Source organism: Phocoena sinus, chromosome 12 (assembly GCF_008692025.1).
Source record: "Phocoena sinus isolate mPhoSin1 chromosome 12, mPhoSin1.pri, whole genome shotgun sequence".
Taxonomy (NCBI): domain Eukaryota; kingdom Metazoa; phylum Chordata; class Mammalia; order Artiodactyla; family Phocoenidae; genus Phocoena; species Phocoena sinus.
The window spans coordinates 17,757,301-17,891,130 of NC_045774.1; the positions used below are offsets into that span (position 1 = coordinate 17,757,301).

General features: G+C 41.3%; 2 protein-coding genes across 2 annotated transcripts in view; both read right to left on the reverse strand.

Moving 5' to 3' along the window:
• Positions 1 to 2,944, reverse strand: part of SASH1 (SAM and SH3 domain containing 1) — an 862,598-nt gene extending 859,654 nt beyond the window's left edge. Inside the window, exon 1 of the mRNA XM_032651563.1 lies at positions 2,897 to 2,944. The gene's annotated coding sequence lies outside the window, so the exon portion shown is untranslated. The remainder of the gene's footprint in view (positions 1 to 2,896) is intronic.
• A 59,152-nt stretch (positions 2,945 to 62,096) lies between these two features.
• On the reverse strand, positions 62,097 to 114,847 carry SAMD5 (sterile alpha motif domain containing 5). Its single transcript, XM_032651784.1, has 2 exons — positions 114,306 to 114,847; positions 62,097 to 62,159 (listed from the first exon to the last, which is right to left on the reverse strand). The coding sequence occupies exons 1-2, from the start codon at positions 114,768 to 114,770 to the stop codon at positions 62,097 to 62,099; spliced, it is 528 nt and encodes a 175-aa protein (XP_032507675.1). The 5' UTR covers positions 114,771 to 114,847.
• Between the last annotated feature and the right edge of the window lie 18,983 nt (positions 114,848 to 133,830).

The following is a 133,830-nucleotide window of genomic DNA, read 5'->3' on the forward strand; positions in this document are numbered from 1 at the left end:
GTCTTCTTGGCCATTTCCTCTTGGTAACACCAGCCATCATATCACATTCAAAGAAGTAAAACAGGGGCCGTCAAATCAGAAAAGCAACAGCTTTCCCCAAACCACTCCCAGTCCCCCAGTCAAAAGATTTCCACTTAGGTCTCACAAGTCAGAACTAAGTTACATGGCTACTTTTAACAACAAAACAGGCTGAGAAATATGAAGAGAATCATCATGACTGGTTGGATCACTTGTGCCCAATTATCTGGAGCTAAGCACCCTGCTGCCTGGGACTGAAGTGGGGTTCTGTTAGCAAGGCTGGGACTGGATCTGGAGTTACCATGGTTGGATATGTGCCTTAGGGAGTCTGAAAATTATTCCTGTAAAGAAGCTGAGAGTAAATAAACATTTTAGACTTTGAGGGCCACATAGGATCTTTGCCATATATTCCTGTTTGTTTTTGTTTTAACAACCCTGAAAAAATCCTAAGCTACCTAAAAATCGACTGTGAGTGGGTTGTAGTTTGCCTGAGGTTTGGGACAAGGCTCCAGGTATGAAATGTAGCACTGAAGAAATTCAAATCAGTTAAGACTGGTTAGAAGCCTTAACATATCTCTATATCTAAACTTTCATTTTCTCAAAAGAAATAAGACTGGAAGTTAGGAAAACCAAATTCCTACCCTAATAAATTAACTAATAAATAACTGAGTGATTTAATAACGGAATTATTTCAGTAACTCACCTAATAATTTTAGCTCTTTCAGCCAGACCACATTCTGTAGAGTGAGAGTTAGACCAGACAAGCCACAAGTCCCTTCTAGCCCCAATACTGAGAGATTCTAACCTTAGGAAAGCATAAAAGATGAAAGCAGCAGCATCTATCATGATGACTAAAAGCCCCAACAGTGGGAACATCCATCCACATTAACCAGAAAATACTATCGGATTGATTCTATAACCCCCTGGGAGACCCTGAGCCCTTCCCAGACATGGGATATTCACATGGATATACGCTGATACTCACATGGACTCTCCGTGTGCACCCCCCACCCCAGTAAAACCCACCCCGATGGAATACCTGGTCTGAAATAAAAGAACTATTTCTCTCCGTCTCCCTATTTGAGTTTCACTCCAACTCCCCCCTCCCCTGCAACTCCCAGCCTAAATGCCAAGCTGAAGGAGGACTACCCTAAACAGGCAGTTTTTAATTTTTTTAAAGTTTAATTTTAAAAAAATCAAGCTCTTTGTGCATTCTCTCTATAATCTACCTCTGTTTGCTTTAACATAAAAATAATGTTTTTCTTTACTTCAGGTTAAGTAAAACCAGTGCCCCAGGCAGATGAGCCATGGTTCCCGAGGCCCTAGTTACTGGAGAACCTCCACATTCCTGGGGAAGGGGTGGGGATATGCATGCCCCAGCCAGGACCCACTTTCAGGTTCCTTGTTAGCCTAACTGGGGGTTTTTAGATTCTTTTCTCTCCTTTGATTTCAGAATTACAAAAATTTGCAAAGTAAAAGAAATTTACCCAGGAAATAAACACAATAAAAAAACAAATGTATATGCCCTCTGTTAAATTTCAGTCTAATTGAAATTGGCATCTACCATTTACCCATTCTTCCTTTCTCTAATGTGTGCAATCTTACTTAAACTCAATGGCCCTTTGAGGTCACAGGTTTTCAGATACACTAGGCAAAATGAGGTCAGAGATATGATGAGCAAATGCTTATTTTTCCACAATATACACTGTTTTTAGGAAGAACTGTTACAAGGATCTGCTGAGTTATATTGTCTTCTTCAATGAAAATGTTCTAACAGGAAAATAAATCATGGAAATAGCAAAAATAGTATCAGATTACACCATCTGCCCTATTCCTTCCTGTATACGTTTCAGTATGAGAGGAGGCCAAACACCTCTTACAATGCTAGTGTAGTGTTTGCTCAATGCAACTCAAAAGCATAGCATACGACCTAATATATAGACATATGATTTTTGTGTCAAAGTCCTTTGGTATTAGAAGAATGATTTTGACATTAAAATAGTTTGCCATAGGTGGCTAATTCTCCATTAAGAATCCTATTGTGGGAATTCCCTGGTGGTCCAGTGGTTAAGACTCCATGCTTGCACTGCCGAGGCTCCGGGTTCGATCCCTGGTCAGAGAACTAAGATCCCACAAGCCTCCCAGCATGGCCAAAAATAACCACAGAATCCTATTTGTGCGTGAGGGGTTATTGGAAGATAGTAGCCAAGTAAGCAATAAGAATATAAGAACAGCAGACATGTTTTGGGGAGCCTGGGCAGCTCACAGGGAACCCCCTGGCTTGCCCCCTGCCCTTCACACCCACACACACAGCTACCCTGCTTGTACACTGTCCCGAGCAGCTAATCACACCAGGCCAGACTGTCTGCCCAAGAATGTGAGATTGGGGCCAAGTAACTATATTCCTTTGGGGATGGTCTCCGGAGAAGAGAGACAGGAAAAAGTTCCTGGTGCCTTTGACAGGGAAGGATTCCATCCCTCCCTTATTTCTTACAGATGAAACTTCAAAAACTCCCCCTAGGACTTCTCCAGCCTCTCTCCCCTTTCTAGCCCAAGAAGTATATAAGTACCAAAGAAGCTTCGCTCCAATTATAACCCTCCACTAGGCATAAACTTCACCGACAACCCAAACTTCAAAGTAAAACTCCAGCCCAGCAGCCAGGTGTGGAAGAAGGCCCTGTGTGATGACGGCGCTGATCCATCTTTTCAGCCTTATCGGCTGTTGCTACGCACGCAAGAACCCAGTCACATGCACAAACACAGAAAAACACAGAACTATTTCTACTTCCTCCGTCTAACCTTGTCTCCCTTGCAACTGCCCCTCATACCAACAATCCCGACGTCCAAATCTAGCCCCTCTATAAGAAAGTGTTCTTACCGTCTTTACATCAGGATACACACGGGAATTGACCACTTCTGTACAGTCCACCGAGGTAAACTGATCTGGCTGGTAACCTCCAAGCCGGCCAAGCCTTCCATGGCTGTTGGGCTCACCTGTATCCTATTCTCAGCACCCGAGGGAAGAAGCGCTCGCTGCTTTAGGGAACACAGCCTCCTTCAGGAAGCCTCTCCGGGTCCTTCCGGAAGTGTTTTCTCCCCCAGTAATTTACACGCTCCTGCAGCATGTGATTTACATGCTCCTGTGGCCTTGAGACAGAATTAGTTATGCCTGTGTCTTACCTCCCCCCGCCCCGCCCCCCCCCACGCCCCCACCGTGAACTCCTACCCAGGCTTTGTCCCTGATTCGTATTCAGGTTACAGGAATGAAAGCGCACGTCAAATACTGTGCACTGTGGCCTTGGTTCTGAGAGCAGAGCTGTGTAGGAAGTGGGCGAAGTCAGTGGCCAAGGGGTCCTACGGCAGTAAGGCTGAGGCTAGAACCTGTGAGGGAGAGAGCAGTAAGGAGCACTGAGAAAGAAAAGCGGCAGGCTAGCCATGCGGGTTGCGCTCCGAGTTTGCTGAAGTGGAGCAGACAGCAGGTAGGACGGACGCAGGACAGCTAGTGAAAAGGGATGAGACCCACAGGGTGGCCCGGGACCGAGGAAGAGCACAGTGCCCTGGCTCTTTCCAGCAAGGGTAACACGTGGGTCCAAGGAGGAAGCATCAACAGCCAATCGGTTTTGATGAAATACATTGTACTTCATACAGAATCCAAAACAGCTGAAAGGGTGATCATGTAGCCCGAGGCCACTGACCAGAAAAGATCGGCAGCAGAAGCTTCCGCAGTCTACTAGAACCCCACCAGACCTTCCCTAGGGAATCTACCAGGCACTAGCCTGCAGGGGCTCCTGGTACCCTAATGCCTGGGTGTCAGTCTTTGGGGTAATCACCACGAGAGGGCGCCCTCCCTTGCTAGGCTGCCTAGCTGAGATGCGAATGGCCTCTCTAGATATAGCACAACAATGACTATGGTCCAAACACTCCTGCAACCAGGAGTGAAAAGGGATGAGAATCTGTGAGGAAGAGAACAGTGTGGGGCACTGAGAAGAGAAAGGGCAGGCTTACTTAGATAAAGTAAATAGTTATCTCTGGCCCGTGATGCCGAGAACAGTTTTCTCCTTTCTGCTCTGTTCTTCAAAAATTTCTGAAGGGGGCAATTCTCCCTCACTCTTAGAAATCACACTGAAGCAGAAACGGTACAATTTCCTCTCCGATTCACTTATTTAGAGACAAAAAAACAAGCATCCCTTCTTGTATTGGGTAGGCCAAAAATTCCCTCTATGGAAAACTCCGAATGAACTTTTCAGCCAACTGCAATATAATTTGTGACTTTAGAAGTCTCAAGGAGCATCTTTACTTAAAAATCTCCTTAGGAATAGCATATCTGCCACACTTATCGAGAAATGCTTATCTAGAACTCAGGAAAGTTTCTCTCCAGATAAAGGTATTGTGCTTCTTTTCTGTCAGGTTATAGGAACTAGATAATCCAGTGCATTTCCCTTTTTACCTTGGCTACTAGGAAGTTCAGATATAAAGGCAATGTTCACTTACGTATTTAATTCATTTCAAGTACACAGTGACTTTTTTTTTTTTTTTTTTTTTTTTGCAGTACGCGGGCCTCTCAGTGTTGTGGCCTCTCCCATTGCGGAGCACAGGCTCCGGACGCGCAGGCTTAGCGGCCATGGCTCACGGGCGCAGCCGCTCCGTGTCATGTGGGATCTTCCCAGACCGGGGCACGAACCCGTGTCCCCTGCATCGGCAGGCGGACTCTCAACCACTGCGCCACCAGGGAAGCCCTCATATATTTCTTTTAAATAAGAATGGGGAAGATGTTATTTTTGAACAGTGTGAAAGCATAGCTCCCATTTTACTATGTTTTTGCAAAGAGTTCTAACTTCCTAGTTAGAGACACATTCTCCGTTTTAAAGAGAAAGTAACTTAAAAAGCATTGATGTGCCGTGGGACTGTACCACATGAATACAATACTTGGAAGAGACAGACGTGTGTTGCTCAAATGACTTACTAAGAAATGGGATGCTCAGGAGAACAAGCTTGGATGGTTTCTTTAAATGTCTTTTCTGCACTCATGAAGTGGCCAGGTACCCCGAGGGATGCATCCCACATTGGCCAAAAGCTTCAACAGAAACAAAGCTCTCCAGGCTTGCTAGATAATGGGTTACCACTGAAGTCTGCCTATTAGAGGTGCTCTCTGTCTCCTCACATATGGCTTCAGGGGCGGACAGTCTCCCTGAGTTTCTGGCCTCACCTTGCTCTGTCTGTTCAGTTCCTGATAGCTCACTTTACTTTGACCTCTGATATTTTAACCACTGGCTTCAAAGTCCAGCTGCTCAGTGTATGCTCCAGGCTCCCTTTAGACCCACCTTTCTCTTAGAACCACACCCACCGTCCCCATCATTTGGTCTAAAGTGCTTCCAGGTGTCCCTCCACAGGGCTGCATCTTTAGCGGGTTCTCATCTTCAGGCCGGTCAGTTTTTCTATTCTTGTTCTCCCTCCAACTAGGCTTTCATGTCCTTGTGCTTCAGGCTGTATCTGATCGATCTGTGTGTTCCTAACACCCAGCACAGTGCAAGCACATTTAAGGCACTCAGCAAATGGTGATCAAATATTTAACCTCTTTGCCTCAGTTGTATCACAGTTTCCTCACTCATAAAACAGAGATGATAGGGCTATTGTGAGGATTAAGTGCGCTAAAACGTAAAAAGTAGAGTGTTCTGGCATATTCTAAGCACTCAGTAAAATTTAACCATTATTATTAAGTACTCAATAAATAACCAAATTATTTGGCATTCGATAAATGTGAATAAAAGACTAAATATGGATATAATGACAAAATCAGTATTAAAAATTAAATGACTCACTTGCCCAGTAAATTTTGCCTTTTAAACAATCTATGTCAGCAAACCTGTGCGGTAGTCATGGGATGTAGATATTATTATTGTACAAGGCACGTGCCCGTCACAGAGAGGGCTGGAATGCCACCAGAAGTATATACTGTGTGGGAGACAGTGGCCAAATTCCCTTTCTCCTAGGTCTGTGCGCTTTCCTAGAATCCAGGCCAGTATGACAAGTTTTACATGTGCCGCTGGAGAAAGTGACCCCCATCAGCTAGTGTAACCCAGCATTTGTTTCCAGCGCCTGCCAGAGTCATTTCAATTAGCTTCCAGAATAGACACTACCATGCAGCTGACGCAGCAATTTCCACTGAAAGCAATTTCATTTCATAAAGCAACGCCTGCAGCTTAGATTTGAGAGCATGTCGCATTTGCAAAGATGGAAATGACATAATTATGTTCTAAGTCGAGTTTATAAGACACAAACCAATTCCAAAGGACAACGAATCTGAAAAGTTGCTTTTCCCAGGTATCTTTTTCAGTCTTTTGGGGCCCAGTGGCATGGCGGCCAGAGCTGAGCACACAGCCTACACAAGAGATCTTGCTTTTACTGGGCTTCCTGCATGTTTCTCCCTTGCTTTTCAAGAAATACTATTAATTTTTCTTAATATCTTTTTGGGTTACCATAGCCCTATACAAATCTCCCATTCAGAGAACAGCATCTTCTCACACACCAGGTAAGAGTCACCCAGAAAAAGACTGTTCACAATATCCCTCCTATGAGGAAGAGCGAGAGAGATCCACGTGATCCCAATTATTGGAATTCACAGATGAGAAACGTTTATCCCATAACTTCAACCTGCTGTGTCCAACATGAATGTATTTATTAACACTGAAAACAAGGAAGAAAATCTATCTGAATCAAATTATCACTCACTCTCTTCTTAACTAATTTATCTTCTGAAATTACCATATGGTAAGTGAACAGAACTATTAAAGCTAAACGCTACTGTATGAGTAGCTAATAGAGGGATGGCAGTGGCCACGGTATCCCCAGGAAAGGCGGGAGAGAGGGTTGGAGGGAAGAATTTATCAAGCATCTATTATATGCCAGACCCTGTACTTTCATGCATTCACTTTTCACGAGGCTACACGTGGCAGCAGGTATTAGTAGCTGGGATTCCATTTCTCAGCAAGTCATTTAAGCAACACGCGTCTACCAATAGGATTCATTTCTTCCAAGCATGAATCCTTGTGTTTCTTTGGTACACCCCCAGGGCTCACCAATGTTTTTTAAGTTACTTCATCCTTAAGGAGAATGTCTCTAACTAGGAAATTGGAACTCTTCGCAAAGACATAGTAAAATGGGAGCTATGTTTTCAAACCATTCAAAAATAACATCTTCCCCATTCTCATTTAAAAGAAGTATATAAAATTGGAAATGAAAAAAAAAATTAAAAGTCACCATGTACTTGAAAGGACGTAAGCACTTAAGTGAACACTGCTTTATAACTGAACTTCCTAATAGCCAAGGTAAAAGGGGAAATGCTTTGGGTTATTTAGTCTCCTGGGTCTTCTGCAGCATTTTCTCTTACCAACATAAAAGCCAAGATTAAAGTCATGACCTCTGGTCCAGAGCAGCAGAGTTACAGTGAAGAACCTGTTTATGTCTTTGGTATATTTCAAACTGTGCCTAATATAATTTATTTATTAAAAAAATACTCATGCATACACTTTTAGTTCACAAAAAATATGAATCTTTGCAGCCAATATTTCCATATCACTCTGTTAAGGGAAGTATGTTTATACTGACACACACCCCAGGCACATTTCAAAGAACTAAACATTTATTAATATTTGAATTTCACTAGTATAGTAGGCACGGGAAATTCCTCAGCTATTTCTGGAGGGCTTTTATAAACAAGTTCACAGTCATGAATGAAATAATGGATACTTTGCATCTCAAATAAATAAAAATCTCAACTTTCTTCAATTTTATTAATTGTTGATATAAATAAAAATGAGTACTTTTCCCGAAGTCATAGAAAATAGATGCCCCAAAGGCATGAGACAAACATTATCAGTGATCTATTTTTAAGTTGATAAATATTTAAAGGTACCCATTTATTAAATCTAATCTTCAGGTCAGAACTATGACGTATTTGCATGGTGTTAAGGCAGCCTAATTTTAAATTTCAACAAGCTTGTAAAAATTGGAAATATAAATTGTAAAATCCAGGCTAGTTGTTTAATAGACTTTCTTTGTACTGGTATTTTAAATGTACTATTCTACCTGTAAACTTTCTTCTACTTAGCCTTTTTTTTTAATTGCAGTATATTTCATATATAGGGAAATGCAAAAACCTTAAGTGTGCACCTTGATGAATTTTTACATATGTATGCTCCTGTTTCCTCGCTACTTAAATCAACACATAGCAACTTTACAACATCACAGAAAGTTCTTTTGTACCCCTTTTCCCAGGTATTACCCTCCAATTCCAGGTAATTACTTTACAGCTTCTAAAATCATAGATTAGTTTTGCGTGTTCTTCATCTTTGTAGAATGGGGTCAGAAGGATGTCTCTTTGTGTCTGGCTTCTTTGACTCAACATAGAGATTCTGAGACTGTGGTATTGCCTGTGTCAGCCCTTGTTTTTTTGTTGTTGTTTTTTTTTTAACATCTTTATTGGGGTATAATTGCTTTACAATGGTGTGTTAGCTTCTGCCCCATAACAAAGTGAATCAGTTATACATATACATATGTTCCCATATGTCTTCCCTCTTGCGTCTCCCTCCCTCCCACCCTCCCTATCCCACCCCTCCAGGCTGCCACAAAGCACCAAGCCAATATCCCTGTGCCATGCGGCTGCTGCCCACTAGCTATCTACTTTACTACGTTTGTTAGTGTGTATATGTCCATGACTCTCTCTCGCCCTGTCACAGCTCACCCTTCCCCCTCCCCATATCCTCAAGTCCGTTCTCCAGTAGGTCTGCGTCTTTATTCCTGTCTTACCCCTAGGTTCTTCATGACATTTTTTTTCTTAAATTCCATATATATGTGTTAGCATACGGTATTTGTCTTTTTCTTTCTGACTTACTTCACTCTGTATGACAGACTCTAGGTCTATCCATCTCATTACAAATAGCTCAATTTCGTTTCTTTTTAAGGCTGAGTAATATTCCATTGTATATATGTGCCACATCTTCTTTATCCATTCATCCGATGATGGGCGCTTAGGTTGTTTCCATCTCCGGGCTATTGTAAATAGAGCTGCAGTGAACATTTTGGTACATGACTCTTTTTGAATTTTGGTTTTCTCAGGGTATATGCCCAGTAGTGGGATTGCTGGGTCATATGGTAATTCTATTTGTAGTTTTTTAAGGAACCTCCATACTGTTCTCCATAGTGGCTGAACCAATTCACATTCCCACCAGCAGTACAAGAGTGTTCCCTTTTCTCCACACCCTCTCCAGCATTTATTGTTTCTAGATTTTTTGATGATGGGAAGCAACTGACAAAGGATTAATCTCCAAAATTTACAAGCAGCTCATGCAGCTCAATAACAAAAAAACAAACAACCCAATCCAAAAATGGGCAGAAGACCTAAATAGACATTTCTCCAAAGAAGATGTACAGAATGCCAACAAACACATGAAAGAATGCTCAACATCATTAATCATTAGAGAAATGCAAATCAAAACCACAATGAGATATCATCTCACACCAGTCAGAATGGCCATCAGCCCTTGTTTTTATCAGCTCATCTTTTTGCAGGCTGGTCTCCCAACCTCAGATGCCACCTTCTTTGCCTAACAAATTCTGTTGATCTTGCTGGGCTCACCCAACACCATCTCCTCCATCAAGCACTTCTCAATCTCCCCAAGACAACATTAGCAGCTCCTTTTCTGATCATGCCTTTTTAAAAAAACATATTTCAATCTGCTTCCTGGGGTGTGACGCCCCCATTCTGCAGAGCAATCGCCAAAGATAGGAAGAGAAGCCAGACGAATAGTCACTTAGTGGATGAATGTGAACGGGAGGTGCAGCTGTGGAGCACTGGTTGAGAAAAATGTACAATTTAGACAGAGACCAGTTCTCGCAATTTTCCCTCTCTCCTTCCTCTTCTACCACCTTCTGTGCCTCTGCTCTCTCCATCTCTCCCCCTTCTTTACTTCTCTCCCTCCTCGTCTTCCTTATCCCTTCCATCTCCCCCTCTTTCACTTAATCTAATTTTCTTTGCTTTCTTTGCATTCATTTTTTTCTTCTCTTGTGTTAGTTGATTCATTTGAAAAACATTTAATGAAATATCACGCTACTGAGTTCCCAGAAGTTTCATTAACCCTGAGCCCAGGCAACACGTGATGTGTCTGGTGGTCGCTGCACTGTGTCTGGTGATATCAGGGTATCAGGAGGAGAAAATGAATGACTCAGGTGTGCCAGTGCAAGAGAAGAGCTGTTAGGTGTACAGAATAATCCCTGTGTGAGTGAACAGGTAAGTGCCCAAATGTCTAACTGGCCAGAAAGGTATTAGACTGTGACCATGGGTTAGACTGGTCTCTTAGCACATGGGGCTCTAAGAAGGCATTTAAGAGGCTCAGGGTGCCCAACAGGGAAGCAAAGCTACAGATTCACAGGGCAGAGACCCACTGTCTGTACACTCTCCCTCTGCACTGCACAGTCACTCTAGGGGGTGCAGGAAGAGGGGGCACAGACTACAGAACAAGTGACTCTGTAAAATATAATCATAATCAACTTTCAAACAAAACCTGAGACTTTAAATGCAATGATTTATTTTTATACCCTCCAGGGGGTATAACAGGAAGAAAGGAACTTACATAACATGAGGTACCTTAGTATATTCTGTAACTGGCACAATGGCCCAGAGAGGACAATAACCCATCCAATATCACACAGCAGTTTCCTCTGTTCTCTAGCAGCTTTTTGAGTCCAAGTCTAGCATTGTGCCTGTCACATTTCTCAAAAGAAGAGGTTCAGGAGCAAAACTTGATAGGGAAAGAAATTCAGAGAGCAATTCAAGATAGTGGGGAAGGTTAGAACAGAATACTGTTGGAAAAGGAGGTTAGGAAGGCAGTTTAAGGTCAAATTACTAAGGATTTGCATGCCAAGTAAGAAAGTGTAAATTTGTAATGAAATTAAGGACTTTTTAATCAGAGGATATGGAAGTAAAATCAATGTTTACGGGGACTGAATTAGTCTAGCAATGATGCACACTGTGGCTTATTGGGCTGCTTGTGTTTGGGTGGCCAGGCTGCAGGGTGGTACAAACCCACAGCCTCTGCCACAAGTCACCACGCTCATACCATGTGATGGCCAGAGGTGGGCCCTTGACCCAAGATCAGTCCCCCTGCCTGCTGGAAAGCAACTAGGCCATAGTCCAGCCAACTAAACCAATAGCACCCTTGCTTTGTGCAAGTGTGAACTTGAGACTTAATAGGTCAGCAATGGGTGGTGGCGGTAGAAGCTGAGGCAGATAAAGGAAAACAGAATCAGAGAGAGAAGCGAACTACATCAATGGCCCCCGCAATTTATTTTTAATTTTAGAATTTATTAAATAAGGAAGCTTATTTGTTAAATAAGAATTTGAGCAAGACGGGGAATAGACATTTATTGAAAGCCTGGTGTGCTGGGGCGGCCGGAAGCTAATCATAGGTCCCAGCTGTCTTAGAGCCCTGATGACAACTATCCTTTTCCCAAATGACATGTGTACGACTGTTCCCAGGGGTCTAGGCGACCTGAGTGAGATTCCTGCCATAGATCCGTATAGCCACACTACATCGCTCCAGGTGACTTCAGGGAGTCTCTCTTCCTCCTAAACAAAGAATTTAGGCGGCAGAAAAGTTGAGGACTGTCTGACTCAATTCCAGTCTTCAGAGGAGTCCGACGCACCCTTCCCTTTCCCGTCGTGGAAAACCCCACTGAGGTCAGGGCAGTTGCCCCTCATTCTCTCTGGGTACCTTGGAGCAGCTTCCACTTTAATCAATTCTCAGTCTCTTCTCTCAGCTTCCTCTCTTGCACTTTCCATCTGAGAGTGTGCATCTGGTCGCTCCAGAGCCAGGTTTAACTTCCTACAAAGACCTCTGGCTTTTATGGACCCCACTGGTTCTTTCTGCCTCTGTCTCTCCCCCGCAGAACACCCATCCCAGACCATCCCTCTGGGCCCAATCCCAAATCCTGATCAAACCTGTTGCAACAATGAGGGAAATGGAGGCCAGACCCTCCCGAGAAAAACTGGCTCGGGGACTTCGGTCCATCTCATAAGACTGCGGCTCCAGGACAGTGTGTGAAGGTCAGATTTAAAGGAATAATAGGTGATCTGAATTTCAAAGATATTCTGCTGTTACTTTGACATGTCCAGCAAGTGTCTCACTCATAGGAAACTACTAGTAATAAGACAAATTTCAATTCCATGCTTGAATACGTTTTAAAATTATGGGGGGGGGGGGCTTTGGTTTTGTTTTTTTATAAATTTATTTATTTATTTTATTTTTGGCTGCATTGGGTGTTTGTTGCCACGCGCCGGCTTTTTCTAGTTGCAGCGAGTGGGGGCTACTCTTTGTTGCCCTGCGCGGGCTTCTCATTGCGGTGGCTTCTCTTGCTGCGGAGCATGGGCTCTAGACGGGCGGGCTTCAGTAGCTGTGGCACGCGGACTCAGTAGTTGTGGCTTGCAGGCTCAGTAGCTGTGGCGCACGGGCTCAGTAGTTGTGGCACATGGGCTTAGTTGCTCCACGGCATGTGGGATCTTCCCAGACCAGGGATCAAACCTGTGTCCCCTGCATTGGCAGGTGGATTCTTAATCACTGTGCTACCAGGGAAGTCCTGAAAATGATTTTATAGGAGATATATTGCACAACAGATGGTGGTGGGGAGAGACTGCGGGAGAATCACGTCCCTGGGGCTCTGCTTACACGCAACATCGCCTGGCTTCACAACTGCTCCCAGGAGCGTAGTCACTGCACCAGACTCAGTCATGTCTTGAATAAAGTCTCTGTTGAAACGGGACTTTTTTCTCCTATTTTTTACTCCAGTGGGGTGGATCAGCTAGGAATAATAAAAGTTGCAATGGACTAAATGCTTCAGGTAAATTACTTCCTTCCCTCCATTGTGTGTTTATCAGCCAGCCCAAATACGTTTCACATATAATGTAAATGGAAACCTGAACACGTAAAATGTAAGATGTGTAGCAAGACATGTGTGCCCAGCATGGAAAGTATCTCATAAGTGAGAAAATTATGTGCATCGTCTACAGAGCACAGCATAGAGTATAATGTGGGATCTTCACGCTTTGCTGGTGGCTATTTTCCCAACTGTTTAATGAAAGCAACAGAAGTCACAACGAGTTGCGTTAACGTAAACTGGGCTGTTAGAAAAATTAAATCCAGGCGTATTTGAGGAAAATAAATATTTTATATGAGGCAACTGTTTTCCCTGATCTACCAAATATATTCACCTGTTGGCAATCCAGTAGAGTTGTGAAATAATGTCTTTAAGGGAGTGCATTAGTTTTGCTGGGTCTGCCATAACAAAGTAGCACAAACTGAATGGCTTAAACAACAGATTTACTGTCTCACAGTTCTGGAGGCTAGAAGTCCAAGATCAAGGTGTTCACAGGATTGGTTTCCTTTTGCAGCCAGTGAGGAAAGGATCCATTCTAGCCTTTTCTCCTTGGCTTGTAGATGTCTGTCTTCATGTTCACATGGTGTTCTCCTGTGTGTCTATCTCCAGATTCCCCCCCGCTTTTTTTTTTTTTTTTTTTTGCGGTATGCGGGCCTCTCACTGCTGTGGCCTCTCGCGCCGCGGAGCACAGGCTCCGGACGTGCAGGCCCAGCGGCCATGGCCCACGGGCGCAGCCGCTCCGCGGCACACGGGATCCTCCCGGGCCGGGGCACGAACCCGTGTCCCCTGCATCGGCAGGCGGACTCTCAACCACTGCGCCACCAGGGAAGCCCAGATTTCCCCTTTTTATAAAGATACCAGTCATATTGGATTAGGACCCACCCTAATGAGCTCATTTTAACTTGATTACCTCTATAAAGATCCCATCTTCAAATAAGGTCACACTTAGAGGTACTAGGAGTTAGGACTTCAGCAAATGAATTTTAGGGAGAACACAGTCAAACCCTTATCAGGGAGTTTAAAAATAATAAGTTTTAAAGGTAGCTCTTGTTTACCTGATACAAGAAAACAAGCATCCTTTAAAACATAATTGCTTTCTGCTTTCAAAATTCCACCTGAGTTTATAGAAACAATTCTAAAAACTAAAATGAAGTGGAAACATCAGTTTTTCCTGCCACACATACAGGGTATAGAGGACCCAGTGTGGGCCACCCAGGCCTGCCTTATCTCACTCATGACTTTTTTTTTTTTTTTTTGCGGTACGCGGGCCTCTCACTATTGTGGCCCCTCCCGTTGCGGAGCACAGGCTCCAGACGCACAGGCTCAGCGGCCATGGCTCACGGGCCCAGCCGCTCCGCGGCATGTGGGATCTTCCCGGACCGGGGCACGAACCCGTGTCCCCAGCATCGGCAGGCAGACTCTCAACCACTGCGCCACCAGGAAAGCCCACTCATGGCTTTTTTATTTTGTTTTGTTCTGTTTCAATAAATCCGAGGGCACTAGTAAAACCTCAACGTTTGCCAAAACAGAATGAAGAAACTGAGTAGGAATCCAAGAAAAACAAACAAACAAAAAAGATCACTTTACAGCATGTCAGAGTCAAAAAAAGCCAGCAAAGTCCCCTGACCCCATCTTCCATGCACTTTGTGAAATCTCTCCATAGCAACCACACTAAAGGGACATCCAGTCTGCACTGAGTGGCAAACTCACCCAGAGGATGACAGTGCCCCTTTACACAGCTGGGAGGTAGAAAGTTCTCCCTTTTATTGAGTAGAATGGATCCTAATTCTATCTATGGGACCAAACAGAACCTATCTAATTCCTTTCACATGACAATCCCCAAGCATTTGCAACCTGGTGCTCATGCATTCAGCAAATATTTGCTGTGTGCGTACTATGTGGACAGAGTCCGACACCAACTAGAATCTTCTCCGTGGTAAACACTCTTGTGCCTCAAACGTCCCTCATTGGAAACAGTTCTATTCCCTTTACCATTCTGGGTTTTCTGCTCAAAAGAGGAATTTTTCTCCTTTTAAAGTATATTGCCCAGAACCAGATACAGTCCTAATGGTTAATTTGTTTATCTTTTGGGTTCAACTGGTCACTCCATCTTGAATTACTTCATGATAAATTTGCAAAATGTTGAAAACGAATTAGTGTAAATTCCGCTGAATTGAAGAAAACATAAAGAGGTAAATGGTTGCTTTTTATGGAATTTCAATAGATTTTTTTAATGGGTTAATATTTTTTAAAACATCCCTCCTATCCTCCACATTTTCTGTAAGTTGTTTTGTTTATTTAAAAAAACTTGGGACTTCCCTGGTGGCACAGTGGTTAAGAATCTGCCTGCCAATGCAGGGGACACGGATTCAAGCCCTGGTCCGGGAAGATCCCACATGCCGCAGAGCAACTAAGCCTGTGTGCCACAACTACTGAGCCTGCGCTCTAGAGCCTGCAAGCTACAACTACTGAGCCAGCATGCCACAACTATTGAAGCCCGTGCACCTACAGCCCGTGCTCCGAGAGAAGCCCGTGCACCGCAACGAAGAGTAGCCCCCGCTCGCCGCAACTAGAGAAAGCCTGCACGCAGCAACGAAGACCCAATGCAGCCAAAAATAATAAATGAATAAATAAATTAATTTAAAAAATTAAAAAAACTTGAAAAATATTTAAATTTATTTCAAGCATCTTACATGATTCTTTGGTTTCCAGAATAAGACTAAAGCCACAAAGATTACTTACAGATTCTTCACCATCCATTCCTACCAATACATTTTATAAAATTAAAAATGCTGCTAAAAACAGCAACATGAGCACAACGTTAACCTAGAGCTAAAAGTGACACACCAGATAGTGTCAGAGAAATCTTAGATGTGGAAACACAACCAGACCATATTTTAGTGGTCAAGTCTCTGATTGTCCCACACAAGATATAAATCAGCGGCCATAGCTTACAGCTTCAGAAGTTCTTATGGCAAATATTTTTGTTCACCACTGTCTTTTTTTAAAATAACTTTCCTACTCTCCATCCTCCAGTTATCCAACAAGGTACAGCCTGGAGTTCTCCTAACAGCACTCGTGGAAAGAAGGTTTCTAGGTGACGTACACGGGGTGCTGTCAGTAAGGCAATTACGAACTAGCTGAATTCATTTGGTAAATTTGCCAGCCTTGGTTCACAAATTCCATGATGCTGAAGCTTAATTAAGCCAGTGGGGCAGAGGATCAAAAGAATTCTTCCAACCAAGTTGAGCAAAGGATCTGTGGTACTTCAAGGAAAGATAAGCCAACACTAGTTCCCTTCTCAAAAACCAGAATTGAAATTGGATTCCCATCTAACACTGCGGGCACAGTCTTGTGTGTTTCAAAACTCCCCAAATCTGCCAACTGTTTTCCCCCCTCCTGAAAATGACTTTGTAATTACATAGCACTTAACCTAACAGGGAAACTATCTCCTGGCTCAGATTTACATGGTCGGAGGGAAAAGGGCATAATTTCCTCACAGTCTCATACCAAATGCAGAACACTTTTGCTGTCTTTTTAAACTATCTTCATCAAGAACTGCCCCGTCTTTACAGCAGGAAAAATTAAGAGTAGTATTAAAAATGAGATGTTTGGGCTTCCCTGGTGGCGCAGTGGTTGAGAGTCCGCCTGCCGATGCAGGGGACACGGGTTCGTGCCCCGGTCCGGGAGGGTCCCACATGCCGCGGAGCGGCTGGGCCCGTGAGCCATGGCCGCTGAGCCTGCGCGTCCGGAGCCTGTACTCCGCGACGGGAGAGGCCCCAATAGTGAGAGGCCCGCGTACCGCAAAAAAAAAAAACAAAAAAAAAACGAGATGCTTTTCACTGATCTAAGCACTAACTCAAGCCTTAAGTTTGAGATGCTAATATTCATGCATCATATAGTTTTTCAAAACCAACAGTTAGTACATATTACATAGAAAGCAATCTTGTCAGTCTGGCATAACTCACTTTTGGTGCTTTCATTAAATCTAAAATGTCTCCAATTGTCAGTCTTCGTGTTAGAAACAAAACATTATTTTCTAATAATATTAAGCCTATATCCCAGATTAAAAGCCAGAGTTATTAAATTTAAAACGATGTATTTTTAATCCAGCCACTACGGAAAAATAAGGCCTAAAAATATACATGTGGCCCCATAAACTAACACAGAATGCCTTTTAGAAAAATTATTAGAGAATAGTATCTACGAAAGCTAGACGCACACAGGAACGAAGTCCATCCTGCCCAGCTTTCAATTCCTGCACAAATACGGGAAAATCTAAAAAAACCTGTGTCTCCCAGCAAAGGTGGTTTTTTTGTATCAAATGAGTTTGCTCCATTCAAAGATATGCTAAAATGTCAATTTACCTGAAATCTTTGTGCACCAACTTTGTGGATATCGGTCAGGAAATTGGGAAACCTGGCTTTTCAGAGAACTAGTTCCGTGACACAGCAAGTCACCTGCCCTCACTGGACACTGAAAAAGCTAGAGCAGACAGCAGGGAAGACACAGGCCCTGGGGCTCTGACAGAGGGTGCCGGTTGCTCATAACTTCCCCCAACTCAACCTACTTACTATTGTCAGTTTCTAACAGGAGCACACTTGAAACACTGTTTCCAGTACTTTTTTCTTTTTTTCCTTGCAGTCAGAACATTTAACATGAGACCTACCTTTTTAACAATTTTTTTTTTTTTTGGCGGTACGCGGGCCTCTCACTGCTGTGGCCTCTCCTGTTGCGGAGCACAGGCTCCTGACGCGCAGGCTCAGCGGCCATGGCTCACGGGCCCAGCCGCTCCGCGGCATGTGGGATCTTCCCGGACCGGGACACGAACCCGTGTCCCCAGCATCGGCAGGCAGACTCTCAACCACTGCGCCACCAGGGAAGCCCCAACAATTTTTTTTTTTTTTTTTTTTTTTTTTTTTTTTTTTTTTTTTATGCGTTACGCGGGCCTCTCACCGCCGCGGCCTCTCCCGTTGCGGAGGACAGGCTCCGGACGCGCAGGCTCAGCGGCCATGGCTCACGGGCCCAGCCGCTCCGCGGCATGTGGGATCCTCCCAGACCGGGGCACGAACCCGTGTCCCCTGCATCGGCAGGCGGACTCCCAACCACTGCGCCACCAGGGAAGCCCCCAACAATTTTTTAAAGAGCACAAGGCAGTATTGTTAACTATAGTTACACTGTTGTACAGCAGCTCTCTAAAACGTATTCATCTTGCATAACTGAAACTTTCTAACTTTTGAATAGCAACTCCCATTTCCCCTTCCTCCAGTTCCAGAACCACCATTCTACTCTCTGCTTCTATGAGTTTGACTGTTTAAGTCACCTCATGTAAGTGCAATCATGCAGTGTTTGTCCTGCTGTGGCTGGCTTCTCTTACTTAGCATAATGTCCTCCAGGTTCATCCAAGTCATCACATATTGTAGGCGTTCCTTCTTCTTTAAGGTTGAATAATATTCCATCAAAAACACATACCATATTTTGTTTATCCATTCAACTGTCGATGGACATTTAAGTTGTTTCCACATCCTGGCTATTATGAATAACGCTGCAATGAACATGGGAGCGCAAATACTGCCTGGAGTTCTTGATTTTGATTCCTGTAGTTTGAAAGTAAGGGCTGCCTCAGGGAATACCTGACTCTAATAAAAAAGACAGAATAAAACTGGAAATCTGATAAACTATATCTCTCATTTTGTCAATATAAACCCATATTAACATCTATATAGACCTCCACACACACAAAAATTATTGTATAAAGCACTAAAAATATTATACTTGCTTGGGTAATATTATATCAGTGGGTCTAAAATATGCTGACAATAGACTCTGTTTTATTAATAACCTGAGATCTCTTCCTCCCTAATACTCAATTTAATTTCTGTTGTAATCACCGAGAAATAACTTCAGTTAACATATCTGATGCAATTCCTTAGGAAGAAACATAAGATCAGTTTGCTTTTTAAAGAATTCGAATCTTGAACTTAAAGTCTTATCTTTTCAATTTCATCTTTACCTTTACATGGCTTTAAAATTACAGCATGGTTACTTGCTTCATACTTAGAAAATGTACTTCCATTACATCCATTCTAGTTGATGCTTATCAACTTGAAATAATGTAGCTGTTTTTACACTAGTTCCAGTGAATTGTACACTTTCGGAGTCCCCCATCTTTCCCATCCCACACCCTTTGTTTCAGTATTCCTGACCAAATATTTCCCTATTCTATTTTTAATTGCCTAACAATTTTCCTTATTCTGGAACTATACTTACACCATAGTGGTGAGAAATTTTTGTGACTATGTTTCCACAATGATCCCTTCAAACAGAGTAAAGGCACACTTCTGAAATATGACCTAATATACTATTTCCATATGTAATTTTAAAAATAGGTTAGTATAGGGGCTTCCCTGGTGGCGCAGTGGTCGAGAGTCCACTTGCCGATGCAGGGGACATGGGTTCGTGCCCCGGTCCAGGAGGATCCCACATGCCGCGGAGCGGCTGGGCCCGTGAGCCATGGCCGCTGAGCCTGCGCGTCCGGAGCCTGTGCTCCGCAACGGGAGAGGCCACAACAGGGAGAGGCCCACGTACCATGAAAAGAAAAAAAAAAATAGGTTAGTATAATAAAAAAACTGCAGAATTAATGACACTGACTCAGCACTGCCATCCTTTCCAATCCAGAAGTTCTGTTCTGAATTCAAAATGTTATGTTGAAAATGATGCACTTTCATAGCCAAAAAAAAAGAGCATGAAGTCTTCAGCCTATCCAATCTCAAATGGGAATGAAAGATATTTCATAAGTGAGAGATTTTACCAGTTTTCAGGCTGTTATGGCGCTCTCAATCTGTGCTAAGAAATTTCAAAAATGTAAAATACATTTGTGTCTTTTACAGAGTAAGACGGCACACATGAAATGAAACAAGTGGCTGCAATTTGGTGTGAGCACATTCAGGCAGCTACTGCTGTGCTAACGGGGCTAGAGGTTCTCTCTCCAGCCCTGCTGAGTCTTCAGCCCCTTCCTTAAGGATAACTGAGTGCTAATTCAAGGGAAGGGGGCAATGGACCAAGATGGTTTTCATAAAATATGAACACTCCCAGCACACGTCCCTTCTGACATCTGCTTCTTCATGAAAATTCTGAAATGCATCATCACATACACGGTGAAGTTAGCTGTGTCAAGTCTGTGGGTTGGCCAACATACCATGATTAATTCTTTTGTGCCATATGGGATGAGAATAACAGTAATATAACGTGAAAAATCATGCTTTGATGTAATTATTTAATTTTTTTCTTACTTTATATCTTCTTAACAAGTTTTCCGATCCATGACTAGGACTGAGGATTGTAATCCAAGGTACACTTGTGTTCGTGCAATGCGGATATGTGTTCATTTGTGAAGGTCTGAAAAGAGGGTGCTCTCAAGATGTTCTGAAGTTTCAAGTCTCTGAAACAATTTTAAGCAGACACACACACACGATGGTATTTCTAAAAAATACTAAATCACAGGTTACAGTTAAATACAAATCTTAAACTAAAATAGACTCTTACATGAGTTAGAGAAGTTGTTCTGGATATAAAAGTAACCTGATTCTCCAAATATCTGAATGAAATAGTTGCATGCAGATCAGCAGAAAATTCTAATTGTTGGTGTTCAGTGTGTATGCAGTCTATTAACTTGTAATCTATAAACTCATGTGGCAGAGACCTGATGGATTTCATGATTTGTTTATTTTTGGATACTCCTTTCCTAATGAATCACTGCCAACTGGCTAGCTATGCTGCACTGATCCAGAGTAAAAGACGGACCTCACACAAGAAATCCCATTGCAGAAGCACATAAACTCGGTCTGGTCTGTCTCGGGGTCATCTTGTGAGTTCCATGTAAAACCTATGACAAGCTAATCTATCTGCTGGCCTTTCACGTTATGTTTGTCGCACAGTCATCAGAGTCCAAAATCCCAATCACGGCAAGAAAAACCCACATCTATTTTTGAAAAGTCTACTCTTGTGGATAGCTCGTTCTAAGTTTTAGCATTCAATCCCCATTGCTCAATGAACTAGTCACACAGTCAAGAACGGAACTGCTCTCGTGCTGTTTCATTCCCTTAAGGAATTCGGATTTGGTGTTGCCTCGCGTCAGTCACCTCTGCCCTCAACCGCAAGAATCCATAATTTTTTCTCACACTTCCCACTTTCTCCAAGTCTCTTGAAGGTGTCCTATTACCATCTGACAGAACATAGAGACCCTGTGATCAAGTCTTGACAAGCTTCATCTCATTAGTGCCTTTTTTAATCATCAAGGGTGACAACCCATGATAAATTCTGTCAAAACATAGGATTCTAAATGAGGAGAGAGAAAGTGAGGGAAAGGAATGTACTCCGAGAATAGATGTGTTTATTCACGTAAATTTGAAATTAAAGAGAAAGAAAGATAAACCCGAGAGGGTAGGGGGCACTTTAAGCTAGATTAGGATGGGGGGGGGGGGGGGGCGGGAGGAGAAGTGAGGAGGAAAAATTGCAAATGAAACTCCCCAAAAGGGAAAAGATGGAGGGGAGCTAGTCATTTCTCAGTCCTGTTTAGTTACCTCTTTTACCTATCAAGGGATAGAGAATTTGTCTGAATCCAAGGAAGGAAGGGAGGGAGGGAGGGAAAAGAAAAGAAAACGAAGGAAAAGAAAAGAAGAAAGGTAAGGAAAGAAGCGTCTCGATCTGCAGACACTCGGTTAGTTCTTCTGCAGAAACAGGATGACTCCTCCATAAACTCCCTGAAGCAGAGTTGTCTGGAAGAGCAGGGACCAGGGAGAACCACTGCAAAAATCACTGCCATTCCCTGCTACACGGAGCATCCAGGAGGGGCCCTTCCCCCAAGCTCTTCCCTCTCTAATGGAGTTTCTCAAGGACCCAGAGGCTGAATATGTAGCAGCTCTGACCACAATGCCAAGAGTGTCCATGGCTGCTTGTCACTTTCCTTCCCCTCTCTGCTACTAGGAGTGACTCTCCCTCCTAAACATAAAAGACTCCAGGGGAAGACAGGCAGGGGAGAAGGAAGGGGAGAACCCTGAGCTCCTGCTCTAAGGCTCTCCCTGAGCCCCAGCAAAACTTTTTTTTTTTGCGGTACGCGGGCCTCTCACTGCTGTGGCCTCTCCCGCTGCGGAGCACAGGCTCCGGACGCGCAGGCTCAGCGGCCATGGCTCACGGGCCCAGCCGCTCCACGGCACGTGGGATCTTCCCGGACCGGGGCACGAACCCGTGTCCCCTGCATCGGCAGGCGGACTCTCAACGCCACCAGGGAAGCCCCGCAGCAAAACTTTGAGTTTAGCAGCTGTTGCTGCCTCACAGGTCAGGCTCATCCAATAAAATACATGCAATGACTGAAAGAAAGAGCCCAGGATCAGTTTGATGTGGAGGGATCTTCAGTTTTACCAAGTAGTCAGTCAAAGACGTGCTCTATTTCACAAATCTCTTATGACAAGGAACTGACTGAAATATGACCTGACAATGGGTCTGGTTCTCATTGCTTCTAATTCTAACTCAGGAAGGAAACATCTGAGTTGAATGCTGAGCCATCAAAGATGTTCACGAAAAACTGTTTGGATTGGTTCTTTTTCCCCCAAAGTATTTCACTAGTCAAAATATCGGGTTTAATCTCCAAAAAGAGAATAAAAAATTTAAAATAATGCATTTCCCCTCCAACTCTGACAAATGCTATAGCTATATTAGATTAGAATTTATATCTTACTTTAATCATTAAAATGGAGGCGATATATCAAGTTCCATTTTTATCATTGTAGAAACCTTATTTCATTGCAAATTTTGCATTTTTTTGGCAAGCAAAACTGTCTGGAACACATCACAACATGCTCAGTCTCCTTCATCTCGAAAAACAAACCCGTCTTAACTCTTCTTGCCTCTTTTATTGCCTTCTTTCCTACAAAACCATGCTGTTTTTTTTTTTTCTTTTGCGGTACGCGGGCCTCTCACTGTTGTGGCCTCTCCCGTTGCGGAGCGCAGGCTCCGGACGCGCAGGCTCAGCGGCCATGGCTCACGGGCCCAGCCGCGCCGCGGCATGTGGGATCTTCCCGGACCGGGGCACGAACCCGTGTCCCCTGCATCGGCAGGCGGACTCTCAACCACTGCACCACCAGGGAAGCCCAGCCATGCTTCTTTTGAGAAATGTATATTTCTACCTTCCTATTCACTTCTAAAACTATGACAGTTTGGCATTCTTTGTCAGGACTGCATAAGGTCACCAATATCTTGGCCTTGCCCAATCCAAGAGACACTTAGAATTTGTCCAGATGCCCACTTGCGCCTTGGAACTCTTCCTTTGTCTTCTGTGACACCACCCACTGTGGCTCTCACCACCCCCTTGTTCTCCTCCCACTCCAGCCATCACACCTCCTTACTGTTCATTACTGACCCTCTTCTGCTCTCCCTGTAAAAGTCTCTGTTCTCCAGAGGTCCATCCTCAGCCTTTGTTTTTTTTTTCAATTTGCATACATTCATGCTGGTGACTTCAGATGGGTCCACAGCCTCAACTACTGCCCAGGGCTTTTTCTTTCCTCTGCTCCTCTTCTCTACCCTTATGCACCTAGGACACACCTTCAAGACATAAATCAATACGATGTTGGACACATAATGGATGCACACTTAGTACCATCGGTACTGACTGAGGAATGAATGAATGAATGCATCTGATGTACAGAACGTTCTTCCGAGGGCTGGGTTTCCAAAGAGGAGCCTGGATTACATTCAGCCTTTCAATAGCTCAGAGCTACCCTGTAGAGTCAGTATCATCATCATTACCCTCTGTTTAATATATGTTCAAATCCAGGTCTTTCTGATTCTAAAACTGATGTTTTTTGCTATATTATACTGTCCCACAAAAACAGAGGGGAGAACCATTCTTTCCCACTTTTAAAAAGAATACCCTGCAGCTTTGTCACCTCATGGACTCCACTGCATCAGTGGGTCAGTGAGGCTGCGCTGGACAGCCTGGCATAATTGAGCCAAAGTAATGTAACTCCAGGAAGGAGACAGCTACACAGCAGGACTGGCCAAGCAGAGCTGAGGTGCTGGGTGGCCTTCAGCGGACAAGGGTGGTTCTATCTCTGCAGTAGATGCATGACAAAGGGACAGAGAAGTTCAGCCAAGCCTGGAGGAGAAAGGCAGGAAGGAGGAAGCCATTCCTTTACCTACTAGACAATGACTCCCTGGGGATTCCCAGGTATTGTCCCAGAAGGGCTATTCCTGGGACCTGGAGTCCCTCATGAGCTTAAAGCAAGACTCAGGAAAGTACAGTTTGCCACAAAAATTTTAACCTTAGCAAACAGTAGCTCTCGCAGAAGTCATGAAATTTAGATGACTAGAAATATCAGTATAATTTCCTTGCTTTACTGAAATAAATAAATCATGTTTTAGAATGTGATGACTCTTCTCTTTTCAGTAGGAATGTTTAATTTTGTAAATACACTTTCCAGTAAAGTAAGGGGAAATACATCTGAAAAGCTATTAAGATTTTATCAAATGTTATCAATTCATGACACAGAAGTATGTCACATATGAGAGTGATATCCTGAAATAATTACAAATAGATTTTTGCTCATAGCAAACCCACAACAAGCTCTGTTATAAATAGTCTCCTTTTACTGTAAAGTTAAGTAAGTGAAAGGGATTAATCCATGGTCTGAAAGCGCATCCCAGCAGTGCTCAAGGGACAGTATCTCAACAGACATCTGGAGAAACCACTGATTAATTAACAGATTAATTAATCAGACAGCCGTACTCTTAGGAGAGAATTTAATTGTTTAGATTAATAACCCTATTAATTAATCCTAAAAATCAACAACCTTACAGTTGAGACATTGCTGATTGTCTAAAGACCTATCTGTATGATAAATATCCTTCTCAAACACTCACGGCTAACTGGACAACAGCATCCCAGGATGCTCAGTGCCATCAAGAATCTGGGTGATTTTTCAGCTGGGTCAACACTCTTCCCCCCTTTCTCCCACCCTCATAACCCCATAAGCCCTTATGGCAGGACGGGAACAGTCCTTAGATGGTGTCTGTTTGAAACTTAAATCATGTGACACCAATAAAGTGTGCCATTTCCTAGAAATAAGGCTCTGAATACATTTAAAGAAAGATCACCACCAGCTGGCGTAATTCGTTCACATGACATTTTTCAAGATGAAATGAAAGCAGGCAGACCCTTCTTCCATATCACCTAACAGATAAAGCAGGAATGTACAAATATTAATAAATGGTCATGTTTGTCAAGTAAGGAGGAAAAAACAAATTTTGGGGTAGCAGCTTATTAATAATTGGGGACAGAGATACACTAGAGTGTTTGATAACTCACTATTCAAATAGAATTTTTTCAAGTGACATTCTTAGAGCAAAAGATAATGCCGTTTCTCTGGAAAATGTGTGTTTAGAGAATGGATATTAGTCTCCAAGTATCACCTGCATATACACACAAACCAAAATTTTGCCAGAGTAGCAATTATGGCCATAATTAAACATTAGTAAGTTTAATAAATAGGCAACCAGAAATACACTTTGTAATCAATTTCTTTCAAATCATATTAAGTTTAACAACTTGAGAATATTTTATAAGAAAGTTTATAGTAATGAATGTACTGAGATAAAGACACAGTCACGAACCAAAAAGTCCATCTACATTATGACATTGTTTGACAAAAGTAGAGGAGGAGTCATTAAGAAAAAAAAAACCTACAGAGGAAAAAAAAAACAAATACATAATCCTGGCTAGGAGGAAAAACGTAATGAAGATAAAAGAAATACTAAAATAATCCGGTTTTCTAGAAAAATTTTAGTTCTTTCACATGGCCTTGAGTATCTTACTTAACTGGGAACCTGGCAAACACAGAAGGCATTACAGCTAAACACATCATGTAAACAGGATGTATCCCAAATATATTTTCCTTCGATACCCCTGGCCAGAGAAATCTAGCTGCATAAGTCTATATCACATTCATTTGTGTCATAATAATAAAATAGTAACACTGAGCTGTATAAAGGACAGTTGTTATCATTATTTTCCAGATAAGAAAACAGAGGCATGACGAGTATGGATGATTTGCCTACAAATTAAAATTTAGGTAAATGCTGAAGAGGGTGTGGAGAAAAAGGAACCCTCATACACTGTTGGTGGGAACGTAAATTGGTGCAGCCACTCTGGAGAACAGTATGGAGGTTCCTTAAAAAACTAAAAATAGAGTTACCATATGATCCAGCGATTTACAGTAGCCAAGACATGGAAGCAATTAAACGTCCATCAAAAGATGAATGGATAAAGAAGATGTGGTACATATATATGATGGAATAATACTCAGCCGTAAAAAAGAATGAAATAATGCCATCTGCAGAAACATGGATGGACTTAGAGATTATTATACTAAGTGAAGTAAGAGAGAGAAAGACAAATATCATATGATATCACTTATATGTGGAATCTTAAAAAAGGATACAAATGAACTTATTACAAAACAGAAATAGACTCACAGACATAGAAAACAAACCTATGGTTACCAAAGGGAAAAGGTGGGAGAGGGATTAATTAGGAGTTTGGGATTAAAATATACACACTACTATATATAACAGAGATAACCAAAAAGGACCTACTGTACAGTACAGTGAACTATATTCAATATCTTATAATAACATATAATGTAAAAGAATCTAAAAAAGTGTATATACATATGTATATATATATATGAATCACTTTGCTGTACACCTGAAACTAACACAACCTTGTAAATCAACTATATGGCAATAAAATTTTTTTTTAAATACAATAGTGCAACCACTATGAGATGGGGTAGGAAGTGAGGGGCATGTAGCCCACAGCACACTGACTCTCAGGGAGGCCGAAGAGCAAGGGGATAATGGCTGTGCTTAAGACATGAGTTAGAATCTGGACTCCACTGACTAACTCCTGTGAATGTTATTCTAAGTTGCAAACTATTAAATGGGAAAAATAATAGCTCTACCTCATAAGGCTGATGTGAGCATTAAGTTATTTATTTCATATAAAGCTTTTTGCACTGTGTTAAAACGGTAATGCTTATTGTCATTACTATGAAAAAAAAACACTTCACAGTCTGTGTAAGCATTTCAAACATAGTGGGGACTTTTTAAGGGGCTGCTCAAGAAGCAGTGAGTCTCAGAGCTAGATCAGTTCTCAGAATGACATATTATGCAGTGGTGTTAACAGGTAGAGCAAGTTCTAAGGCAGTTTATGAAAATTATTCTACCATATAAAATGAAATTAATAGCTTTACCAAGGTTTTCTTCTGTAGCTTCAGGCAAGTAGGCTAAATTCTGTTCTCCAGTTGGGACTGGTGGAGGGGTGTTCAATTGAATAAATATTCTGGTAATAGAACAGTCACATTTCAAGGTGCACACATCACCAACTTCTAAGGAAAGCATACACAAATATTTTAAAATAACACCAAAGGTACTTCAGTTTTTTATAAGTCTTCAGAAGATGCTTTGAGCTCTTGAAGTACCAGAAAACCACCAGGTTGAACCTCCATTTTCCTCACATGGCCAGAATTCGGAGACATGCCAGTTGGTGACAATTTCTGATTAACTGTTAGTGAGGAGTGTTTAGAGTTTTCTTTCTGATGATATGGCTCTAGTTTGGATGAGCTCAGAACTCCCCCCTGCTCCATACTCCTGCCTAGTATCTTTCTCCTTTCACTATTGGAAAGAATCAGCCATAATAACTCTCTGAAATCTGTTTAATTACATACCTTAAAGTGTAAACAGCTATTTACCAATACCTGCCCTTGTAACATAATGGATTAGATGAAAACTTGTAAAATACACTCAGTCTCAATTATCTCCGATGCTCAGAACTTGGAATAATTAAAGTTGATGGCATTATCTGTAAACATCATTATAATCTTATAATCTTATTTTACCTTCAATCTTCCCAGCCACCAAAACCTTTTACAAGAGCTGTTAATCAAAAGAAAAGAGACTACTGCATTCTCCTATTTCTGCTCTTACATAACCTCTGATCGAGTCTTAACAAGCAAAGAAATGACAGAAAGATGAGCAAGAGAGGGGAACAAAAAAGATCAAAGTGCTCAGATAATACCAAATGGATTAATTAAGGCTGGGAAATGGAAGTGCTCTTGGTTGCACTTTCCTCTTTGGCTCCTGGTGATTTTTATTTTACTTTCATGGGGACGAGTTTACACAAAGACTAAGTAGACCTCCTACAATGGATATGTTCTCTAAGCCTCAGGACATGCAGCAGGAAACTACGTACAACAAATGATTTGGGGGGAAAGGCACAATGGAGTCCGACGTTGATGAATTTTTTTTTTTTAAATAAATTTATTTATTTATTTTTGGCTGAGTTGGGTCTTTGTTGCTGCGTGCAGGCTTTCTCTAGTTGCGGCGAGCCGGGACTACTCTTTGTTGTGGTGCATGGGCTTCTCATTGCAGTGGCTTCTCTCCTTGCGGAGCACAGGCTCTAGGCGCACGGGCTTCAGTAGCTGAGGCTCATGGGCTCTAGAGCGCAGGCTCAGTAGTTGTGGCTCACGGGCTCCAGAGAGCAGGCTCAGTAGTCGTGGTGCACGGGCTTAGTTGCTCTCACTCCCTCTTGCAAGAACACCAGAATCACAACTAACTGCTGAACAGTCATTGACTGGAAGACACTGGAACTCACCAAAAAAGATACCCCACATCCAAAGACAAAGGAGAAGCCACGATGAGACGGTTGGACGGTTGGAGGGGTGCAATCACAGTAAAATCAAATGCCATAACTGCTGGGTGGGTGACTCACAGACTGGAGAACACTTATACCACAGAAGTCCACTCACTGGAGCAAAGTGAGGCTTCTGAACGTCAGGCTTCTGAACCTGGGGGTCCGGCAATGGGAGGAGGAATACCTAGAGAATCAGACTTTGAAGGCTAGTGGGATTTGATTGCAGGACTTTGACAGGACTGGGGGTAACAGAGACTCCACTCTTGGAGGGCACACAAAAAGTAGTGTGCGCATCAGGACCCACAGGAAGGAGCTGTGACCCCAGGGAAGACTGAACCAGAACTAACTGCTAGTGTTGGAGGGTCTCCTGCAGAGGTGAGGGGTGGTTCTGGCTCATGGTGAGGACAAGGACACTGGCAGCAGACGTTCTGGGAAGTGCTGCTTGGCATGAGCCCTCCCGGACTCTGTGATTAGCCCCACCAAAGAGCCCAGGTAGGCTCCAGTGTTGGGTTGCCTCAGGCCAAACAACCAACAGGAAGGGAACCCAGCCCCACCCATTAGCAGTCAAGCAGATTGAAGTTTTACTGAGCTCTGCCCACCAGAGCAACAGCCAGCTCTACCCACCACTAGTCCCTCCCATCAGGAAACTTGCACAAGTTTCTTAGATAGCCTCATCCACCAGAGGGCACACAGCAGAAGCAAGAAGAACTACAGTCCTGCAGCCTGTAGGACTGTAGGAAACCACATTCACAGAAAGATAGACAAGATGAAAAGGCAGAGGGCTATGTACCAGATGAAGCAACAAGACAAAACCTCAGAAAAACAACTAAATGAAGTGGAGATAGGCAACCTTCCAGAAATAGAATTCAGAATAATAATGGTGAAGATGACCCAGGACTTCAGAAAAACAATGGAGGCAAAGATTGAGAAGATGCAAGAAATGTTTAACAGAGACCTAGAAGAAGAATTAAAGAACAAAAAAACAGAGATGAGCAATACAATAACTGAAAGGAAAAATACACTAGAAGGAATCAATAGCAGAATAACTGAGGCAGAAGAACGGATAAGTGACCTGGAAGACAGAATGGTGGAATTCAATGCTGTAGAACAGAATAGAGAAAAAGAATGAAAAGAAATGAAGACAGCCTAACAGACCTCTGGGACAACATTAAACGCAACAACATCCGCATTATAGGGGTCCCAGAAGGAGACGAGAGAGAGAAAGGACCAGAGAAAATATCTGAAAAGATTATACATGAAAACTTCTCTAACATGGGAAAGGAAATACCACCCAAGTCTAGGAAGCGCAGACAGTCCCAGGCAGGATAAACCCAAGGAGAAACATGTCGAGACACATAGTAATCAAACTGACAAAAACTAAGGACAAAGAAAAATTATTAAAAGCAACCAGGGGAAAACAAAAAATAATATACAAGAGAACTCCCATAAGGTTAACAGCTGATTTCTCAGCATAAGCTCTACAAGCCAGAAGGGAGTGGCATGATATACTTTAAGTGATGAAAGCAAAGAAGCTACAACCAAGATTACTCTACCCAGCAAGGATCTCATTCAGATTTGACAGAGAAATCAAAAGCTTTACAGACAAGCAAAAGCTAAGAGAATTCAGCACCACCAAACCAGCTCTACAACAAATGCTAAAGGAACTTCTCTAAGTGGGAAACACAAGAGAAGAAAAAGACCTACAGAAACAAACCCAAAACAATTAAGAAAATGGTCATAAGAACATACATATCAATAATTACCTTAAATGTGAATGGATTAAATGCTCCAACCAAAAGGCACAGGCTTGCTGAATGGATACAAAAACAAGATCCATATATATGCTGTCTACAAGAAACCCACATCAGACCTAGGGACACACAGAGAGTGAAAGCGAGGAGATGGAAAAAGTTATTCCATGCAAATGGAAATCAAAAGAAAGCTAGAGTAGCAATACTCATATTGGATAAAATAGACTTTAAAGAATGCTACAAGAGACAAGGAACGACACTACAAAATGATCAAGGGATCAATCCAAGAAGAAGATATAACAATTGTAAATATATATGCACCCAACACAGGAGCACCTCAATACATAAGGCAACTGCTAACACCTATAAAAGAGGAAATCAACTGTAACACAGGAACAGTGGGGGACTTTAACACCTCACTTACACCAATAGAGAGATCATCCAAAATGAAAATAAATAAGGAAACAGAAGATTTAAATGACACAATAGACCAGATAGATTTAATTGATATTTATAGGACATTCTATCCAAAAACAGCAGATTACACTTTCCTCTCAAGTGTGCATGGAATATTCTCCAGGATAGATCACATCTTGGGTCACAAATCAAGCCTCAGTAAATCTGAGAAAATTGAAATCATATCAAGCATCTTTTCTGACCACAACACTATGAGATTAGAAATGAATTACAGGGAAAAAAAATGTAAAAAACACAAACACATGGAGGCCAAACAATACGTTACTAAATAACCAAGAGATCACTGAAGAAATCAAAGAGGAAACCAGAAAATACCTAGAGACAAATGATGATGAACACGACGATCCAAAACCTATGGGATGCAGGAAAAGCAGTTTTAAGAGGGAATTGTATAGCTACACAACCCTACCTCAAGAAACAAGAAACACCGCAAATAAACAATCAAATCTTACACCTAAAGGAACTAGAGAAAGAAGAACAAACAAAACCCAAAGTTAGCAGAAGGAAAGAAACCATAAAGATCAGAGCAGAAAAAAATGAAATAGAAACAAAGAAAACAATAGCAAAGATGAATAAAACTAAAAGCTGGTTCTTTGAGAAGATAAACAAAATTGATAAACCATTAGTCAGACTCATCAAGAAAAAGCGGGAGAGGACTCAAATCAATAAAATTAGAAATCGAAAAGGAGAAGTTACAACAGACACCACAGAAATACAAAGCATCCTAAGAGACTACTACAAGCAACTCTATGCCAATAAAGTGGACAACCTGGAAGAAATGGACAAATTCTTAGAAAGGTATAACCTTCCAAGACTGAACCAGGAAGAAATAGAAAATATGAACAGATCAATCACGAGTAATGAAATTGAAACTGTGATTAAAAATCTTCCAACAAACAGAAGTCCAGAACCAGATGGCTTCACAGGTGAATTCTATCAAATATTTAGAGAAGAGCTAACACCCATCCTTCTCAAATTCTTCCAAAAATTGCAGAGGAAGGGACACTCCCAAACCCATCCTATGAGGCCACCATCACCCTGATACCAAAACCAGATAAAGATACTATAAGAAAAGAAAATTACAGACCAATATCGCTGATGAATATAGATGCAAAAATCCTCAACAAAATACTAGCAAACAGAATCCAACAACACATAAAAAGGTCATACACCATGATCAAGTGGGATTTATCCCAGGGATGTAAGGATTCTTCCAATATATGCAAATCAATCCATGTGATATACCATATTAACAAATTGAAGGAGAAAAACCATATGATCATCTCAATAGAGGCAGAAAAAGCTTTTGACAAAATTCAACACCCATTTATGATAAAAACTCTCCAGAAAGTGGGCATAGAGGGAACCTACCTCAACATAATAAAGGCCATATATGTCAAACCCACAGCAAAGATCATTCTCAATGGTGGAAACCTGAAAGCATTTCCTCTAAGATCAGGAACAAGACAAGGATGTCCACTCTCACCACTATTATTTAGCATAGTTTTGGAAGTCCTAGCCATGGCAATCAGAGAAGAAAAAGAAATTAAAGGAATCCAAGTTGGAAAAGAAGAAGTAAAACTGTCACTGTTTGCAGATGACATGATACTATACATAGAGAATCCTAAAGATGCCACCAGAAAACTGCTAGAGCTAATCAATGAATTTGGTAAAGTTGCAGAATACAAAATTAACACACAGAAATCTCTTGTATTCCTATATACTAATGATGAAAAATCTGAAAGAGAAATTAAGGAAACACGCCCATTTACCATTGCAACACAAAGAATAAAATACCTAGGAATAAACCTACCTAGGGAGACAAAAGACCTGTAGGCAGAAAACTGTAAGACACTGATGAAAGAAATTAAAGATGATACAAACAGATGGAGAGATATACCATAGTATTGGATTGGAAGAATTAATATTGTGAAAATGGCTATACTACCCAAAGCAATCTACAGATTCAATGCAATCCCTATCAAACTACCAATGGCATTTTTCACAGAACTAGAACCAAAAATTTCACAATTGTATAGAAACACAAAAGACTGCGAATAGCCAAAGCAGTCTTGAGGGAAAAAATCGGAGCTGGAGGAATCAGACTCCCTGACTTCAGACTATACTACAAAGCTACAGTAATCAAGACAATATGGTACTGGCACAAAAACAGAAATATAGATCAATGGAACAGGATAGAAAGCCCAGAGATAAACCCACACACCTATGGTCAACTAATCTATGACAAAGGAGGCAAGGATATACAATGGAGAAAAGACAGCCTCTTCAATAAGTGGTGCTGTGAAAACTGGACAGCTACATGTAAAAGAATGAAATTAGAACACTCCCTAACACCATACACAAAAATAAACTCAAAATGGATTAGAGACCTAAACGTAAGCCTGGACACTATAAAACTGTTAGAGGAAAACATAGGAAGAACATTCTTTGACATAAATCACAGCAAGATCTCTTTTGATCCACCTCCTAGAGTAATGGAAATAAAAACACAAATAAACAAATGGGACCTAATGAAACTTAAAAGCTTTTGCACAGCAAAGGAAACTATAAACAAGATGAAAAGACAACCCTCAGAATGGGAGAAAATATTTGCAAACAAATCAATGGACAAAGGATTAATTTCCAAAATATATAAACAGCTCATGCAGCTCAATATTAAGGAAACAAACAACCCAATCCAAAAATGGGCCAAAGACCTAAATAGACATTTCTCCAAAGAAGACATACAGATGGCCAAGAAGCACATGAAAAGCTCTATAATTATCACTAATTATTAGAAAAATGCAAATCAAAATTACAATAAGGTATCACCTCACACCAGTTAGAATGGGCATCATCAGAAAATCTACAAACAACAAATGCTAGAGAGGGTGTGGAGAAAAGGGAACCCTCTTGCACTGTTGGTGGGAATGTAAATTGATACAGTCACTATGGAGAACAGTAGGGAGGTTCCTTAAAAAACTAAAAATAGAATTATGGTATGATCCAGCAATCCCACTACTGGGCATGTACCCAGAGAAAACCATAAATCAAAAAGACACATGCACCCCAATGTTCATTGCAGCACTGTTTACAATAGCCAGGTCATGGAAGCAACCTAAATGCCCATCGACAGACTAATGGATAAAGAAGATGTGGTATATATATACAATGAACTATTACTCAGCCATAAAAAGGAACGAAATTTCGTCATTTGTTGAGACGTGGATGGATCTAGAGAGTGTCATACAGAGTGAAGTAAGTCAGAAAGAGAAAAACGAATATCATATATTAACACATATATGTGGAACGTAGAGATATGGTACAGGTGAACCGGTTTGCAGGGCAGAAATAGAGACACAGATGTAGAGAACAAACGTATGGACACCAAGGGGGGAAAGTGGCAGGGGGTGGGGGTGGGGGTGAATTGGGAGATTGAGATTGACATGTATACACTGATGTGGATAAAATGGATGACTAATAAGAACCTGCTGTATAAAAAAACAAATAAAAATTTAAAAATAGTAATAAAAAAATAAAATAAGATTAGGACTAAAAAATAAAATAAAATAAAATAGATAAACAACAAGGACCTACTGTATAGCACGTGGAACTATATTCAATATCTTGTAATAAACTGTAATGGGAAATAATCTGAAAAATAAAAAATATATATGTAAAAACGTAATAATAATAAAAAAATAAAGTAGGTCCCCCACTCCTCCTCCTTAGTCTCCTGTCCTTTTGCTTCAATGCACTGATCATGTATTTATTTGAATATTTATTTGTACATAGTCTGCCTCTCCACTAGACTGTAAGCACTGTTAAGACAGGGAACCAAGTCTGTTTCGTTTGCCATTACAAATTCAGATATTTTCCAGCATGATACAGAATAGGCTCTCAATATTCAATAAAATGAGTGAAAGAATGAATGAATGGGCAAATGCATGGGTGCTGGAATTCAGTCCTGGCCACTAAGTTCTGATGTGATCTAGTGAAGTCACTCCCCTCTACCACAAGTTCTTTTCCCTCTACACAGCCTTAATTACCTCTGTAGTATCCCAGGATGGGACTTCATAATTTTTAAAGAATCATCTCTCCAGACCACATGATGTTAAAGGTCTCATCTGACTGCAAGAGCCTATGATTCTACCTCTGCTTGAAGGAGGTTCAAGATCTCAATGTTGGATAGATGTTTCAGATCCTGAATACAGCATGAGAAAACAAGTAGTGGGAACAGCTGTTAAAGCCAGCTATGAAGGCCTGCTCGATGCCAGGTACCAGGCCGGGCATTTTACATGTGTTCTCTCACTCACTCCCAGGTTGAGGTGCAGAAATGTTAAACCTCTTGCCCACTGCTTTAGTTCATGACTATGAACTGAAGTTCTTAGTCATCAAAATCACTGAGTACCCACCATGCTGGGTATTATCAGCACACGGACCCAGTCTCCTAGGAGCTTGGAGTCTATCGGAGAAAAGAACAAAAGAGAAAACTTGTGTTTTCTCTACTCGTTGTAAGAAGAACGTAGATGAGTGATCTTGGACCTGAGTGAGGCAAGGACTTTATGAGTCAGAGAAGAGCAGAAGGCAGATATCAATGGGACCCAAAAGTGTTTGGGGACCAGGGAGAGTGTTGATGGGTGTGTAAGGCTGAGAAGCGGCAGAGTAAGAAAGAAGTCAAGAAATGTGGATGAAAAATGGATTGAGTAGAACTTTAAATATCTGGACTTCATTCTTTAAATCATCAGGAACCAACATCCTGGTTTTGGATGTGCTGGTAGTTTAACTTGCACACCTCTTCATCTAGAAGCCTTACCTGAACACCTGATAGGTGCCTCGCCTGTGTTTGCATGGCAACCTGTGCTCACCCCTTTCCTAGCACTGACTATACCCTATTATAGCTGCCTCTTCATTTGTGTGGTGAGAGGAAAACATTCTCCTTTTAAACAAGAGCTAAGCGAAGCCACTGGGGGAGTGGAACAATTCATACCAGCCAAGGGAGGGCTTTGTTTAAGAAATAGCTGGGCGTCTCCTTGAATACAGAAGGCGAGGCACTCCAGGGCCCGAAGAGAGAGCAACACTCCTGTTTTTCAGTACTGATCTGACCTGCTTTCCCCTATGGTTGCCCTCCCCCGAGGCTGGGAGAAACTGGGGAGACCTTTGGAGACAGAAGAGCTGCTTGCTCAGGGGCTATATCCCCAGAGCCCTTCTTAGCAGTGGCTCAGGGATTCTGAGCTTCACGCTCCGGAACCTATAAGTGTGGGTGCTCTATGCTCGTCACAGCTTGTCATTTTCCAAAAATGTCACAGTGATCCTTATATCCTTATTCTAAGCACAGTAAGTCAAATTAGTGAAAATCTCCTATTTCTACCAAATAAATATCCCCATTTCAATGGAGCAACACATTACCCAGATATATGACTGAATTAAATTTTGCTAGAACGCTGATCCTCATGTTGCAAGCTATAAAATGTAAGCTGGTCACAAAGAAACGTTCAAAACTTTGCATTCAAATGTCACTCAGTGAGGTCAAGTAGACTTCTTATTACTGAACTTTGTTCCTGGTAAACAAGAAGTGGAACGAAAAAAAGACCGTGAAATCAAGCAGCGGCTGACACCCTCCTGTGGGGTGCAGCCCCCTTCACTTCAGCAAATGCTCACTAGTTTCTGACCGGTACAGCGTCTCATGCCAGGTACGAGATACTTCATTCACTGAAGAAGTTTGTATTCCCCTGGAGTTACACCTTCTTTGAAGAATGCTAAAGAAATAAAATTTCTCCCAGTTCTTATGTGGAAATAGCTATGGGCCATTTAAGAGATAAATGCAATCTCTCTCTCCTGGAAAAACCCAAAGAAATATTTAGGACCATTATTAAAGCATCACAATTCTGGCTCTGACTTCAAATAAACAGGACAAATAAACCCTCCTTTCTCAGCATTTCTAATTTAGCAAAGCCTTTATACACCCTCTAAGAGCAAAGCGAATTTCACATTTGCATCTTATTCCAAACGTGCTGGCATTTCACTCGATTTTTTAACTGTAGTTTGGCAGCACTGAACTGCCTGCTTGGGGATACAAAGCAGTATCTGCTCAGAGTTCCTAATTCTGGGTCCATATATATACACACATATGAATGCACATATTTAAGATATCTATGATGAATATATTTTTGCTGGGACGAGGAGGGAAAAAACCCAGAGACATGCCAGGTCAGTATCCAGTAATACCACTAGATCTCATTTAATGAGTGCTGACTATGTGTTAGGCACTTGCATTTATACCATATTTAATTCTCAGAGCACTAATAACGATTGCTAACATTTACCGAGCACTTTCCATTTGCCAGGCTTTATTTTAAGAACTTGTATATACGTCAGCTTGTTCAGTGCTCTCATAGCCTTAAGTTGTGGCAGAGCTGGGATTCACACTTAGGCAGCTGGGCACCAGAGTCTAGGCCTGTAACTGCCTCCCAATGAAGTGCTACTGCAACCCCATGTGCAAATGAGGACACTGGGGCTTGGGGGGCTGGCTAGCTGGCCCAAGGTCACACAGCCTGCAAATGGTCAAGCTGGGCTCTCAAACTAGGTCATCTGTCTCCAGCTCTCAATCCTTTATGTCCTCATGGTATAATGGCCATGCTAGATTTATCTCTGTAGCATATGTGAGAAAGGAAAGCTTGTTGTTTGAGAAGCAGACGTGGTGAAAAGTGGGAAATGTTCAAAGTATGAAGAGGTTGTCCTGAAAGTCCTTGTAGATTGACTAACCACATAAGTTACTGTCTAACGTTTTGAAAGTGAAATGGGCACTGTTAATATTAATGCCAGGACAACAGGCATAAACCAAGAGGTATGGTCACCACCAGAACTCTGATAAAATCATGCCCATATCTCCATGAATCACCTTATTAGTTGAAGTGCGGAAAAAGATGCATGGGGGGGCTTCCCTGGTGGCGCAGTGGTTGAGAGTCCGCCTGCCGATGCAGGGGACATGGGTTCGTGCCCCGGTCCGGGAAGATCCCACGTGCCGCGGAGTGCCTGGGCCTGTGAGCCATGGCCGCTGAGCCTGCGCATCCGGAGCCTGTGCTCCGCAATGGGAGAGGCCACAACAGTGAGAGGCCCGCGTACCGCAAAAAAAAAAATAAAATAAAAATAAAGATGCATGGGGGAAAAGAACCCACGTACCACTTTTTCTAGGTTACGGGATCCTTACAAGTAACAAAAGTATAAATCATCTTGATAAGCAAACGATGATTTTTAGTAGTCCTCTAAAATCTATTTCAAAATCACATCACAGAGTAAGAAAACAAATTGTATTCAGGGAACTGAAATGATTGTCTGAAACCAGTTAATATTATTCACATATCATATATTTATCTAAAATACTTGAAAACAAATTAGATGTTTCAGACTCCTACAAAGATTTGTTAATTAGCATATAATAATTTCTCTCAAGAATAAATGAGGGAAATTTAAAGCAACTTCACCCTGGTCTTTGCTGCTCATCCTTCTATTGCCTCATATGATGGCTTGTTTCACCTTAATTTCTTTGCTTCCGTTTTATAAATCCTGTAATGGCAAGTACCTACCATTGTAAGAGTCTCTAGAGAGAAGTTTAAACTTTAAAAGTGGAAACAGATCCTCATTCGTTTTGCAAAATGCAAAGCTTCAAACATGCAAAGTTGCCAGGTTGTAGAATATCCTTCAAGGAAATGAGTCCTCACAGTTCAACTCTGTTCCTGGAAACTCAAAGGTGAAACAGAGAAGAGGGGCTACCTTCTAGGAGCTTAAGGAACAAAATAAGTCCTTACTCTGGCAGGCTGGGAGGGGCAAACTATGTCAGACTGTAGAAGGGAAAACTCAGAAGAGGAGAAGTCCCACCAAGTCTTGAAAAAGCTGCAATAGAAAAAGTAATCACATGGTAAATTCTGTGGCCTGCCGGTGCATCCCTGTTGCTGTGCTAGTATATTCATTACGACATGAATGTAGACTATCTCTTAACCGTCTATATTTATTTATTTTACAAGATTTTAGATTTATTATACTGGATGATACTTTTCCAGAGCAGCATGTCTTCAAGAGTCATTGAAAAAAATATTTTTAGCAAGAATTATAATAGTTGTTGCAGGTAGTGGGAATACAGTGATGAAAAAGACATAAGTCTTACCCTTTAGAAGCTTACAATCTAGCGGGGAAGACAAGAAGTAAACAAGTGGACACACAAATAAATAGACTCAAACTCCATAACTAAATCTAATGGGAAAATAACATTCGTTCTGCTGGCATTCACGTTACAATCAACATTGTAGAAAAGCAGCTATTTTCTTCAAAGCCTAAAATAACGTAAAACCATAGACAAGGAGCAACGGAATACATAATTTATGTACTAATAATTGTTTGTTAGTTCCCATAACCTTTTTTCTTTCAGCCTATTGGAAAGAGAAAGATGAGAAGCAAGAAAATTGGAAGAATGCTAATGTATTTCTTCATTTCGGCTTTTCTTTTACTAATTGGCCTTTATTCTATTTTTGCTGCCGTAGGCGCTTTTCCATACTCTGTATCTTTATCTCATTTATATCTTTATATTATTGCAATATAAATTATAATAGCTAATACTTTAACCCCCATTATTCTCACAGAGTATGGAGGAAATGATGATTTTTTTTTTTTTTTTTTTTTTTTTTTTTGCGGTACGCGGGCCTCTCACTGCTGTGGCCTCTCCCGTTGTGGAGCACAGGCTCCGGACGCGCAGGCTCATCGGCCATGGCTCACGGGCCCAGCCGCGCCGCGGCATGTGGGATCTTCCCGGACTGGGGCACGAACCCGTGTCCCCTGCATCGGCAGGCGGACTCCCAACCACTGCGCCACCAGGGAAGCCCCGGAAATGATGATTAAAAAAAAAAAAAGTCTAGGCAATGTGGACTTATTTAAGAAAGACCATGGTATTGTTGATTAGTTTAAATGTGGAGGTCAGGCAGAAATATTCTAGTCTCTCCACTCAGCAATCTCTCTGTAAACACCCAAAGAGCTATTATCATCAACATTAACACAGATATTTCTTCTCTAGTTTGTTCCCCTTGTGAAAGGCATAAACATTTTTATTAAATACATGAGTGAAATTTCATAAGATTGGGTGTTTCTGAATATACGTACACAAGGATCCCCCCCCCGTTTTAAAATAAGTTAAATATTTCTGTTTCCAAAGATTTCCAAATACACACATCCTAACAAATTGGTTTGTGATGATATGAGACTAGGCAGCTTGCCCATAATTGAAGACATTTTGCCAACAAGTCACAGGCTGCCAAGAGAAGCGGTGACAGCTCTCTGAATATGAGTATATGATCCCTATGTAAATACCCAGGCTTTCTGCCCTTTTCGAAGCAATGATTCAAGCCCATATGACTGGCAGATACCTTAATTAATCATGGCACCTTGTGATGGCCATCCTTAAGGATGACTGCTATCTCAGCTCCGAGTTAATATTCATTTCCCAACCCATTCTTTGATGTGACCCATTTCTTTTTGTCATGACCACATTGTTCAGAACTGAGGCACCAAGAACATTTCATTTAAATTACAACTCATCTTTTTTGGGGTCCTTTCTGCAGAATTTATGGCAACACTGAATTTTCACTTTTCGCTAGCTCTTTTCTGCATTCGCGGTGTGAAGCTATGCATATACTTTCTCTCTCAAACTGAGATGGCATTATGACTTAAGAAAATCAAAGTTCTTTCGAAATTCATAATTAAAGACCCAAAATAAGAATCCTTGAAATGACAAAGAAATGACAGGTTCTTCATACTGTATATGGGGTTTGTTCCTCCTGAAAAGAAGGAAGTAAATCGCTACTCCTTTGGAACACTTTTTCAGGCTATTAAGGAGAGATCTCTTATGCTGGAGTAGTAATTTATTAAATGAATTCCTAGTGGCCTGAGAGACTTAATGCACCTACTAACAGGAGCACTCTGCTGCCTTCTCATTGATAGTTCTTGCCTAGTACATAAAGTTCATAAGAGGCAGCAGTTAGCCCATCACAGCTCTTAAGAGCAAAATCTTATTCTCTTTGGTGAGATTGATTATTGACTTTGGGGGCATGTTTTCTGACTTAACAATCACTGGAAGAAGGGTTCATGCTATAACTCCATCAGCCTCATCCTTTCCTTCCTCCATTCCGTCTCATAGTATTTACAGCTGCATTTGGAGTTATCTCTGTAACTTTTCATTTGAAACTGTCAATGTTTAAAAATCCTCCACTGGCCTCCATCCCTCTCCATTAACAGGTCCTCCTCTAGTTGCCATGATATTCTCCAGATTCTTATATCACTATCAATGGTTCTCAACCTTTTGTCTGTACCAACACAACTCCCGTAAATAAGAAAGGCTCACTCAGGTGGCTGGGGGATCAGAGGTTGGTGGCAAAGCATACAGAGTCAATGTGGATGGGTGCAATTTTTAGAACCCCCCCCCAAATACTTTTTTTTTTTTTTTTTTGGCGGCGTTGGGTCTTTGCTGCTCTGCGCAGGCTTTCTCTAGTTGTGGCGAGCGGGGCCTACTCTTCGTAGCAGTGCGCAGGCTTCTCACTGCGGTGGCTTCTCTTGTTGTGGAGCACAGGCTCCAGGGTGTGCTGGCTCAACAGTTGTGGCTCGTGGGCTCTAGAGCGCAGGCTCAGCAGCTGCAGAACACGGGCTTACTTGCTCCGCAGCACGTGGGATCTTCCCGGACCAGGGATTGAACCCATGTCCCCTGCATTGGCAGGCAGATTCTTAACTACTGCGCCACCAGGGAAGTCCCCTCACAAATACTTTTAATATAACCATACATTTATACATCCTTGATGATATAAAGAACTACTGTTACATTTATTTCTACCAGCAAGCTACTTTTGTGAAGTCAACGATTTTCTCTCATGCTCTTTTTCTCCTTTCTGTCACATTTTCTAATAAGGGTTTTATAACTGATGCTGCCAAAGATAACACACGAGTTACATTTTGCCAGGCACTCACAGAGCTAATCTAATTAGTTGCTTGAAACACTTAACAAGAAATATGTGTCCTCATTTACTTACTCTAAGAAGGTATGTTACACTAACAAAATATGTATATAATTGTAATTTATATAATAATTCATCAGTGATAAGACACTGTGTAGAATCAGGGGAACAAATGTCATCCAAAGCTATGTTCCCACACCGCCTGGCATGGTCCCTGGGCTTCTTATCCAGTAACAAGGAGAGGGGTGTGGGCCAGGAACTGGCCAGAGCAGGAGCTGTGAGGCCAGATCAGCTCTGGCTGGGCTGGAAAAGCAGGTGGAAGATTTGGGCTCTGGGCAGCTTCAGGTTAAGTGAGCCCTGCTTGAAACTAGTGCTGTGGTCTTTGATATCTTAGGATAAGGAACATGAGTGGCAAAGAGTTAAAGGAGCAGTGTATCAAATTACAGAGATTAAAGAATTCCGTTATAAATCCAATATAATGTAAAGACAAATGACAGTTCTTTGAGAAACAAAAGGAAGTCCTTAGTCAAGAACATCTGAATGGTGTTCATGAACTCTCTATAAAAGTGTGTGAAACACTTAGGGGTTATTTTTGGTGGGCTGTGTTTTAGTAATCATGGAAGTAATACATGCTCAGAGCTAATATTCCTTAATAAAGGAAAAATCATAACAATGCCTATCATCATACCAATCAGAGATAAAAAATATTACATACTGCCATTTGACCTTCCAGTATTCTTCCTACATGGATAGACTATATAAATTTTTACTGAAATCCTATATGCTTCAGAGTATGTTAGAGTATTTTAAGGACTTTTTTTTAACTTGGCAGTACAATTGAACATTTTATCTTTATACATTTTAGAAACAGAAGAATAGTCCAGGGACATAGTTTTCATTTGTAAAAAAAAAAAAAAATCAACTAGATTTTTTCTAATAAACTTCTTCCAGGTAACTTGCCAATTTTTGCAGGGTTTTTTAAAATCCAGTGTTTTACATAATTATCAGGTAACTCATTCTAGAGCAATGGAATCCTTCCATAAATTTCTCTTGCTCTTCATTTTACCACTCCTTGCAGAATGGCAATAGGTTACAGACTACTTTATGAGTAGTTTTTCACTTCAGTATAGGGCTGATGGTTCCTGCATAAAAATTACCTATAACCTTCTGGATCTACCTTTCAAGTAGCTGTGCATATGATTTAATATGCTGGCCCAGGAATATTAGAGTCAGCTAAATATATGGATTGTATGTGTCAGCTCTTTCTCATAAATAATAATGTTATACTTTCTCAAAACAATTGGCTGCCACAGCGACAACTGATTGTAGGAAAAACAAAGAGGGTTCCTTGTGATGGATCCTTAATAGGTTTTAAATGATAAACATTACAACGTGATAAGCACAGAAGCATAGCAATTACATTTCCCTTGTTCAGAATGTAACCCAAATTCTCGCATTAATTCCATGCTGTGTGTTTAAATTTTGGTTCACTGAGGCTTACTGAGTAGACCAGACATATCTTGTAGTATTTCTTTCAATATCTAACTAACTGTGGTGTTGGACTGAGTGACTATTCCCTCCAGAGCCCTGGTGTGGCATCTGGAGAAACAGCTGCTCTGTTTCACACTGGAGAAATATTCACGTAATGAAATGTTTATGTTTAAAACTAGATATGGATATTTTACATACTGTTTTTATGTAATGAAAAGGGTACGTTATTTTAAGAAATCATTAAGTATTTTAATGTTTAGTCATATTTTCATTTTGCATAATAAGACTCTCAGAAGCTGATGCCACCCAGATCCCAGCCCACCCCATCCGCCTGAAGCAACTGTGTTTTCTAGCACCTGTGAAGGCAATGACGGCTTCAGCTGTGCACCAAAGCAGCCAGGCAGGCAGGCACCACGGACCCCTGCCTCACACAAACAGGTGCTTCTAACACTGGGCCTCTGGCTGCAGCGCTCATCCAATCCGAAGCATAGCTCACAGCTTTTAGGGCTCTGCACCTTAGAAACTCAAGGATGCGTTTTCGTAGAGTTTTTAAAATTAAAACCACACATTTGCAATACAAACTGCAGAGAGGAAAACCCAAAACAATTACTGTGCTCACTTCTAGCTTTTAACTTACTCAAGGGGGATACCCAGAGCTCCTCTTGATTTTATTTTATTTTTTAAATTTATTTATTATTTGATATTTATTTTTGGTTGCGTTGGGTCTCGGTTGCTGCGTGTGGGCTTTCTCTAGTTGCAGCGAGCGGGGGCTACTCTTTGTTGCGGTGCACGGGCTTCTCTCTTTGTCGTGGAGCACGGGCTCTAGGCACGCGGGCTTCAGTAGTTGTGGCTCGCAGGCTCAGTAGTTGTGGCTCGCGGGCTCCAGAGCACAGGCTCAGTAGTTATGGCACAAGGGCTTAGGTGCTCTGCGGCATGTGGGACCTTTCCGGACCAGGGCTTGAACCCGTGTCTCCTGCACTGGCAGGCAGATTCTTAACCACTTCGCCACCAGGGAAGTCCGAGCTCCTCTTGATTTTAGAGCCTCAGGACTGCTTGCTGCTGAGTCCTGCAGGTGACAGTGAACCCCGTCTCTTTCATAAACCCTAGACCAACTTCAGAAGCACAGCTGATTTGGATGGGGACTCTTTATGAGTATATTTCTATTAGGGTAAATATAAAGGTCACTTTAGGGATACAGAGAATCTTAGACATAAAACTAGTTTTGGCAAAGCCAGCGCTCAGACAGGACTTTCTCACCATCTACTGAGCCTCTTAACTCACCCGTGGCCACACCGGTCCTTTCCATCTTAGACTGAAAGTCACCCCTCTCTCTGCCTAAGGTTGATGTCTCCCCTCCACCTGTTCCTGGACCCCAACCATCCGCCCTTCTCATGAGCCCCCTCCCTGGATGACCTGCTCACTCCCTTTCTCGTATCACACCTTCAAACCCTCTCTATGGACCCCTCAGCTTGAGCCAACTCTAATCTACCTTTAGAACTAAACAAAACCAAATCCAAACACCTCTCCACCCATCTCACTTTCTCTCAGCTACAGCCATTCCAGCTCTCTCCCCATTACAACCAAACTTTTTCTGAGTAGTAGAACATACTTGCTGTCCTTGTTTTCTCACCTCCTACCCATCCCTCAAAGCTGTGTCACCTGTTCTCACTGGTGTCTCTACTTTCCATGTCATGTGGCTTCATCTAATGGCTACTTTTCAGTCCCTCCTTAACTGGACCTTTCCACAGCACAAGACACTGTCAAATGTTCTTTTTCTCGAAACTGTCTCTCCTTTTGTCTTTGGTGACTGTCTTCTCCTGGTTGTTTCCTCCTACCTCGTTCAAAGCTCCTATTCTTCATCCATCACGTAAATACTGATGCTGTGACTATGTGCTGTCTCTCATCCTTTCCTTTTCTCACTCTACACACTGTGTCTGGGCCATCTTGTCTTTCCTGTGGCTTTAATTAGCATATGCCAATGACCCCCAGACATTTATCTCCAGAACAGATCACTCTCCAGAGGTGCAGATATCCATCCCCCATCCAACTGCACATCTCACCACAAAGACCTCGAACTCAACGTGTCCAAACTGGAGCGCATCACCTCCCTGGCCCTGCTAATGGATTTCTTCTCCTGTGCACCCTACATGAATGAATGGCACCACACATGGAGTTGACTGTCAGGTCATACGTCAGCCCTCCCTCTCCTTCACCCCACATCCCTTAAAAACCAGGAGCCAGTGAAGAGGAACCATATCACTTTGTAGGGTACCTTTTTGTCTAAACATACCTACCTCTTCTCTCTTGCAATTCTTACCCTGAGGTAGCTTGTTTAGAAAAGAGAAGAAGAAAAAAACCCGTTCTTTTCCTTGGCTAGAGACTGGCAAGAGGTAGATTAAAATAAAAAGCCACAGTAGAGCTGTACCCCCGAGCAGGCATCTCTTTCCTGCCTGCTACTATGGCCTAAGGACCACATACAGACAAAGAGCAAACAGCAATGTCACTCTCCTGCTCCTCAATCCAGTTGAGAATTTTAAATTAAAAAAAAAAAAAATCATAGATTGGCTGCAAAAAAGAATTCCAGGTACTTGAAAACTAGAAAAATTTGCCAGATATATGATTGTCAAGGAAGTAGAACACGGCATTGGACATTTTTTATGAACGTCTAGATCTACACCGTTTAATATGTTACTGCTAGCCACCTAAGGCTATTTAAATGTAAGTTAATTAAATTTAATTTAATTTAAAGTTGCATTCCTGGGGCTTCCCTGACGGCGCAGTGGTTAAGAATCCTCCTGCCAATGCAGGGACATGGGTTCTAGCCCTGGTCCTGGAAGATCCCACGTGCCGCGGAGCAACTTAAGCCCCTGCGCCACAACTACCGAGCCTGCGCTCTAGAGCCCGTGTGCCACAACTACTGAGCCCACGTGCCTAGAGCCTGTGCTCCGCAGCAAAAGAAACCATGGCAATGAGAGGTCCGCGCACTACAACGAAGAGTAGCCCCTGCTCACCGCAACTAGAGAAAGCCCGTGAGCAGCAACGAAGACCCAACGCAGCCACAATTAAATACATAAATAAAGAAATAAGATAAAATAAAATAAAGTTGCATTCCTCAGCAGCACGAGCCATAGTCCAAACACTCAGCAGTCACGTATGGCTAGTGGCTACCGTATTGAACGGTGCCGAATAAAACATTGCCATCATTGCAGAGTGCTACCCGACACCGCTGATCCAGCAAAATGTAACGACAGCAATGAGCATGGTACATAAAACGAAGAGAGGTAAGACTGAATGAGAGGAAAAGGCCGGTGGTGGATCTGTACCGTCAGCAGCTGCGCCTTTAGCCTGTGGCATAAAGGTGGTGCCGACAAACAAGTAAGAGCAAGTCTCAGGGGAAGGCCAGGGAAGGGCTGCCCGTGAATTCATGGAATGACGGTGCTCACAAGACTAGCCTTTTGTTTGTTTGTTTTTTCACACCAGGCAGCATGCAGGATCTTAGTTCCCTGACCAGGAATTGAACCCGTGCCCCCTGCAGTGGAAGCGCAGAGTCTTAACCACTGGCCTGCCAGGGAAGTCAAGACTAGCCTTAATATTAGCATCCTCTGGTTTCTTCTCAGATCACATCCCTTCCCTCCCGAGCGGCAGCTGTCAGACGCTCAGAAGAGCTGGCGTGGATTTTGAGTGTACCAGTAACCTGCTGACAAGCATATATAAAGCGGCAGTTCGTGCGTAATTAGCAATTTTATGCACTAGGCTCTTCCTATCATAACCGCATTATCATGGATTTGCATTCTAACATGCCTTCTTGAGTTAAAGACGAAAGGAATAGGCACTAAATGACCCACACCTATATTTCTCTAGAAACACACTCTCCATGATGGCAGGATTATGTCTAGTTTTCCCTAGCACTTAGAACAGTGCCTGGCATGAGTAAGGAATCAATACATATTTGTCGCATGAAAATACATTGTGCGTGTGCATGCCATCCAGCCGTACAGCTCGAGAAAGAAAAGCTTGAAAAGACCCAGCCTACAAAATAAAACATGTCCTCTTAGTATAATATTTAAGGATCCGAGACCTGCTTCCAAGCTATGACAGACATATCTTCCTCTTATTCACCTATCTGCCCTAGGTTCCTAGGCTCCAGAGCCACTGGCCAACATCCTTTCCTCCACAGACACCACACACGTTCACCCCCTTAGTCCTCTGTTCATGTAGCTCCCCAATCTGGGAATCCCTCCCCACTTCACTCCTCTTCCAAGCCCCCAATAATCAAAATCCTACCCACCTGTTAAGACAGGTCATCTAAATCATACACATCTCTTTACTTCTCATCATGTCCTAGGAATTTACGTGGCACTAGTGCCATTTTGTTTCGATAGAGTTTGAATCCTCTGCACACGCACCCCCTCCTACACACAGTAAATCCTTTGTTCATTCCTCCTTGTGGTCCCCTCAGAGCCCAATGTGGTACCTGTGGGCATACTGCTCAATAATTCCTCCTCAAACAGCACCGTTTAGGAAATGGGCTTTGGTTCATCGCACAATCTTAACAGTATAGTTGTCAAATATGAAAATGAATTCTGATGACAACTGCTAACTAACATTTATTGGGCACTTATTATACGAATTGAACTACACAAACAGTTCATATAATCCGGACACAGGTAAGGTAACTTGCCCAAGGCCACATCGATTTAGGTGGCAGAAAGGAATTCAAACCCACATCTCTTTTCTTTCGACTGATTTTTGTGTTTTCTTTTCTTTGCACTGTGTTTTATCATCTGTAATAAGTGTGGATAGGTTTGATTTTTTCACTTTGAAGATATTACTCTTGATGCTATCTATAAAATATGAACGATTATTACCCACAAATGACTTTCAACCTCTGCCATACGTTTTTCCTACGGACATTAACTCCAAAATGTTTGAAAGCATTTTTAACTACAGGATGTGGGCTACAACCTATTAATATCTATCACTCTCTATGTCTACTGTAACCTTTACTATCAAGGGGAAAACCATGCTTAATTTTTTTCTGTGACTAGATAATGCCTCAGAATTATTTTTGAATCACGCAAAAAATAAACTCATCCTGTATTGTGAAGAAATATTTACTCATTCAGTTTTTGTTTATTTGTTTGTTTTTTGCTGCATCATGCAGTACACAGGATCTTAGTTCCCCGACCAGGGATCAAACCCATGCCCCCTGCAGTGGACATGTGGAGTCTTAACCACTGGACCACCAGAGAAGTCCCTCTCATGCAGTTTTTTAATAACTGACGTGAGTTAAAAGCTCCCTCAGTATCTCCAAGGTGAGCAGAGAGGTGCATTACCCAGTGCAGATTACCCTCCTAACTTAAGGCCACTCTTCTTTTGGGAGGTGGGAATGAAAATGGGCATAGCATTTTAGCTGCTGAACATTATTTGCTGTTTATGAAGCCAGGTAAATTATACATAAGTAGACCCTAAATATTCTATTAACACCACAACTAAGCAGCAGAGTATCAAAATGATTAAACCTTAAGCAACTATTAATTAGAGTCAAAAAATCCAAAGGCAAGATTCAAAAACCTTATAAAGCAGAAGGGCAGTAAACCTCTTCCGATGGGCAGTAAACTTAATTCACAGCACTTTCTTGTCCTTCCTTATTCTGTCAGTTGTATGTAACTCCATGAAGTACGCTTTGTAAATGTCTTCCAACTTCTCCTCACTGTATGACACAGATGCTTTGCCTTATTCCTAACATTGCATTTAACAGACCTATTATGTTGATAGATTGGACTTTTTATTTTATTTTTATTTATTTATTTTCCAGTACGCGGGCCTCTCACTGTTGTGGCCTCTCCCGTTGTGGAGCACAGGCTCCGGACACACAGGCTCAGCGGCCATGGCTCACGGGCCCAGCCGCTCCGCGGCACGTGGGATCTTCCCGGACCAGGGCACGAACCCGCGTCCCCCGCATCACCAGGCGGACTCTCAACCACTGCGCCACCAGGGAAGCCCTGGACTTTTTAAATAGTATACTCAATGTTAGAATACAGGCCTCATTGGTTTATTCTTTTCCAATTATTGGTTGAGATGACACTATGGTTTGTGTTATAAAAACACTAAACACTAGATATATATATATATATATATATATATATATATATTTAGTTGCTACATGCTTTTTTAAAAACTCATTCATCAAAATCACATACAACCTAGCTATTTTCCTTACTACAAATAGCTATTTTGGTTTACATCAATGATGTCTCTGGAGATTTTAAATCTAAAAAGAGATTTAATTTTTCATTCAAAAATCACTTTTTTTACCAACATTTTCCTCCCTCCAAAACCTAGGAAATGTGCCAAGATTTTCAGAAAATATATTTACTTATTCTTTGAATGTACTTGGAAGGAGATTAAAGCCTAGAAAAATAAAAGCAGATGAATAGGACTTGTGGGCTGAAAGAGATATATTTGGTTCATTTCGTTGTCACTTCCAAGAAAGAAAGAGAGAAAAAGAAGGAAGGAAAGAAGACAGGCTCAAAAACTTAAGGCAATGATTTTAATGTTTCCTAAAACTATGCCTTAATCAATTACATCTATCAAATTCTTGAAGGACTTCTTTGTCTTAATATGTATATAAATACTACCCGGTTTTGTATTTTGTTGGGGCATTGAAGTAATTTTCTAAAGGGAATATTTCTAATGCTAACACTGGGATTTTATCAAGATAGGAACTATTGGAAGTTATAGTTTGTTATGTATCTAACTGGATGATCATTGGTTCATTAAAAGTACAGAAGATATTAGGTTTTGTCACCCAAAGGTCCAATTAAAAAATATTTGGTCACCAAATTCCTTCAGTTTAGGAATCATGGAGAATATTCACAAACATTTAGAAATGCTCGGACCTTGGTATGAAGCTGCCTACTGGGTTTTCTGAGTAAAAAAAAGGATTGACATGTACACACTGCTATATTTAAAATGTATAACCAGCAAGGACCTACTGTATAGCACAGGGAACTCTGCTCAATACTCTGGAATAACCTAAATGGGAAAAGAATTTGAAAAAGGATAGATACATGTATATGTATAACTGAATCACTTTGTTGTATACCTGAAACAAACACAACATTACTAATCAACTATACTCCAACATAAAATAAAAAGTTAAAAAAAATTAAAGGTTATCAATCACTTAAGACAAAACATGAAAAATCAATACATGTAACAGAAAACAATTTGGGGGGATCAAAAATTCCAAAATGGGGCTTCCCTGGTGGCGCAGTGGTTGAGAGTCCGCCTGCCGATGCAGGGGACATGGGTTCGTGCCCCGGTCCGGGAGGATCCCACATGCCGCGGAGCGGCTGGGCCCGTGAGCCATGGCCGCTGAGCCTGCGCGTCCGGAGCCTGTGCTCCGCAATGGGAGAGGCCACAACAGTGAGAGGCCCGCGTACAGCAAAAAAAAAAAAAAAAAAAATTCCAAAATGTTTATTTTTCCTCTCAGAAGGTATAAGGTGATTTCAAATGGCAAATTATTACACCTTAGGGCATGCATGGAGGAGGAAAACAATTAAAAACCAGTGTAATAAAATTAGTTTCCATTTCAAGCACCTGATATATGCAGTGTGTTTTCAGGATATGGCTAAGTACTCACAAATAATCACTTTTATAAATCTAAGGATACCGAGAATGAAAGAGGTGAAATAAATTTCCTAAGGAACTTAAAAACTCTCTGAGTCTTAGTATCCTCATCTGTAAAATGGAGCAGTAGCAGCAATTACTTTATTGGGTTATTATAAGAATTAAATGGAATTTGTATATACCTTGCTCTGACCAGTGAAAGCACTTGGTGTTTTTTCACCAAGGCCACTCAGTAGGGAGTTTGGTATTCCCTTCTTCCTGGTCCCAAGGCCCCACCTTCTTTCTGCCACACCACCCATAATACTCTGAGCACAAGGAATGGAAGCCTAAGAGCTCCTGAAGACATTTAGAAACTTCAAATATTTTAACAGGTCCTAAATTTTAAAGGTCAAATAGTAAATTATGGGGCTCCCCTGGTGGCGCAGTGGTTGAGAGTCCGCCTGCCGAAGCAGGGGACACGGGTTCGTGCCCCGGTCTGGGAAGATCCCACATGCCGTGGAGCGGCTGGGCCCGTGAGCCATGGCCGCTGAGCTTGCGCGTCCGGAGCCTGTTCTCTGCAACGGGAGAGGCCACAACAGTGAGAGGCCCGCGTACCGCAAAAAAAAAAAAAAAAAGTAAATTATGAGCTGCCACTTGGAATTCTAACTACAGTATAGAGTATTTCTTACCCTGAAGCATTAGTGAGAACAAACTCCTGCTTCCAACAGTGGGCAGGTACATTGGTGCTATGATGGTTAACTCTATAATGGGGCATCATTATTAAAGGACTAAACTAAAAATTATCATTCCATGGGGGAAGGTGCTAAATTCTATAAAATAATATTTAAATCATTGTTTACAGACTCTCCATGAGCCAGAGATCCCCATGAGATACAGAATACAGTAAGCCAAATTTACCAATATGCATTATGCGACTATGGGGTAAATCGTGTCAGAGAGCCACTGGAGAATAATACTAGCACAGGCTCAACTACAAAAAAGTCAAAAGAAATTCTTATTGAGTCTAAGATAGCTACAGACAAAATTACTAATATATAATTATCAACAAAGTAGAGGAACATAAAGTAAAATGAGACAGGTGGTCTAATTTTCCTCATAACTTAACACACAAGTATATTTTGTGGATTTGAATGCACACTTTTGTCACATTTCAACAACACCAGGGCTGAGAACAATGGAGGGGGAGCTACAGCTGATGTTGACCAGCGGCTAGCGATGCAGTTGCCCCTAGGTGCATGTATGCAAACGCGGATGCCATTCCTGGTGGCACAACTGCAGAGCCGAAAGCCCACATTTCAGCTTACAAACCACTTAATGACCATTTGAAAAAAAGAATGAGACGCTGTCTGGAAACCTTCTGCAGTCAAGTAAGATCAAGATAGTACCAGCATCTAAACTCGTAGAAGGGTTTGGATGAAATCCAGAGATGACAGAGGCGCTCTCGGACAGGCTGCGCTAGCCATCTGCCTGCCGACCATGACACTGTGAGGATGGACCCGAGTGCAAAAGTGACTCAGAAGAGTCTGCCTAGAAAAATGCTGAAGGATTACCTCATACTTGCTTAACTTTACTTTTATAGTTATGTATGTCTGAGTGATAAGTCATAAACATCTATGTATAAGTTAAGTCTAAGACAGCTCTGTCAATAATTTGAAAATAAAAACCTTAATGGAAAAGCAGGATCGTGTACCAGCTGAACATTTCTTCTTTCTCAGTGGCACTTACTAGTGGTCTTACCCTTTATGGCACCTAAGACTTGCAATATATTTCACACCTTCTTCACCTTGTCTCCTGACCCCTCAAGCACTCCCTCTTTTAAGATAAACCCTACTCTCATCCTCCTACCCTCTCCTACTTCTTAATTTATGGCCCTTATGTTTGGTCTCATAATAATTTGGCCCCATAAACTGTAAATAAAGGTTAAGGGGAGAGACTTAGAGTTACACGGCTGACATTCAAATTCTCGTTTTCCCTGCTTGCTGGCTGTGTGGCCTCAGGGAAATTATCAAAAACCCGTCTTTACTTCAGTTTCCTGAGCTGTAGAGGGCAAATAATGATAACATCTACCTCATGGGGTTGTCGGGAAGATTAAAAGAGAACATACATGCAAAGTGCTTTGAACTGTCCTGGGTACCATATTAAATATCTTTAAAGTGCTGATAACTATACGTTTTAATGTTGTTGTCTGTAATCAAGTCGAGGCGGTAAGCTTTTTTCTAACAGACCTGGAATACAATTTTAGTTCATGAGTCACAAATTGTTCTTCAGTGTTCTGCGTCTCTACTTCCTACCTGCCAATATTGCCCACCGGATCTGTGGTGAGGACTCGTGTTCCTTCAACACAAGACCTTCTATCGGCTACAGGTTAGTTTGTTCAATTTCCACAAGACCTCTTTGAGAGGGTTTTATTAACCTCACGTTTCAGATGGCAAAACAGACCTGAAAGAGTTCAGTAACCTGACTACAGTCACTGAGCCCAGTGTGGGGTACTGGGATTTGCATCCAGGTCTTTGTGATTCCAAAGCCTTAATGTTCTTCCCTTCCTTCCACGTGATCCACACATATCAGCACAACAGAAGAAAGACAAGACATGTGACCACTGTAGAGTCACAAGTTCCCTTCTAGATCAAGTGACTGTAATTCTCAGTGCTCCCTGGGATTCAAATCCAGTCGGAACAACCCTGGAATGACTGGGTTTTTTAAATTTTTATTTTAAATTGGAGCATAGTTGATTAACAATGTTGCATTAGTTTCAGGTGTACAACAAAGTGATTTAGTTACACATATATCTATTCTTTTTCAAATTCTCTTCCCATTTAGGTTATTACAGAATACTGAGTAGAGTGTCCTGTGTTATACAATAGGTCCTTATTGGTGATCTATTTTAAATACAGCAGTGTGTACATGTCAATCCCGGACTTCCAATCTATCCCTCCCCCAACCTGTTTATATCACTCGTGGAATGACTATTCTTAAATGCTCCACTCTTTTTTTGCCTTTCTAATGGTAGAAGGTAAACATAATCTTTAGGGAAGAAATAATTATTTCCAAGGACAAAACCATAGGTCATATATTTATATTAAATATATCTAAAAGGCGGTGTGTCCAAAATGCAACAAAGAGGGAAGTTACTATTTGTAGGACAGGTTATCAAAATATCTTTGTATGTTGCCTAGTAGCACACCATACACTAGCATGCATATGATAAGTATATTAATCATAGTTTGATTAGCTTTAATCGCAAGAATAGATAGATATTTTGTAAGCTTTAATTGCAGGAATAGGTGATATCCCTCTCACAATTCAGATTAGGAAAATACAGCCAAAAGAAAATCATAATTCAAATAGTGTGCCATTTTAATACTTCCAGATGCCTTCACAAATTATAATAATTAATACATTTCAGCAAAAAAACCCTAAATGAGCATGTAAATTTTTATTTTATAAAATATTTGCATTTATAGTTTTATATAAAAGGAAACAGGAAAGCCAGAGAACTTGAATAACAACAAAACTACACCCCAAGGTGAACTTCTGATAAAAAGAAATTTGGTTTCCCGCTTCTTGGAGTGAAAGGCATGCCCTCCTTCAAACACAAAGGGCATGGAGTTCCTGCAAATTCCCTGAGACCAGGAAATGCCCTGGTAGAACCAACTGATACAACTTCAGTGTTCAGTTTCCTTAGGCACGGGAGAAAGTTCACTTGGTTCTTCATCCGTTCAACAATATTACTGAACACGCACAATGTGTCAGAAAATATACCAGAACTACAGAAGTACTAAAACGGGATTGGGGGCGAAAGAGACATGCTCACAGCCTCGGGGAGGTCATAGTAAAAAAACAGACCATGTCTCTCTGTGACTTTCTTCTAAAGGGCATGATGGTATTCACAGATACCATCTGTTTCCCAGACCTTTCACAGGGTGTGTTTAGGTAACACTGTTCACTGGACACTTTTACAGACGTGAGAGCTGTAAAGGGGTAAAAAGAAGTGGTTAGACAGCTACCCACCAAGAAAACCAAGACTGGATTGGATTCAGGGCTTCTGATTTATCAGTCAGGATTTAGAAAGAAATTAAGTGTACACTCTTCACTCAAAATGGCTATTTTTGCAAATGCTATTTTGTAGATTGATTAATTTCCAGAATGAAGTTGAAGTTAAATTGATGGAGCTCAGCGGATATAAAAGAATGCACACGGAATATATACAGTTCATGACTGGTGCTCATTTTTCAACCAAGAGACAGATGAGATTCCACAGACATCCTGTTAACGGTACATGGATATAATAAAGTAGAGAAGGTGGGCCAAAAAAGTGTCCATAATTACATGAAGGCACTCTGTCCTCAGAGTAATTCTAGGGTAGGGGAGGGAGGAAAGTAAGTTTTTCACTTAAAATTGTTCAAGATTCCTCTTTTAAATTAAAAAGTCCTCAGTGGGACAGCATATGACCTGGAATGAGATTAAAAGGTATTCATTTTCCAGAATCAGTTGACAGACTTTAAAGGCTGCCCTAGGTCAAGCGATTTTATTTATAATATAAACCATCCTACTCTTTATCAACCGCTCCTTACTCGGGATTTCTACTGCATGCTCGCATTTTCCCTTTTTTATTTTATTTTATTTAATTAATTAATTTATTTATTTTTTGCGGGCCTCTCACTGTTGTGGCCTCTCCCATTGCGGAGCACAGGCTCCAGACGCGCAGGCTCAGTGGCCATGGTTCACGGGCCCAGCCGCTCCGCGGCACGTGGGATCCTCCCAGACCGGGGCACGAACCCGCGTCCCCCGCATCGGCAGGCAGACTCTCAACCACTGCGCCACCACGGAAGCCCTTCCCTTTTTTAAAAATGCATTTTAGTGCTGTTCACCAATATTACTGACTCTTCTATTATTGACTTTTTCGCTGACAAATCAACGAAGTCTTGAAGCATACGATTTTAGAGCTGACAGATTAGGTTTTCATACCATAATGCTGGCCCCTGCAGAACCCTGGGGCTGGTTGGAGCTTTAGTTTATGAACAAAAGTATTCTAAGGCTATGTCTTGAAGACCATGAATCTAAGTTGAAATTTAGGACAGTACAGGAAGATGGGTCTTTTTTTTGAAGATGCCATATATCTTAGGTATACTTTCTAGGATCTGACATCAGACAAAAAGCTGGGATTAGAGGACCTGGGAATAACCTCGACTGTCTACCACCAGCCCAATGTCATGGCGGGTGTGCCACACACTCTAGGCTCCTTAGTGTCTTAACTACACAATTTCTCAATCCATCTAGGACATCCTCAGGTCCCTTTTCACTTCTAAAAATCAAAAATGTAGCTATTTCTTCCTAATATTTACTCCACATCTTCCTTGCTTTAAATTTACTTTCCTTTCATTTTGTATTCAGCGTGAATAAAAACAGCTATTCATCATCATCAAAACATATCACATGATGCCATTTATACAGAACCCAAAACACTATTACAAAACTTCTTTGAATTAATGTTCGGGGCTGCTTATCATGTGATAATTATCGTGTTAAGCATTTACAAGAATTATTCCATTTGCTGAAGGTCCTGAAGGAAGAAAGTAGTAAGGCTGGGATTCAAATCTTTAGGTCTCATGACCCCGAGATGCTGCTTACCTATAATTGAATCACAACCACCTTTGGGTGGAGATTCAGGGACTCTGGCAGCCACAGCAGGATCCCATATGGAGAAACTCCACATATAACCCCACCTACCACCTAATATACACCACGACGTCACCTCCCACTGCGGGGGGCCACAATTACCGGCACGGAATCGCATGCTATCACCCTCAGAAGTATTTTTTTAGTCAGAAGCGGGGTGGGGGGAGAAGGGAGAAAGCCACAACATACATGTATAATAAGCATCACACAAAAGCATCCAAGCAAACATCATTAAGGATTTATTTGAATTTTGCAGGCAGTGTGGGGAGCCCGGCTTTCTCCTTTCTTCTGGGTTCGCACTCTGATTTCCCATGCTAACCATAATGCTCCAGTACCATAAACATTTATATATTGTCCATTTAAGTAACGCACATACTCTGTCCCATCCATCGAAATGTAAACGATCACAAAAGAGTCAAGGCGGAAACCGCAGTGAAAGCTGTAACGTTTATTGAACAGAGGACATATGTTTGCAAATTACAGCACTGCACGAGCACACAGTCCAGGGTTCATAATGCTGTTCCAATTCGGCTCTCCAAAGGGTCTCCTCACACAGTCCCTTTTTAAAACAGTAACTGAAAGGAAAAAGGTGTCAATTGCAGTTACATGCACAAAACCACATGGCAACTTTCATTTAGAATGAATCTCTGCTCTACTACTGAGATGGACACAAGGTGATCCTTCAAGTCCATGCACACGTTTTTGTACGGTCAGAACTTTTCAAAGAATAATGCTTTTGTAACCCATAGAGTATCTCAGGATAGTGTCGAGTTTAGCAAGCAGGGCAACAGCTTCAGTGAACAACAGAATTTCTAACATTTGCCCCAATCAATAACCTACTTTGCCCTCAAGAAATTCAACACAGTACTTCATTTTTGGAATAACAAGGGAAAATTCATCTGACAAAGGACATGATACAGAATACACCTATAAAAGGTATTTCTCATCTCAAACAATGTTTAATAGTCGACTTCTTTCCTTTTGTTCCAGCGGAAGAAAGTTTGGTCAAATTGTCAAAAAAAATACCACCAGGTTCTTGAGGTAGACTTTAACCTCCAATTTTCCTCTAAAAGTTATATTTTAACAACAAAAATTTTTTTAAAAACTTAATTTCCAGGAATTTAAACAATTTAAAACAAAATAACTATTTTTATAAGTAAAAAAAGTTATGTTGTTCCATTTTCTGAACTACCATTCTATCTTTTTTTTGCCTTTTATGGAAATATCTAAAATAGCGATCATGGAGTAGAAAGTTATTAGATTTTTTTCTCCTTAGAGATTAATAATAGAAAACTGAAGAGGATTTTCTAATCAAAGAATCTGATAGTATAAAACATCTGATGTAGGAATACTTAATTGATGACCACTGAGACTGCTAATAAGAATAAAATTCGAAAATTCTAGAAGAGAAAGCCTAGCTGATTCACTTTACTCTGCACAACTTATCTGGTTTAATTTAAGACAGCATCTCTGATGATTTTATTCTAAGCATAAGATGCCAGCTGGTCTCTTCTAAGAACTCTGTCACCCTGCCCTTGGTCTGAATGGTGAACTGGCCACTTTAGAGGTGTAGCTGTTGCTCATTTCTTGCATATGTCTCTGGATATAATTTTCTACTCTTTATTCCTTATTCACTTTGAAATGCAGAAATCCTCCACCTGTCTGAACATGATATTTTGACACGTAATTAAATATTACATGTAAAAATTAACCATTTTGTCGAAGAATTTAATTTTCTTCAACCTTCCTTTTTATTACTGTTCAATGCCCATGCAAAGGACCTGATTCTTCATAGAGGACATTCCAGGCAGGCACTTATCTCAGTTTGCTGGCAGGTGCATCCCAGTCACTTGCACATCTGGTTTCTCTTTGCATAGAAAAGAGTTTGCCATCCACCATCATCTGCTTCATGTCTTGGCTGGATTTATCCCAGAAAAGGCTATGGGGGAATGCCCATTTGCACTCTTAATTTGTAAATCACAGTCATAAAATCAGAGGAAATGCATATCTGCCCGTCCCTAATTTGCACACAAAATTTATAAATCTAAAGCTGTTTTAAAAAGGGGCAACTTAAAGAATACCTTTATATGTGTCTATGTGACAATTTCCCCAGACTTGAAAAATGTTGGCCTTAGCTATTCGCTCATTGTTTTTTAAAATCACATTCTTTTCATTCGATCAATAAACATTTACTCGACACCCACTATGGGCAGGCACTGTAGCTCTCCTTTATCCTTCCTAAAAGAAAGCAAAGGGCCTTATTCAGTGGGTTTAAGGCATCAATAAGGACAATTTGTGCTTGAGTCAATTTATTCTTGAGTGTTCTAGTCAGTTTTAAGGTAATCTCTTTAACATAAGAGGAAAAAAAGAAGGGAAAGGAGCAAGGCACTGCGCACCTACTATGTGTCAACACCGAGCCAAGAACTGTGTGGGTGTATGTTGCAGAATTCTTAAGCCTCTTAAGAACTAAGGGAGGGTATGTATTCTTCCCATTTTATGGACCAGGATAACAAGCTTTGATGAGTTTAATAATTGTTCAAGATCATTTCTCATGCTACATTCTTAGCTTATGTTCTTAACAGATTCATGACAGGAAAAAGCTATCAACGTGATTCTAGAATTTGAACTCAGATCTGAGGAACTCCAAAATAAAAACTCAATGCTTATTGTTTCTGTTATTAATTTCACAACACCAAGATGCTGTGAATTTCTCTGGATTGAAAAACTGCTTGAGTACAGCCATTCTATGTTGCTGTAAATTCCTTTGTGAGGAGAGAGCCTTTAGAATCATGCATTCCCTATGCCAAGAATATGTGCGTAAAATCTTTCCTTCCTCACCTTAAAAATTTTGTTTTAAGATGAAATGAAGAAAGTGTTGCTATAATCCTCCCATTTCCTCAATATTATGAAGTAAAAGTCTGTAATTAACCTCTCTTGATGTTCTAGGAAATACAAATCAAGATAATCCTCTAGTTTTCATAATATATTTATTTGTCCCTCCGCTATTTCCTTTACCTTAAAAAATTAACGATATCATGAATATTAGATAAAAGAAAAAAAATACTATGAAAAAATTACTCTTCTTAAGCTTAATTATCTCCAAATATAATTCATGGTAAGATTACTTCCTTTCTCTTATGTTTTATATTCTAACTCTTAACTCATCTTCATTTAATGCAAAAGAATTAATGGGCTTCCTTTAATATTTCTCTGCTGATTTTAAAGCTTTCTTCCTCTAGCTTTACGTAAGAAGTCTTTAAAATCCATGGGCTATTTCACCGTTCTAGATTGTGATAGAGGATTGTTTATTTTCAAATTCCAATAGCAAACACAAAGAGAAGATTTAAATTTGGCAAAATAATTGAAGCTAGACATTATATAAATAGAAAATAAAACTTGCAATGACCAAAGAGCCCCCTTTTTGGTTGCAGTAGATTGCATCATAATGCCCACAGTGAAAATACTAGATTTTTCAGAAATCAGGTCCTCTCTAGCAACAATTCAACAAATGCATGTAAATGTACATCTGTGAAATAAATCTGCCGCAGATCCTGCACCTGGAAATGAGGTCTCGAACAGGAAGCCATTTATTATCACAATAAATTATATCTATAATTTAGACCCCCACTCCTTAAAAAAAACAAAAACCAAAAAAAAAAAAACCTAACTTGGAAATTATAAAGACTCACTTGGGAAAAAAAAAATGATGAAAGGTTGATCGGCGTATAATTCTTACAAAACTGCAAGCAGTATTTTTTTAAACATGTAGTTTAAAAGACAACGTATACATGCTTTTAGAGCTTAATTCCCTTGCATTTGTACTTAAGAATGAGACTGACTTTACCCGGTATCTAAATTAATCTCTAGAAGTAGCTAAACCATGTCAACCTTAGATTTTTAAAGCAGTATTGTGATTAAAATAGCCCTTGGAGACCTTAACTGCCTACCCATTCCCATATGCACCAGGAAGAAATGAATGTACATCTACCTCTTTTTCTCCGAGGGTTCCTACTCTTGAGCATTACAATGTGATGTAAGCTTCAACCTCTTTTGTACTTCTAAGTAGTGCAGGGAAGTTTCTGGAATACAGTACTGCCTAGCTGCTCTCAGAATCTGTCTGACCATGGAGCTTGCTGCATGTCTAGATCTCTTTTGATGATCTCCTTTTAACTAAGTTTTGGTGTCTGGTCAACATGACTGCATTTTCTAAGCAGAAAAGAAAACTGCCAACATCCAAAGGCAAAAACAATAGGAATTAGAAGAACTCCAGATTCATCTTAATTTCTTCCTCCCACCTCCTTCTACTCTCCTTTTTGGCTGTGGTTATACAGGGCTCTTAGTGTCCACTGCCACGGCCCACCTCTCTGCCCCCTCCCCCCCACCAAAGGCCTGAAATCAGAATCTGGGGAGGGAATCTGGGCCATGGCAGTGTCCAGGGCTGAGGAAAACTGGCCATCCAGTCACACAGCTGGCCCTTGCTCCATGTACATCAGAGTAAGACACTCTTACAGGTCCTAACACTCAAATTCAGCCAGATGAAACTTAAAAAGAGAAGTTAGAAAAAAGTTTCTTCCTTTGCAGATGTTCCTGAATTTGTCACCTTTATCATTGTACCTACATATGAAATAACTATATAAAGCACCTTAAAATAAGAATTCCTTCACCAAACTATTCTATAGAGAATTATATAAAATACTTCACCTATGAAAACAGTCCTATATAAAGCGAAAAAATATGTTAAAATACAAAATTAAAATGACTATTCTCGGGCTTCCCTGGTGGCGCAGTGGCTGGGGGTCCGCCTGCCGATGCAGGGGATGCGGGTTCGTGCCCCGGTCCGGGAGGATCCCACGTGCTGCGGAGCGGCTGGGCCCATGAGCCACGGCCGCTGGGCCTGCATGTCCGGAGCCTGTGCTCCGCAACGGGAGAGGCCACAGCAGTGAGAGGCCCGCGTTAAAGGCTAATTTGGAAATGATGTAATTTCTAGCTATTGCCAGAAATCTTTTCGTCTTGTATTACCACTTAAAATTAGTCAGTACCCAAATGCCTTAGCCAACCTCACTTATTTGCAGCAAGAATTCACAGTACCGAGGGCAGAATCCCAAAATATGTAGAAGACTGTATCTCACAATGGTGTGTCTTTAAAAAATGAACTCAGTACTTCTTTATGTGTGATATTTCACTGCCTTTTGTCTAGCTATTATGAGTTCGTTACCCAGTGTACTAAGTTGATTATTCCAGAATTTTTCCAAGCAAAAAGTTAGGCTGATGAGTATTTCCAGGGTCATCATCCATTTCCCTTTTTGAAAGAAGGCTCTAAATATGCCCTTTTCCAGTCTTCAGGCATCTCATCAGTCCTCCACGAGTTCTCAAAAATGATATCTAGCGGTTCTGTGATGACTTCGGCCCATTCATTAAGAACTCTAGGATGGCAGCCATTGGGACCTGTGGATTTGAACATATCGGGGTTATTTAAGTTCTCCTTTACCCATTCTTCCCCTAGTCCATCATGGATTCCTGCTCCAATTTTTAAGTCATACTTGTCCCTTTCTGGTTACCACATGGACTTCTGAAAACTAGCTTTCAGTCTCTGCTTTTTATCTGTCAATTTTCTCTTTGAAGCTAATAAGAGAAAAATGTATTTTATTCTTCTCAAGCCTATGTTTTGTTTAAAAAAAAAAAGGTCTACTTCTCTTTCCTTTCATGTTTCTTATAAGAAAAGGAAAGTTAAAGAGCGATAAATAAATAAAAGTATATCTTGTAATAGTTTGCCTTCCTTAAATCACATCACTGAATTCTACATTCTGGCAGCCTTAGTCATAGGTAACAGTCAACATACTGCTAAACATTTCAAAGGCTACCTAGCTCGTGCTCAGAGGGTACATATCTATCCAGCTTGTCTTTGCAAGTGCTAATTCAAAATGTACCTTCCAAAATAAAAAGAGATTCACAATCATCTTTAATCATGATTTGTATGCACGTAGCTTTAACACATAGGCATTTAAAAAGCATAGTTGTGCATGAACTGGAAAGAGATGAAGAAGGATTTCTTACAAACAGTAACCTAGTTGAATTCATCTGCTATTGTGTGGTCATCTGCACCAGTGTTCTGGGATTGATATTACACTCATTATCTCCAAGCTCTGATCCGTGTTGACAGTTTTAACCCCTTCGTGGTCACCATGATTCCTCCAAAATTGAAAGACAGCAACAGATTACAGTTTCCTGCCCATCTGTCATAGTTATGCCCTGGGCCTAGAATCCCTTGACAGATCGAGAATGGACAAAGGAGAAGAAGGAAAAAAGAAGAGTGCAAAGGAAGAATGAGGATGCCTGGATCTCTCCTATGATTTTTGATATGACAGGCAGGCTGTGCTGCTTGGATTCAACGATTTTCTTGTTGCTGTTTTTTAACTGGAAAAGCTCCTGGAAATGGTTGAATCAATTTTGCTCTCTTTTGTTTTTGTTTTGTTTTGTTTTTCTAGTCTATATCTCTCCAGTGGTACCCCCAGTTTTATCTCTTGCAAAAAAAATCATATTGCAGGCATTATTAAGACTTTTAAGAAACAATTCTGCATATTTCTCTAGGGCATAATAATTTGTTTTAGCATATGCCATCTTCACCCTTGCTCAAACCTGCCGATGGCAATATGTTAACTAATATGTCACCATTAATTACTTTGGGTAATATCATTCGGCAGTTGCATCTAAATGGATAGGAAGTATTACTAGCCATGCTCAGGAAGTTTTTTTCTCCAGAAAATCAAGCTGTTTTCAGGCCTTTTTCGCCCCTGTAAGACCAAGTAATAATATCTTACTACTCACTAATATATTCACATAGTCACTCAGATAAACCCATACCCAAGCCAATCAATGCCTCCATGAAAACCAAACTCCTGTTATAAACTATGTAAAAGTAATGTTCAATCTGTCTTGACAAACTAAGTTTTTTTTTTTTTTTTGAGGGGGGAGTGATCAAAGTTACCTTAACATGAAGAAGGCAAAACTGTTTCATTTTTAATGCTCTAATGAATGAATGAATGAAAAAGCATTGCAACAAAAATTGTATTTGCTATAGAGTGCAAGCTAACTTGCTATTTCTATCTGAAAAACCAGAAAGAGCCTCAGGTTACAGCATTAGGGTTACTAAGACCTCAGGAAGACTACAGCTGAATTCTGAAGGGGTCACAAAGGAAGGAGGCAGCATCTTGAGGACATTCTTATTAAAATGATTCTCAGATGTCTGCACGGCACCTGACAGGCTCTGTCTGAAGTCAGCAAGATGACCTTGTCTACTGTTAAAGGTCATTTTATTCCAGGAACCTGTGGAAATAAAGAAAACGCCTTTGTACAGACTATCATCTAGTAAACGGGCAGACACCCTCCACCTCAAACTTATCTAAGGATGTGGACCACGAAGTCATTCACAAATCTAGCATCAACCTAACAGCCTCGGAAACCTCTTGTGTCTTTGGTTCAACAAAAATAAATCGCATTCATTAAACAAGCCCAGCCTTGCAATTTGCTACTTTTCATTCTTTGGGGAGGGGGTGGGAGGCAAACAGGATTTCCACAGTTGGGTCATGGAGAGTTTCAAGATGTGACAGCAGTCGCAGAGAACAGTAATTAGCTGAGCACATGGTGCTTCGTGATCATAGGAAACGTGAGTAATTTCCATGCTAGGAAGGCTCCTTGGAGCTCTGGCGCCTGGCATGCATTGTGACATCCCAGATCCTTTTCCTTACAGACCACAGTCCTCAAGCCGAATAGAAATGAACAGATGTTCACAACTCTGACCAGCTTTAAGGAGATAACTGCTAGAAATACGTCTTATGGGCAAACAAGCATCATTTCACAGAGCTGCTCCTACCACCTCACATTTTTTCCTTTCATTTTCCCCCCGAAATAATCCGGCATAATCCTACAAAGAAAAAAGCCCTTTCTTCACTCCACCAAGAAAAATAACAATCTGTTTATATGTGTTTACAGCCTTCTTTGGATATGACTAGGCTGACTTAACGAATCATGAAAGGAATTGCCTCAAACCTGGTCCTTTCTCAAAATTCATAAAAGTCAACCTCTGGACCAATAAATAGCAAGTTATATTTTTGGTTCTACTAATGCTCCTGAAGTCTTCCTGTTTCTAAAGTTTGTAAAAATTGAATGCCAGCAGTTTGTAATATGCCAAATTATTATCTATGTCTACGGAAACATTACTAAAAGGTTTATACTCTGGTTTGGCCTAATTCTTCCCCAATCTGCCTTTGAGCCCACTCTCAGATAGTCCTACATCAGGGCCATACAAACCTAATTCTTGGGCTGAACTGTGACTTTTATTTGCTCTAAGCTCTTATGGGGGATGGGAGGGGTACAGGGACAGTCTTTCATTTCACAGATACTTGGCAATTCTAATCTATGTTAGAGTTCCAATCTGAGAAACAGAAGGGGTGGGAAGGGGTGCAGAAAAAGTTATTTAAGGAATAAAGAAACTATTATCCTGTGGTTAAAAATTAAATGTTACGAGATTACGTTTTCTTTTTTCTCAGTTGATTATTCTGATTTTTAACTGGCTTCCAGTCTGTTGCTCTTTTCAGCTTGTGATTTTCCCCCTAATTAAAAGGCAATCAGAGTTATATGCAGGCTAAACCATTTAGAAGTTATTTCTCTATTGTAATATTAGGTTAAAGGATGTAGCTCCATTGCAGATGTAGAACCAATAAATTCTCCACATGTGGTGGCTGAGATAAAAAAAATAAAACTGGTGACTGTACAATAACAGGCCATGCAATTCCCTTGGGGGGGCGGGGAGGGAGGGGGACGACTCTCTCACAGGAAAGAATTAATAAAGAACAGTGGTGCAAATGCTGCCTTCTCTCCTCCTGGATGGCACAAGGCACACAAATCTGAACCTTTGGGTGGTTGGTGATAAGACAAGATTTTTTAACACCTAACTTTCTCAACATTCAGCCATGTCACACTACTTATTGTTATGGAACCAAGGAAGGTTGGTAATTTGATAAGAGACCAGGGAGGTGGGCGGGTGTAAATACAGCCTCATTTTAGCTGTAAATTTCTCCAAAGGCAGAAACCACATTTTACACTTCTTTCTATCTGCCTCGGGAATATTATATATAGCATGTCACACACTTCTACTGCTGATTGAGTCAACTGTCCACAGTATAATTTTTACATACAATTTCTCAGTAAACGAAGTTGCTATTGAGAAATGTTAGTCTAGCAAGTCAGATAGGAGTATAGTTTCCTTTGCCTACACAACAGAGAATAAAATAGCAATATGTTCACTAAACCCTTCTGCATCTTCACAGTCATCTTTCAGTTCGTCGAAAGGCCTCTGGGGGCGGGGTGGGGGCACCTCTCAGCTGCTGGGAAAGCTGAGGCTGCCTCCCAGCCCCCAGTAGGCTGGAGGATGCAATGTTACGTTACACAATGAGCTGGCATATATGTCCTTTTTTTCTACAGGGGTTTTACAGGGTAGGTTTCCAGGGATTCTATAGAAAAATGTTTGGCCTGCTCCAGAATGATCCACGTATATTTTCTTTTTCTGACTTTAAACACAAGTACCCAGACGCATTATAAACCATTCTGTACAACTATCCTGCCTCCATCTATGGTGTGTACTTGGTAAGTACTGATTTACTATCTAATTCCCGGAACAAATTAAACAGGCTATAATAAACTGAACAGCTTCTCGCCACCTTCTCTGGACCCACAAGAGTTCTAAGCTTCACTCAGGACTGAATCTGCAGGTTTTAAGCAAATGGAAAGTATACTGGAGAGGATGGAAATTTTCCTACCCCTTATTATTCAGAAAACTCTCAGGAACAAATTCAGAGGTTAAAAGACAAAAGCGTCTTTATTTATGCTCTCCTCAGGGCATTCACCGATTTTATAATTTTTCCAACTGAATAGCTATGTAAATTCCCGATTTCTTAAAACCCCTTTGTTATAGTCATCGTTGACATATTCTGAATATGCTAAATTCCCCCCACACGGAGGGTAGCCCAAGGGCTGTGGTCAGCCAGTGGCAGCAAACTCCAGGAGACCAGGCTTCAGAGGCCCGGGACCTCCTCACTGCCCAGAGTTGGGTCATGTCTTATCTCTACCAGGAAGAAATGATCAGGAGTTTAACTGTTGGGAATTCTGAATTCTTCATTCAACAATTTTATAATAATTAACAGCTGGTCACAACATGAAACTGGGGCTAGGTCACCACACTTTCAAGAAGTTTAATAGTACTGTTATGGAGGCAAAATAGTAGCTGGAGGGGACAGTACTTTTAAGAACAAAGAGGGATTCCGAGCATGTTTACAGATGGAGTGGAAGGATTCCATGGAGAGAGACCAAATGCAAGAAAATAAAGGCATAATTATGGACCATAATTATGACTAGGGCCAAGGGTAGATACCCAGAGGAGGGATTAGTCTTAGAGGGGAGAGAGGCAATTCCTCATCAGAAACGGAGGGAAAGAAGAACAGATGGGCAAGGACGTCAACATACTTTGAGATGAAGGAGAGAGCGAGGGAGGTAGCTCGTGCAACTGACTTGCAGTTCTCAGGAACGACCTAGCCAAGGTCATCTGCAGAAGGGGAGGTGAGAGAGGAGCAAGGGTACAGTTTTAAGGTGCCCAGAGGCGGTAAGGGAGGCCTGAACTGGGACATGAAATCAGTTTGACAGCTGCAGGAGGGCAGATTCAGCTGGGCTGGCCTGCATAGAATTACAGTGAAATGAGCTTTTAGAGTTTTTCTGTATTGTGCTTCAAAGTCTCCAAATACTACCCAAAATAGGGATCAAGACACGGGCCTGGAAATGCGCAATACAAGTCCAGAATAGAAATGATGACAAGTGCTGCAGTGTGTTGTATATGAGTGTTCTGTCTTCCGGTAAAGCTCTTTAAGGCATATTCGATATGCCTTTGAATGAAACAGTGCCGTTGATGACTAGCTTGGTCTGTTTGGGCTGCTATAACAGAATACCACAGACGGGCTGGATTATAAACAACAGAATTATTTCTCACACTTCTGGAGGCTGGGAAGTCCAAAGTCAAGGTGCCCACAGGGTCAGTGTCTGGTGAGCCCATCTTCCTGGTTCACAGACAGCACCTTCTCACTGGGTTCTCACAAGGAAGAAGGGGCAAGAGAGCTCTTAGGTCTCTTTTATTAGGGCATCAATCCCTCCCTGAGGTCTTTACTCTCATAATCTAATCACCTCCCAAAGGCCCCACCCCCAAATACCATCACATTGGGGATTAGGTTTCAACATATGAATTTTGAGACATAGACATTCAGTCTATAGCATCATCTGTCTCTAACCAGGCTCCCTGGCTACTCATTTAAGGGTTTCTCACCTCTCTGTCCCTCCCTGTCTCCTTCTCTCTCATCTACATACTCACAGTAAAATCATCCTTTATTATGTACTAATGGTGCTTGAAACGACCATTAACACTAACCTGCTAACTCTGATTACAATTATCATTAATGTAATTACCATCCACTGTAGGTTTATAGTACATATTACAATTATTACTACGTGCCTACCCCGCCAACAGTAAACAGCTACGAACAGTAACTGAGCGACCTTCTTCTGTGCCAGGCACTGTGCTAAGGACACGGTATATTTAAACATAATCTCCTTTACTGCTTACCACAAGCCAGCATGATGGCTATCATGGACTCAGTTTTACGCATGGGGAATCTGAGGCTTTAAAGTGTAGATACCCTGAGAGGGTCAACGAGCTAATCAGTGGCAGAGCAGTCCTGTCCCACAGCAATGCCCAACCTTGTAAAAGTATGTCTGCACTCCCCATCATTTTTGTTTTTATTTATTTATTTTGGTCCGTGCAGCATGCGGGATTTCCTTGACCAGGGATGGAACTTTGTGCGTCCTTCAGTGGAAACGCAGAGTCCTAACCACTGGACTGCCAGGGAATTCCCCCCATCATTTCTGACTGTGAATGTATAGTAGTTAAATAGCATCCTCCAAAACTCACATCCACCTGAAACCTCAGAATGTGAATTTGCAAATACAGCCTTTGCAGATTGTTTAAACTCTGGAGATGAAATCATCCTGGATTTAGGGTGGGCCCTAGATGCAGCCACTGGTGTTCTTTTAAGAAGAGGAGAAGACACAGACACACACCGAGAAGAAGGCCACGTGAAGACAGAGGCCAAGAGCGGAGTAATGCAGCTACAAGCCCAGTAATGCCAGGAACCACCAGAAACTGGGAGGGGCAAGGGAGAATTCTCCCTTCGGGCCCTTAGAGGGAGCATGGCCCCCCCAAACTGTGATGTCATACTTCCGGACTCCAGAACTGTGAGAGAGTAAACGTCTGTTGTTTGAAGCCACTCAGTTTGTGGTACTTTGTACAGCAGCTCTCATAAACTAATATGGAATCCTTTCACAGAAATACTTAATTTCTCAAATGCTCTTGGGAGTGTTTTTAATCACTCCATCATTTTTAGCAATACATGCAAATGTGATTTTAGGCAAAAGGTATTTTATTTTTATTCAGGATACAAAATGTTGCGCATAATGCTTACTTAGACATTATATCTAATGTCATTCATAATATATAAGAACATTTTAATTTTGTCCTATTAAATAAATGATGCAAACTGTTATATGATTTGTAAAAGATACATTAAAAACTATATGCTGTGTTTATGCATCCTCCATGTATATTAAGATGCAGACTGAGATTTAACTATTTCCTACAGCATCAAAAACAGAAAATAATCAGGGCTTCCCTGGTGGCACAGTGGTTGGGAATCCGCCTGCCAATGTAGGGGACATGGGTTCGAGCCCTGGTACGGGAGGATCCCACATGCCGCGGAGCAACTAAGCCCGTGCGCCACAACTACTGAGCCTCCCTGCGCTCTAGAGCCTGCGAGCCACAACTACTGAAGCCCGCGTGCCTAGAACCCGTGCTCCGCAACGAAGAGGAGCCCCCCTCGCCGCAACTAGAGAAAGCCCATGCGCAGCAACAAAGACCCAACTCAGCCAAAAAATAAATAAATAAAAAGATTGGCTTATGATGTTTAAAAAAAAAAAATGAAAGAAAAGAATCAGCAGTTGGGATGATTGCTTTCATTTTGCTTGATGTCCACTAGTTTATTTACTTGAATATTTATGATTTGCTTTAAGTTGCAAGACCAGAGGGAAGGTTACAGTGACTGTCTGTAAGCATTTCTCTACAAATAACACGCTATATACATGACATTTTTATTTCCAATAAGTTAAAATTGAATGTAAACACCAGTATTTTTCTGTTTTGATATCAGTTATTGAAGAATGTGAGTTTAATGTGTAATGTAAGCATATCTGAACTCTAATGAAGCTCTCGTTTTACAGAGGAAAATATTTAAATAATTTTCATTGATATACTTGAAGATATATAATGAAACAGTTACTATTCCCAACCTGGAAAACTTTCTTGACTCTTTTGACAGCTCAGAAACCTCCAGCTAGATAACATGGCAGTTTCTATATTAGCAGTTCTCAAACATTTGTTTCCAGGAGCAAACTGCATTTTTAAAAAAACACTGAAGATTCCAAAGAGCTTTTGTTTATATGGGTTATAATTATCGACATTTACCTATTTGAAACTGCAACTGAGAAATGTTTAAAATACTTATTTAATTCATTTAAAAATTAAAATAGTACATGTACCATGTTAACATAATATTTTTATTAAAAATAAATCTATTTCCCCCAAAATTAATAATAAACATGACATTGTTTTGCATTTTTGCATATCTCTTTAATGGCTAGTTTTATAGGCTACTGAGTTCTCATATCTTCCACGCTTGAACTGTGACAATATGTTGTCTTAGTTGAAATACATAAAGAAAATCTGTGCCATTAGAAAAAGGAAAATATTTTAATAGCTTTTTAAGATAGATAATTGTAGATATTCTTTTGCTACCATGCCAAAATTTGACAACATATAGATTCTTAAGTCAGTTACCATGTGAAATCTGAAACCGTATCAATGAACTTTTTGTACTCCATCAACTACATGAAAATCTTTGGTCTGTCTCCTACTATTAACAGATCTCTTGTTATACGTGATTTGGCAACATCATGCATTAATCATTTGGAAAATATTAGGTTCCTGAGCTATACAGATCTTCTAAATGTTAACACATATCGTCATTCAATATCAAAAAAGTAACATTTGTTACTATCACCACCCAGCTCATCAAAAAAGCCTTCAAGTCTTGGGAAACTGTCAAGCTCACTGTGGCAGACACAAGTTCTTTTTTTAATGTAATTTTTACTTGAATATTCAAATTTTACCATTAACAAATAGTATCCATTACTTTTCTTGAAATATTAGGTTCACTTTACTCACTTTCAAGAAATTTAGCTGCTGGGACTTCCCTGGCAGTCCAGTGGTTAAGACTCTGGGCTTCCAATGCAGTGGGTGCGGGTTCAATCTCTGGTTGGGGAACTAAGATCCCACATACCACGCAGTGTGGGCAAAAATAAAATAAAATAAAATATTAAAAAAGAAAGAAATTTAGCTGCCAAATACCCAATAAGTAACCACAAATTGTTCCTCAGTTGTTCTTCTAAGGCAAAATGCTGTTCCATAAATAAAGCAGCTAGTTCAGCTAGTAACTTAACAGCAGAAGTGGTTAGTGAGGAGACAAGGTTCACATGCACTTCCATTTGCAACAGAAGTCTTTGTGAGTAGTTCTCATTTTGTCACACAGAATATCAAAAAAAAAGAATGTACTCAAAGGTTGAGAATTTAATAAACTTACGAATTTCTACTGACTCATCAAGGATATTTTAAGGAAAACAGCTATTTTTTGGCATGTGTGCAGGTGATGAATGCCATAAGCACTAATGCAGTTTGATGCCACTGCCTTGATTGGCACTAATGTGCCAGCATTTTTACCCACTGTGGCTTTTGTGCCGCCAACGCAAATGTCCACAAGGCGAAAAAGGCAAATAATGTTACAGTATTGTTATGAAATAATTATTACCTCAAAGATCCCTGGGACCCCCAAGGATCTGTGGACCACACTTTGAGAACCACTGTCTAAACCACTTCTAGATGGTACAGGCCACAAAATCAGCACCAGGAGATCTCAGACCAACTCATCAGTCTGGAATATAATTCTTCCCTTTGAAATAACTCCTTCCTAACAATCGCTCTGTATTTACCCTCCTGGCTCCCCACCTGCCTCAGTCCCATGAAACCAGAAAGTCTGTAGCCTTCCTGCCATGAAGGTGAGTTGACTCTCCTCCTGTCAGGAGAGGGTTTGCAAAGGTAGCTGGGCTGGCTAGGGGGGGAAATCCTTCTCGGAGGGACAGTGCTTGCCAGATTTGACGAAAGCAAGGGCTTTTCATGTGACTTAGGCAATTCTGATCAAAAATAACCCGTGGTCTCTTGGCATCCAGTCCCAGACCCCTGAACACTGAAGCGTGGCCTCCACTGGGCCTTAACCTCACCTGCCAAATTGGAATGGGCAGGGAAGCAAGACAACTGTCATAATCCTTTTTAGCAATTCCTTGGAAAGCACATTTGCATGTATAGTGGCAGCCAGAGTGAAGCACTACCCAGGGGATCTGTGCTGTTTTCCATTACTCTACCTCTTCTCTGGTTTTGGCAGGGGAAAAGAGGGACATTTTTAAATGTCTCAAGAAAGCCACAAGCTCTGATGCCATCATTCTGGGTCTTAAGGACCATCAGCTAATTGCTTTAAAGAAACAGCACTGGGCTTCCCTGGTGGTGCAGTGGTTAAGAATCCACCTGCCAATGCAGGGGACACGGGTTCGATCCCTGGCCCAGGAAGGTCCCACAGGCCACCGAGAAACTAAGCCAGTGTGCCACAACTACTGAGCCTGCGCTCTAGAGCCCACGAGCCACAACTACTGAGCCCATGTGCCACAACTACTGGAGCCCACGCGCCTAGAGCCCATGCTCTGCAACAAGAGAAGCCACCGCAATGAGAAGCCCGCGTACCGCAAGGAAGAGTAGCCCCCGCTCGCCACAACTAGAGAAAGCCTGCACACAGCAACGAAGACCCAATGCAGCTAAAAACAAAAAAAAAAGAAAAGAAAGAAAGAAAGAAACAGTACTTATGAAGTCATCTGAATAATCCTCAAGATGCTGGCCTTGTCCAAATAAACTCTGAGGACGTGTAAATGGGTTACCTGAAGCAGCAAAATATGTAAATAGGACTGAGTTTCATCATACACTGAAGGTCTTCACCACACACACACTTGCTGTTATGAAGTGACACTTCTAGAAGGTTTGGGAGCAAAACCCAAATCGCAGCCCTTCACATGGTTACAGTTCAAGGTAGCCTAATGTCACTGTGTCCAGAGTGAGCCCAGAGTGACTCTTTGTGTGTGTGTGTGTGAGAGAGAGAGAGAGACAGAGAGACAGAGAGACATTGAGGGTTGTGGGTGGGGAATGGAGGACACCTGGGTCTACCTCCTCAAACCAAACCAGCCTATCCTCCAGGTATCCTCAGCAGTCAGTGCATCCCTTCCTGCCAGGACAGAAGTGAAAGCCCCTGGCGGGAAGCAGTGCAGGGCTAGAGACCCATCCTCAGACTCTGGAAGGAAACCCCAGGTTTACTACTTTCTGGATGGGTGGCCTTGGGCACATTACTTAACCTAACTGCTCTGTGCTTCAGTTTCCCATCTGAAATGAGAACAACAGTGGTACCATTTCAGAGAGCTGTTATGAGGATTAAACGAGTTAACATTTGCAAGACTGTTTAGAACAGTATCTGGCACAGTGTAAGCCTATATAAGTGGATGTTTCTTCTAACACGTACCCCATAAAAGGCATGGAATTCTATTTCTTCATTCAATCACTGAGTGATATAAACCCACCCCTAAGGAGGCATAGATACTTAGGCACATTTTCAGAACAAAAACATAATGGATGTGCGGCAACATTATTAAGTTAGTCATCCACAAATGTTATTAGAATAAATCATGAATAGTGTGTATGCTTTAAGCACTGTCTAGCCATTAAGTTTGAAAAATTTCATTTAGCTTTGTGAAGCATGCCCTATAGGACATAACCGCCATAGCAGTCGTTCTCAGCTTGTTCAAGCATAAAGACCCCTTTAATTGTTTTAAAACGTAAGTCACACACCCCCCGCCACAGGGCGTGTGTGAGTGCACGCATCCACACACACACACACACACACGCACAAAAGAGAGTAACTTCACTATTAAATTCTTCTTACTTTCCTACCACTCTTTGAGAAAAACTGTTGCTTTAAAAGTGATCAAGAATGTAAGAATACCTTCAAATAAATGTATATGAAACAGATTATTTATGTACAGATCCACTGAGGGTAGTTAGCACCCAAGTAGGTTCCAACTGTTTTTTTTTTTGGCTACACCGTGCAGCTTGTGGGATCTCAGTTCCCCAACCAAGTATTGAACCAGGGATTCCACAGCTGTGAAAGCCCAGAATCCTAACCAGTAGGCCACCAGGGAACTTGGTTCCAAGACTCCTGTATTAATTCCTCAAGGGTCTGGGTTTCTCAGATCAGAAGTCGCTTTCACAGAGGAATGGAATCATCAGAAACTAAGATCGTGTTCTTGAAGAAATTCAAATATACTAAAATAAAAGTTGATTAACCAAGTGAAAGTCAAACCCCAGGATCCCGACTTTAATCTAACACGGAGGGGTCACCCCAGGCTTGCATTGGTTAGCATATGGCAGGCAAGAAGTATTTCAGTACATCTGAATACAGCAGTACTCCAAGAAGCTAAAGGCCAACATTTTTTTATGACTTAAATCAGAATAGCTTGCTTTCCTCTCCACACAATCTTCCACAGTTGAGCCTCACAATTTTTCACTGTTTACTCCTTCAGGAATCTGACCCTCTGCGGCAAAGATGTTAAACAGAGAAACAGATAATACCATGTAGTTTCTACAGGAAACATGCCTGGTTCCAGAGATAATAGAAAGGACCCAAATTTCCTGGAACTAATACAGATCCATGGAAACATCCCCAGGCAAAAACAGAGAAGCTCAGTGGACTGGACATTTTTCAGACAATTCAAAACTAGGATAACAAGAGATTTTAGAAGCTCCCTACTGTTGATAGGACTTTGCTCTGTATGACATGGAACGCAATCCCAAGAGCTGACTTTTTGTCCCTCAGACAAAATAGTATTTGAAATAGGTATAAACATCTGCTGAAATTACGTTTAGGAACAAGTTATTTTCTTCTGTGCCTCTCATTCCCTTTGAGAGCAAATGCAAAACAACCTCTCACATAATTGCATTTTGCTATCACTTTAAAGGCAGAGTTGTTTTTATTTTAGGACGTGACGTGCAAAATCATGTTATTTGACATTACCTTATATTCACAGGTCATGCAAGCTAAATAAAGACACCTTGCTGATTTCTTAATATAGATTGAGCTAAGATTAGTTATGCATCTGCCACCTTAACATTCAGATTGGGGGGAAGAAAAGCCTTAGTTAAAAATCACACTTGCATTGGAAGCACTTATAATTTCATGGTTCATTTAAGAGCATCACAATCAAGAATTTAATTATGTCAAAAAAAGAACGGTATCTTTGTAACAACCAGAAGTGCATCCCCATCAATTTCTCTCCTCCCCCGTCACCAAAGTGGGTCATTCTTCTTAACCTTTATGGGCTTGTTTTCTGACCTAGGAAATAACAAGTGTGATTAGATGATCTTAAGATACCCTCTGGTTCTATCATGCTGTGATTTTAAGATTTCTAGGGAACAGTCTGATGCGGAGGCAAAGGCGAAACAGAGCCAAGATGCTATGGGAACTCGGCCAATTCAGTTCCTAAACAAGGCAGTAATTCCCATGATGCAGACACACATCCCACTGGGCACTGTCAGTGGACTGGCAACTCGAAGCTACCACAGAACAACAGTTCCACCAAAACCTCAACTCCACATTAACATTTAAACATCTGCCTACACACTTTATTTAATCCATTCTATGGTTAATGCAAGGATCTCTATGACACCTGTTAAAAAACAAAATATTCAACTGAGTATTGGCTTTTAAAATAAGTAAATAAAAATGAAACAAATAAACATCTGCCTAACAATATGCCATTCAATAAATCACTGAACCTCAAAAAAAAAAAAAAACAAAAAAACATGGATTCCTCCCAACTAGGGTCTGTGTCAAGCATCAGAATGGACTGAGAACTAATAACAGGAAATTAACCTCTGTAGGGGGGAAGGGGAAAGTCTTATTTTTGGATCAGCAAATCTAACAATAATTTTCAGGTTGAGTAACAAAGTGTTTATGCTTTGCAAGTTTCTATAAATGCATAGTATAATCCTTTACACTGCTGAATTACTTAAATAATTCACTCTGGTGGTGGATAATGTTCTGATTGGTTCAATTAAATGAAGGTCTGACTGGTTCCCCTGCCAAACAGAGCCTGAGACAAAAGCTTAGGTGCAGGTCGTTTATTTGGGAATGTGATCCCAGAGAGCAGAAGTAGGGGCCAGGGAGAGTGAAATAAAGAAGGGAAAGCCAACACAAGGATGCATCTGGAGTTGGCCACTCAGTGATGTGCTGTTCAATTCTGTAAGACCTTCAGGGGAACCTTAGGGAACCAGGTATGTGAAAGAAGAAAGGAGGAACATTTAGACCTCATCTTCTATTACCCACTTGTCAAGGTTTTCCTGGTGGGTGGCAATTTTTCTGCACTTTGTATTTACACACGGTGAGAGCCTAGTCAGCTCCCATAGGAGTGAATGACAAAATCAAAGAAGCTCCTGGCTATAAAGCAAGAAGCGCAGGCTTGAGCCAATGAGCCGTTAGGCTACACTTATGTGCTACCTGTTTAAGCCTGTGCAGAAGTGTTCACTCAGCAGTGGGTGGAATACGAAACAAGGCTAAGATGATTTGAACTGGTGCACACAAGCATCGGGCATGTGTATGAGTCAGGATGGGCCAGTTATGCCACAGTAACAAATGACCCCACGATTTCAATGGCTTACAACAACAAAGGTTTATTTTTTACTCATGCTACAAATCCAAGGTGGGTCTGCTATGGCTCTGGGCCATTTTCTTCACTCCAGGACCAAAGCTGACAAATCAGTCTCCATCAAAAAAATAGCCAGGGCTTCCCTGGTGGCGCAGTGGTTGAGAGTTTGCCTGCCGATGCAGGGGACACAGATTCGTGCCCCAGTCCGGGAAGATCCCACATGCCACGGAGCAGCTGGGCCCGTGAGCCATGGCCGCTGAGCCTGCGCGTCCAGAGCCTGTGCTCTGCAACGGGAGAGGCCACAGCAGTGAGAGGCCCGCGTACCGCAAAAAAAAAAAATAAATAAATAATTTAGGAATATTAAGTCTCAATCAAAGAAAGCAAATGTTTTTCCAATGAGAAAAAAAAAGCATGGGGGATACCTCATGGGGAAGGGTAAGAAACCGTCTACTTCCTGTTTTGTGAATTCCTTCATTTTACAGATGTTCAAATCCCAAATGAAGTGGCTCCTGAGGAAGTTAATGACAGACCTGGGACTAGGCTTCCATCCTCTGTATTCCCGTTCCAGGACAGAGTTGATAGAAAACATTAGTCATCATTTTCTGTTCAAATTACCTGAAAAGTACATACATCTACAGAACATATCTGTTTCTTTTATAAAGTTAACAACCTGATGTAATAATGAAACAATTTAAAACAGCGAGGTGAGCACTACACTGACAAGACAAAATTCAATTTAATTTGTTAATAAATTAAAGGAAGCATGTTACAGTTAGAGCATTTGATTTACCAGCCTGCTGACCAGAGATATCGCGTCCTTTGTACAAACTTAAGAACCATCAGAATTTTGTCAGATGAAACCACCAAGAGGGAAGAGGGAAGAGGTTAGACGAGCCTCATTTAAATAAAGGGAGTCCCTAGTTGGGAGAGAAAACTGTAACCTCCAAGCCTTTACCTAATTTGATCTGCCTTAGAGGCCAATGATGAAAGCGTGGCAAACTACTCCATCCGTTTATTCATTCAATCTGTTTTTACTGAGCGCCCATGCTGTGCACAGCACAGTTCTAGGCACTGGGCTGACAGTGAAGGGCAAGGCAGCAATGTGCTCCCCTCATGGAGTGTACGCTTTGGGGAGGGGGTGGGGGGTGCAGAGAATAAACCATTAGACATGTAAATAACCAAGATAACTTCAAATTAGGGTAGTCTTTAAGGACAGTAAAACAGTGGTTTGATGGTGAGAGGTGGGATGTCAATCTGTTAAGTGGTGGTCTCTGAGCAGGAATCATGTAAGAAAATTATGACGCTATTTATGTAAAATCACAACCCGGTTGTTAGTAACAATCAGCAACATTATCCTTTAAGGGCTATTGTTACTCTAGTAACATCTTTGAATGGATTTTACCCCCTGTACTTTCCCTCCACTTCCCATTCCCCACTAAATCTCTCTTTTAATTGCCCATTACTATATTTTTCTTGTTTTATTTATTAAATGCACTTTTATGATTACAGACAATTTAAAAATGAAGTAAGCTATTTTATATTCCCATTACCCAAATTAAGTTGCTTTTTAAGTATTTTCTATACATCATGAAGCCTTTGAAAGAAAATTCATCCTCCCTCCTCACCACCCTGTTACCCCCTCTTCTCCTACCTCATTTAATTCTGGCGGTAAAAAGATTTCGTACCTTTCAAGTCTGGATTTGGGCAAAAATACAGGTTCTGCTAAACAAAAAATTCCTTTCTTACCTGTCCCGGGCAGAAACACATACCAGAGGCAGAATTCTAAGAATGGCCCCAGTGACTCTTGCCTTTGTCCAAGTTCCTGCCCTTTGAGTAAGGGTGAAACCCATGAATACACGATGTCACTCCCATGATTAGGTTACACTGTATGACAAAAGGCAGATTCTTCAGGTTGGCTTAATCTAATCCTAGTCATTCAAAAGCATAGTGCTTCTCTGGCTAGAAGACAGGAAGACAGAGAAATTGGGAGCATGAGAAGGACTTGGCTCACCACTGCTGGTTTAAAACAGGAGAAGGAGGGCTTCCCTGGTGGCGCAGTGGTTAAGAGTCCGCCTGCCGATGCAGGGGACACGGGTTCGTGCCCCGGTCCGGGAAGATCCCACATGCCGCGGAGCGGCTGGGCCCGTGAGCCATGGCCACTGAGCCTGCGCGTCCGGAGCCTGTGCTCCGCAACGGGAGAGGCCACAACAGTGAGAGGCCCGCGTACCGCAAAAAAAAAAAAAAAAAAAATAGGAGAAGGAATGCAGTCAGTATCCAGACGCCCACCGCTAACAGCCAGCAAAGATTTGGGAACCTCGAATCTACAGCTGAGTGGAGTCCTGACCACTGGACGGCCAGGGAATTTCCTGCAAGGAATTGTATTCTCCCAACAACCTACCACCTTAGGAGCAGATTCTCCCCCAAATCCTCCAGATAAGAGCCCAAGCTGGCTGATACCTTGACTTTGGCCTTATAAGACCCTGAGCAGAGAACCCAGACAACTTGCCCAGAGTGTTGACTTACAGAACTGTGAGGTAACCAATGGGTATTATTTTTAGCCGTTAGGTTGGTAGGAATTTGTCATGCAGCAAGAGAAAACTAACACAGCATGTAACCAGATTTATCAACTGAGGGTTCTATTGTTAAACAGCGAAATAACGACTCTTTCCCACCTTCAGAATATGCACCATTAATTCTAATGAAACGAGGGGAATTGTCTGGGAGAAAAGGGGGAGGAGGGTCAGTGATGGAGAAGTAGGACCCAATGTGGGACAGACTAATGGCAAACACTGTATCACTTACCCTGTCCGGCTGCAGTGTAACATGTGCTGGGCCACCAACTACAGTACTCTAAAGGAAGGAAAGAGGCAGAACAGCTAGGGTAAACTAAAATGTGCCATGGCACAAAGTGACAGGAAACTGGGTACAACCAACTGTTTTTCTTGTCAATTCTTAGTACATGGGGTGGGGGAGAGAGGGGAGATGATGAAATTGCTTAAATGATGTCATGCCTTTCTGGCATTTTTCCAATTATAAATTCACATGATTATATGCAGAGTTCAGAAGTATTTACATATTGCAGCAGAGGAAACACTGTGTGTTCACCTGATGCCCTTTCCTTTTCCTTGGCACAAAGGAAGGCTACCATTTCAGGCTCCCCTACAAATATGTTGGGAATACGATGGAGTTCTGGCAAATGGGATGTAAGTAGAAATAACAAAGTCATTTCCAGGCCACCCTCTTCAAAAATATCGTGAACCAATCTGAAGTTCTCTTGTCCCTGAAGAGGCCACGTGTTGAGGAAGCCTGGATCTCTGAGTCACTGCATGGAAGAGAGCCTCCACCAAGGTACACTGGACTTTGTTGGAGCCAGAAATAAGTATCTGTTAAGGTTGTCAGATTTGGTGGTGGGGGGAGGGTAATATTCTTATTACAGCACAGCTTAATAATATTCACTTATCCTAAATAATAAAAATATATTTTCTCCTTGGATTTAATTTATTAACAGGTTTAGACAGAATCTCTTTATCTTAGACTTTTTCTTGATTTAGTGTAACACCCAAGCATTACACAAGGACATTAACACAGGAATTTGAATATCAAATTTAATTACTGTTAAAAGACACTCACATTCCGACACATCTGATATTTACGCTGGATAATTTCTGTCTTAACGTAAAACTACAATGAGGTGCACACATATACATGCAAATGTACACATATACATGTAATTATTAATAACAGGAATAATGACAAACTCCTTCCTGCAATGCCAGTTTAAAGTATACTTAACCTCGTGGAGACTTAGTTATGCAATAACAAGACTTTTAAAATAAAACTAGTGTAACAACAACAAAAAAAGTACACTTAACCTTAACCACATCTCCATCCCCCACTACCCCCACACCCCCCACACCCCCCACACCCCCCACCCCCCCCACACTCCCCCACCCCCCCCCCACCCACCCCCACCCCCGCTCAGAAGATGGGCCCAGCGCTCTGATCTTTTCAGCCTAATGTAAGCAACCAATGTCAACCTGGAACAAAGACAAGTTTAAAGTGAAAACTAGCATTTGTTTAGCAGGCAGAAGGACTCACAATGAGAAGTCAAATTATTTTTCCTGAACATTCAGAAAAGGTGTTAACCACTTATAAACCAGGAGGCAGAAGTAAATATACCAGGCCTTCTAACCCAATCACCCATTTTGCCATTTACTTGAAATGAATTTCAAAAGACCTAAGAAGAGACGAAGGGCTAACACATATTCCTCTAATGTACAAGATTATAATGAACCCAAAGTCTGTTTCAAATTTACTGTTATCTATTAAAGAGTAAATAATTTTACAGCCCTCTAATACAGCTCTTAAGCTTTAAATCACTGACCATAACTAATAGCAAGAACACCCTAATAGAACCACAGACCGCAATTTCACTGAGCATAAATCATCATCATTTTTAATGCAAAGGCAACAGCAAATCTCTGTAATTACTGGGTGCATTTTGAATCACTTTTATTATTACTGCACTGGCCCCATTAAAAATCCAGGACACTGAACTGCATGGAATATAAAACTGGAATTATGATACGCTACAAACTCGAATTGAAATCCATAAATTTTCTGCTAGTATTCAGAATTATTTTGTTGCCAAAGAATTTCAGCTATTCAGAAATAACTTTGAAAGCGTTTGCTTTGTCTAGAGCAATAAGTAAGAGCATTTTACACTGCCAAACTGGGGGCGTTGATTTCGGAGCAAAACTATGTGGATGGTTTCTTAAGCACTCAGGATTTTACATTTCTAAAGCAAACCATAACATGCAAAAAGAAAAACAGAATAGAAGAATCAAATAGAATCTACCATCCACGAAAGGATATTAAATGGTGCATCCCTTCCCAAATCACTTCCATAGCCCCCCTCGCCCAATGGGATGTGATGGAGGCTACAAGAGACCCGGCAACATCAGCATCAATCCCCTTACTACAAATGACCAGGGGGTGTCAGGACATTTACAAAAAGGTAATAACAACAACATTGTTATTTGTGTGCATATGAGCAAGGAACACAGGATCCGCCACCAAGCCACCGAGAGGGATGGTGATACTATAAATATAACTTTACGTGTAAGTTTAATAGCTAATGATCTAATACCCCCCTCTTAAATATATTCCGTAAATGCTGGAGTTCACAGGAATGTATGTATCTATGTAGATACAGTATTTACTATTTACATCACATGGCTGAGTAGGCATTGTAATCGTTCTATTAAAATTAAATTTCCTACATACTAACGCCTACTCATTTGCCTGATATCCACAATGGACGTTACAGCCCTGAAAGACCAACAATTTTCTTTCAATGAGGTTGTGCCACCACAGAAAGCCTTTTTATAAATTATATGCGCTGTAATTTTCTATTCACAGTGTACTGGCATCTGAAGGGCCTTAATCTCCTCTGAGTATCTTATTTTTGAATATACTTTTCTACTACCTTTCAAAAAAGAGGATCTTGCTCTCCCTTGAACAGTCCTTGCCCACTGCTTATATGTGTTCGCTTATATATATATATTTTCATATTTATTACCCTTTATTAATCCAGTTTTTTTTTTTTTTTTTAGTTTCTGCTTTATAACAAAGTGACTCAGTTATACGTATACATATGTTCCCATATCTCTTCCCTCTTGCGTCTCCCTCCCTCCCACCCTCCCTATCTCGCCCCTCCAGGCGGTCACAAAGCACCGAGCTGATCTCCCTGTGCTATGCGGCTGCTTCCCACTAGCCATCTATTTTACATCTGGTGGTGTATATATGTCCACGCCACTCTCTCACTTTGTTCCAGCTTACCCTTCCCCCTCCCCAGATCCTCAAGTCCATTCTCTAGTAGGTCTGTGTCTTTATTCCCATCTTACCCCTAGGTTCTTCATTACATTTTTTCTCTTAGATTCCATATATATGTGTTAGCAGACGGTATTTGTCTCTCTCTTCCTGGCTTACTTCACTCTGTATGACAGACTCTAGGTCCATCCAGCTCACTACAAATAACTCAATTTCGTTTCTTTTTATGGCTGAGTAATATTCCATTGTATATATATGCCACATCTTCTTTATCCATTCATCTGTCAGTGGACACTTAGGTTGCTTCCATGTCCTGGCTATTGTAAATAGAGCTGCAGTGAACATTGTGGTACATGACTCTTTTTGAATTATGGTTTTCTCAGGGTATATGCCCAGTAGTGGGATTGCTGGGTCATATGGTAGTTCTATTTGTAGTTTATATTTTATTACGTTCTCCTGGAATGCCTCCTCTCCTCCTCCCGACCCATATCTAAACTTGACTCAAACTCCATCCTTTATGTTATAAATCCCCAGATCACCCCATCCTGAAGAATTCATTCTCCTTATTCTAAACTCTTAGTTCATTTAGCAGCCATCCTGCTTTCCCATCTTTGCTGCCTTAAGCTATGCATTTAACATTTCACAAATTTCTGTCTTTTCTTATGAACTATAAGTTCATCAACAGAAACTATGCCTTAGTACTGAAGTATTTTTTGAAAATTGTCCATAATTCTCAACACTCAAGAGTTCTATAATTTTAGGACTAGATGTTCTTTCTCAAGTTATTTAGATCTAAATATTGTATATTCTGGTCACTATATCTGATTTGGCTCCAAGCAAATCAAACACACAAATGGCAAAATTTTTTTTTAATTAAAATGTTCTCACTTCTAGATAAATTCAACTAAGTTCTATAATTCTGACCTTGCTCTCACTCGAACTTTCTCCAGAGGAGTGAACAGAGGATGTTCTCATTTGAAACCATAAAAATGTTTCTAGATGTCAGAATGTATACATGTGTTTAAGCAAATCAATGCAAGTCAGGCCAAATGACACAGCTTTCAAACAGAGAAAATAATTTTGCAGCCAGAAGGAATGTGACTTCAAATCTTGATTTTGTCATTCCACAAGCTTGGGATGTGGATTCAGTGGTTTAGAAAACAGGGATGGGAAAGTAGGGTTAGAATGACATGGATCAGTGATTCTCAGACCACTGAATTACCCAGTCTGCTGTGTGTTTGTTATCTGACTCTTAGTCCTTGCCCTAACTGTTCATTCAGACAAGCTCCTTTTAACTCTGTTTGGGAATTCCTTATGAGATTTTTCCTTCAAAAAAGGCAACCACTGGTGGCGCAGTGGTTAAGAATCCACCTGCCAATGCAGAGGACACGGGTTCAAGCCCTGGTCCGGGAAGATCCCACATGCCGTGGAGCAACTAAGGTCCTGCTTCACAACTACTGAAGCCCACGAGCTACAACAACGGAGCCTGCATGCCTAGAGCCCGTGCTCTGCAGCAAGAGAAACCACTGCAGTGAGAAGCCCGCACACTGCAACGAAGAGCAGCCTCCGCTCGCCGCAACTAGAGAAAGCCCGCGCGCAGCAACGAAGACCCAACGCAGCCAAAAATAAATAAATTAAAAAAAATTTTTAAAGTACTCTAAGAAAAAAAAAATTGAAAACCCCAGTCCTTTCACCTCTGACGTGGCATGCCTCTACAAATGCGTTCATTTAATATGGAAGAAAATGCAGGCTGGAAAGGCTAAAGGGCTCACCTCCCTCAGGACCCCAAACTAAAGTAGCCAATGGCAGAGCAGGGATTGGACCCCCATATTCCACTTGCAGTCATTCTGCTGCATTCTAGGTGCAGCAGGCCATCTCCACACTGTGGCAGGAGGTGACCTGCCCTCCCTAACCCCTTGTTGTGGTCCAGGTTGAGAACTTGCACTGGGGCTTGTGATGGTTAATTTTCTGTGTCAGTGTGGCTTGGCAGTGGTGCCCCAAAACAGTCTAGAAGTTGCTGTGAAGATATTTCTTAGATGTGTTTAACAATAGATAATAGAGTAAAGCAGCTTTTCTTGTACAATGTCGGTGGGTCTCATGCAATCAGGTGAAAGCCTTAAGAGAAAAGCCTGAAGTCCCCCAAGAATGAAGAAATTCTGCCTTCAGACTGACTTTGGACTCAAGACCATAACATCAATTCTTCCCTGAGTCTCCAGCCTGCCCTGCAGATTTAGACACACCAGCGCCCACAATCACATGAGCCAATTTCTTAAAATAAATCATTCTCACTCTCTCCTTCTCTCTCTCTACACCTACACCTACACACACACACACGCACACACACACACACACACCACATGCACACACCCTATCGATTCTGATCCTCTAATACAGGATATTCACCCTGCTGGATTTGCAGTAAGTCTCTCACTGTCTTCTGCCACCACTGAGCTTCCTGTGTATCCTTGTCTTGCAATCCTGTTGTCTATCTTCCTGATCTCAGCCTGAAAGCTTTGCCTCATCTCTAAAATGTTCCCTTTGCTTGATCAAAGGCAGGTATACCATGAAGTAGAAGCCTCGAGGCTTCTTACCTGGGCTTTTCCCAGGCCTTTTACCTAATTGTGTATTTTGTTTCTTAAAAAGGGTCCTCTCAATTTGATAAACCTCATCTCCAAAAGACGTGGCTCCACCCCTGGGTTCCACGGACGTGTGGGCCTGGGTCCCTATGTCGGAGTCTGAGCTCTGAACTTGCCTGCCTCGCCTCTGGCAGAGGCCTGACCATTCCTGGGACTAGGCTGCATGGCAGGTGTGTAAAATCTCAGCTCAGAAGAACTTAAGTTAACCTTGACTATCCAAAATCTTAGAAGTAACTCTAATAATAAGGCCTCCTCAGTGCTGTGCTGTTAATATTTAATAACCGGCTCCCCAGGGGGAAAAAATGTATACATACATACACATTCATAAATATATTATACATTTTACTGATATAAATGATGTGTAGCACACAATTTACAAAAAGATAAACCCTGTAATACCCCTTATTGTAATTCCATAATACCCAATTGATTCTCATAGAATGCTTCTGTTGATTTTGGCTGAACTCTTGCATTGGAAGCCAACCCGTATTAGAAGAGTAGAGTTCTGACATGAATGTTGGTTGCTATGTTTGTTTAAATTAATGAGCAAGATGAAAATGGCGGCAAGTGTCCTCTTGGTGCACATTCCATGGAGTGGGTGCCTGCCAAGCACTAGGCATGGTGTCCGGCCTTGGGGCTGAAGAAGTAAATAAGTCACGGGCCTGCCTTCACATCTTATGGAACGAAAAAGACTTAAAACAGCAATTATCCTGCTAATCATCTAAGATTACAATTAAATACTGTAATTTCAGGCAGAATAGTTTAAATGCTGAGCCAAATTCACTTCTACAATTTACATAATCATAACTGACTATTATGACTTGAGTGTAGATTTCATGTGGACTGGACTTTATTCACATAAACAAGATTAAAGTGTTTTCTCTAAAACATTAGAACAAAAATTAATTGAGAGTTTTAGAGCCTAAGGAACCTCTTTGATCTCCAAAATTGAAAAGGAAAAAAAAAAAACGATTATTTTTAAATCCTTGAAAGTTTAAATGTCCTGGGGTAATTGAAATACATATTCTGGTTTTGTTATAGAGATTTCTCGAGCCAGAAGGGATCTACAGTAGGAAAAAAGGCATATGTTTTATAAACAGAACACTGTTTAATGTGCCATAGTCATGACAGTAGTTTACAATTTTAAATAAGGCTAATTCTAAGTGAAAGTAGGTCAAGTTCAGAGGGTAACTTGGATTAACCTGGATCTCTGTAACACAATTTGGTAGTTCTAAGAATAACAGATGAAGACACCCGATGACAGAAATTGCAAAGAAGGCTGATGATGCAAAATGCCCAGGGCTCAGAACCCAGGACTTTTCTCCCAGTGTTTGGGAAATAGTGGCCTGGCCATGCATCTCGCTAGTTCCTTAACTCCACCCCAAGCCACTCTGCACCCCAGCTCTCTGCCTTTCAGTTGCTGATTCTTAGCGTTTACAGCCAATCCTCTGTAAAGTTTGCTCTGCTTATTAAATTAATTTCACGATCTTCAACAATCACCACAAAGATTTAAAAAACAAAACAAAGCAAAAACAAAAACTACAAGCCAGCTGTGGTTGAGAAGGTGGCGGTAGGGGCTGGACGGCGTGTCTCCAGGATGCCAGCTCAAGGAAGCAGTGGGCTGGCCCCAGAGGGCACCACGGGCTGCTTCACTTTACACTTCTCTGCAGAAGGAAATGAGAACTGACATGCCCTATCACTCATAAAAAGCCGTCTGCACCTGCCTCCTGCACACTGCCCACGGGCCCTGCTCCAAGGTAAATGCCAACAAGAAAAATGTGCACATGTGTGCACACACGTGGCTACAACATGGTAGTAACTAACCGTATCGCCAGAAAACATTCCTCCACTAATACTGAAGTATTTCTTGTCCAGGTCGCATCTGTTTATAGTATAAAAGGGAAGGTTAATTATTACTAAAGAGAAATCCCAAACACAAATAACAAATATTTCCGTTCCTGTGGCAGAACCTCTTAATATGTTTGCTGGATAGTTCTGCTTGTAGTTTTTTGTTTTTTTTTTTTAAAGCAGAACCTAAATATTAGAAAAGTACCATCACCATATGTAGTAAAGACTAAAACCCACTTTAAAGAAAAAAGAAAGGTCACCAAAAGAAAAGATGCTGAAGCATCCCAACTGTTGACAATATTTTTAAATGTCCTTTCAACCCATCTCTAAAACTAACAAACCTTTCCCACTAACTTTATTCTTTTAAACACGCAATACAAATCTTAAGTATCTCAGTTATCATTTGTATTGTATAAACTGGGCAACCTCTGAAAGAATTATTTTATGATAATATTCAAAACAGCCATATATTACAAAGTATTTATAAGTGCCTGACTCATTTTTATTGGACATTTCAAAATGTTCTAAAACAAGTATAGGACTAGCAAAATAAGTGGTATGAAAAGCATTAATAATAAACTGCTTTACTCAAGGTGGGAAGAAGTAGGCAGAAAGTACAAAAGGTCCGAGAAAATCATTACTGATGAGTTTATTCAGCGTTTTCTACGAGTGCCACCCTTCCTTTATGCAAACCTCCTGGAAGGCTTCCTATGACATTATCTGTAATGAAATGATAATGATGTCCACTTGTTTTGTGTACCTTAACAACACAAAGAAATAACTTATTTGTATCTATACCCCAAAGACAATTAAAGTTTATACTATTAACAGAATCCAATGTTCAATTCTAGAAGATAAATCGACCTAAGTTACATCGAAATTGGTATTCCTCAAATTGTTGGATTAAGGCCAAGGAAAGTTATTTTTCAATAATACTATAGTGTACACAAGAATAAGAAGTACGTTTATTTAATAAGGGTATCAGAATATTTATGATATTTTTAAAATATATAAAACATTAAAAATTATTTCTGCTATTTATATAAATATGGCTACAAAGACTAATATTTTGCTATAGTTCTATTGCTAACATGCCGATGAATAGATCCACCATTTTCATCTTTAATAGCAGCCAGCACTGAATACATATTAGATTAGTTAACTTTCTGAGTGCTATGTACCAAGCACTGTGCTAAATGCTTGACCTACATTTTCTCCTTTAACCTTTCAGAACAATCCTGTGAGGTAGGAAGCATTATCTTTGATTTATAGATAAGGAAAGAGTGGCAGAGAAAGATTCAGCCATCTGCCTGAGGTCACACAGATCAAAAATGATGGAGTCCAGTACACCTGACTTGACTCATCTCATCAAGTGTACTGTTTAGCACTTGCTTAGTTGGTGATGCTCTAGTAAATGTCATACAACTGTGCTCTGGATTTATGTTCATCCTGTCCAAACTTAACTTAAAACTATTATAATATGGACTGCCAATGGATTTGGTAGAGACTGAGCACTTCGGAAGGGATCGCTTTCACTAGGCAACAACCGAGCTCCATCAGCTTCTGAGCAACTAGCCACTTACTTAGATTCAAGCTTAGATCCCAACCACATGTGACACAAATTGCCTTGAACCCCAACAGTATGATCTCCTGTCAGGTGGTAGAGTACGGATGTAACTTCTCAGGTCAGTGTTACGGGTTGAACTGCGTCCCATCCAAAATTCACGTGTTGTAGTCCTAACCCCCAGTATTCCAGAATGTGACTCTATTGGAGATAGGGCCTTTAAGAGGTAATTACGGTATAATAAGGTCATATGGGTGGGCCCTCATCCAGTATGACTGACTGGTGTCCTTGTAAGAAGAGGAGATTAGAAGATTAGGACACAGACAACAAACAGAGAGGAGACCATGTGAGGACCCAGTGAGAAGATGGCCATCTGCAAGTCAAGGAGAGAGTCCTCAGAATGAAACCAGCCCTGTCCACACCTTGATCTTGGACTTCCAGCCTCCAGAACTGTGAGAAAATAAATTTCTGTTGCTTAAACTACCCAGCCTGTGGCATTTGGTTATGGCGGTCCCAGGTAACTAATACAGTCAGCAATTAAATCCATGTTCAACCTCTGCAGGAATACCTTGTTCCTGAATTACATGCTTTTCACCAATAAAATAGGAAAATTAATTGATTACCATTAGAGCAATGTAGGAGATAGTTTTTTTAAAACAAAGCCCCAAAGATGGGGGTAGGGTGGAGCCCAATAAACTGGGTGCTTGTGGATAAAGAGATTCAGAACTCCTGAGGAGATAACAGGAAAGAAAACAAAGAATGGTGAAAGCATGAAGGAGCTCTGTAAAATAAATAAGTTTAGGTAACTCTCCAGGTCAAACATATCTGACAGGTCCCAGACAGCGGAATAAATTCGGAACTCCTTAGCACTATAGCAAAGTCCCTCAAAAACCCAGCCCAGGGCTTCCCTGGTGGCGCAGTGGTTGAGAGTCCACCTGCCGATGCAGGGGGCGTGGGTTCGTGACCCGGTCCGGGAAGATCCCACGTGCCGCGGAGTGGCTGGGCCCATGCGCCATGGCCACTGGGCCTGCGTGTCTGGAGCCTGTGCTCTGCAACGGGAGAGGTCACAACAGTGAGAGGCCCGCGTACCGCAAAACAAACAAACAAATAAACAAAAAAACCCAGCCCAGCGCTCAATAAGCTGCACCCTATACCATATAAACACTGGCCCGTAGCTGAGCACCACCCATGGCGGACCACTCACCAATTTACATTATTCCCCGCTCTACTCTGAAATTTGGGTGATGATGTTTCATGCATGCATTCATTCAACAAATGTTGTGTAGCAAGGTGCTGAATATTCAAAAGTTTATAAAATGGACAAGTTATAAAATGGACGGTCTATTTCCCTCAGTTTCCAGTCCCTAGTCCCCACTGTAGCTCTGCCTAGTGAAAGCTACCATTTACTTTCCAAAGATCCTCCCAACCTCCAATCAAAATGGACAGCTTTCTCTTTGGTACCCCCCAAAATTCTGTTTATATTTCATTTTGGCATTCATATCATACTGAAATATTACGTATACTTACATATACACATATTTACTATGTATGGATCTGTGGATGTATTTGTGTGTGTACATAGATATCAATACAGAAACAGATAGATCTATATAGATTGTCCTCTAGATTATAAATTCCATTAGAGCATAATTTATACTTTAGTTACCTTTGAATTCCCCACATAACACCTAACAGTACTTTGCACATTCTTGGTGTTCAAAAAATATCTGCTGAACGTCAATTAATTTTTAAATATTAATGAACAATAATCAATAATATGCTAAGGTACAGAACTAAACAAAAATATGAAACTCACCAAATCTAGGCCCCCAAATTTCTAGGTTTACAATGTTTTCTCTGCAAAACACTGTTGCCCATTCCCTCTGCAAATATTTTTACTTGTTATGAGCTGAACTGCCACAGCCCACTTCATGATGCCTGGACTCTGCCCCAGGAATTCATCTCTAGCAGGCCATCTAGAGTGTGGTGTGTAGGTGACGCTAACAAAATGACAAAAGCCAGCCAGGTATGGTCTCTGTGGTATATCCAAGGATAATGGCGCAAAGGTTGGACCTGTACCTGCTTGCTGGAACCTAAGATCGGTTTAGAAATTGATGCTTATCATATCATAAACCGTCTAGCTTTGCAGATGGCATACTGGCTTTCTTAGTTGTGTTTTTCTACCTGTAGGTAAAGCATATCAACAGACTGATCCTTCTAAAGCATATTCGGGGACATTAACAATCAACAGTGCTTCTCTAACACAGGCTGACAGATGTTTCTCTCGCCATCAGGTTTTGAGACACAGGCTTCAGATGATTTTGCCCATGCAGGAACCCACCACCATGGTTCACGCCTCAGTTTAAAAACCTTGACTGCTCTCTTCAGGAATCTGATGGTTGTGGTTTAATGTGACATTCCCATTGTGACTAACAACAATGCCATGTCACAGATGGGAAAAGTTAGAATCTGATCCTTTGTGACCTCTAGCTACCTAAACTTTGGATATCAACTGATTTTACTAAAAGGTCATACTATTTATACAGATCCAGTTCTGTTTTTTAAGTTTCTTTTCTTTCTGTATCAGTGTTCCATGGACCTTTAAAAATGTATTTCCACTCCCAAACAGGCCAACTGATGACCAGCTTACATCAGGGGTCAGCCACATCATCACCTCCTCCATAAAATCTTCCCGCTTTCCAGATCAGATACCCACTCCATAGAGTCCCATAACAGGCTCCCATGCCTACTCATAGCACTTATCCCAGTCAAAGCATTGTAATCCCCTACTGAGTGGTCTGTTTTCACAATACGTTCTTGAGGACACAGACTGAGTCTTATTCTTCAAGACAAACAATGTCTAACAGAGAGAGAGTGCCCAGTTAAAAAATTTCAAATGAATGCAGAAATGAGTCTATGCAATAGCACAAGCAAACATCAATTTTGAAGTAAAATTGTGTGGACAAAGAATGTCACCTGCCACTTCAGTAAACAAAGGATGTTGCAGCCATCAAGTCGTCAGCCACTGCAGCCACCCCTGATGGTGCACCTGAGGGGAACTCAGGGTGGAGAAAAACAGGATACTGGCCCTACATAGTTAAGGTGCACATCAAAGGAATAATTTCAGTAAGCTCAGACTCTTGCATCTTCCCATACATAGAAAAGCATTAAACTCATTAACTTGAGATGTCTCTTTTTTCTTTAGGTAACAGTAATCTTTTGATGTTCTGACTACGGGGGTTTTGGGGTGTTTTTTTTTTTTTTGGCAAAAACTCCTATATATCCTGGCTCTGCTCTTACCTCTTTAGAACAGTCCCTCAGAGCTATTTGAGAGGCTATATCCGGGGTTTAAGTCCTCAGTAAGTCCATCAAATAAAACAGAACCCTCGGGCTTCCCTGGTGGTGCAGTGATTAGGAGTCCGCCTGCCGATGCAGGGGACGCAGGTTCGTGCCCCGGTCCGGGAAGATCCCACATGCCGCGGAGCGGCTGGGCCCGTGAGCCATGGCCGCTGAGCCTGCGCGTCCGGAGCCTGTGCTCCGCAACGGGAGAGGCCACAACAGTGAGAGGCCCTCGTACCGAAAAAAAAAGAAAAAAAAAAAAAAAAAACAGAACCCTCAACTTTTAGGTTGCGCAATTTTTTCAGTTAACGATAGTAATGTTTCTCTAAATCCTTACTTAAGGTTACCAACAACACATGGACATCTAAGTTTTCAGTCCCCTATTATACACAGAAGCTAAAGCAGCACAGAAATAACATTATTTGAGTATTTACTATGTTCTGGGAATATTTCTAAGTCCTTTATGAGTATTATTTAAATGCTCACAAAAAATTCATATAAGGTATGTAGGACTGCTATCCCATTTTATAGATAAGGAAAATAAGGACCCAAGAAGTAAAGTAACTTGTTCAAGACCCCTCACATAGCACAGCATTTTTGTAGACAGAAAGTACCAAAAGTTCTTAAAATTACATTTTAAATTATTTTCTGAGAACTTACTATATGTTCGTCTATGGTTTAATAGTGTCTTTGGACAAGTTTTTTGAAATATAATTTGCATACAATAATTTACCCTTTTTGTCTATTTGGCTCAATGAGGTTTTGTTTGTTTTTTTTTTTTTGAGGTACGCAGCCCTCTCACTGCCGTGGCCTCTCCTGCTCCGGACGGTAAGGCTCAGCGGCCATGGCTCACGGGCCCAGCTGCTCCCTGGCATGTGGGATCTTCCCGGACCGGGGCACGAACCCGTGTCCCCTGAATCGTTAGGCGGACTCTCAACCACTGCGCCACCAGGGAAGCCCAGCTCAATGAGTTTTGACAGATGTATACAGTCATGAAATCACAACCACAATAAAATATATAACATTTTCATCATCTCAAAAATTTTCCACGTGCCCTTTTGCAGTCATGCCCAGCCCACGGCAATCACTGATCTTTTTTCTGTCACTGTAGTTTTGTCTTTTCTAGAATATCACACAAATGGAATCGTACACTACATAGTCTTCTGTGTCTGGCTTCTTTCATCTTGCATAAGTCTTCTGAGGTTCATCTATGTTGTTGCCAAGTATCAGTAATTTGTTCCTTTTTCTTGCTTGGTAGTATCTCACAGTATGGATATATGACAATCTGTTTATCCATTCACAAGTAGATGAAGACTTGGGCTGTTTCCAGTTTGGGGCTATTTTAAGTAAAGCTTCCATGTATATTCATGCATAGGTCTTTGTATGGACATACGTTTAATGTCTCTTGGGTAGAGAGCTATGAGTGGGGCTGCTTGGCTGTAGGGTAAGCTTACACGCACCTTCATAAGAAACTGCCGAACTGTTTTCCAAAGAGGCTGGACCATCCTGCATTCTCAACAGAAACGTATGCGAGTTCTACTTGCTTTATATTCTAAACAGCGCTTGGTTTTGACAGGCTTTTTAATTCTAGCCATTCTAATGGCATCTCACTGTGGTTTTAATCTGCATTTCTCTAATGACCAATGATGGTGAGCATCTTTTCATGTACATAATTGCAATCCATAAATCTTGTTTGGTGAAGGTCAAAATGTTTGTCCATTTTCCTGTTGAAATGATTTTCTTACTACTGAGTTGTTAGAGTTCTTTCTTTAAGCAGACAGGCACTTTGCAAATTCTTTCTCTCAGTCTCTGGCTTGAACTTTTATTTCCTTAATAATATATTTTAAATGTATTCCTTAACAATATAGTTTTTAATAAACTTTATTTTTAGAAGTTTCAGATTTACAGAAGAATTGAGAAGGTAGTACAGAGTTCCCATATAACCCCATACCCGCTTCCCCGTTTTTAACATCTTACATTACTATGGTACATTTTTTATAATTAATAGCCATTTTTTAAGTTTCTAGCTGATAGTTGCAACGTCCTGGTCATTCCTGGGTCTGGTTCTATTGACTGCTTTTTCTTTTGGTAGGTTAATTTTCTTTTCCCTTTTTATTCTGCATATCTTACAGATTTTGATTAAACACAAAACACTGTATACAGAAAAGCAGCTGAGACTGAGGTAAATGAATTTACTTCTGGAATGGGCATATCTCTTCTGTTGTCAGGCTATTATGTGAGTGCTTGAGTTAATCTAAGAGTACTGAGGTGGGTGTGTGTTTTGTTGATGCTATAGTAACTTTTGGTACAGCGAAAACTATGAATTCTTCTAGCAGTGGATTCCAGCCACCTTATGTTTAATGTGAGATCTGGGGTAGCAGAGGGTTTTTCTTAGAGTTCCTGTTCCACACCAATATACGGTGGGGTCAAAGGAGTTTTCTTTATTCTCCTGCTGCAGCCTCTGTCTTTGACAGACCTTGTGCACCTGAGCTTCAGAAGTGAGGCTTTCTCAGCATCCCTTCCTCTTCTCCCTATGAATGACAGCCAGTCTCTACCTTGCACCATTGGTGGATCAGTGGCTCATGAATCCAAGCCTGCTCCTCTCCAGCTGATGGGCTTTATCCAGCATCAGTGCAGGGCTGAGACAGTATATTTTCTATCACTATTCCAACAATGTGCCAAACTTTGCCTGGATTCAGGTTTGGGCAGGCTTCTTGCCCATCCCCTGCCTATGACAGCTTTTGTGTCCTATGACAGAAGTTCTGGGACACTGGTGGATTTTGCGCCTGTCTCCAAGGGGTAGAGGTCGTCATCACCTACATGCCTGCACCACTGACAAGCTTCCTCTGGTTTCCTGCCCCACTCATTCTTTCTCATGAGTATTCAGTTGAAGGCCTATGGTAAAAAGTGGTAAGTACTGATAGATACAGGTCCTCTTTGAATCTGGCGTCCCTGACAATTTAAAATTGTCATGTTAGCCCATACTAGCTTTTAAAAATTCACAAAAATTTTACTTGTTGTCTTCACATCTGCTTTGATGGCTGCTAACCCTCCTTCTCGGGCCCTGCTAAAGACAAAACAATGATGTGTCCCTTCTCTCCTTGGAATTTAGATCATCTGACTACCTTTAGAACTCAGGTCTCTGATGGGACCAAAAATAGGCACAACACTGTACATTATCCACCTTTTTCTCATGGTTAATGTGGGACCAGTGTATTCCTGTGGCTTTCTACACTGTAAATGAAAGCAGAGCTCCAGAGTTAAATATTATTTAAAACAAGTTAATGGTCCTATAGGACTTTACAGTATAACCAAAGGCTTTCTCATTATTTTGAAACTTCTTTCCTTCTTTCCAACAAAATTAAGCCTCATATTCAGTATGTGAGTCTTTTTTCAGACTCAAATGATATGAAGGTATCCTAGGAATATTCCCATTAAGACACAGTGTTCACAGATGTAACATGGGCTGAGTCTTACAGGAATTGAATAATATGTCAGCTAATTCTTCAGAAGAGGCTAATTCCCTCTTTTATAATTAAGGCCTAGAAGACAGCCTGCTTCTCCAAGTTTATAATTGCTACTCAATTTCAAATATCTATTCTTAATTTCAATTGCAAAATAAGACCATTAAAACACATGAACCTAAGCAAAGGGGATACTTATTACAAATGATTAAATAGATTTTTTAAGCAAACAAATCAAGACTTACATATGACCCAAAAAGGTATCTTTAAAAGTAATTTTTGTAAATAGTGCTGCAATGAACATGGGGGTGCATGTATCCTTTCGGACTATTTACAATAGCCAAGACATGGAAGCAACCTAAATGTCCGTCAACAGAGGAATGAATACAGATGTGGCACATATATACAGTGGAATATCAGCCATAAAAAGGAATGAAATAATGCCATTTGTAGCAACATGGATGGACCTAGAGATTATCATACTAAATGAAGTCAAACAGAGAAAGACAAATAGTATATGATATCACTCATATGTGGAATCTAATTAAAAAAAAAAGATACAGATGAACTTATTTACAAAACAGAAGCAGACTTACAGATATCAAAAACAAACTTAGAGTTACCAAAGGGGGCAGGGATAAATCAGGAGCTTGAGATGAACATACACACACTACTATATATAAGATAAATAACCAACAAAGAGATACTGTAGGGCTTCCCTGGTGGCGCAGTGGTTGAGAGTCCGCCTGCCGATGCAGGGGACACGGGTTCGTGCCCCGGTCCGGGAAGATCCCACATGCCGTGGAGCGGCTGGGCCTGTGAGCCATGGCCGCTGAGCCTGCGCGTCCGGAGCCTGTGCTCCGCAACGGGAGAGGCCACCACAGTGAGAGGCCCGCGTACAGAAAAAAAAAAAAAGAAAAAACAACAAAGAGCTACTGTATAGCACAGGGACCTCTACTCAATATTCTGTGATAACCCATATGAGAAAAAAATCTAAAAAAGAATGAATATATACCTATATGTATAACTGAAACACTTTGCTGTACACCTGAAACGAACACAACATTGTAAATCAACTATAACCCAATAGAATTAAATTTTTAAAAATATTTTAAAGTAAGAAATGTTTTTAAAATAATTTTTGTTGGGAGACAATGCTTATTAAAACAGTAGAGCTATGTACATGATCAAGATATTAATAAATCGTTTCTCCTGAAAAATGCACAGTTCTAAGAAAATCAGACTTGTCTCGTGATAGTCACATTTCTGTTTTGTCTTACTTTTTATTTGATTGTTTGGTATTTGGGACTAAAATAGGACTACACCACTAACTAACTTGTTTACCAAAATGACTTTCAACTGTTTCCAAATCCCACCTCAAACACCAAATATGCTATTATGGATATTCAAAAACTGTGCTGGAGGCTAAGAAAGCAACTCAAATTAACTTCAAGAAGTGTTCCAAGAAAGAAAAGAATCATTTGATTAAATGTCTGCTTCCAATACTATTCTCCACTTTGTCTAAAAGAAGAAAAGCCCCGATCTTAAGAACTTATCTTAAACTAAAATCACAAGTTATGTGTTTATTAGCAAAGACATTAATTCAGTAAAAACTCCTGAAAAGCAGAACCAAAGAAAACCAATATTTGCTTTGCAGTGTGTGTACCACAGTAACAATCATACATAGTTAATGATGGCTACTCACTTCATCAGTGGATGCTCAAGGTTAACAGGGACTTTTGTCACCAAACTGGTGTGATTTAATTTATATATGACTTTCTTTCCAGTCTCCTTTTGCCAATCAGTATTTGTAATGCATGTGGAAAGAATGAAGGAATTCTCCTTATCTTAAATCAAACACGAAATATGGATTCATTCTACTGTAAGTCTGTGAAATTTACACTTACTAGTATGCAATTAAATTTTTAAAATAAAGTAAAAATCTCTAGGACATATCCACTCCCTACCCCACAACTATGCCTCATTTTTCCCACCTATAAAACAAGGATAGCAAAAATAGCATCTTCCTCAGAGACCTGTGATGAGGATTGAATGAAATAATGTGATAAAGCACTCTTAGCAAATAATATAGACTGTTATCACTATTATTATCCTGCACAAGGGAGGTGGTTCGAGGAAGAAGTCCTCCCCTGATGCGAAGAGGAAAATCAGACATATCTATAAATAATTCATATAAGGTTGAATCAAGAATAAGTCTAAATTTCACAGTGAATGAAATCAAAGCACAGTGAAAGGTGTTCAGACTACAGGGTGAGTTCCCTACTCTTGGAAGCTCTTGCTTTTTCAATTTGCCTGCTTTCAAAAAGAACACCATCCCTCTCCCCATTGCCCTACAAATCACTCTTAATATAATTTAGCATGTGCGTCCCCAAACAGCAATCTTGGGGATAACAAAGAAGATCATGCTTCCTGTCAGGGAGCAGGACTAATATGCCTCAGCAGGTCAAGCATGTCACTGTCACAATGTTTTAATAAACCATCAGAAGATTCAATTCACCCCCATTTTCAAGGTAAGTATATCAATACAAGGAACCATATTAACAGAGATAAACATATGGCCCAAACTGCTGTGCCAAGAAGTGCCAGTGAAAACTCTGATTTAAAATGATACAGCAAGGGGCTTCCCTGGTGGCGCAGTGGTTAAGAGTCTGCCTGCCAATGCAGGGGGCACAGGTTCGAGCCCTGGTCTGGGAAGATCCCACATGCCGCGGAGCAACTAAGCCCATGAGCCACAACTACTGAGCCTGCGCTCTAGAGCCTGAGAGCCACAACAACTGAAGCCCACGCTCCTAGAGCCCACGCTCCGCAACAAGATAAAGCCAGCCACCGCAATGAGAAGCCCATGGACCGCAATGAAGACCCAGTGCAGCCAAAAATAAACATAGATAAAATAAATAAATATATTTTAAAATAAATAAAGGGCTTTCCTGGTGGTGCAGTGGTTGAGAGTCCGCCTGCCGATGCAGGGGACACGGGTTCGTGCCCCGGTCTGGGAAGATCCCACATGCCGCGGAGCGGCTGGGCCCGTGAGCCGTGGCCGCTGAGCCTGCGCGTCCGGAGCCTGTGCTCCGCAGCGGGAGAGGCCACAACAGTGAGAGACCTGCGTACCGCAAAATAAATAAATAAATAAAATAAAATGACACAACAATAAAACTCAAAGTTAATGTCACCAACCTAACTCCAACTCTCCACCACCTCTCCATAATGAAGTAGGTCTCAAAAGAGCAAACTATTTTGCATACCCTCTGGCTCCACTCTAATCTATAATGGATGCAATATACATATCCTGAATTTTTCTCCTGTGCAAACCAGAGATACAGGGGGTTCGTGCAATCCCAGATAGCAACGAATTCCCTCTTTTCTTTAGATGCCTTATCAATGACAGGGACTAGAGCGCTGAACTTGGATGCAATTAACAATTCACTGAATTATCGTTTTTTTCTTTCACATTTAGGTAGAGCTATTTTTCACCTTAACTGGATCCTGTAGTTAGCAAGTTCTAAGAATTGCTCAACGGTTTTTTATGTAAAATATTTTCCTCTTCATAAAGATTATCTACTGCTTTATGACTTTCTGGCCATGAAAATATTGCTGCTACTTAATGCAGTACTACTTTTGTCAATCAAGAGTTTCCCAAAGGAGCACCTCCTAATCCAGCAGTGTTCCATTCTGCATTGATATATGGCTACTTTAAAGTGCCTATATATTTATTGCGTGACTGACGGCCAGCTTGGGAAGCGTTGGGTGCATCCATTTCTACACACTGAGCTGAATTCAGCACCTGAGGTAGGTATTTCTTCCAGAAACATACCATTCTGTATCCCATCTTTAATCCTTGCTTCAACGACCTTTTAAAAAAGTAATTCTTTTTGACCTGTCAACACATGTTTAAATGTAAATCAAGGATTTGTTATAACAATATTTCTTACAGAGTTTTCCAACTTCATCTTTGTTACAATTGGGCTATTGCTTCCACGCAAAGCCAAACATTCAAATTAAAATGAACGCCACTTCAATTTCTTTTGTAAGAGTTTTCAGTTTAACATGGCATCTGGCAAGCAGCCCCCATCTGTATTGTCCACCAACAGGCCTTGGGTAGGGTGAGGGCAGGAAGGGAGCAGACTAGTTGACGAGGGAGTACAAGGGGGTGGGGGCAGTGGGAGAGTGGGAGGATGAAGGAAAAGAATATAATTCTAGAATCTGGGAGCAATTTCCCGAACTACACTTAGGGGGGAAAAAAAGCCCATTTCGGCTGTAAAAACAGTAAAATCAATAAAGATTCAAGTTAACCCCTCACCCCCCTCAGAGTCTCTGCCCTCTGGTTCAAAAACAAAATGTCTGCAAAACCAGAAAATTCAATCGTTACCCACGACTATGTGGCTGTTGTCTTTTGAGCAAGAAGGGTGCGGGGCTGGTCCCCACATCTCACTGCTGTCGCTGCCTCTCTTGCTGGTCTAGACAGAGACGGCAACTTCCAAAAAGCTACTGGCAGGAAGTCAACTGTAACAACATCATGACAACAACTGCCATAGTAGTTACCAAACTGAAGGTAAATGTCAAACATCGTTCATGAAAGAAAAGCTATGTAATGGAAAAGGATGTCACAATAATCTGGGAGTAAGATCACAAAATTCCTCCTCTCACACTCAGGTGGCTTCAAAAGAGAACACTTAAGGGTGGTTTCATATTAGGAAACTTGTTCATGCAATACATCACAACGTTAGGCCCAGGAAGAAAAAGACTTTCGATTATTTTTAAGTTGCTACAAAGATATTTAATAGAATCAAATATCCATTCCCAATAAAAATGCCTACAAAATTAGGAAAACAAAGATGCTTTTCAACATCATGAAGAGTATCTTTTTTTTCGGGGGGGTTGTTTTTTTTTAACATCTTTATTGGGGTATAATTGCTTTACAATGGTGTGTCAGTTTCTGCTTTATAACAAAGTGAATCAGTTATACATATACATATGTTCCCAAATCTCTTCCCTCTTGCGTCTCCCTCATGAAGAGTATCTTAAGCTGAGAGCCGATGGCAGAATAATAACAAAATACTTGTAGCATGTCCATTAAAATTTGGAATAAGACAAGAACATCTAATTATCACTATTATTTAACAATGCTACATAAATTCTAGCCAATGCAGTAGGACCAGAACACAGAAATAAAAGCTGTAATTCCTGTAAAGTAGGTGATAAAATTATCACCTGTGTATGATTACATATAACATTAGAACTCCATCTTTTTTTTTTTTTTTTTGCGGTACGTGGGCCTCTCACTGTTGTGGCCTCTCCCGTTGCGGAGCACAGGCTCTGGACACGCAGGCTCAGCAGCCATGGCTCACGGGCCCAGCCGCTCCGCAGCATGTGGGATCTTCCCTGACCGGGGCACGAACCCGCGTCCCCTGCATTGGCAGGTGGGCTCTCAACCACTGCGCCACCAGGGAAGCCCAGAACTCCATCTTATATCATGTCCCAAAATAAATTTCAGATGAATTAGAGTTAAATGTAAACCTAAAACCAAATAAATTAATTAGAGATGTAGGTAAATATTAACTGATCCTGGACTAAAGAAGGGATTTATTATAAGAATAAAAGTAATCACAAAAATAGATTGATTACACTTCTCCATTAAAAAAAAAAGGTTCAATACAATCCCTATCAAATAACCAATGGCATTTTTCACAGAACTAGAACAAAAAATTTTACAATTTGTGTGGAAACACAAAAGACCCCGAATAGCCAAAGCAATCTTTTTTTTTTTTTTTTAGATTGATTTGAGCCCTCTCCCTTTTTTCTTGATGAGTCTGGCTAAAGGTTTATCAATTTTGTTTATCTTCTCAAAGAACGAGCTTTTAGTTTTATTGATCTTTGCCATTGTTTTCTTTGCTTCTATTTCATTTATTTCTGCTCTGATCTTTATTATTTCTTTCCTTTTACTAACTTTGGGTTTTGTTTGTTCTTCTTTCTCTAGTTGCTTTAGGTGTGAGTTTAGGTTGTTTAAATTTTTTAATTAAATTATTTGTTTATGGCTGCGTTGGGTCTTCATTACTGAGCACCAGCTTTCTCCAGCTGTGGCAAGTGGGGGCTACTCTTCGTCGCAGTGCGTGGGCTTCTCATCGTGGTACCTTCTCTTGTTGCCCAGCACAGGCTCTAGGTGTGCAGGCTTCAGTAGTTGTGGCATGCGGGCTCAGTAGTTGTGGCTCGCAGGCTCTAGAGCACAAGCTCAGTAGTTGTGGTGCACGTGCTTAGTTGCTCCACGACATGTGGGACCTTCTCGGACCAGGGATCGAACCTGTGTCCCCTGCATTGACAGGTGGATTCTTAACCACTGTGCCACCAGGGAAGTCCCCAAAGCAATCTTGAGAAAGAAAAACGGAGCTGGAGGAACCAGGCTCCCTGACTTCATACTATACTACAAAGCAACAGTAATCAAGACAGTATAGTACTGGCACAAAACCAGAAATATAGGTCAATGGTACAGGATAGAAAGCCCAGAGATACCACGCACCTGTGGTCACCTAAACAATGACAAAGGAGGCAAAAATATACAAGGGAGAAAAGACAGTCCCTTCAATAAGTGGTGCTGGGAAAACTGGGCAGCTACATGTAAAAGAATGAAATTAGAGCACTCCCTAACACCAGACACAAAAATAAACTCAAAATGGATTAAAGACCTAAATGTTAAGGCCAGACACTATAAAACTCTTAGAGGAAAACATAGGCAGAACACTCTTTGACATTAATCACAGCAAGATCCTTTTTGACCACCTCCTAGAGAAATGGAAATAAAAATAAACAAATGGGATCTAATGAAACTTAAAAGCTTTTGCACAGCAAAGGAAACCATAAACAAAATGAAAAGACAACCCTCAGAATGGGAGAAAATATCTGCAGACAAAGCAACTGACAAAGGATTAATCTCCAAAATATACAAACAGCTCATACAGTACAATACATAAAAAACAAACAATCCGATCAAAAAATGGGCAGAAGACTTAGACATTTCTCCAAAGAAGACATACAGATGGCCAACAAACACATGAAACGATGCTCGACATCACTAATTATTACAGAAATTCAAATCAAAACTACAATGGGTCATCACCTCATACCAGTCAGAATGGCCATCCTCAAAAAATCTAGAAACAATAAATGCTGGAGAGTGTGTGGAGAAAAGGGAACCCTCTTGCACTGTGGGAGGAATGTAAATTGATACAGCCACTATGGAGAACAGAGTGGAGGTTCCTTAAAAAACTAAAAATAGAACTACCATATGACCCAGCAATCCCACTACTGGGCATATACCCAGAGAAAACCACAATTCAGAAAGAGTCATGTACCACAATGTTCATTGCAGCTCTATTTACAATAGCCAGGACATGGAAGCAACCTAAGTGTCCATCGACAGATGAATGCATAAAGATGTGGTACATATATACAGTGGAGTATTACTCAGCCATAAAAAGGAATGAAATTGGGTCATTTGTAGAGACATGGGTGGACCTAGAGAGTGTCATACACAGTGAAGTAAATCAGAAGGAGAAAAGCAAATATCATATAATAAAGCATATATGTGGAATCTAGAAAAATGGTATAGATGATCTTATTTGCAAGCAGAAATAGAGACACAGACATAGAGAACAAATGTCTGGATACCAAGGGGGAAAGGGATGCGGTGGGAGGAATTGGGAGACTAGGATAGACACATATACATTATTGGTACTATGTATAAAATAGAGAGCTGATGGGAACATACTGTATAGCACAGGGAACTCTACCTAATGCACTGTGGTAACATAAATGGAAGGGAAGTCCAAAAGGGAGGGGATATCTGTATGTGCATGGCTGATTCATTTTGTTGTGCAGTGGAGGCTAACACAGCAGTGTAAAGCAACCATTCTCCAATTAAAAATTAATTTAAAAAAAGAGAAAGGAAAACCTAAAAGGCAAATGGTATATTGAGTAAAATATTTTCAATTATTATAACAAACAAATTATGTACGTTATTGTTATTTAAACAGCTTTCTGAAATTATGGAAAGAACATTTAGCCTCAACAGAATCATAAGGACATGAACTAATAATTTAATATAGGTCTTCATATTGAAAATAACTTTATAATCACAAGATTTTGTATTATACAACAAAGATTAGCCAGATGTTTTGATTACTGTCAGTTATTCTTTGAGGCACTTTTCATATACTGTCTCTCTGATTCAACACCCTTAAGAAGTAGGTAATATTATACCCATTTATAGATGAGACAACTGAGTTTTAGAAAGATTAAATAATTTGTCCAAGTAAATGGTAAAAAAGAATGTAACTTCAATTCTATCCAAGTCTGTACCCTCTATATTCCTCCAGTCTGGAAGAAACAACTAAAATTATTGATAAGGTGGAATACATAGGAGTTTAAAATTTTTCGACATCCAAAAATAAATCATTAAAATCTAAGGTAAACCACACTCTGAAAAATCTCTGCAACCTCTATGCAACAATGGTTATTTTCCTTAATATATAAAGAGCTCTTGCCAAGCAACTGGAAGTGGTCTAAGACCAACAGAAAAAACAGGCAAGTACAGTGAATAATCAATACATAATTATAAAAGCCACAAACATGAAATTATGTAAATCAATAATCTAAGAAATGTCATTCAAAGAATGATGAAATATTATTTCTCAAACATGACATTTTCAAATTATGAAGAAATGTAAATAATCAATAATAACATGGGTGAGGTTTCAACCCAATAAGAAAATGGTTAAATTAATTATGGTGCTAAACTAAGATGGAATATGTCTTAGCATTAAAATCATTTTTCAAATGATATCTGCCAACATAGGACTAGCCTTATCCTTACTCTTATCCAATACCAGATTTATGCATGTGTACAAGACAGAAATTCTAATTCATAGGTGATTTTTAAAGAAATACACTGTAGTGTTAAAAACTGTAAAACAGACCATTTTAAATTTCTTCTCAGTCTGCTTCAGTGTTCTCCAAATTTTCTCAATTCAGTCTATTTACTTTTCAATCAGAAATATTTTCAAAATTGTATTAGAAACAATGATTTATTCACTATCAGTAAGAACCCTTCAAATTTGTGAAGTTCTTTTAGAATTTACAAAACAACCTCATAAATATTATCCCATTTAATTCACACTACAACCTTTTGAGATAAATACTGGCATTATTTTACAGAAGAAATAATGTTTCTTAAACTAAAAAGATCACATTTCCTTATGTCTTCCAAGGACAGGGCAGAGAGATAGGGCAGGCAAAGAAGGGGCCCTTAAAACAAAATGAAATTTTAAATTATGAACAAGACCTATAGAAACTCTAAACATTGTCAGTGATAAAACACTTCTCCCTGAAAAAAACCTTTTGTTGGCCTAACTTCTAGCTGTCACAGTTACTGTCGAGTTTCAATGGCATTTAAATTCGCTTCAAATTAGCATCTTCAAATTAGCAGGCCTCTCACTGTTGTGGCCTCTCCTGTTGCGGAGCACAGGCTCCGGACGCGCAGGCTCAGCGGCCATGGTTCACCGGCCCAGCCGCTTCGCGACATGTGGGATCCTCCCAGACCAGGGCATGAACCCGTGTCCCCTCCATCGGCAAGTGGACTCTCAACCACTGCGCCACCAGGGAAGCCCAAATTAGCATCTTTTATTACCTGTCCTTTTATAGGCATTGTGTCCTACCTGGGAGTTAATTCACAGAACTCCTGGTTATATGGTTGGCACCAACCCACGAATTTTGTTATAAGAGTCCTTTCTAAAATAAGTTTGTAGGACTTCCCTGGTGGTGCCGTGGTTAAGAATCCGCCTGCCAATGCAGGGGACACGGGTTCAATCCCTGGTCCAGGAAGATCCCACATGCCGTGGAGCAACTAAGCCTGTGCGTCACAACTACTGAAGCCCATGCGCCTAGAGCCCGTGCTCCGCAACAAGAGAAGCCACCGCAAGGAGAAGCTGGTACACCACAACGAGCAGTAGCCACTGCTCGCTGCAACTAAAGAAAGCCCGGGTGCAGCAACGAAGACCTAACATAGCCAAAAGTAAATTAATTAATTTTTTAAAAACACTTAAAAATAAATAAATAAAATAAGTTTGTAAAAGTTGTCATGTCTCTCCCACGGTACTACATGAATAAGTTAAACTGTAGATTGAAAATAAACAATGATAGCTTCGTGATTTGTAAAAACAAAACAGAAAAACGTGAAACTTGAGTTAGTTCAATTCCATTATTATTATGACCACTTAAGAGTTTTTATATGTGTTGAAAACTCAATACAGTGAAACAGAGTACAAACTGCATGGTGCAATATGTTAGTTTGGTTAAGTGCAAATTCTATTTTATAGATGAAATGTTTTTATTAAATTTGAATTCTTTAAAACTGAAATATATTCCTTATTTTAACTGTTAACTGTTTAAAACTACAGAAGAAATCAAGAAAATAATTGCTGTGTATTATTCCATGACTTTTACTTAAAATAGCTTTGTCAAATAGAGGTAGGGTGTTAAAAAAACATGGGTGTCAAATACAACAGGTACACTTCTAGTCTTATTATAAAATTATGGTATGCTCTAGGGAAAATATCTTAAAATTCGGATTTTGGTAAAGAATACATGCTGATTGTTTTCCTCATCTTTCGGACATGTTCCAAATGAAGTAGGTCTTATTTTGTTTGTATTTATAACTTTATGGAAACATAACAGTAAGGTTTTAAGAGCTCATCAGACCATTTATTTCAATTAGAAGCAGTAATGAAATCTCTTTAAACTATTAGATGTCACTTAGTCTCTATGTAAGATGGATTGTATGCTTAATGTCTTTTGGCATGATCCACAATTATTTGCCCTTAATACTTTTTATATTGACTGAAAACAAGGATTCCCTTCCTACTTCTCCTAGGCGTCCTCAAGTCCAAATCAGCTGTTGATCTGAAATAGCATTTTTCATAAAACTTAGAAAATAACTGTTAAAAACTTTTTAACTCAAGTGTTAGCAATAGTATAATAAGCCTTAGCTATAGCTAAGGACTCGATGCTGTTTCTAGCTCTACACAGACTATAACCTTGAAAAGTTATACTGATCACGGTCCTGGGTGTACTTTCCCTCACCATGGGCAATGTTCTTCCAAATACCTTAGGATATCCCTTGTTAATTTCAAGCACCAGCGTTGGTTGAGTCTGTGTCATCTGACTTACCTTACTTCAAGAAAATTCATTTCAGAACATATTTCTAGTGAACTGGAATCTAATTACTTACATAATCTGAAAAAATGTGCTTTTTTATCAAAATTTCTTTCTTATTTTTCATGGCATGCGTTAGACAACTACCTAAGAGCAGCCAAGGTGCATGAGGCCACCCTTAGCACTGCTAACCCTGCCCTGAGCATCTTTTCCTCATTGAACAGTGAGGAAGGAAGAAGAAGCACAACTGAGGCCTCTTTAAGACTGGAGATGCCACTGCAGAGAAAAGAGCTTGCTTTTTTTTTGACCTTTTTAATTTTAATAAAAATATGAAAATAATAATACGTACCAAGAAGGAATAGCTATATTTTTCTTCCCATCCACAGAGGCAGTAGTTAAGAGTGTGACCTTGGGCAAGTTGTATGACCTTGGGCAGGCTGCTTAACCTCTCTCTTTTTTTTGCTCCTTTTTTATCTTCCTTTTTTTTTTTTTGCGGTACACGGGCCTCTCACTGCTGTGGCCTCTCCTGTCGCGGAGCACAGGCTCCAGACGCGCAGGCTCAGCGGCCATGGCTCACGGGCCCAGCCGCTCTGCGGCATGTGGGATCTTCCCGGACCGGAGCACGAACCCGCGTCCCCTGCATTGGCATTGGCAGGCGGACTCTCAACCACTGCGCCACCAGGGAAGCCCTTTACCTTCCTTTTTAAAAAAAATTTTCATTGCAGTATATTTGCTTTACAATGTTGTGTTAGTTTCTACTGTACAGCAAAGTGGGTCAGCTATACGTGTATATATATATATAAATATATATATATTTTTTTAATATATGTGTGTATATATATATATATCCCCTCTTTTTTGGATTTCCTTCCCATTTAGATCACCACAGAGCACTGAGTAGAGGTCCCTGTGCTATACAGTAGGTTCTCATTAGTTATCTATTTTATACACAATATCAATAGTATATATGTCAATCTCTCACTACCAGGTGACAGTTCTGAACATTCCAACCGAACTTTGAAAATCTAATTTTTGAAGTTTTTACAAATAATTTTCACTATTGTATCCTCAGGCCTGCAGAAATGACTGCGTATCACTGGTACTAAAAATTTACTGCTGATTAATTACCAAATCCCCCTATTCTCAGGAGTAAAACCTGGGCCAACAGGCTTTTCTGTACACAGCCAAGACATGACCACTATGATGGCGGCTGAAATGTCCAGGCAAGGACAGGTACGGGGTGGCAGGAGCCAGGCTACCCCTCTGGCAAATGTTGTTTGCTCAATGCCTGCTAATATCCACAAACTTGGTTATAAGAGTCATTTTCTAAAATAAGTTTGTAGAGGTTGTCATGTCTCCCATGGTACTACATGAATCAGTTAAACAACAGACTGAAAATAAACAATGATATTAGCACCATGAAGCCAGAGGCATTCTTGGGAGAAGGAATATTTACTGTCATTTCAGCTTCTGCCAGGACCCAAGGCACAGCTCCAAAGGACGTAAGCATGTTCTCTGCCAACCTCTCTTTCCTTTCTAAATATTCTTTCTATATCCTTCAGCCCCAAAAAACAGAAGCCCTCATGCCACCTGTCTCTCCAAACACCTCCATCCCAAGCCATCTCTCCCCAAAATCCATGAATAACCCTGTTACCATGAAAGTCTTATTACTTACGGTAATTAAATTCACACTGAGGCGTGAATGAAGCTTAACACTCTTACAGCATTTTTAAAATAACATTATATTAACTCAGCTCTACTTGGTAGTGTGTGGCAAGGAGATATTTTTCAGTGAAGAAGTCTATACACCTTCCCCATCCACCATCTACCCTAGAGCCTGCCTTCCGCTTTTCCAAGTCTGCTAGAAAACAGGATATTTCTACAGTCCCATAAAATCCACATCTACCACAACCCCCATGCACAAGCACTGCCAAACTTACAGGACGCAATACAACATCACACATAGCTTGTAACCTGCAGCGCAAACATAGGAATGGTGAGAGTACTTTCTATTCACGTATAGCTATATATATCCTACAAGCATTATTGTATAACGTTTACATTTAGGCATAGCTATAAACACCAGATGCATAATACCTAGTATTTGTATATTAACGCAATACGCTCCGTAAACCTCTAATCTCTCCACCTCCCCCCTCACTGGTATCATGTGAGCAGACAGAGAAATGAGGGCTCTTCAACACCATCCCCACAAAGTTCCCAGTCTCCTCATCCACCCTTCCTCTCCGCCCCTCTGTCATGGAGAAGGCATCCCCCCCGCACACTGGAAGTGTGTCCCCCTTTTTTTTCCAGTGCTCTGGACACAATTCCCTCCCACCTCCTTGATCTCTTGGGTGGTCTCCCTTCTCCCACATCTTCACCTGCTCCCTCTCTCTGGCTGCCTCCCACCAACACTTAGACATGCTGTAGCTTCTCTCATCCTTAAAAAATACAAATTCACAAAACTCTTCCCTTGACTCAAATTCTCCCTTCTTCCTCCAGCTATAGCTTTAATTCTATCTTCTCAGTCTGACTTCATTAAAAAGTTGCCTATAGTACATCCAGACAATGGACTATTACTCAGCACTAAAAACAAATGAGCTATCAAGCCATGAAAAGACACAAGGGAATCATAGATGCCTATCACCAAGTGAAAGAAACCAATCTGAAAAGGTTATATACTATGTAGCCTTTCCAAATATGTGACGTTCTAGAAAAGGCAATACTGTGGAGAGAGCAAAAAATCATTGCTTGCCAGGAGTTGGGGGAAAAGAAGAATGAATGGGGAGAGCACAGAGGATTTTTAGGGCAATGAATATACTCTGCACGATACCATAATGATGGCTACATGTCATTCATTATAGATTTGTTCAAAGTCAAGAATGCACACCACCAAGAGAGACCCCCTAATGTAAGCTATGAACTTTAGGTGATTATAATGTATCAAGGTAGGTTCACCAATTGTAACAAATGTCCCACTTCTGGTGGGAGCGAGGAACACTGTGCATGTGTGGGACAGGGGTATATAGGAACTCTCTGGACCATCCTCTCAATTTTTCTGCAAACCTGAAACTGCTCTTTAAAAAAAATTAAATCTTAAAAAAAAAGTTGTCTATGCTCCCTGTTTCCACGTCCTCTCATTGGTCCATCACTTGAACCTGCTATTTCAGAAGTCCCCACTGGCATGGCTGCTACTTCCCATGGCATGGATACATTCAGTTCTTGTCCTGCTTGACCGGTCTCTGACCTCCTGACCAGTCCCTCCTCCTTGAAGCATCACTGCTTCCACTGACTCACCCTTTCTGCCTCCCTCGAAGGTTCTTCGTCCTCTGCCCATCTCCCAAATCCTGGTGTTCCCCAAGGTTCTGTCCTGGTCCCTTCTCCCTTCTCCCTCTACAGATCACTCGTATTTGTGGCTTCAATGTGCAGACTACTCCCAAATCTGTATCTTTTGTCCCAGCATCTCTCCTCTGCTCCACAACTGTATTTCCAACTGCCAACTAGACAAATATGTTCAAATATGCCTCCGGCATCAGTATATTTAAACCTGAAGGCAACATCTCTGTTTCCAAACTTGCTCTTCTCCTGGGTCTCCTGCTCAGGAAAGGGCATTGCAATCCTAAATCAGAAATCTACACGTCATCCTAACCTCTCTCCCCTCATCCCTGTCACCCAAACAATCATCCAGTTCTGGCAATTCTACCCCTCAGTTACCTCCATGGCGCCTCCCAGCCTGTCGCCACACAGTCCAGGCTGCCGGCAAATCTCTCCTGACACTGCAACCTCGTCCTAATCATTTCCTCTATCTCTGGTCAGGATCCATCAATAGCTCCCCTCTCGAGATACACTCCAGCGCCTACATATTACTCCAAGGCCATCCAGGACCAGCCCCTGCCTGTCTCGCCATCTCTTGCCACTTCTTCCAAGCATTCCGTGCTCCAGCCAGACTGAATTCCTTTAAATTCCCGATGCCCTGCTGCACTTCTTCCCTTTCTGGCCCTTTGCACACACTGTTCTCTATACCTAGAACACTTGTTCCCTTAGGACCCTCCTCTCCTTCAGGCTAAACCCTCCATCCTTCAGTTCTCAGACCAAAGGCCAGTTCTAGAAAGTCTGCCATGATTCCCCCTCCCCGCAAACTAGGTTGGAAGCAATCACTATACTTTATCATTGTTGTTCATCCCATTTTATGTCTTCCCCGCTACATCCCAAGTTCCTTGAAGGCAGGACTTCTGCATCCTGCCAATCACAGTAACCTGGAACCTGGCAGAGCCTCACCATAGAGAAGCTTGATAAAGTATCGAGAACATGTACACAAAGCTTTTCCTAATCCTTACTCTGTGAAAACATACCCCCACTTCATTAAGGTAGAAATCACAGCAGTCGGAGAAGCCAAGGACAGAGCAGAAGAGGGATTCATCCAATGTTTTTAGATTTCAAGCAGCGCTCTTTCCAAGCTCTTGGTTCTCCAAAGCTGGATTGCCTTGGTACAAAGGGAAATTTACTTTTCTTACATTTTAACTCACCTAAAAGAGGAAAGTGGCAACTGTTGATAAGACAATGAACACAGCACTGCAGCACAGTTCCTGGTAACATTAACTGTTATTGGGGCAAATACCACAATCCTGCAGTCCTTTCAAGCAATTCCTGGGAAAATTCCTCAACTTACTTTCCTCTGTAAAGATTCACTATTCCTGCCTTGATCACTCTACGTAAAATCCACTTTCAAACCATCTAATATTCTCACCAAAGTACAAAAAAATTACAAGGATCAGCCATGCAAAGACTATAAAGGAGACGTGAGGCCTCTCTAACAAGCAGAGTTCCAAATGCACAGAACGAACACTGTGTTCTGATCATGACAGAGCCAAGGAATCTGGAGAAATTAAAAAGTGGACCACACTTTAAAGAAGAGTCCTGGGCTTCCCTGGTGGCGCAGTGGTTAAGAATCCGCCTGCCAATGCAGGGGACACGGGTTCAAGCCGTGGTCCGGGAAGATCCCACATGCCGCAGAGCAACTAAGCCCACAGCTACTTGTGAGCCACAACGACTGAGCCTGTGCTCTAGAGCCCGTGAGGCACAACTACTGAAGCCCGCGTGCCTAGAGCCCGGGCTCCGCAACAAGAGAAGCCACCGCAATAAGAAGCCCGCGCACCACAACGAAGAGTAGCCCCTGCTCGCTGCAGCTAGAGAAAGCCCGTGTGCAGCAACAAAGACCCAGTGCAGCCAAAAATAAATAAATTAATTAATTAATTTTAAAAAAAGAGTCCTAACACTGTTGCAGAAAACAACTTCTTAGAGCATTTAAAATCCAAAATTTAAGAAGCAATGCATACGTAGGCAACAGATTCAGAAAAACCAACATGATCTGGCACTATACATGTGCATGCTCAGTTTGGGGTACATTACTTGTATTTTAGTTTCTATTTCAGTGTGTGCTTTTCTTGTAACAAATGCATGAAGTGACAGAATTTTTTTTACACTTAAATTCGTCAGCTCCATTTTTTTGGTCCCCACTTGGAACATCGATGAAGGGAGGTACACAAACACTTCTGGCCCCATTTTATTCTTCATCACTTTGAGAAATTACATATGTGTAGAAAGTGAATGAGGGTATATTTTTACTATCAAACGTTATTGTTATGGGATTTATATAGAAGTTGACAGAAAGTATTATTTACAAAAGTAAACAGTACTACAATGTAAGTCGAAATTTTCTTCGATAAAATGCACTTACTCAAATGCACTACTACCATCTCACACACTGATCTAGGCAGGAATGCGCAGTCCAAAGCCAATGCCCAAACATTCATGTCCTTAGAACCCTCTTCCACTTATCCTTTTCAGCTTCTGACTTTGATATCGAGGCCTTTTTAAGCATCAGAATCAAAATGTGTTACATCATCCCCACCCGCAGCCCACACTCTCCTCTACCCACCCAGCCCCGTACTCAGCTCTTCTGAAGAAGCAGCAAGCCCTAGTGATATGAACTTGTACCCGGCATCCCTTTCTGGCCAGGACTTGACCTCTGCCCTCACCAGGTGCCCAGGAGCTCACACTCTCTCAGCCTAAGCCCGCCTCACTTCCCAGGATGTAATCACGAAAGTCTGACTGGCCTTGAACTCCTTTGACCTGCCATCTCCAGGAACGAGCCTTTATTTTACACTGATGTCAGAGTCACTGTATACACGTATCTCCACCTCTACCTGCCTGGGAAAACTGTGTTCTCCCCTTCATCGCCCTGTTTGGGGCACACAGCAGAAACACAGTCAGAGTGGGTAACTGGGACATGTGTTTAACTTGAGGCAAACTGTCCTCCGGACTTGCCCTCTTTATATAGCTCATACAAAACAAATTTATACTCTTAAGCAGGTTATCTCAGTTGCCTGTCTTACAAGATAACCTATGGATAATATTAAACCTTATATTCTCATCTACCCTAGATATTTTTATCTACTTTTTACAAAGTTTTCTCTTGAACTTCCTTAAATCCAGACGTTATGACCGCAATTTAGGACTATAAAGCAACGCAAGTGCCCTAGACAAGCACACAACATTCGGATTACCCGCATGTCTCTGCTGCGGTGCTGTGTCTACGCCCCTCCAGCTACAGCATCCTTGCCACATTCACCGCTGGGCTTCTCTCTATGTCTTGACTTTCCCGCTGAGGTGCTCCTTTTCCTGGGCAACTCCAGGCAAGCTTGAGGATTACATATACTGTTTACTTCTCCCTTTCAAGTCAGGACCCTCTACCTGGATGGCTGCAGAAGCCTGAACTGAACAGACTCAGCTGGTGGCCGAGCTCTTGTAAGAAATTAAGACTTTCTGTAGTTAATTATTAAAGGCCCAAATCCACAGTTCAGCCTTCCTCACAGATCAGCTGCCATACGTTCCCAGCTTCTCCCCAGGGAAGTCCTCACTGGTGACGGAAAATCTCACTTCCTTGTGCTGTGCTCTCCTTTCCTACATGAGAATCCACTCAGGCTTTCTAGAAGTCACAGCTGTACCTGCTTCATCTCATCTGGATTAACAATCAACCAAACCGGTGACCCAGCACAGCAGCACGCCCTCAGTGACCCCATTACCACCAATGTCCTTAGCACCCATTACCTCCCTATACTTAAGCTGAAGGAACTTATCCCAAGCGGACTGACTTGTGTTTTGTTAACTTTTCCCCTAGACTGCTCATGTCAATCGTTCACTTTTCAAATCTGCAGCTGGGATTTGACTATGGAATTGAGAGCAACAGGGCATCATTTCTCACTCTTTGAAGGAAAGGGTCGGCCAATTTCCCTTGGGAGCTTCTCAGAAAGGTGAGAAAAAGAAAGGTCGAGAACAATGTGGGTTTTAACCAGTCTTCTGGTACCTTCAGACCCAAACACTCCCACGGAGGATATCATGACTGTCCTGTGCTCCTGGAGAAGCACCGCGCACCCAGTTCCTGACCGAGACTACGCGGACACTTGGTCCCAGTTTAGAAGTAACACCTGGGTGAGGGATCCTGTCTTATCAACCGTTGGTGGCACCGGGAAGCAAGGAATAAAAAGCGAACACAGAAAGAACCCAGAAGAGAATACCAAATACCCAGAGCCTCCTCGTCTCCCGTCGTTTCCTGGCAAAAGCGGGCTGCCAAGCCTGGGCAGGAGCGGCCGGGCCGCGTCCCTCCCGCCGCGCGCCCACGCCGCCTCCTTACCTTGCGGGAGTACGGGGGCTTGCTCAGGTGGATGCCGTCGCGGACGAGCTTATCCCTGATCATGATCTTCAGCTTCAGTTTCGGGTAGCTCACCAGCTCCCTGCCGCGAGGGGCGGTCGTCAGGCTGCGGGGGTCCCCGCGGGGACCCTGGGCCTGGCCGCCGCAAGGCTCCCCCCGGCGGCGAGTGGGGACGGCGACCGCAGGCGGCCCGGGTGGCGCGGGCGGCGGCTGCGGCTCCAGCGTGAAGTAGAGGCCGGCGGCGGCGGCGTCCTGCTCCCGCAGCCGGCGCACGGCCTCCAGGATGCGACGCCGGTGCGCGGGCGCCAGCACCCCGATGGCGTCCAGGTCCGGCTCCCCGATCTGCTTGCACACCTCCAGGTCATCGTAGCCGTTATCCACGAAGGACTCCGCGTACTGCTGGAGCTGCAGCGCTTTCAGCCACTCGTAAACTATGTTGGTGCACATGGTGGGACTGGAACCCCCGCCGGCAAACGGCGTCCCAGCGCCCGAGCGGCACGGGCGGCACCAGTTCTGAGAACTTTTAATCCTCTCCTCCAAAGGGAAAGAAAAAATCTCAGTGAAGTTTTCCTTTTAAAGAAAAGGATAGGGCCGGAGATAGAAAGCCATCAGAAGCCTGAAGAGGGAGAAGCGGAAAAGCGGCAAAGTGAATTCCCCAAGCAGCCTGGAGCTCGCAGGCACTGGCGGCTGGGGGAGCCGCTCCGCGCCGCCCCTAGATTCTCCGCCGCCGCCGCCGGCGCCTAGGGGAGGGGCGCGCGAGGGGGCGGAGGCGGGCGGGGCCCGGGCACACCCCTCGGACCCGCGCGGGGTCAGCGGCGCGTCGCGCCGCCCAGGACTTTCCGCAGCCCGGACCGTCCTGGGGCTGCGCGCCGCATCTCAGTTTCTGGCCGCCGCCGTTGGCGTCTGAACGCGCGCCCCACGCTGCGGAGGCAGCTCCTCGGCGCAGATCCGCGGCCGCCCAGGAGCGCCTCGTCTTCGCGAGTGCGAGTCACTGTCGTCCTCCTAGCGGAGAGGGGGTGTCTCTCCTAAACTGCCGGGCTCCCGCGGAAGCCTTGGATTGCTTTTCACATTTGTTTTTAATCCGCTTTCTCTAGCTCGTGGAAATCTCTAAGCTCACTTCTTACCGAACCTCTCTGGCTGCAGCCTGCGCGCTCGCCGGTCGCCCACGGGCACTTCCCCAGACTGGGAGAGGCTGGGAGGTTGTTTCCCTTCTCCTTTCCCGATCCGCGTTGGATTCCCTTTGCTCGGAGCCCGCGCGCAAGGCCGGAGCCCGGCGTTCTGGCTTCTCCCAGGGACAGCCGCTCGGCGCCCGGCCGCGGCGCTTTGGCTCGGCGGGTGGGCGCGACGCTGGGCCCGCCCGTTTCTGCCGGCGCTGCGTGCGGCCCCTCCTCGCTGCAGCTGGGCACTCTGGGCGGCGGGAGAGGCTGGTGCTTCTGCCTGGCTCTCCCTTCCTAGGCCCCCGGGTCTGCGAAAGTTTGGGACGGGTTGTACGAAATTTCCCTTCGGCTGGCGCATTCCCTGCCGCCCCGCACCCCCCACCCCGGCGACTTTCTGTCGGGTCCTCTCACCCTCGTCTCCACTGTGCTTTCTTTCCGGTCCCCCCCCCACACACACACCCAGCATTCTGCCCTGCCTCTTCGGGTGCTCTGCCCCCCAGGGATGACACTTCGAGGCGTTCAGTCCAGGAGCCTGGGGAGCAGAGCTTACGCCTCCCGCCCCGGGATCGCGTGGACATCCATACACCAGCACCCAGCTCGCGTTAGAGGAGACGCACCAACCTCCGCCCGCCACACTTTCTCTCTAGGGAAGAACACAATCTACCAATTTTCCCTTTCGTGCCCAATGCCTGAACAGGCGCCTGGGGCGGGGACCCGAGGAGCAGGTGGAACCGCCGAGTGCCTCGCCGGAGTTTCCTTAAGTGTCTTGACCTCTTCGTGGGGCTAAGGGAATTTTGGTCTAGGTACTCAGTGGGGCAGGTTCACTGCCTCCACTCTTTTCGCGGAAGGGCGTTTCAACTTCACACCTGAGCCATTTCAGGACCTGAACTGGACACTTTTCCTGGAGTCGCCGTGGGGCGTGCCAGCCGCTAGCCCCGACCCGACGATGATTTCAGTGTCGTTTCCAGACCTGCTCATTTAGCCTGCAGGGCAGGGAGGGGGTCCTCGTTCCTAAATCAAAAGAGCTGAACCCCTTTGGGGACGTAGAGCCCTTAAAGAATCAAATGACAGTTTTGGCCCTTTGGGCGGGCAAAACAACCCACCTAGGTGCACCCAAAATATTGCCTATAGCTGGGGGCAGGGGCAGAGGATGGGCCGGGTTCCCAAGCCTCCGGACTCGCGGATACCACATTAAGAACAGTTGCCAGGAAGGATCTGCCAGGAAGGAGCCTGGTGGGCGTGGGGAGTCGAGCGCGAAGAGCTGTGGGGCTGCATGTAGCCCGTCCCCCACCCCCGCTGGGTCGCCCGGGTCACGCCTGACGGAGCTCGCCCTAGGGTCGCCGGCAATGCTAGGTTGCGTTTCTCCCGCGCGCTTGGGTGCTGAAGGCACCAAGCCCTTTCCGCCCGGCGCAGCTCGCCGTCTCTCTCTCGCCAAAGCAGGCTCACAGTGCCCCCTATCGATCGCGCGGCCGAATTTTAACGAGTTGTTCAAGCACCCCTACCCCCAAACTTACTCAGCCAAAGAAGTGAGCTTCAAGGCTTTATATTAGTTCCCCGGCCCCCTTTTAAAATACAAATGTTTACAGCAGGTTTACCTTTGTACCCCGACACTGTTTCATAAAGACCTTTGACTTTTAGGAGGAAAAGACTCCAGCAGTTTGAACTATGCTGCTAAGAACAGAAGTTACAGCAGGTTATTTATTTGTAATTTACCATACGCCAGGCACTTACACATATCTCCTTATATATGGCAAGCCGTATTATTATCCAGCATCTTACAGAAGAAGAAATGGAGGCACCGAAACACCAATTTGCCCACCCACCCCACCCCAAAGATGTCACTGTTCACGATAGAGCAAGGGCCAGAACCCTGGAGGAATAAATTCAGCGCCTTTCTTCCAGCCAGGAAACTTCCTCGTCTCCAGAGTGTGCTGGGTAACGTGCAGGAAAAATTGGTCTGGTTGTAAGAGGGGAGCGCCTTTTGTGTTTAGACTGTGAAACTGAAAGCTGCAGGGTTTTTTAGTGCTGTGGCTTTTTTCTTTCCCCAGTTGTGTGAAAAGTCCAACAGTGTTACCGAGGGGTTCTTTGCTTAGTTATATACAGCTTTTTCCCCTCTGGGAGCTTGAAGACACTCACCTTGCTCATTAATCCTCAGTGACGGCAGCAAGTATTTGCATTTCCGTTTTATAATTAGGGAAACTTGTTTGGGGGAAGATAAACTACTTGTCCAAGGTCATACAGTAAATCAGGGCAGAGACAAGAAGAAACCTGCCATGTCAAAGTGTCTTCCCAACCGGTGGCTGGGATTCTCCCTTTATTTATGTGCAAAGCCACTATCCAATTAGGAAATAAAGCATCCTGGTGCTCTCTTTGAAATGGAAGGCTTTTATAAATCAATCGTTGTTAATCAGTCATAAATAAAACTTACTGTTACCTGTAGAGAAAGCCTGCTATGTGGAGACTTCACTAGTCTGAACTACTGAGACACTTTTTCCCTTCTACTTCTCTTATTTCCTACACTTGCTCAAGTCTTTTATTTGTGAGCCCTCAAGGCTACTTTCTTCTGCTTTGCCTTAGCATACTGAACCTCTTAATAGATTTAGTTTGCAGAGGCAACTACATATAATCGCAAATACAAAAGTTTTATAGGCTAAACAGGAGGGAGAGACACAAGGCTAAAGTCCAAAGTACAACAGGCAGTTTTAAGATTTAGAACTGTATTGTTCTGGAGCTAGAAGGCCATTCAAGGTCATCTCAAACATCCATATTTACATGAAGGAAGTTGAAGCTCAGGAAGGTCAAATTACTTACCTAAGGTCACACCACTAGTTTGTGACAGATCTAGGACAGGAACCCAGATCTGTTTCTTCCTATGTTCTTCACAATGCACTGCATTACCTCATTTTTGCTGTAAGCGCCTGGCTACTGTCAAAAACATTCATTTACTCATCGAACGATTATTAAGTAGGCATTTCAGTGCCAGGCACTGAAGCAAAAAGAGATGAGATTTCCTTCATTAATTGGAACTGGAAAGATTTCAGCATTCTAAATATGTAGAGAATAAACCCATAGTTTTTTGTATGTGAGTTCATGAATTAAGAAGATTACAAAGGTGATATTTTCTTCTATCTTTAATTAATTATTCAAATTCCATGAATCTTTACACTAGCCAAAATGTGTAATTAAACTATTTTACATCCAGACAGAAATGTATTTATAAAAACAAGTGGCTATTATGCTTCTAGGCACAGCCTTGGAACACCAAATTAATTTACTCAACACACATTGTCGAGTACCTATAATTTTACAAGTATTTTCAAGTGGTATTGCTTTATTAGAATCTTTTTCTTTTTATAAAAATGTTCAAAACATTTATGATGCTGATTATTATTTAATATGTTTGGAGCCAGATGTTTTTCTGCAGAGAGGACTCCTTGCCTGATGAAAATTAATGGGAAAATAGGTTGTAGACAACGTTTCTTTGTAGACATTCTTTGAGAACTGTTCTGTAACGGGAATAACTATGGCAAAATGCCTGTTGATACTCAGTGTAATAAATTAATGATAATTATATTCAAGTTTTAAATTCTAAATCTCAGAAGACAGCTTTTCTACTTTGCTCAGACTCTGTAACCTGATCTAAGGATATAGAGTGAAAAACAATTTGTTTTGAAATTTTCTCGGTGCCACTTAAGGTTTCATACCATTTTTTTTCGGAATAAATTGTTTGCACGTAGGGTGTGTAAAAATTAATTTCCATTAACATCTATTAAACATCAGTCCCCATTGTGTCTAGGCTTGTAGAAGTCAAGGATATATAATATTAATCTTAAAATGCAGAATATGTCTTGCCTCTGTTTAAACTATGAGCTAAAAAGCATCTAGGAGGAGCGGATGCCATAGGGAGAAAGGAGAATAATGGACTTGAGTGATGTAATAGGCAATGTGTTCTCTGGTGGCTGGGAGTCAGACGTTGGGTTGGCAACTTAATTGGGGGCAGGCTGGGCGGGGGCACCTGTTAATATGTCTGAGCTGTATACATTATACTTGTGTGTGACAACACGTATATGAAAGAAGGAGAGACACGAAGCAGTAGAGAGTAGCAGCAGGATTCCATTAGCTTATTCATTTCTATTATAACAACCCTTTCTTTCTTTAAAGAAGGAACAAAGGGTAAAAAAAAAAAAATGTTCAAAAAAGTCAGAGACCTGGAGATCACTAACAGAAAAAGCCAAGCAAGAGACTAATAGTGATAGAAAACAAAATGAGATCCATTAAAAAAATAATAAATCTACGCTCTTACCTCTGGTAAGCCCGAAACATGCTGTATTTTAAAATTCACTCAAGAAGAGGAGGAAAGGATTGGTTAGTTCAGTGTTTCTTAAAGTAAAGATGGTAGGTGAAGTATTTTGTTAAATGATAGGCAGCTCTTAGGAATACCTTTTTTTTTTTTTAATCTAAATCAGCAAAGTTAACTTACCACCTGAAAGTTAGGTTACATAATCTCATACAAGTGAAATGATATTGATAAAAACTATTTCAGACAAGTGCAAGTTATCTACCTAATCACAAAAATGAAATCATTCCATTTATGACCAGGTGCCAAAACTGAACACATACTAGCTGTTCCCATCTAACGGTTCATTTCCATTCAGGTGTTAGGACAAATGATTTGGTGAGGCTACTTCCTGAGATCCATTTGGCTCCCATGAGTGAGAGGTTGTACGTGGTCTCTTTTGAGACAAAGTAATTTTATGTGTTTGTTTTCAAATCTTCCTTCCTCCTTATTTGGTTCAAATTTGCTATTGGAATATACACTCTAAAACTCTTGAACCCTTAACTTATAGGAAACCCGCAGTAATTGGGGCTCCTATGGAAACCTGAGGCCTTGTTCCTTTTCCAGCTTTAGAGAGAGGCAGGTGGACTGTCTGTGACCTTTGAGGTCACTTTGGATATACATATGCAAACTCAGACCTCATTTATGGGTGTGTTAACATCCTATCTGAGTGCAGCACCAGATTCTTAAACCAGCAAAGCCCTGTTCCTAGAAGTGTGTTGGACAAACCCGGGAATAGTAGATGTTTTGAATACATCTTTAAACCTTTTCAGCCTATCAGTTTCACCAAAGCCAAATTTCAGACTCTTGGGGTTGTTCATCTGTCCTGTCCGAGTGAACCCAGACCCTCACAGCTTGGACCATGGCCATGGTCTTGGCAGCATGCTCTCTGCCAATGTGTCCTGACTTCCGAGGACTTGCTGGTTTCATGAGCAAGGAGAGCGGGATCTTCAGGGACCTGCTCAGAAAAAATATAAATGATACATTCCTTATACTGTACATCAGGATAAATTCCAGATGGATCAACAATTTAAAGATAAAGGTGAAACAATATACATACTAAAAGAAAATATGGGTATATTCCTCTGTAACTTGGGAGTAGGGAAGACTTTCTTAATTTTGAATCCACTTCTAGAAGCAATGGGAAAAAAGATTGATGCCTTCGATTACATAAATATAAAAAGCCTTTGCATGGCAAACAAATAAAATTAAAATTGAAACTGCCATTAGCAAAGTAAAAAGGCAAATGACACCCTCTGGGAAAACATTTAGAACTTACGTGGCAATCAAGGATTGGAAAAGCTAATACCAAAAAAAGCATCTCAAAATAGAAAAGGAAAAAGGCAATAGACCTAAACGAAAATTGGCCAGAGTTCCCAGTAAAAATGCAAATGGATATTCATCTGAAACCATTCTCTACCTTCCTCAAGGTAAAAGAAATGCACTTTCAAAATATACTTAGAGACGGCAACTTAACCTATCAGATTAGCAAAAAAGTTTAGCAACGAACTCAGTTGGCAAGACCGCAGAGAAACAAACATTCTCAAAATTGAGAATAAAAAGGCAAAATGGTACAACCTCTGTGTTGCTCAGACTCCGGAAAATAAAACTCACAGTATCTATTTAATTGAAAGAGAATTTAACCAAGTATTGAATCTAAAAGACAAAAAGTAAACCCTGCAGTATACCAGATGTAGTAACTTTAGGAAGAAGCTATTTATCCTTAAAAATTGAGGGAACAAAGGAAAGAGGTTGGAATTATTAGAATATAAAAACTTCAAGAAGCAGCCCTGCTGAGCGGGGACCCAGAATTCTGAGGAAGGTGTGCTGCCTGATTGGTTAGGAGGAAGGACCCCATGGAGCTGGGGTCAGACTTCTGAGGAAGGAACACCATCTGGCTGGTAGAGGTACCTCAGGAGTTCCAAGGAGGTCCCCCTGCAGAGCTGAGGTTTCTAAGGAAGGCTGCTTACTAGCTGGGGCTGAAATCTTAGGGAGGGTTCTAAGAGTGTAGAAAACTGGAAACCGTAACCTGTCCCTACTGGATGAAACACCATTGCAGGGGTGACTCTGACAGGAAGAGGGAACAAAGCAGAAAGCAGCAAGTCCCTCATTCTTTTTCCTGCTTTGCAGCCTACTTCTAGCACACTTTTGCCAGAACTTAGCAGAAAGCCAGCTGGTAAAGCAGAAAGGTGGAATGCTGAGTCCCAGCACCTGCATCTCAAAGTGGAGGATGAAATGGTGGGTAGAGAGATGAGAAAAAATGAACAAATAATCAGCATAACACCTATGGAGGGGGATTTGGTGATAGCCAGAAAGTTTCATGTTCATTTATCCTTCAATTTCGCATTCCCACTTCTGTGAATCTATCGCAAAGATATACTAGCAAAAAATTTTTTAAACTGTTTAAGTATGCATAAGACTGTTAATCACAGTTCTTTTTGTAACAGCTAAATATTAGCACCAGCCCAAATGTCCATCAGTAAGGGACTGATGGAGTAAGCTCTGGTTAAACGACACAGTGAAGTACTTGGCAACTGTTAAAAGGAATGAGGACTCCCTCTGTACATGAGCATGGAATGAGCTCCAGGCTATACCACTATTTGAAAAAAAAAAAGCAAGATGGAGGAAAGTATTCAATACTTACATTTAGTATTCTATACTTAATTTAAGGAGGAGGAGGTGTGAATATATGTCCTACAATTTGAGAAATGATTATTCAAAAAGAGATAGATGGCATAGGGTGGAAGAGATGGGGTTAGGACCTAGACTTTTTTTTTTAAAACATATTTTGTCGATTTGGCTGTGGAACAATGAAAAAGTTTTAAATAATCATAAAATTAAATTAAATTTTAAAATCAACCTCCCCAAATTAGAAATAAAACAAAACAAAGAAACCTATTTGCCCTGTAGTGGCATAACCTCACAGAGAAGAGCTATCTAAGGGACTTAAAAGGGCAATTTGACCATACAAACCCAATGGGATCACCCTAAGGAAAAAAGAACAGCAACAACAAACAGTAAACTATTTGTTTACTAATGAGACTGTTGTTAATAGTATTTGGATTGTTAGGAAGACATTGTTACATGTATAATGTGGTATAAATCAAATAATAATTGTTGGTGGTGTTGAGATCCAAGATTTTTGAAAGCACTATTGAAAAGGAGCTAGAGTTGTAAGATCAATGAGTTAAAAATAAAACTCCGTAGTCCTAAATTTTAATTTGAAATAATATGAACTCATAATATATTTTATCTTAAAAAAACACCTTTTCTTAGCTTTGTCTACAAAAAGGTTTAGAAAAAATGATTGACCCAATAGTAATGAGACCTCTAGAACCCAAATTCTGATCTCAAATACTATTTCCCACTAAAGGGAACTACTTCCTTAAAAAAATGCCCGGTTCCAGGTTTGGGGAAGGAAATGAACAAGATTAGTCTGGGAAATGTTGTCATAGCAGAAGACAAGGTATCTATCAAAGACTGCTAGGCATGCCAAAGGGCTCAGGCACCAAACTGAACAAGTTCCCACCAGACAAAGATGGAATAATTTGAGCATTATCAATTAGGATCATAAATGTAATGAATGAAAACTGATCAAATATGTTTAAACTCATAAGTTCCTATGATATTTTAATAAGACCCTACTTGGTAACCTTTAGAGGATATTAGAGAACCACTTCATTATTTTAAAGACTGGTACCTAAAGAGAATGAATCAAGCGCTTTTCCTGCTTTTCCTATATGATTTGTAACTCAGGAAACAAAATCATTGATGAGGAGAAATTTCTTCATAGAAGCATCCCAGCTACGAAAATTAAAATGTCACTAATGCGACTCCTATTAAGGTAATATATCTACCAGTAGACTTCAAAATAGGAATCCCTAAGAAGCTTTTAGGGAGACCACAAGTTCAATATTATATTCATGGCACTATGAAGACATTATTGGCCTTTTCCCCTGTGTTAACTTTTACAATAATGGTACAAAAGTAATGGTGGGCAAAACTGCTGGGGCCTCAATACCTGTCAAGGCGGTGGCACAAACCGTCTTACTAGCAGCCGTTGTATTTCTACCAACACACACTGCAAGACAAAAACAAGCCAACTTCACCTCAGAATTTCCTAATGAAGCAGTAAAAGTAATTAATTGTATTAAATCTTGACCGATTACAAAAAAAAAAATTTTTTTTTCCATGTTAAAAGAAGGTAGAAATACACATAAAGCCCTTATGCTGACTACTGACCTCTGGTGGTCATCTCCTTAAAAATCACTTGTGTGATTGAGTTGCCCCTGAACTAACTGCTTTTTCCACGGAACATAATTTTCACTTCAAGGAATGATTGACAGAAAAATTATGGTTATTCAGAGTTGGGTATTTGGCAGGTATTTTCCTGAAAATGAATGAAGTGACACTGACACGTCAAGTAAACAACTGACAGTATCTGTTGCCAGTGGTAAAATTCCGATTTTCCGATAAAAATCTGAATTTGGGAAAACTTGAGTTTGCCACCATGAGCTCGACAGCTTCCCAACACCTACAGATTTTTTAAAAATAACCAATGGTTATTAATAAATGTAGTTTTTTGATATTGAATAATGAAATATGTCCACATTTGGAAGTTCTACATATATCAGTATATTTTCCAAATATTGTCACAAAATCATGCCTGGTGAGAGATCCATTCAAAGAGGAAGATAAGCCTATTCTTAATTGAATAGGAAAAGTCCACTGACATGGTTTTAGATTTCACACTACAACTAACCTTTAGAAAACTACCATTCATCAAGGTTCTGTATAGTGTCCAAGGAGAATATCTACAGTTATCTGAAAAGGGTATTAAAATAATTCTTCCACTTCTAACAACACATCTTTGTGAAGATGGATTTTTTTATGCACTTCAATTAAAGCAACATATTGCAACAGATTGAATACAGAAGCAGAAAGAAAAATCCAGTGCTCTTCTATTCCATTAAACCAGACGGTAAAGAGACTTGTAAAAATGTAAAACAATTCTCTTCTTCTTGTGAATTTTTTATTTTGGAAAATATAGTTTCTCCCATAAAATATGCTATTTATGTTAACATATAATGTTTTATTATTGTTATTTTAAACAAATAAATATTTTAAAGTTTTCTCAGTTTTAATTTTTAATATAGTAAATACCAGTAGATAAAATCCACAAAAGCAAAAGCTCTGCGGGATCCTCAATAATTTTTGAGCGTAATGTACTCATAAGGCAAAAAGTTTGATAACCGCTGATCTTAGTAGTATGTCAATGGTTGACAGCATCACTAAAAGAGAGACATCCAGACATTATTATTACTTCCATTGGAAGTAGACACTACCTATGAAGAAGTCTTGCTAAAAGTTATATTGAACCTGACTGAACAAAGTTCTATGAGAAACTACCAATTTATAGGGAATACAACAGATGAACATGTGGGAGATGCAATCAGCAAAATCCAGACTAAATGAGATTACAAGAAAAGCACCATTTTTCTTGAACAAAAATGGCAAAGTCAGGGTGTGGGTGCGGAGAGGAATTGGGAGACAGAGACTTTGACGAGAGAAACAAAAGGCAGATCAAACAATTTTAAAATATGGACTTTTCCTGGAACCTGATTTGAACAGACATTGTTAAATACTGTTATAAGAAAATGAGAAAAATGTAAATACTGACTAAATATTTGTTGATATTAAGAAATTGATCATTTGGGGGGGGTGATACCAATATTGTAGTTATGTGTGTTTTCTTTCTTTTTTTTTTTAATGTAACAATTCCATAGAGATGCAATTTTTGCAGGTGAAATATATAATGCCTGGGATTTGCTCCAGAGTAATTTGGAGAAGTAAGAGGTAGTAATACACGAAACAAGCCTAACCTTGAGTTAATTATTGAAGCTGGATTATATTAAATAGGGTTCATTATATTATTTTCTTTACTATTGTACCCGTTTTCAAATTTTCGTAATAACAAGTTAAACAAATATATAGGCAATGCGAGCTCCACATTGTTCTGTGGGATGGCTTGCAACCCTGTAGATGGGCACAAGGTGGCCTACCGTAATTAGAACAGGAGGTGAGATTGCCAATGACAGAGATCAGAGAGATTATGTAGAGGCCGGAGTTGCAGATGGCTAGAACTAGAACTGTGAAAAAAATATCTATATAAAGAATATGATCAATGGCTATTGCGTTAGTAGGGTGGAAACAGAACCAAAAAATTGGAAAATAGCGTATGTCACTGATTAGTTCTTTGTCATTTAATATTTATTGAGTGCCTGTCATATTTCAAGGACTGTTCTAAGAGTGGAGATACAGCAGTGCCCAAGAGAGACAGTTTCTTTCCTCATAGGGCTTAAATAAATAACTGTATCATTTCAGATGAAGATAAAAAATATTAAGAAAAATAAAGTCTAAAAGGAAGAATAAATGTCATGAAATACCTGGGGGAAGGAATGTTCTGGGTAGAGGGAACAGCAAATGCAAAGGTACTGAGGCAGCACCAAGCGTGGTGCATTTGGGGAGAAGTAAGAAGGCCTGTGTTTTGGAGAAAAGTAAGAGTGAGGGAGAGTTGGAACAATTGGAATCAGAGAGGGGGGCAGGGCCGAATCACCTTGAGGGCGTTGGAGCTTGTTCCAAGTGTGATAGAAAACCATCTCTTCAGATTCCTGGCAGGGGAACGTGAGCTAATTCGTAATTTAACAGGACTATTCTGGCTGCTGCATGGAGGAGAGACCACAGGGACCAAGCGTAGAAGCAGTGAGACCACTTAGAAAGCTACTTTAGTAGGTCTAGCAAGGCCTTGGACTTGGCACCTATAGTGGCAAACGTGGTGAGGAGCATCCAGAACGTCTGATACAGGCATACCTCGCTTTATTGTGCTTCGTCTTATTTATTGAGTTTCACAGATACTGCGTTTTTTACAAATTGGAGGTCTGTGGCAACCCTGCTCTGAATAAGTCTATCAGTACCATTTCTCCAACAGAATTATCTTTTAATTAAGATGTGTACATTGTTTTTAAAGACACAATGCTATTGCACACTTAACAGACTACAGTGTAGTGTGAACATAACTGTTATATACACTGGGAAAGCCCAAAATTCGTGTGACTCCCTTTATTTTGATATTCGCTTTATTGTAGTGGTCTGGAACTCAACCCTGCCATATCCCCAAAGAATGCCATTACACTAGTAGAGCTTGCTGGGTGTGGACTGTGAAAAAGAGAGAAACCAAGGTTGACTCCTAAATGTTTGGCATGAGCAACTGAGGGATGGGGTCGCCATATTCTATTATAATGGAGAGACAGGAGTGATTTGGGGAGTGGGGATAGAAAGGAAGCAAGAGTCCCCATTCAGACATATCAAGTTTCAGACGCCTAAAAGTTATCTAAGTGGAGTCGTCAAGGGGCGTCTGCAGCTAGGGGAGAACAGTAGGGCAGAAGTATAAGCTTGGCCATTTCAGCATGTAGTTGGTATTTAAAGTCACAGGATGAAGTGAGATTAGATTAAAGCAGGCAAGAAATGAAAATTTAGGGCACCGCGACATGGAGCATCTGGAAGGCACTCTGAAAAAGCACAGGAGAGAAGCAGAAGGATCAGGCCGTGAGGTGGGGACGGGACCTGTGAATAAAGCCACTCCAAGAAGGCAACGAGCAACTGTGTCCATTGCTGCCGAGGGATCCAGACTGACTTTGGATTGAGAGCAGGGAGGTCAGTTTCTGGCCTTGCCCAGAACAGTCTCAGCCCAGGGGTGGGCTCAAGAGAGACTGAGGGGAGAAAGTGGAGGTGACAGTACAGGGAGTGTAGCCATAAGGGATCAGAAAAATGGCGTGAGGGCTAGAGAACGGTACGTGGTAAAGGAAGGGTCTTTTTTTAGTAACAAGAGAAATTTCTGTATGTGGGGCCGCAGAAGGGAAGGATCCAGGAAGGGGCGGAACAGGTGATGCAGAAACAGAGCCCCTGGGTGGCTGGGAGGGGATGGAATGGGGACATGCGTGGAGGCTCTGGCCTCAGGTAGGAGTCCAGCTGGTTCGTTTCATTTCTAACAGGTGGGAGAGCAAGTCTGTAGGGACAGACACAGGTAGATGAGTAGATGTGGGGATGGGAGGACGTGGAAGTTCTGTTCTGATTGATGACCGAAGGCAAGGTCATCTGATGAGAAAGAGGAGGAAGCCATGCAGGTATGAGATGGTGTAGAAGCAGCCATCCTAGGGAGTGGGAGACTGAATCGACTAGAGCAGGGATGCCGGTAACCCTGGGGTCGTATTTGCAGCTTATGGTCATAAACTGAATGAGGCCAGTCAGCAGGATTGTATGCTATCCTTCAGCAGCATGGAGCTGCTCCAGCGCATGTGCAGAGCTGGCAGAGGATTCACTTTAACCAAACCTTGACTTAGAAAAAAAAACCCAGAAAACAATGCAAGAGAGGATTTACACATAGGAAATGGAAACCTGAAACAATCCAACAAACAAACTTAGAAGTTTGACAGTCTTTCTGTTATCCTGCATAAAGCAAAGAAAGAATTGAGTTAATCAAATAATCTGACTAACAAAAAACTATGTTACATAAGATTATACATTTTTAAAGGATGAGTACACCTAATAAAACTATACTGGAAACCTTCTTGACTCAGAGGACAGCGTGGTACCTTGGGATTATAATGATGAGCATCAGTTATTGTGCTAGTGAAAGAAGTACTAAACTTGATATTAGAGAGAAGAGGAAAGAATGACTATATTTGATAGAATTCCAGATTACCCACTTTACATTCTAACTGAAATTACCTTAGCATAACCTACTGCACTGAAAATGCTGCAGGAAAGGAAATCAGGACTCAAAAACCTTTTTCCAGGGCCTGAGTTCAGTGGTGTAGATGGGAAAAGACAATTTACAAGTCACTGTGAGCACAAAAAGACATAAATTTCAGGTACAAAGGAAATAAAAGAAACGAGTATAAAAGGTACATGAATGGAAGAGTTTCTTCTTTAAATTTTATTGCATTAATTTAATTCTATACCTAGAAATAATGGAAAATGACTTAAGGCAAATATTTTTTTCCAGAGAATTCTGAAAGATTATGCTTTGGATTGGTAGAAGGAAGGTGGGAATAATTTACAAAAGTCACCATGAAAGATTTATAAAATATAAAAGCAAAAGTAGACTTTTTCTGAAGACATCGAAATAGAAGATCTTTAGAACTATGTTCTCCAAGAAGTTCTGTGAGATTAATGGTAAAAAAGTGTTTAAATTTTTTTGACAAAATACTTAGGGTGTCCATTAAAATGGAAATTCCATGAAGAAAATACTAGATGATAAGTAAGAACAAAATGATAAATTATGTATCTTTACAGGGACTTATGTCTATGTATCTCCTAGTTCCTTATGGAATTTCTAGGTAAGGGCAGATTTCTTTGAAGCAAATGGTGTCAATGTTAGTGTGTGGTAGAAAGACGCAGCGTTGTGCCTTTTTAAAAAATACACAGCGAAAAAAAAAAAAAAATACACAGCGGTGCTTCCCTGGTGGCGCAGTAGTAGAGAGTCCGCCTGCCGATTCAGGGGATGCGGGTTCGTGCCCCAGTCTGGGAAGATCCCACATGCCGCGGAGCGGCTGGGCCCGTGAGCCATGGCCGCTGAGCCTGTGCGTCCGGAGCCTGTGCTCCGCAACGGGAGAGGCCACGACAGTGAGAGGCCCGCGTACGGAAATACACAGAGCTCCAACACTTTCAAGGGAATTCTTACCTGGTATTATGAGCCACAGGAATCAGCTAGTGGTTTTTTAAAAAGCATCTCATACAGTACAGAGTAATCTATAAGCAAAATATTTTAACATGACTTCTTTTAGTAAAATTCCACTTTTTCTGTAATAATATCCCATTCTAAATTTCCCTTTCATATAGATTTCTCAAGTATCCTATAATCAAGTTAAGACAAGAGGAAGTTCAAAATATGCTCTGTAGATTAGAAGAAAAAATGTCTTATGCTTCTTCATAACAGTACAAAATAATGGGCTTTAAAGACCCCAGTAAAACACGAATTTTCAGATCCAGCAGCCCCTGCTTAGTCTCATTTTAACCCTAGTACCTTGCAGTATGGGACACCGGTCCTTCCTGTCATTCCCGTGACCTTGCTAACACTGCACCGATTTCTTCCGGCTGCTAAACTTGTCTTACTGAGCCTCGTCCTCTGGCCCCAGTTTTGCAGACGACCATCTTTCACCGATTGCTAAATAAACCGGTATTCCATGTCCTCTCAATATACTTCTCTACGCGCAGTTCCCTGAAGCACTGGTCATGACTCAACAGCTACAGCGGCAGCTTGGCTCCCACACTCTCTGTTGTGTTTTAAATCCAAAGTTCTAGATTTCCTGAAGGACAAGTGTACATGAATGTCTCACTACCAATCAAATTGATCATGTAGTTCCAACTGCCCCCAGTAGAACCATCTTTCCTCCCAAACTGGTTCTTCATGCTCTGTTCTCCGTTTATTTGAGTCAACAACACTGTACTCAGTACCCCTGTGCCAGGGGCTGTGAAAGGCCCTCTGGACGTAAAAGACACTCACTCACTGCCCGGAGCCCCTGCGCACGATGGGAAGCACGGAAGCCTAAACACAGAAATAAGTCCTCAGCTGGTTGTAAGAATGAAGATCTACAGGTGCCCAGCTGGCTCCACGCTGAGCAGCTGAGCAGGCAGGTACAGGTAGTGATGAGCTATCTGACTTGTAGTTTTAGACTGGATATGTTGATGACAAAGTGAAGCATGAACTGGAAAATGCCAGGTGTAATATCTATACTGCATATCAGTATTAGGTTTATATATTGGTATACAGAAGATATCATGCATTCCTGGGAGGCAGGGTACAGGCTGGCCCAAAGATTTAGCAATTCCACCTCAGCATACGTATTCCACCCCAGTTCTCTCAAAGGTCTATAAGGATGTTCATTGCAATGTTATTTGTGATGCCAGGGCCTTGGAGGCAAACTGTTATTCATCATTGGGAGGGTGGAAAGGTTAAAAACATGGTGGGTGCAGAGCACATAATGGAGAGACGAAACAAGGATCTAAGGATGCAGCTCTGTTTTTTCAGAATACTTCTGGAAACACAGGGGAATTGAAGGGAAGGAGAGGAAACTTCAGCTTGGTGTTTCTAATCTGGGCTTAGGACAGAAGGGGTGGAAAGAGGGAGGCTGCTATCCTCCTATTTACCCTCCAGATTGAACAGGGCTTGTTCAGAGACTAAGTAGAGATAAGCCTGTGGCCCAAAGAGCTTTAGTATCTGCAGTTAAAACTTACTTGGGAAGGTTGCAATGTATCTTCCCACACTACCACAAAATCTCATTATCATTCTGGAGTCAGCTCTCTGGGGAGGCCTCTCCAGTAATCCCAGTCTCCCACAGGGTTTTGGTTTTGGTTTGTTTGTTTGTTTTTATTAATTTTTATTGGCGTCTAGTTGCTTTACAATGTTGTGTTAGCTTCTACTGCACAGCAAAATGAATCAGCCATACATATACATATATCCCCTCCCTTTTGGATTTTCCTCCCATTTAGGACACCACAGTACATTAAGTAGAGTTCCCCGTGTCCCACAGGGTTTTATTATGGACCCTTCACCAGAGCACCTACTATGCAGGACTGGAATCTTTGGGGAAGTGGGGTACAGGATGGAAAAGTATCTGAGCTTTTAGCTACGCTGCCTGGTTTAGTGTCCTGACCCTGAATCTTTGTAGCTGCGTGGCCTTGGACAAGTTATCGAATCTCTTGAAGACATGGGATTTCCCCTTTAAAAAGAGATGATCTTGCAGTACCTACTTCATAGGGCTGCTGGGAGGACTAATATAGATAAGTCAGATAAAGTGCTTAGAATGGTTGTTGGCACATAGTAGGACTGCCACAAATGTTGGTGAACATTATTATCACTGCTGTTGTTGCTAGTATGATTATTATTAATAACAATAGTGTTAATATTAACTTCTTGAGAGAAAAATTTGACTTTTATGGTGTTGTATATTTCACACCAGGCCAAGTTCACTTAGTACCTGTTGATGAAGTTGAAGTAGGTCTTAAGTTCAAGTGCAGGAACTAATGAGGCCTGAAGAACAAGGCCACATGCTTTCTTCCAAAGTCACTTTCTTTGTTTTTTGTACCGTCTGATTCCCATGTCCTGCCCAGAAATAATATTCTCCATTTCTAGACAATTTTGCAATGGGTATAATCTCATTATTTTATGAGTCAGTGACTACCAATAACTTACTTTTTAATTAATCTATTTACTTATAATGCCACACTAACTACTAATTTTTAACAAATTTTGGCATAAATAAACAGTTCTTTCTGTGTGAAGAACATGTAGGACTGGGGCAAGTATCAACAAACTTTTGCTGTAAAGGCCCAATAGTAAATGTTTCAGTCGTTGTGTCCTGCATAAATATCAGAAAACATTCTGCTCGATGGTTCCACAAAGAGTCCAAAATGCATTGCACCCTTTAAAAAAACCTGTCACCTGTGTACATGTATATTGTATACTTCACACAAATGTCTCTGATGTCAATGAAGTGGAAAAATGTTCACGTATTTCCATGATTCAAAGTCAGCCTTCTTTTGACAAGCCATAAGGGGATTTGCTGGGGACCACCTTGAGGACCAAGGTTGTTGAAGGTCCTTGCAGCTTTGAGAGTTTTTTTTGCAGAGCCCAAGGCCATGACCGCCTTTGCCTTGTGATAGAGCTAACTTCACTCATTTTATAATGGAACTGACTGTGTGGGTTGATATTCACTAAAGAGAACACAGCAAAATAAATGTGACCAAGAAAGAACAGGTGACAAGCAAGACATGACAGAGAATTCTTCTTCTTATTTGTTCCTAAGTCGTGGCAATGAAAAATACTTTGAGGTAGAACACTAAGGAATTTGAAAAGGTGAGAGTTGCCGGGGTTAGTAGAGCCTACCTACCTGTCTTTGGAAGCGTTATCACCAAACCTCCTTGAAATCTTTTTTTTTTTAAATTTCTTTATTTATATTTGGCTGTGTTGGGCCTTCGTTTCTGTGCGTGGGCTTTCTCTAGTTGAGGTGAGTGGGGGGCCACTCTTTATCGCGGTGCGCAGGCCTCTCACTATCACAGCCTCTCTTGTTGCGGAGCACAGGCTCCAGACGCGCCGGCTCAGTAGTTGTGGCTCACGGGCCTAGTTGCTCCGCGGCATGTGGGATCTTCCCAGACCAGGGCTCGAACCCGTGTCCCCTGCATTGGCAGGCAGATTCTCAACCGCTGTGCCACCAGGGAAACCCCTCCTTGAAATCTTTTAAACATGTTGTTCTGCCTTTGAATTTGGCAAGTTCCTTAAGCACCTGAAAGACGAAAGTGTTAAGAGACTGTGGATTTCCAAATACACATGTATTTTTTGTGGAGCGGTATAGAACCGTTTGGTCCTGTGGTGATTCTTAGCTATACTACAGGCATAGAAGAGGAAAGGTCAAGTTGGAATTCCAGCAGTTTCTCGACAGCAAAATGGAAATACATGTGGTAAAGATAACACTTCTCTAACAAAGAAACAAAAATTTGACAACTTTTTAAAAAATACAGTAGGTTCAGTTTCTGCCATGTTTAAAAAAACAGAATAGGCTAAAAGCACCACCAGAGATCATAAGCAAAATTGAATAGGAGTGTTAACTTTCCTATAAAGAAGTTTGAGAGTAACAATTATACCACGACTTCACTGAGGAAAAAGGTAAATGCACTGAAAACACACCAGAAAAAATATGTTATTAATTTTTTATAATATTTTTCTAATAACCAAACTAATCCATACGGGAAAGAAATGCACAAAAATGGTCACTGTGGTTATTTTAGGATGATGAGTTCATGAGTGAATTTTTATTTCTGTTTTATACTTTACTGTATTTTTCCATTTGTTTGCAATTTTAATATATTTACAAGCAGACACAAAAGATAAATAGTGAGTCCGCAAATACTCCTTTTCCAATATTCATATTATCTCTGGCATTACCTTCTCCAGGAA

Excerpts from the sequence above, each read along its gene's own strand:
- SAMD5 (XM_032651784.1), bottom strand. The coding sequence starts at position 114,770 with ATGTGCACCAACATAGTTTACGAGTGGCTGAAAGCGCTGCAGCTCCAG. Across the intron at positions 62,160-114,305 it reads AGCCCCCGTACTCCCGCAAG|GTCCCAATGGCTGCCATCCT; the intron begins GTAAGGAGGCGG and ends TCAAATCCACAG.